A 141,229-nucleotide genomic window follows, 5' to 3' on the forward strand; every position below is an offset into this window, starting at 1 on the left:
AGACACCTTGGGCAACCCAAGTGAACTAACACTCAGTGACCTCATTTTTTTGGCCAGTTTGTTGACTACAGGTCCCCCTAAATCCAGCTATTTAGTTCTAACAGGAATTAAAGCTCTCCCCAGCAGATGGTTTCAACCCAAGAGGGCTCCCTGCCTAGGTAAGACCCTAAAATGTGGGCACAAGCCCTGCAAAATGATGCCTCAGGATTCAGCTTTTATATTTTTCAGATTCTGTGCTGCTTTAGTGTAGTCCTGAGCTGCACATTAGGGGATGGTGAGCTCTCTTCACAGAGCAGGGAGACAAAACAATTCCTTCTCCAGCTGGGGACCAAGGACAAATGATCCAAATCTCAGGCCCAAGAGCACAAACAACATGGACTGAAGAGAGAAAAACAAGAAGGGGCTGGAGCTGTAATTGGACAATTAACTGCAATATGCAAATGGAGCAGAACTGATCAAAGTGAGAGACCCTGTGACTTGTTCATTTTGTGACCATTTTGGGTTGTGCTGCCCAAGCTGGATCTATTTGAGGCCTTTAACAAACCCCTACTTTATTCTTTAGCTCTGTCTAGTCTCTGTTTTTGGTCAGCCTTCTCAAGGCATCAAGAAAGCAGCCCTGGAGATGAGGGCTCCCCACGCTGCCAGCTCAGCAGCAGCCCTGTGAGCTCAGGGCCCTTTGGGAGCTGTGGGGTCACAAACCCCAACAAGTCCAGCCCAGAACTGGAGCTCCCAGCCTGACACCTCCATGGGCAGGGCAGCAGCTCCCCCAGGAGAGCTGGGCTGGCACCAGCAGCATCTCCAGGCTCTGTCTGCAGCACCTGCCCAGCCAAAACAGGAATCTTTGGCTATGGAGAAAAGAAAATAAACCATGAGCCACCTTTCCTGTCCACGTGCTGCTTTTGAAGCCAACAAAATCCTCGCCCCACACTGCAACTCATGAAGACAGCCCTGACAGTATGCAAAGCAGCAAAGCACACCACTTCTTGGAATTAAATCTGCTTTTTGGAACAAAATAGCTGTAAAAAGCCCTCAGTAACTGCAATACTGTTTCAGAAAGCAGCAGTCTTAAAGATAAGACAAAAATGTGGCAGCATCATGATCCTGTGTGGGTAAGCATCTCAAACTCTTCACTGTGAAGTATTCCTGCATTATTCATTCTGAGAGGGACAGTAACCCAAGATAAAGCCTTTTTCCTCTTCTTACAAAAGCTTCCTTACATTTTATTTACTGGGCTGCACTTTTAAAAAAATCAATAGGCAAGAAAATGTTTTCCCTTATATATTTTAGGATTCTTCTTTACCAACTCCAAACAAACAGGCACAGTGTGAGTTCCTCAGGAAGAGGGGCATTATATGCAACAATATTGCTCCACACAGGGGCTGGGAACTACAGCCCACAATGCCTCATATCCAGACTTTCATGATGTCACATCCCTGCAAAACCCATTACATTCAGGAAGGTACAATATCACTTAATGTTTATATGGCTGTTATTTTTAAATGGTATTTTTCAAGTCCAATATAGTTTTCAAATCTTTATCTGGATTATGTGTGAATTAATGGAAATAACAGTAACCTAACTATTGCCAGTTCCAAACAAGCAGCTGATATTCTCCAAGGGCTGAGTGCTGGTGCACACGTGGGCATGGGAGCTGGAAAATGCACTTCAGTTTACATTCATGGCTTCCACCAGCCAGGCCTTACTCCCTGTAGCTGGAAATCCACCTCAGTTCTTAAAGAAAACCAACACTTTTTCTTTCCTAAGCAGCAGGTATGGACTGCCAACCCCCACAGTGGCTATACAGCCATTTAATGCACACAGCTCTCACTGACTTCACTGGGACTTCTGCATTTTTTTTAGTTAGACTGGGGAGAGATAATTCCTTTAAGGCAAAACACCAATATTTCAACTATGCTCCTGCTCTATCCCCCTACACCCTCCTCCCAGTGAATCACCTCCAAAAAATGCTTACATTCCACCAACATGAGAGAAAGAAGCATGACTCTTCTGAACAAGCAACACACTGAAGCCAATCTCATTTCTTTTAATTATTTATGTTCACTTTCCATACCATGGACAGAGACCTACAGTTTTGGGTTTTCCTCAGCTGCTTTCTATTTGAAACACATTACTGCCACAGAAGTCCCAGTACTACATTGTTTTCCAGTCTGGGAAAACAATGGAATTCCCTGCAATCTTATCTAAAGGATAGCTGCTAAACTGAGTGATAGCATTCCCCATCCCCCAACACCTTCCCCATCTCAACACCTTGAAAGAGCTGATATAACACTGCAGAAATACTTTCTCATTTCCTCAGAGCACAGTTTCTAGAGACTGAAAATGAAGCAAGGCCTCTCTCTAGGAATATCTGAAAGGACACCAGGTTTCATTCAAATACAGTTTTATAAGAAAATACCTGACACGTTCTTAAATGTCAGCAATACTTCATTTCCTCCATGCAGCACCCTGAAATTTCATCCAAAATTTAACAAGAAATGAAGGAGGCTCCTGGTGCAGCTCTGAATGCATCATATCAATGTGGCCACTCTAATGAAATAAAAGCACACCAAAATAAAAGCTGCCAAAGAGAAGAATAAAAACAAGGAATCTCTCATAAAGAAAGTAAGAGGAGTGCTCAGAGATGACAAAGGTGAAGAGGCAAAGCTAATCTGCAAGGAGTAGGTCAGGCTGAGCAACAAGAAAAGCAGTATGCTTAGCCTGGAAAACAAAGGTTGAGAGAAAAGCTGGAGTGCTTCCTTTCACAGACCCTGCCAAAACCCTTTCTAAAACTTGGCTTTTAGATCACTTCCTACCTCAACTCCACAAATCCTCTCCCATGAACTTCTCTTCAATGCAACTGACTAAATATACAAAAGGACAATGTCACTACTCTCTTGCTGTAAAAGGTCAGGATAAGTCTCTACCACCTTCATTGTTTTAATACCCATCTTAAGTCACATTACAGCTGTCCCTCTCCTCACTTATTTGTTAAGAGCATTAAGGAGCAGCTGAAACAGAAAGAGGTTTTTGAATGAATTCTGAGCCAAACTGTTTAAACCTACTTCCCTAAACATCATACCTTAAAATACACTCCCCCCACAAAGGGGAATATACCTTATCCCCTCACTGCTCCAGGACTCTGCTGTGTGCTTGCCTACCTGGAAACCACAAGGGACTTCTCTGCCAAGCCTGGTGAGCACAGGACAGAGCAGTGCAAGCAGGAGCTCTCCTGAGGCCTCTGCAGCTGACAGCAATTCCTACCTGCTGTAAGAACACAGCATTTTCATGGAACTGCTCTGCAGAAAGGTTTTGCAGGTGCATTCTCCCCGGTGTGAACTGCTCCTCTCAGAGCACACATTGGTGTGCAGAGACTGGAACCTCGGTTTTCCCACATCCCAAGGCAAAAGCGATTTAACTACCAAGACAGCCTCTCCCCCTCTGTGGTTCAGGTACTACTGGATCCCATGAAGAGAACACTCCCAGCTGGACCCAGTGCTGCAGAGTCTCACTGCAGCTCAGAGGTCAGGGAATTCAGTTGGGATGTGGGAAATCTACCTTCAACTCCCTACTTACCTGATTTAAAGCCTGATCTTGAAACTGAAATCCCTCAGAAGGTCAGTGCTGTTATCACATGGGCATACAGACTGTCTTTTCCCCTCCTCTTTGTTCCAAAAGTTATCACCTGGGTTATAAAAGGCTGATGGGTCAGAAAAATGAGTAAGAAACACAGAAAAAGAAAGGCTGTATGGGGAATGTGGTAAAAGACAAAGGGAGAGAGGAAAGAGAAGTGAAATGAGAGAAACAGAAGAATAGACAATTAGAAAGGCAGAGAGATGCGAAAGGGGAAAATGCAGCTACAACTTGGTCCTGAAGTTTATAAACTGATTTCCACCAAATCTGTCATCATCACAAGCAAATTACTTTAACTGAACCAAAGAGCAGAAAACATGCCTTCCTTAGCTTTTAGCCTTCAGTATTTTAAACTACCAACACTCTCCCTTGTAATTCGCAGTCTCCTAAGACTTCCCTCAATCTCCCTCCTCCCCGCATTCTGTGCCTAAGTCTTCCTCATTTCTTTATGCACTCCAATTCATCCATTCTTTTGGCCAACATACCAACATCTGGGACACAGAGTTAAAGCCATATTTACCTTTGCTTTTACACATTTATATAACAGGAACAAGACTAACTCCAGCTCACTCTAACCCACAGTTCTGTAGATGACAAGAGGAAGTTACTGTACAACCTGTTAGCACCAACAGGAACCCAGAACTCTCTGAAGCTGTAATGTGGCCAGCACTTCCCTTTGCAGAATTTTAAGATGCACCTCAAGCCTCAAAAGAGTGACTTAATTTGCAACTTCTTTGTCTTACCTCAAAAGGTAGCGTGATTGGCGGCGGTGGCTTTTTCAGTTCTTCGCATTTTCTCTTTTTACATATGCGGTGGCTGGTTTTGCGCTTCCTGCAGCAGCTGCACTCCTCGCAGTTTGTTTTCCGCAGACAGGGCTCACACACTCCACAACGCCTTCGTTTCTTTTTCTCCAGCATAGGGAGCAGAGATGAATATGGAAGAGGGTAATCACCAGCTGGATTTTTAAGAGAGTATGGCCCTGAGGCCTCAACTGCTTCAGTGCTGTTGCTCACGTTGTCCTGAACCAAATTCAAGCTTACTCCGACACTTCCCAGCTGTGATGAATAATCATTATGCTGCAGTCTTGAGTCAGCTGGCAAATCTGCATTTATGGCTTTTGCTGAGGCAAGAGCAGAGATTTCCATGCTTGAAGGCAACTCTGAAACGAAACCTGCAGAGAATTGTCCAGAGCACTCAGCAGAGATTTTATCAACTGTGCTTTTTCCTAAATCTGAAGATAAAGTGGGGACATACCCTGAATTCAAAATTAGTGTCTCTGCATCAATACATTTAACAAGCTGTTCGATGTCCTCTACTTCAATATTGTTTAAAGAGGTATTGGAGACTGGTTCACATACTCTAAATATGTTCTTTGTGTCAAATTCTGAATTCTCTTTTGTAAAGCTCAGATCTGAATTTGAATCAAGTTCTCTGTGAATGGGTACAAAATCCACAACCAGTTTCATGGGGTATTCTGCAAGTGAGCTTGCACCTTCAAAATGTAAAAGCAAATTTGATTCAGAGGCAGCTACAGAACTGGAATTTGAAACAATGTCTTTATTCTCAGATTCCAAACCCCAGCCTGCCTTCAAGCAGGAATCTGCCAGTGACCTTGCATCTTCTAATAAATGTTCTTGTGAGTTAAACTCAGAGGTAACTAGAGATGCAGAATCCAAGTCTTGTTCTCCCCTAGGTAGCACCATGTCCAACCCTGCTCCAATGTGGAATTTGGCAAGTGTGACTGACTCTATCAGTACTGCTGAGCTGAGGCCTGAGGTATCAACAGAGCTGGAGTCAGGTTCTGTACTGTTAGGAACCACATTGAAGGGAGCCTCTGCATGCACCTTCGAGTTTGATTCAGAGGCAATTCCAGAGTCAGAAGGAAAAGATGGAAGCACCAGAGCAGCATCTTCAACAAATGCTTCAGCCAAACTACCTGTATCAAGATCACTGAGTATCTGCTCACAGGGCAGGTCTTCATGCTTAGATTTCACCTCTGAAGCTTCTGTACCATCATCAGTTACATGACTGTTTGGAATGGAGTCATCTGTTTCAGATATTTCTGCCTCCTCGTGCTGGCTGGCACATGGGATAACAGGCTCCTCTTCACCGGCAGCACACAGCCAGCCCTCTACAGGCAGAGCAGCTAACTCATCTTGAGCTACATCTTCTTTCAAAGCTATTTCCCCTGTTTCAGCATCTTTCTCTTCTACTACTGCCAGGGCTTCTTGTTCATGCTTTTCCTTTGTTTCTAGCCTTTTTTGTACTGCAGCTTTCCTGGGCTTTGCAATTACTGGAGTTTGGGAGCAGCTTCTGGAGAAGGATCGGTTCCGGAGAGCCATCGTGAAGCCACTGATGCTGAAAGAATCCTGGGTGTGGAAGAGGATATTGTCAGCCTTCTCCAAACTCACCCAAGATGCTCCAGACAAGGTTACATTGCTCCTGAGAAGTCTACCTGAAGAGCTCATGATTGGTTTCTTTTCTTGCTGTTTTTTCTTAACATCTTTTTCTTGCACTGGCTTTTTACCTTTTCCAGAACTAACAGCTTTTGTGGAAGCCTTTGTGGTTTTCTTTCTCACTTGGCTAGATTTCTTTTTGCTCTGGTTAGTTTTCCTTTTGCCTAACTCTTCTTTTTTGGCTGATCTGGAAGGCCTGGCATGGTGAGCCATGTCTGCGGAGCAGAAGCAATGTTAAGAGGAGAGATGGAACAAAATCATGAGCTCTTGAGAGACCTCTTCAGTAGAGAACTGCATACTCCCATTGCTGCTTTCTGGGCTCATACAATGCCAAGTCTGAAACAGAAAAAGATACAAAACAGCATTAATATACTTCTATTTTAAAAAGGTGCACATATATTCAGCTGACCATTATTAATATTTAAAAATAGAGGTAGAATCAGAAATAGCAGTATTGGGCATTATGTTCAGCTAGCACAAATGCTTTTAAAATATTAGTATTCTACAAAATAAAAAGCTTGCCTAAAGGCCTGTAACACAAACAAAAAAGCAAACTGAACTCAAATGACCAGGCAACACCACATATTTACTATTTTATGTCAGTACTAAAAAGTTTGAGTTTTCTCAATTTTATTAACAGTTCATTAACCGATACACTTCCCCCGAGTAAGGAGAAGTTAATATTTATCAGTGTAAGGACATTCAGGAACAAAAGAACAAAGCTGAGTTTATTTTTTTGTGCACACTCAATATATCATCACAGGGCATCTATCATTCTTTCACCACCCACTGATAGCCCACGGTGGTAAATTTCCATTTAAGATGGGATAAGTAAGTAGCTCCCCAAAGAGATCAACCTGTGATTTTTACAGGGGAACTGGACTAGGGAAGAATGATCTTTCCCAGTGTCACCTTCCAGGATACCTTCACAGCACAATGTATTACATTCCAACCCTTAATTCCATACTGGGCCTATATCATGTTTTATGCAAGGCAGATGTCTCTGCTTTATCACTAAGACTTAATTTACCTTCAAAAAACCACCACACATCTGTCCCAAGCTTTTGTCCCCAGCCACAACTGCAACGCACAGGTCCCCCAACTCCCCAAACAAACTGAATAATCTCAAAAGATACAACAAATTTCTCATGCTCCAAACCAATTTCCTTCAAGGTGGGTTTTTTTAAAGTAAAGAAATTCTCACAAGTACATATTTTTTAAGCACATAGTGCTATATAAGTACCTACAGAAGGCTTTAAAAGCTTTATTTAGCTCTATGGATAGATCACATGGGTAGACAAGGGCCCTTAAAATGGAACCAGGCAGAGCCAGAGGCTCTATCGTCTCCAGCAGGAAAGTATCTTCCCTTCAGCATCATTCCTTAAGCCTCCTCCAGGCCTTCTGCTCCTCTCATTGATGGGAAGAGGCCAAGAAAAGGAAGTACAAGAAGCATGGGGATGATGTCTAAAATCCTGACCTCAAATGAGAATAAAAGAAAGGGCATTTGGCTTCTAAAGGAAATAGGAAAGGAAAGAAGAGAGCACCCAGGTTCCTGGCATCATCACTCCCTCCTGTGACCTCAGTCCCCACCTTGAAGCCAGCAGGGTGATCTCAGGGAGGCTGCACTTCCCCACAGCCTGCTCTGAGCTCTGCTGAAGGTGGGGAGAGCTTTGCTAATACAGCCCAAAGAGCACTGCCCCCAGCACAGCCAGCTCACATGGCCTGTGTGCGCCCCCAGCTCGCTGCTCCCCAAAGCAGCACACTGACAGCTGTTTGTCACAGCCCTGGCCAGGCTGCCCAGTGGCCACAGCACCCACCAAGGCTAACAGGAACTCCCCAAACTCTTTCTGAGTAGCTTATTTAAAGCATTTTGAAGCCTGTCTCTTATTTATTCAGCTGTAGCAAGCCAGCTGATCCTCTGTACTACACATACAAATCATGCGCCTTATCTAAACATGATGTGATTATCTTGTATCACATCTTCATATTGCAGATCAGATGAACATGATTCCTGAGACAGCAGGCTTCTTCACACACACCAATATCACTCAGAGCCAGCAATGCTGCACAAAACAAGGCTAAACACACTTCTCAAAAAGAAAACCGTGCCCACCAAACACTCAGTGAACAAGCTGAATCAAAAGCATTCCTCCTCCACAGCAACACTTCTAGCCTGGAGGGACTAAGCAGACACGTGCAGCTGTTTATAGTCGTGGGTGAAGCTTCAAAGGTCGCACAAGACACCTGAACAGCTCCCACAGAAGCTCTCTATAAAAGCTGGGTCAGGCAGTGAAACAGTAAAACAAACACAACACTGAAAGGAAGGTAACCCGAGCGCTCTCCTCCCCCTGCCCTTCTCTGGAGGCACATGGGGGAAGGGGGACGTGGCCATTAGGAGTCACTCCATGAATCAGAAATCAGCAGGTCCATGAAATAGTTGTTGGCAGCCTGCAAAAAGCCTCCCCAGCTTCTTGGGGTTGTGACAGAGACTGGGATCCTCATTCCAAAGGATGGCCTGGAGGGCTGCAGAGCCAGCTGGAAGCAAGCAGCAGGCACATCCGCAGCCACAGCAGAGGAGCTACATAACAGTGGCAGGAGAAGAAATGTGAGCTACCTTCAGAGCCTATAGCCAGGAGACCAAGGAAGAAAGCAAGCCATCAACAAAGGCCAGGCAACATAGCAATGAGTGAATCAGGAGGGGGACTGAAGTGATAAAGTCTTTTCTCTTTATCAGCCCTAAAACAGAAGCAGAATGACCAGAGAATACAGGAGGTCTGCAGTGGAAACAGTGAGTGGATGTTTCAGAATACTGCATGTGAATGATGCTTTGCTCATATTGTTTGCTTACACAAGTAGCTGTTACTGTGCAAGTTCAGGAAGCATGACTGTCAAAATTATCAATCAGAAGCTTAATTTCTAACAGTTTGGTAACTTTTTAAATCATTACTACAACTACATTATAAATGTCTTTATGTGCATTTGGACAGGGATAGGACACAGGGGGAATAGCTTCAAGGCAAAGGAGGGCAAGTTCACATCAGATACTAGAAAGAAGTTGTTCCCTGTGAGGGAGGTGAGGCCCTGGCACAGGGTCTGCCCCATCCCTGGAAGTGTCCAAGGCCAGCTTGGAAGGGGCTTGCAGCAGCCTGGGCTAGTGGAAGGTGTCCCTGCCCATGGCAGGGGCTTGGAATGAGTTGATCTTTAAGGTCCCTTCCCACTCAAACCTTTCTGCAACTACATGATTTGAAAATTGCAAAATAGTTGCTTCAGGACTGAAGAAGCAACATCATCTTGGAATTCTTTGGTTGGTTTTGTCCTTTTTTAAAAAAAATTTAATACAGAGAAACACACCTGTCTGGCAAGAATGTAGAAAACTACCAATGCCAAAGCATTGCTTCTCTTCAGGGCCGAAATTACAGAGGCTATGAACAGAGTGGTTCAAGACTTCCCTTTTTTTTGCTAAAAAAAGAATGCTGGTATTCGTAGCAAATTGCCTGGCTTTAAATGCTGCATTATAAAAGATGGCAAAGGCTTTGCCTGACTCAGAGATGACAATACAGGGTCACAAGAACAGCAACACTTTAATTCATTTTGTTTCATTTTTGTCACTGGAGTGACTTTAGGTTTTTCAAAAGTGACCCGAATAGACCTCCAAAGGAAATCTTTTGGGGGGTAGGGGGTGGATGCTTCACTTTAGCAATATTTGTCTGGGACTTTGAGTACCTGACCTGCAAGGTGATCTTACAGTCTTATGCAAAATGGTTGTTAGCAAGAGATCTCTGCTTCCCTCAAAAACCCCAGTCTTGAATGCCAGTCTGCTAAATACACCTTAACTGCTCACTAAAAACTGTCTTGACATTTTAAATAGCCTGTCCTGTAAGTCACATGGCTATTTTTTTGTGTCCTCCTCCACAGTGAGCACCAGAGTATTAGGCAGCTGCAACATTGGTTTTTGAGTTTTGTTTCCTGTAAGACTAGGAAATCTCTTACCTTCCCTTTTCCATTGAAAGCACTGGCAAGGACTGTTGAGATCTGCAGCAGTTGCAAATCATCTTATGCTGCTTCTAAAGTACTTTATGTGTACTTTACAACAAGGAATGAATTCCTTCACAACAAGGAATGAATTATGTTTCCAAAACATCTACATGGACTTAACAGGATTATAAAACATAAAACTCACAGGGCAATATAATAACTTGTCAGTTTTCTATCATCCTGGAGAGAAACAAACTTATTCAATGCTTTCTTCTGAAAGCCAAGCCAGGTGAGACCTGCCATGCCTTCCCTGGCAGGGGAGCACAGGTGTCCCCAGGATTGAAAAGGGGCAATGGGTGACAGGAGGCTTTGCAGGGAACTGCCCTAGATAATATCAGTGCATCCTGAAGCTGTTTCTTGAGGCAACTTATCTCTCCTAATCCATGTGCAAAGCTGAAAGCTGGGTTTAAGGCCAGTTGCTTAGGTTTTGCTCATTTGTGGTAATAAATCTGGAACAATTCTACTGACTGCTATAATCCTCAACAAATACTGCTAGAAAAGCTAATCAAAGGCTAAATCTTTTAGTCCTGTCTCCTCTCAAAATTCCAAACAATTATAATGAGAATTCTACCTACAAAGTAATTAAGAAATTTAACCCTATACTGTCAGAATGCCTTCAGAAAAAAACAAAATCAAAACCAACAACCCCCCTCAACCAACAAAAAAAATCCCCAAACCCACCCACAATGTTTCACTTCACACAAATGCGTAAAAAAAAAGATAAAGCAAATTTTCATTCTAGAGACTGTGTCAATCAAGATTCTGTAACATAACTTGATTCTTGTTTGAAGATGCCAGGGGAAAAAGAAAGATATTAGAAGATGTGTCCGTCCTCATAAAAAATGACGGCAGTTTTTTTATGGTGTTGTGAAAAATGGCGAGTGACCCCTGAACAAACAGAGCAGCATAGGGAAAAAATGACACAGCTAGCAGTCACTAGTTTCAGTAGTCACCTGGTTTCACTACAGTCAGATGTACTTAAGGACATTTTGTTTCAGTGTTTAGGTGTCTTTTAATAAGTCCCTTGAGATTTGCTCTTAGGAGAAACAGATCTGGAGGTTTTCATAAGAGCCACTCAATAACACGCAGGTCCCAAGCAATAAGGGCCACGATGTGACTAAGCTGTCACACAAGCTCAGATGCACAATTTAGAAGTCAAAACCACCTCATCTTCTGGCAGCAAATGCTCTAGAGAAAGATGCAAGAGACACCAGAGGAGACAGGCAATAAAATCTGACCCTCAGGTGCAGAAGCATGTCACATCATCTGCATATTCTTCCCAACTCACCAAAGCCAGCCTGCTTTCCAATTTGGCCTAGTTCCCTGCATCCACTCATTGCTCTGTAGAACACTTTGTATATGAAAAGAAGGGAAATGGGTTAGGAGGGGAGAATCAGCTTCAATTTTCCCTTTCCCCCTTCAGTAATCCTTGAATACACATTTGGCTTTGGGTGAGAAATAAAACCGACACTTCTCATCTGCCATCTCAGTACCATGAGTAACTTCATGCACAGAGGCCTCCCCACTGCATTCTCCTCCACAGAGGTTTTCTGCTCTGTGTTACAGGGCTATGCCATTCTTCAGCAGCTGGACATATTTCATCCACACAGATTAAACTTTGGCTCAAGGTAACACTTTCCAGTAGCACAGGAATGTGGCACAGGCACTGCAGGATGCCACCTCACCCTCACAGACAAAGGCACATACAGCACAGTCCTTTACTCACTCATCAGCAACACAGGATGGTGCTGAGCAGACCAAGCACCAAGGCCTTCATCCTAAATTTCTGTCCTTGCTGGCCCCAGAAGGCCACCTCTGTGTTTGGAGGATGAGGCAGAGGGGCCACCCCACTGCACAAGGAGCTGTGAAATAGGCACACTCCATGAATCCAGCAGGAGATGGCCCTGGTCAGCATTGTGCAATGCCTTCGTGCACCTTGGAGCCTACTCAGTGAGTCACACAGATAAAAAGGTACCACAAAAAACCCTCCTCCCAGTTTGGAGAAAGGACTATTAGAACAATTACGGGAAAAAAAACCCAAAAAAATATACAACTGTGGCAAGGAACCGCACATGCCTAAACCACAAAGCAGATTAAGCCTCAGACAAACAACTTGAACCAAAAATCAACTGTGAAGACTCACACCACATGTGCAAGTACCCTCCCTTCAGCCAGGCAGGAGCATGGGCTTACTTTAACCTGTGTGCAGGCAGCCAAGCACTGACCTTCACAGGGGCAATGCTAAATGTAAAAATATACCAAGTAATTTCTAAAGGCTCATCAAAGAAAAACCCCATCCACCAGAACACTCCAGATAGATTTGAATACAAAAAAGCAAGCAAACCAAACAAAACACCCGAGCTCAGCTCATGATATGCCTCTCTAATTCTGTATTTATGCTGTTTAAAGCACTTCATTTCTTTTTGATAATATGACTACATTCTTCAGGGGGTTTGCCTTTTCTTGAAAACAAGAAAACACACAAAAAACCCCCACCACCATTAACTGAATCACCTTATCTCAAACTCAGCTAAAAGAAGGGGGAGGTGGAGGGAAGAACCTTCAGGCAAAGATTAAGCCTGGAAAATTTCAGCCTGAAAGGTGTTTTGAAATTTTAAGTATCTGAAAACAGAAAGCAGGATGGAAGTGCTTAGGCCAGCTTCAACAACGAGGGTATCACGCCAGTCATAATAAAACACCATTAGTGAAGATTTTTAATTAGTACACAGTGAAGAATTAGGTCTTACAGAAACTGTGAATATCAAAGTTCCTTGCTACATCTCACTTTGAGCTCTTCCCCATTACCTGCTTTGCACAACCCAGTCTGCCCTTGTCTCCCCCAAGCACAACAAACTCTTATCTTGAGGGACTGACCCTCATCTCAAGAACAACCACCACCCCCCCTTGTGCTACCTCAGAAAAGCACAAACCAGCTTTCTCCTTCTTTACAGTTAGAGTCGACCAGGCTACCTGCCCAGGCCAAGACTAAATGTTACATTTTCCCAATTCAATCTGTTTTCCTAATTCACGCTGACTGACATAACAAAAACAGGGTAATTACACCACGGAGTAGCTTTCTTCATTTCCACAAGAATACCTCAAAAATCACTGAGCACAGCTGGGGAGAACTATTATTATTTGGAATATTACTATTATTATTATTGTTTTCACAGGCTTTTCCATTGTCTTGAAAATTCAAAGAGACACCTCTGCCTTAGAAATCCACTCAGCCACGTTTAAATACCTAACGCTGCGATTTTTGCCCATTTTGCTATTATTGCACTATAATTTGTAGAGGAAGAGCTCTTTAGCCAGATGCACGCTGGTGCAGCCAGCCTGGCCAGCTTGTTTACAGGAGCCGGGTCCCACCGCCCCACTGCACTGACATCGGCGCGCTCACGCCCTGCTCCACATTCCCCTCTCCTCCTTAAAGGAGTAGCAATCTCACCACGCTGCCTAGCTGCTGCCTAGGCCGACATACAAGAGAAGCGGACTCCGTTGCCCTTTAAATATCTTTGGGGTGCAGCAGGATAGGCTGGCGGAGTGCAGGACAGGCTGGGCACACAACTGGCGCGTCTCCTTTGACTGCTGCTGTGCCTGGTCCGGCACCAGCGCCGGCTGTTCCCTGCTCGCTGCCCGGGCCCAGAAGCCATACCTGGGCAAGGTTAGCTGCTCCTGCCCGGGCCCAGCAGCCATACCTGGGCAAGGTTCGCTGCTCCTACCTCCCAGCAGGCCAGGCCGCCGCCTCCTTTTTGCTCACCCATTCGAGGAACCTCATCCATGTCCCCTGGTTCTTTCACGGGCACGGCAGGGAGCATTCCCGCCAGCACCAAGCCTCCAGTTGCCATGAGACCAGCAGCTCTTGTCCCCAGGCTCCAGGAGCAGCTGGACAAGCCCTCAGCGGCCCGGGGGCTACAGCCCCGCAGGGCTCCGGTTCCTCCGGCGCAGGCAGGCGGACCCCAAGGGAGGAAGGGGCAGGCATGGCCCTCCTGGGGGAGGCAGCGGCTCCTCGTGGCCCGTCCCCGCCGCTGGCCGTGCCTCCCCAACGCCGGGAGCCCTCCCCGAGGCTGCAGACAATGGGGCCGAGCCCAGCGGCGGCGCTGGGGACCCGCAGCGCCCATCCGGAGCGCCCGGCTTCTCCCGCGGCACAGGCGGGGAGGCACCCGCGGGGACGCTGCCCCAGCCCCACGCAGCAGCGGCACCTCCGCAGGGTGATGCTGCACAGCCCTCGCTCGCCGGGAGTGGGCTGCGGGGTTTTTCCTGCTGGCCGGGGGCCCCTACGGCCGGGCAGGGTCCCTTTTAATTGTTCCCTGTCCTCCAGGCAGGCTGCAGGCAGTTTCTCTTGCCTGGCGGGTTTTTCCAGGCAGGCTCTGGCTGCTGCAGCTCCAACACGCTCCGGCACAGCCAGGGAGACCGGACTCCGTTTTTTCGGCCAACAAACTCCGTTTTGCATTTGAATAACCCCCAGCCTGCCTTCCTCCTCGGCTCGGAACGGCCCGAGCCGCGGGGCTCCGAGCCTGGCCGCGGCGGTGCCTCTACCTCCCCCTCCCCACTCTCCCGAAGCTCAACTTTGCAACTAGCCAAGGGGATAAGAGAGAGGGGGAGAGTGGAAAAGCAGAGGGATCCAAAAAAAGGAAAGAAAAAAGGTGGGGTTCCGAGAGCAGAGGTCCCCGGCGTTCCCCCCTCCCGCCCGGAGCAGCCCCGGGAGCCGTCCCGCACACGTACCAGGGCTGCGGCGCGGCCAGCCCGCGGCTCTCGGCAAGGGGCGATGCTGGCATGGCTCGGAGCGGGGCGCGGGTCACGGCCCGGGCCCCTGCGGGCGGGCGGCTCCCATGGCGCGACGAGCCCAGGCGCGGAGAGGAGCCCCGGGCCGCGAAACGTGCTCCGGCGGCGGCGCCCCTGGCCGGACCCTCCGGGAGGGAGCGGGGAGGGGGCGGCCCGGCGGGGCGCTCGCCGCACCGAGCCCTCCCGGCAGGCGGCAAAACGCGCCCTGGATCCCCGTGGCCGGAGCGGGATTCGCCGCCCCCCACAGCCCACCCACGGCCCCGGGTGACCCGGGCCGGCCCCGGGACAGCGAGAGGGGCGGCCGTGCTCCCACGGCTGCCCATGAGAGCCGCCGTCGGTGTGCCAGCCTGGTAACGCCGGCGGTTAATTAACAACAACAACATTAAATGACGGCAGTAAGAGAAAAGGTAAATTATCCCGTTACTTGCGGAGGCTGTGCTTTGACGCTGCACACCCCCGGTCAGCCGCGGTGGTGGCACTCTATAAAATCACCCTTTTCTCTTTAGCCGGGGAGAGGGAAAGCCGGGCCAGCCGTGACAGGCGAGGGGCTCCCCGGGGGACAAACCCCCTTCCCCTTACATGTGCCATCCAGGAGGACCCTCGAACACCAGCGTCCAGCAGGGCCCGGCCATCCCGCGCGTGGAATAAACGCTCCCAGAAGCATGGGGAAGATGCTGGCTGAGAAGGAAGATCTGCTGAGCCGCCCTCTCCCTCCCGCAAGGAGGTAAAACATAATGAGCCTTGCTCTTTCCCCATCCCCCACCTCATTCATTAACAACCACTGACGATATTTGCTGCTCCTTCCCAGAGGGAAACGGATGAGTAAAATGTTATGGTAAGAGGAACAGTCAATCCACTGACCGACTTCTTCCACCCCTCATTATCACCACAGCATTTTGTGAAAAGCACGCCACCAAATCTAACATCTCTTCAGACTGAAAAACAGATGTTGGAAATAGGATCTGTGAAACAATATACCCAAGTAGTACTTTTTTAGAAAGGCTTCATTATTATTAAGTCTGTAGCTGTTGCAGTATAAAGCACTTCAAGTGTGAGCCAGCCCAGTCAGATGGGAGCCTGCAGAGAGGCTTTTCTGCTGCACACAAGTGAGCAGCACTCTCCACATCCATCCATTCCTAGAGATGCTTTAAATGCCAACGTTTTGCTGGTTTAAGTGCCATGTGATAAAGGAGAAGAGGCACAGATCTGCACAGCTCCTTGTCACTGCTGCTCTTTAGTGATAGTGGGTAGGTGGCCTATCACCAATTTGCACCTCCATCCTCTTCCCAGCTGCCCTACACTTCCTTGCATCAATAGAGTCTGGTAATCTTAGCTAAGCTCACAGACACTTCAGTTGAAATGAGGTGAAACCTACACCACAGACACCTGAATTTTCAACAGCTGCCCTCAGTGGCAGGGAATTTTAGCAACGCAAAAGTTCTCTTTGCTGGGTGTAACCATTCCATCTCTTCCTCAGGGCTGAATATCAAGATTTATATAATTCCAAAGACTTGTGCTAAAATGTAAGGTAGCACAAGATATTTTTGTAAGATAAAATCACAGGTGATTTGAGAGGTAAATGAACTATTGCTCTTACACTGCTGCACACAGCAGAAATTGAAGGAACTTGAACTCACTGATAAAACCCAACATAATCAGAATATGTTTCTTGGGGAGATGGCAATAACTTAGAGGTTATGGTCTTGAATAAAATGCAGAGTAAGAAATTAGTAACTTGAGGGAAAGCAACAAACAATGAGGGCTAAGGTTTATTTAGAATAAACAGGTTAACAGGAGCCCCCAAGCATCAACACACACAATCACAGTTCCATTAAAAACATGCTAAAGGCTAGGAAACAAACAAGAACTAATAATTGTTCATTTTCACACATACACACCTATGTGCTCATGGTCTGAGGTCTTCCATCCTGGGAAGCAAGTAGCACCAGGTCACAATCTTTTCTGGCTACAGTAAGATACTCTCAGCTTAGCAAGACAAGCTGAGTTTAGATGTTTGGTAAAAGATCCTACAGTAATGACTGTCTGGGCAATAAAACAGCAGATGAAATCCTTTCACTAAAATGCAAAGTGAGGCACATGGAGTGAAACATGGAAATCACAGCTTCTGACTTAACTCCTACCATTCAAAACAGAGATCCTGGTACTGTGAAGGTGCTGCAGTGAAGCTGTTCTGTGTGCTTAAGTGGAGTGTCAGGGATCATTACAAAAGGAGGGGAGAAGTGAACAGCAAACACCCCTACACCAGCATTATTTAGCACAGATCTCTTGTGCACTTATATCTAAAATATAATGTGCAGTTCTGGTTGGCTTAAAAGGTACAAAGGGAAACTTGAAAGACACATAAGAACATAGCAATTGTACCTAAAAGCACATGGAGCAGCTAAATGCACCACTGTTTCCACCCTAGAAAGGCAGCAATCTGGATGAAATTCCAGCCAATATACTAAAAAGCAAAACCAGCATAGAAAGTAATACCAGAGAGAGACACTCATTCACTCAACGTGTGTTTAGAGAAGCAATGAACTCTTTCTCTAAAGAGAAAGATAAAGTAGAGGATAGATATCTATTCCTCTAAAGTAGAGAATATCAAGGCAATAGATCAAACACATAATCAGAACATAGACAGCAACTTCATACAACAAGTTTTCAAACCACAGAACTCCTTACTACAGCACACTGAGGAGACAAAACACTTTCGGGAGTTTCTTTCTTTAAAGCAAAAATAATGAAAGAAAGTTAAACCAAAACCACACAACACAAAAGTGCTATTTTAACTAAATGTTATTTGAAGCTGAAAGAGTGCACTGAGGGCCCTGTATGCTACCCAAGCCTCCTTCCCTGTGTATATGCTACTGGCTGTTTTTCTGGGTAAGGTTTGAAGCTGGTGGACCTTTGGTCTCACACAGTGCTCCTACCTTTATGCTATTCTCCAGAATAAAATAGAAGTTAACACCCAGCTATAGAGTGAATAAAACCAAACAGCGTGGTATGAAGCAATAAAGCACACAAACCTGTAAGTAGCTCTGCATGGCAGGCAGCTCTGGCAAAATTCAAGTCTGTGAGGGGCAGCTGCTCACTGAGAGACAGGGAGCCCCACACAACAGCCAGCAGGACAAGGACCTCACCAGCCAGCCCCATTGTACACACACAGGGTAAACAGAACAGGCCCAGGGACACCATCTGCATTCAGGCACAAGGCCAGGTAGTAAAACAGCTTCCAGAAGATGAGGTAGGTCTGAAGTTTGACCAAGAACTCAAGCTGTAGGTCTGGAGACCCATAGAGTAAGGAAAAATACACACAACTCAAGTAACAGAGTCCATGCAGACTAAAAGAGGCCAAGCCCAAACTAAGGCTCTAAATAAACAAAACTGATTCCTCAGCCAGGGTAGAGCTTAAATAGAGCTCCTGGGCCCATGGGCAAAGGACGTGGGTGGAGACTCCAGATGCAGCCGGTCAGGTCCATTAAGACCTCTTAGTGCCCTCAGGGCCTTGACCCTGGAAGCAGAGCTATCCAGGTATGCCTGAATTAGTCCTGCAGACTCATCTGCATCAGGCCTCTGCAACAGGCACAGCATCAGTCCAAGCTAAGAAAGGTTAGATTGATGCTGAACTTTAGTTCTTCACAAACCAAAAGCTCTGAGAATTACACTGCAAAGACACCTAAACTGCTTTTTAAGGGACAGATTTGATCTAACCAGGCCTATCTTAGGTAGCCCTGCTTCCCTTGTAGTGGAAAGATGATACTGAAACATTAGGGTGTTTGCTTGTGAGATTACAAAACACAGATTACAGCTTCCATTTTCTATCAAAGCCTGCCTCACATTTATTAGCTAGGAGTCCAGCATGACAGTGCCCAGCCTGCTCACAGCCCAGATGTGACCACCTGTGTGCCACACTTGTGTGGGGTGCTGTGCCTGTGAATGCAGGTGAACACAGGCCAAACACTGTCAATGCTTTTGGATTTGTAGTACAGATGATCAGATAAAGCACCCACAGCATTGTTAGTTGGCACTGTCTGAAAGAGTAAAGTCTCAAACAACCTGAGTTTAATGCAGAAACTCTTGAATTCTAATTGTGGTTTTGACAACCACTTCCTCATTTAGTCTTTCTTGGCCCTGGTTCTGTAGATAGTATCTACCTGCCTGATTGGCACTGAAAACAGGTTAACATTTGTAGGCACACAGAACACAGATAACTTTAAGTGTTAACACCATTTTATGTGAAATAAAGCCAGAAGGGACTATGATTTAATCTTCTGATACCCATGATACAGGCCCACTGCATTTATTCTAAATATTTCCTGACACATGTTCCTGACCTGCAGTGGACAGCAGTTTGCTGCCAGTTTCTATTTCCATTGGAAATCTTGGCCATTACTTCAATACATGATTGTGCATGAGTAATAAAAAGCATGACAGCAGAATGATTGTGCAGTACCTTGCTGGCAAACACCACATCTGGCAAGACATGGTGAATTGTGCATGCACATACCCAAGAGTTTTGGATGCTTCAAGTGTGCTGCACTTTTGCAGTAAGCCATGTGATACAAGGGTCACATAGGGCACACCTCTTCCTGGCTCCTGAAAGAAAGGAAGGGACCTGCTTAGCCAGAGAAATTTGGCACCACTGCATTTGCAGACTCAGTAACTGACCAGTCAGATATTTCTGTTCGTTAAAGGCTTCACTGACAGGGCTTGTCAGGGTCCTGAGGGTGTCAACAAGGCTTCCTGGCCCTGACCAGCCTCACCTGGCACCTCCACCCACACACCTGATTCGTGGGCCCTGAACTCCCTTTAAGCTCCAGCCTGGCCAGGTAATTGCTTCTTGTCTAAGCTCTGGTGTAGGTGTGTTTGTTTTGTGTGTTAGTTCTGGGCTTGTTTGTTGTCTGGATTTGGTTCCTAGGTGACCCTCAGGCTTGTCTCTAGCTTAGCTTTGGGCTTTATCTTCTGTTCCTGTCTTGTCTCTGTGGCTGTGCCATAGAACTGCAGTGTGCTGTCCTTGTGGCTGTTCCCAGCCCCCAGCTCTGCCTGTCCTGCTGCAGGACTGTGCCCTGTCAGTGAGGGCACCTCCTGTGCTGTGCTCCTGTTTGGCTCCTTGCTCACCTCCCCTCAGGAAGAAGCACTTCAGCTACTTGCTGACAGAGGTAAAGAGAGTTCAGGACAGCACAGACCTGACAAACTGAAGTTTGCTAGGCTTGTATTCTGCAAGCTGTGATTTTTGTGGCAGAAGAAGAATGATTATCATGTGGGGAAAGTTATGTACTCCTGATGTCTGGAGATATGGTTTGGGGTAAGTGAACAGGCAATTAGATAGTTATCACTAATTAGTAAAGACCAGAAGCAAATCTGAAGACTTAAAAAGCTTACAGAGGTATGACACTTGATGGTAACTTGTACAGTTATCCCAAAATAGAGCTTGGTGTACACCAGCATTTTAAGAGCACTGAAAAGAATCTTTTTAGGCAACCACTACTAAGAGGACAGCTTACCTAACTAGAACCTTAATAGTCTATTTTAATTGATATGTACTTAAAAGGTGTTTAGAAAACCAAGCATCTTTAGCAACAGAAAAATCAGGAACAAATTACAATTGATAAAACCACCTACCTGTAGGGAGAATTGTAAGGGAGCACAGTATTCCCCAATGAGTTGCAGCTGTGTTAACACCTGTAAGTAATTAAGAGCAAGGGACATAAAAGGGTGGAGTCAGCCAAAGAGTCAGAAGACTGCAAGAAGAGCTAAGAGAAGGCTGCCCAAGAGAAGGCTGCTGCAAAGACCAGGAACCCCAGGAGAGGGTGAGGACCAGAAGAGTCCCTGGAGAATATGGTGAGTTCCCCCGGAAGGGATGAATAATATCAGAAGATGGACCCCAGGAGGGCAGACCCCAGGAGAGGGTTGAGAAGCTTTGGACATGCCAGGGCTCCTGGCAGTCTGGCAGCAATATCCTTCATTGGATCGCTGCTGGATTAGCTGCAGATGCTCCTGGCTGGATGCTTTGGGAAAAGCCCCTGGAGGGGATGGACTCTGTTGTTGTAATGTTCACTGTAATATATAAGTACAGTTGTAATGTTTACTGTAATGTATAAGTATTAGTGTAAAGTGTGTAGGGTTACTGTGAGCCACTGGGATGGAGTGGGGGAGGCAGCATTGGTGGAGCTGAGAGTGGCAGGTGGAAGCCACAAGGAGGTCCGGACCTGATGTTCTCCAGTCAAGACACCTGGAGGTAGGTGAGCCACCAACTAGTAATAATGGGACATTTGAAGTCTTTGTTTATGGGACATTTGAGGTCTCTGCTTTGTGTTATGACCGCCTTGACAAGAAGAGATAGATGCTGTAGTAATGTAACAGTTATAATGTATAAGTTGTAATGTATTGCTGTAATATAGAAGTATTGTTGTATTGTGTATACTGTTATAATGTATTACTGTAATGTATAAATATTGTTGTAAACATGTCTAATACAACACCTACCTGCTTGAATTTTTTTCTAATTTGTAGCTCTGCTCCTGAGTATTGTAATTTTAATGTCTTCCCCTGCTGATTGTTGATTTACTGAGGGAGGATGCCATAGTGTCACACATGAGTGTAACCCAAATGGCATTAAAAATTTCTGATGACTTTTAAGAATGCATCATAAAAGAGAGGCCACCAGAGAAATTCTGTAAAAGGTGTAAACATTTTGAGGTAAAAAGATGAAGTGACAACTGGGAGGATGTTAAGATTTAAAGGTGCAAACAAACTACTACAGTCTCTAATAAAGAAAACAGACCTCGAAAGCACTTTATACCAGTAAGTATTTAAGAAAAACCCAACACAGCTAGGCACATAAAGCTTATTGCTGAATTCCTTTGTGTCTTAGTATATCTATGCAAGATGTTCTGTTTAGTTTTGCAATGCAAATTTTTTACTGCTTCCCTAAACAGTATGCACCCTTCCCTAAATTATGAGGGCTGACAAAGTGTCTTCTTGAAATATCCTGCCTGTAGCTAAGAGAAGTGACAGCCCATCTTTGTGATTATTGATTTTTCTAGTCTGTGGTGAAACTCTAGAAACTTGATGACTTTCAGCTGTTAGTGCAGTTGCAATGCTTTTCTGTGTGAATTCAGTAAATTAGGCTCCTACAGCTGGAGCTGTTAACACAGTATGGTTGCTGTGGTGGGAGGAGGCTTTTCCTGAGCAGAAACCCAAAAAAATAAAAATTGGGTGGAGAGAATGGCATCAACAGTGACTTGAAAAACCTGCTTCAGTAACTCACAGAACAGTTGCCTGTCTATTAGAGACTTACAGAGAGTGACTTCAATTTAAAAAATTAATTTTGCAGGTATATCAGAAAAGGAAAAAAGGCTTCAGGGTTTTCTGCTGTAAAGGACTTATTTAATGGTTTGTAGAAGAAATCTATTATTTTTTTAGTTGTGGGAAGAATGAATATTGTAACAGCCATTTCTCACATATATAAATGAGGCAATGGTCAAATAGAATTAAATGAAGTTTCTTTGATTTTGACACATGCTTAATTTTAAGGAATATAATCTAATAAAGGAAAAAATGAGTAATTTTTCTTGAAGGCAATCTGACACAAGCAGGAAGCAAAAATATTTTGCCAATTCTTTTTGGAAAGTGATTCATTTTACTCGTGCAAGCATTGAGATCTGTTTGACTGGTTTCTTTGTCTTAGAAGACTAACTTTTGTAAAAGGCATATTGATATGTGAAATACTTTAAATACAAGGTCAAGATGTATGGGGCAAAAAGTATATAAGGGATAGGTGAGTAACTGCAAAAATAATGGAAAAGCTGACAGCATGAGCTTTCTCACCAGCTGCCACCAGGTGTGTGCTCTCTCCTTGCTCTGTGCACCAGCATTCAGAGGGTCACTTCTGAGTTTTTTCTTCGGGAGCTGAAGACAAAAGGTCAAATACCTCCTAGTATTTATTATTATAAAGGAAAGACTGTAATCAACAGAGACACTGCAGAAAATGTAAAAAAATGGTCCAAAATGTTGACAGCTGTGGAATCATAATGTTTGACCTTTCTGATTCTAAAACTGATTTTTCTTTTTTCAATGTTTCCCCTTCTGATGCATTTTGAAACTTGCATATAAATAATCATACTGATTTTTTTTCTGGATATGAAACCATAATTGTAGACAAAAGAAATATTCATGTTCTAGCCCGACGTTTAAGTAGACATTTAAATGGCTAAAAAGAAATCGATGCATTTTACATTAGAGTCTAATTAGAGCTCTTTAGGTTCTGGTTATGTGCGCCCATAGGTGTAAATATACGTATTTGTTGGCGAAATGGGCGGGTGGCTGTTCTTAGGAGCAGCAAGCGATCCCGGGGGCACTAACAAACGGCTTCCATGCCGTACCGGAGCAGGTGAAGGGTGAGAAGAGGCTATTGCAGCGGCTCCGGCGGGGCTGCCCCGGCCTTTCCCCGGCTCCCTGCGGCGGCCCGGCCCTGCCCGGCGCAGCTGACGCGATCCGCAGGCGCCGCGGCGTGGCTCGGCCGCGGCTCGGCGGGGCCGGCCCGAGCTCCGCCCCTGCGGCGCGGCGGGGGCCCGCGCTGCCCCGAGCGCCGCCCGCCGCCTGAGGGAGCCGGCCCGGCCCGGCCCTGCCCCATGGCTTCCCCGGCGGCGGCGGGGCCCGGAGCCGCGCTGCCCCCGGCCGCGGCGCGCCGAGACTTCTACTGGCTGCGCTCCTTCATCGCCGGAGGTGGGTGCCCCGGGCGGAGACAAGGTGCCGCTGTCCCCGCTGGAGCTGCCGCCGGGTCTCGTCCCCTGGGACAGCAGGGAGCTCGCTTTGCCTTTTTCCCCTATGGACTGACGCGGTGCACGCCAGGGACTCGCGCGTGTGTCAGAACCAGCCAGGAGCCCCGGCCAGCCGCCAGTGAAATGTTCCCGGAGCCCGAACCCTCATTAGGCTGCTCGAGGAGGGCGGATTATCCCTGTCCTCAGACTGCTGAGGCTGCTGTTCAGAAGATGAAGGTGGTGTGAAGGGGCGAGACAGCCTGGCAAACACAATGCCACAGTAATGACCTTATAGAGAAAAAGCCTGTTTGTTCTGTAAGGTGTTGTCTCAGGTGACTGATTTGCTGGGGGTAGGGGAAGGTTGTGTTTATTTACAGTTTCTCCGTCATGCCGCACTCTCTGTTGGATCTCATTCTCTGAAGCAGCACAGGGTGCAGGGCAGACACGTAGCCCACCTCCTTGGGAACACCGGCAAGGGCTGTTTCCCGCAAAGGGAAGGAGGAAATAGGATGGAAAACTCTTGAGTAACTTTCAGAAAAGTTCCTTCTGCAATGACCTTAGCAGCTGAGACGGACAGTGACCTGGGTTGTTGTAAACAGGAAAAGTAGCTTAAATGTTTTGCTAAGGCTTTAGGGGCTTTGTAGCATCTAATGGAAGCTGTTTACTTGTCATCGGGGCTTTTCCCAGTTTCTGACTGAGTTAGCTACATTAGAAAAATCCCATATTTAACTGCTGATCTAGAGAACTTTTCTTCATCCTGTCACTCTTCTGTTTCTCTCTTGGAAAGGTGTTGCAGGATGTTGTGCCAAAACAACTACTGCACCACTGGATCGAGTAAAGATTTTGCTGCAAGCTCATAACCACCATTACAAACATCTAGGTAAGATGGCTGCTAATTTTTGGTTTTAAATGCAGTGTGTGTGGTTTGGGTGTGTGAATTTCCTCAGTGATGAGGCTGATAAAAAAGGTGCTCATGAGACAGGAGGTTGTATCTGTCTGGTCAGGCTGTGTGCCATGTTTTGTTACTGTTTGAGAAGAGAAACAAAGCCATGTGTAAGTTGTGGTATCAATCGATGTGTTAGAGATTGAGATGTCAGAATAATCCTCAATAAGGCATGTAAGATCTAGGCTTGATCTTCTGTTCATAGAAGCCAGCAGGAGATTGGCAATCACAGCTTCAAAGCTTGGACTATTTCGGTGGGAACTGTACTGCAGGGGTTCCCAGGGCCGTGGGGATCCCTGCAGCTCAGACAGAGGCCTGGCTGCTGGGAATTGGAGGGAGCAGAGGGTTCGTGCCTGCTGGAAGGTGCAGGTGATCTGTCTTCAGCATCTGTGTTGCATCATGGTGAGAGCAAACTCACGTGTGCACAACTGTTCTCTGCGGGCTGTAACAGTGCCCTCTTGTGCAGAGTATTTGAGCCATTTATGTCAGATGTTACTGAAATATGGCATAACTTTTGCTCCAAAATTTAAGTGTTGTAATTTTCCGAGGGGAAAAATATTTTGAGTTGGCTAATTTTGCATGTAACTGAATTTGTTATTAACTTAGCCACTAAAGATCATGTTTTTTAAAAGCTGGAAAAATAAATTATTGCTAAATCATAAAATTCAGTGGATGTATATATTCACTGTGGCATAAAGGGAAACACAAGCAATCTGTTTTAGTAACACAGACACAAGTATACACTCAAGTCAATGAATTAAAAGGTGAAATAATTGGTTTGACTAGGATTTTAAATCTTCAATTTGCTTTGTATTGTGCCATAGTTGGCAAGTAAAATCTTAATGTTCTTCCCTATTTTGGGAGTCAGGTATGATGCTGATTATTTGAACTGTGTCTGACTTGAATGTGTGTCCATGTTACATGTAGGCAAGAAAGGAGAATTATGTGGATGAGGTACCTGTAAGTGCAGAGGCACCATGGTTGAGTTCATCCAAGTCCTCCCTGTGTGTTTTTATACCTTTGCATTGTGGAGCTTGTGGGTCTCACTGTGTTCTAGGAAATAGAAACCGTAACTCATCATTGAAGTATAGAGAGAAATTCTGCTCCTGGCATAAGTAAGTTCAGAGGCAGGTAATAAGCATGACATCTTGAAAGTAAATTTGCTACTAAATATGTAATAATATCTTAATATACAATGATATAGTAAAAAGGTACACTAATCTATTAATGTTCTTAGAATCCCAGAAACTAATAGATACTTGTTTTGTGTAAACTTCAAATGAAAGTTTTTTCAGGCATTCTTTTCTTCCTGCCTGAAAGCAAGAATCATTTTCATTTTCAGTTTTTATTTAGTAGTTGCATAGGAATTAAAACTGTTTATCACAGTTAATTCTTTTATAGAATCAAACTAAAAAGTGAATTTGATAGCAACTGTGCATAGCTAATGTTTACAGTAAAACTGTAGGTTTTGCCCAAGCTTTGTATGATGTTGCATTATTTCTAACTGATTAAAAGGACGTAGGATTGCTTCTTGTTGCAGCAGCTCTGAGATAGAGTGTGAGATGTTTAAGTTGTATGTAATGACAGTCTTCAACAAGTTTGATTTCTTCAGTGATGGGATTTAATTTGTAATTTAGCATGTAGCAATATCATTTTGCCATGGTTTTAGCTTTTGAAGCATTGTTTATTTATTCAGAGTTGACTGAGCTATAAGACAGCCAGTTCTCCCCTGTGTTGCTGGCCTTAGGCTGCTGTGGTGGGCAGTGGCATCTGCAGGAGCCTTGCTCACGGTCCAGGCAAGTCCTGGGGCCTGAGTGCAGAGGTTCACTGAGTCTGGGAGATGACAAAACTGATCAAACTTCACCTTAAGGCTCTCCCCTCTGGCAGTGTTTGGGCAGTGAAAGTGCATTTTCCACTTTACATGAGCAACACCATGCAGCCTTAGCTTTATATGCTTACTTTCTTTACAGTAGCATTTCCTTGATTTTTGTTTTCCTTCCCCAGAGTGTTAAATACCTTTTTTTGTATTGCTGCAGGAGTATTTTCTACGTTGTGTGCTGTCCCCAAAAAGGAAGGTTACCTTGGGCTGTATAAAGGAAATGGGGCAATGATGATCAGGATCTTTCCCTACGGCGCTATTCAGTTTATGGCATTTGACCAATATAAAAAGGTAACTGAATTTATTTTCCTTTTTTTTTTTTTTCCTGCCTGCAATGAATACAGACTGGTTGAGTGAGTGAAACTAACACTGAAACTTCTGTGTCTTATAAAATAGCTGCACATCTTTTCTAAGGTGGCTTAATTTTATCAGAATTTACTCATTAAAAATACCAGGGCAACAGGGAAGCTTTTGCAGTGTTGCTTAAGGAAAAAAAAGTTCACACTGATTTCTAGATGTTTGTATTGTTGAGAATAATAGCTTTTCTTTAATGAAAACAAAAGGTAATTTACAGTTACTGCTATTTGTATTGTTACGAGGTAGCACTTTGTGAATAATGTAGGAAAAAATGTAGAATGAAACAACTTTATTGTATTTATGTTGGGATTCCTAGTACTTCATGGATAAAAGGACTTAAATTTGAAAGTCTGCTGGATATGACTGTTGCATTTGACCTGACAAATTGTTATTTCAGGCTGTAGATAAAAATGACCTTGAAGATAAAAATGCTCATTTCAGGGTTTTGCTAGATTTGTCGATTTTTTTCTGTTTTCTTGCATTTACCCTTTCATAATAAATCTTTGCAATATCTCATGGAGGTCAGTTGTTAGCATGAATGTATTTTAAACATTGCTGTTTGTAGTAAAAAAAATACCATTTTGCTATTAGCAAGGAGAAATTTCATGTTTGAAAGGTCAGATTTAGTACCCAGCCAAGTAAATGGTACCATATTTACTGAGGACAATGGGATTGAAATTGTGATTCCCTTCCCTAAGAGTAAATTTCAGAAGACTGATACAAAGAAGTTGCTGTAATGGGTTTTGTAGGTTCTTTTCTTTGTGCTGTAATCATGAATGTTGTTGATCTGTACATATTTTATGTTGTGTGGAATAAAAGACTGCGTGCCATGATTTATAATTGAAATGATTTATGAATTTGCAATTTCAAGAACCCAGTTAGCATCATAGCACTTTCTTTTATCAATTAATTGACCAGAAACCTTCACAATATTTTACATGGATATGTAAAAGAAAAATAATTCTTAAAGGAGGAAGATACTAAATGATCGTTATAGCAGAAAGTCTCAGTTATTTGATAAAAAGACTGGAAGGTAATTTCTAACTCCCTTCCAGGCTGTAATTAACTTACTCTGAAATGTTGTCCTTTTTCTCTTCCTTTTTATTTCTCCTTTTTTTTCTTTCCTTTTTCTTTTTTTTTTTTATTTTAATCCAGTTAAAATCTTTATGGGACTATTTCACATGATGTGCATGTAAGAAAAATTGACTCTTCTTACTTTTCAATTTTGTTCAGTGTCCTTTGCTCTCTATATACTAAGTTTGCCTTGTTTAACACACATTAATGATAACTAAATAAACAACTAATGTAGTTTTTGAAGTGAACAGTACAAATACTTTCAACTTACTATTTTGCTTTGTTAGTAGACTTTTAGTACTTTGATGTTTTTAATTAGAAATTGGAAACAGCAGCAGTGGAAACAGTGTTTAACATTGGAAACAGTGTTAAAAAATTCTAACAGTAATTAAATGTTCTGGATTGAATTTATAGCATTGTAAACTTCTTGGGAGCTGCTGCAGAGTTTGCACTAATGTGCTAATAAGCTTTGTGCTGTGTTTTCCTGTCTTTTCTGGTATCTGATTTCTGATATCTAATGTTCCATGTTGTTTAGGTAATAAAGAAACAGCTTGGGATTTCTGGGCATGTGCATCGATTAATGGCTGGATCCATGGCAGGTATGGGTTTGTACCTGGATTGCAGACATGCCTTTTGCTCAGAAGTTAATATTCCTTCAGAGGATGATTTGATGTGGGCTTGGGTCAAACTCCTGCAAATTTGTATTAAGCAAACATACTAGTAAATGGTTAATTTAATGTGGGTGCCTAATTGAAATGTTTGTCTAAGAGTATTCTTTAAAAAATATTTGTGCAAGCTGTGAATTCTGTGCTATGTTGTGAAGCACAGTTTTTTTATAATCTTTTATTATGGCATTTAAAAAGTGTAAAAACCTGTGTGATCAATATGAAGTATAAAGCTGCAGGTTCTGGTAGAATGAGCTCATCAGCCCCTCTGCCACTGCTGCTAGGTTGAATATAAGCCCACAGAAATAGAGAGAACTGTGGCTTCTCAAATGAGAAGTTTCTTTGGATTTGCCAGAAATGTCTGTACTTTTCTATGTCCAGTGCAGGATTGTCATGATGCTCTTTAGATCATATTTGTGAATGTTAAAATCTCTCATTTATTATTTAGTGTAATAGCAGCAGAAAAACCTATCAGTAAACTGCCAATGTATAGTAGGATTATTTATTTTTTCCTCTTACTAGTCATTGAGTCAAAAGTAACTAAGAAAAAAACAGGGGAAGGTGAGTAATAGTGGGCTGAGCTTCAATTGAAGTGATTCTTCATGTGCTTTTCCTTTGTAAAATAGGCTTAGTACTGTCTAGTGACAGTCCTCAAATAGTTACAGGTATTCATATTTAGCTTCTTTTGGAAAAAAAAATTACTGGGATTTTTTAATACTACCTTCAGTTAAACTAGGAAGATCTCATTAAAATATTCAGGCTTTGTGTGGCGTCAGAGGAAAGAGAATGAAATTAAACAGTGAGAAGAGTCCTAAAAACTAACAGAGACTGTTTGCTAAGGTATGTTCCAGAACATGGCTGGCTTTCTATCTGAAAAGTCAAAAAAACCCCTAGATCCATAGATGTTATTTTTTCTTTCCTTTCTTTCCTTTCCCCTGGCTTTAACTGTTCTAAGGAGCATTTTAAAATCTATTTCCCCCTCCCCAAAGATGATGATGATGATTATTATTATTATTAGCTTTTCCAGGAGCTTTGTCAGAGACTGGGAGTTACTGTGAAAACACTGAATAATTAGCTTAATCTGTCAGTGTTGGATGGGGTGGGATTCTTCCCATAAATAAATTAATAGCATCTGGCATTGTTGTAAGCACCTTACTGGTTAAATTTGGTTTGTGTGATTAGAATAAGAGAAATAAATTCATGTACAGTGCTATCTGGCAAGCACAATCTGCTGTATGTGGTGTGTTTAAGTACCATATACTCAATAGTTTCATTTTTAGAGTCCAGAAAGTGAGGAACTGAGCTTGACTTTGGGGGTGAGATGAACACAGCAGTCAAGTATTTATATAGTGTCACATGTATTTGTTTACTAGGTGGCATTAACTGCTTCTTGGGACATTCTTTAGATAATAAGAGGCAGAGGGTTTATCTTAAGTATATCAAGGAGATAGAGAGGAGGAAGGAGGCACTAAGAGGAACAGAGAGTTTGAAATCTGGTACAGAAGTTTTCTAGATTTGCAAACAAAAAAGAGAAGACTTGAAAGCAATTGGTAATGTTTCTTGCTTTCCCTCCTGTGCTGGCTGCAAGAAAGGATATTTTTCTGTTTCTTCCACACTCTAAAGGAGATGATGTGCTGCACAAACCCGAGTGTTGGTGCACAGGGGCATTCACAGTTTCATGGGGTGCAGGATTGAGACTACATAACCTGTCTTTCTTTGAGCTTTTTGTCCCTTCTACAGCATCCAGCCAGGCAGCTGTCTGCTTTCACTTCTCTGTACCCACCGAACTTAAATCTTGTTTATGTCAGTGTTTCCAAGCAGACTAGTGGTCAACAGAGCTGAATCAGCTCCGAGTGGTGGGAAACGTTTTAGTGTCTTCTGTAAGTGATAAACAGGATCAAAAGCGTATCCACGGGGAAAAACAGGGCAGTGAGGATGGGGGTAGTGGAGGGAGAGGAAATAAAAGCCTAATGTAATGCATATATTTAAGGAGACCCAGTTAAAGTTACTGTGGAAACTCTAACTCTGAATTTCCTGAGTCTTGTGTGATTCAAATTTCAGCTGTAACACTTCATTAACAGATAAGTAGGTATAGCTTCTTGTAAGGAAAGACAGAGCTGGGCAGAAGAGAAATCATAGAGGTTGATTTGGTTTAGGGAAGAAAATTCTCAAATAACAAGAATGAACAAGTAACATTAAATAAAACATCACAGGATGATTTTACAAATTAATTTTTTAAAGTTTTCTAATAAAAAATCTAAATCAAAACATAGAAATGTGTATTTCCTCTTTTGTGCTTGATTAACTTCAAAATAACAAAGCCAGAAAAGACTAGATGTTATCTAGAATAAACTCAAGTCCCATTAAACTAATACAGAAAGTATGTTTTTGTTTTTAGCTTTTTACTTTTACTAAGAGTGATTGAAAATAGTACTGACCTAGCACTATCTAGGAGGATGTTGGCTGTCTCCATTTTAAATAGTATGTAACTAACAGTTGCCCACTTCAGTCAGCATTTAAAAAAATCTGGTCTAGTTCTTCAGATGTGCTATGGAAGGAAACAGAATTGTTATTTATTGGACATAAAGAAATACTAGAACTGATAAATTAGGCGTTCTTTAACCTGATGAATTTTTTTTTTATCATCAGCAATTTCTGTGTATGTCATTTCTGAAGCTTTGTTTTGTTCAGAAGATGCTACTTGGGTAATTTAATCTTTACATTAGCTAAGGAGCAAATCTGCAGTTCAAGGCTGTGTCTTGTGCTTATCACTTTTTGAACTTTATTCCTCTGAATCTCCTGGCAGTGCTTAATTTGATCTCTGGAGCTCCTGATACAGTACAAAGAGCATGATACAGAGATAATAAAAACTTGCATACCAGCTGTGTTTGCAATGTAAATGTATTTCACTTGTGGATTTTTCTTGCTCCAGATAGGATTTTATTTTTATTTCCAAAGAAAGTTACTAAGAACAGAGGGGTAGTATGGAAACTGGGAGGCAGATGAATCCCTGTGGAGCTAATCTCATTGTTAGCTGCCAAAGCCTGGGAAGGGAATCAAGGACAGGCTAATGTGCTTCAGTGTCACTGTCTTTAGTCTGTGTGACCCAGTATCTTGTCCCCAAGAGTGGTCAAAGGTGCTTGAGGACAACATGGGAAGTGAAGAAGGACCTTTCCCTGGCTTCTGAGTCAGCACTGGCAGTGAGAAAGTCTGCTGCTTTTGATGAAGTGGCTCTTTGAAGGGAGGAGCTGCCTTCCCCTGTTAAGGTTATTTCAGATCAGTGCCAAGTGCTGTATGTATCTCAGAACTGCTGATGCACTTTTCAATCTGTCCTGTTTCACCTACCCCAGCAGAGATTTTTGGCTTAGCTATCGTTAGTGGGGATAGAATTTGCTTTTCAAGCCTGGGACTGAGCCTTAGGGTGCTGAGGTCTGACTTCTCATAAGGTACTATTGAAGGAGCAGAGGTGACATGAGTAATTTTGTAGACTTCACCACAATGACTTTGTGTCCCACAGCTGGCTCCATTCCTCTTGGAAAGGACAGTGTCTCTCTTGAGCCCCAAAAGAAATCTTGATCCCTTGTGTGTACATTTTCCTAGGATGAACAGTAAAGCAGTAACATGCCTCTCCTAGTTGCTACAAGACAGCATATATTGTGGCTGATGTCCCAAATCCCCTTTTTACTTCTTTCATTTGTTTTTCCAAAATTCATAGCTGGAGGACTTTAAGAAAAAAAATTAAAAAGTTTCTATTTAAATCCTTACTCTACATACAGTTGCTTTCAGTTTCATCTATGTTGTTTTTTTTTAAATTGTTCTAATTTCAGAGTGTGCTCACTAAAGGGTGCATTCCCCAAGCTCTTGCTTGGTCTGTTGCTAGCCTTTGTCCAGAGGGAGTGCCTGGATAGATTTCATTGCATGACTGGAAAGAGAAGAGGGAGTAAAGTCTGTTTTCTGAAGTGGGATGGCTTCCCCGTGCACTCTTAAGCTCTGTAAAAGTGTGTTACCTCTCCCTTAATGTTTTTTTTAAACTGCTTGAATTGATCTATTTGATGCTATTTCTGGACATCTCAGGGAATCCATTAGGGAAAGGCTCTAGACTAAGGGCTTGCATTTCATGTAAGTCAGTGGAAACAGTCTTGAAGTTGCTTTAGTGTTTTGCAGCTTCCAACTTTTGAATCCTGTGGGTGAGACAACCTCAGAAATAAACTGCAGATGTCTGCTTTTTGTTCAGAGGACGTTTCCAAAATCTCCAAAAGAGGTGGTTTTGTCTTCTAAAATGAATTACTGATGGGATAATCCGGAATCCCACAAACTTGGTTCCCAATTGAGAGTTGACCAGTGTCAGATTTTCGGATAGCTCATTTAGTGTTTTTGTATCTCACCATCTAATCCTGATAACTTTCAGATCATTCAGTTTATCAGAACAGTGTTTTTTTGGTTTTTTTTTAACTCCAGGCATAAAAGTTATGCAGAGCTTGCCTGCAGGGGTTGTGTTGCATTTGGATTTTGTTGTTGGTTTGTTTGCTTTTCTTGTTCTCCCTGTTATGGATTTGTTTTGGCCTTGTGGAAAGGAGGGGAGATGATACACCTACAAAAAGAGCTGTCATTAAGCAACTATTTAAACTTAAAAGGAAGTGACATTTTCCTGACAAAAGTAAGTGACAATTTTTTTCCACCAAAAGTGTACTTATCTTCTGTAGGACCAATTTTAAAAGCGACATTTGGCTAAATCAGAGCAGTTTCTAGAAAACAGTGCCAATTACAAGGGATTTTACTTTCTTTTCTGCCTCTCTCCAGATTTTATTTTGACTTTTGGTTCTTTGGTGGGGTTTGTTTTTTTTTGTGACTGTGGTGTACCATCAGAAAATGACCACTGTTGTTAGTCAACAGTTTGAACTATTCCTTCCAAAGATTCTGTCAGCCATGGAGGGGTTTACCTCAATACCTAGCAGCTGGAAAGAATTTGTTACTCAGGCAAGTGTCAGAGTTGTTGTTTTCTGTGCTGGAGTTGTGCTTCCAAAACTGCAAGTTGGTCAGCATTTAAGCTGTTTCGAAGCAGCTCCTAACTGAATTAGTTCTAAGATTTGAGGTTTTTTTTCCTTTTATTTTGCATCTTAAGTCCAGAAAGCTTTTCTGCTCAGTTTTAAAACAGAAGTGCTGATGTAACATGAGCTATTAAAATGCAGTAATGCAACACAGTTAAGTTCTTCTCATCAGTACAAGCCTGGCTCTGTTTTAGATGTAATTAGAATATTTTTTTTTAGTGCGTCATTAGAATATGCTTCATATTTTCAGATACAGTAGATAGATACATGTATCTATACTCAGTAATGACACCAAATTCTGACAGAACCTGTTTGGAATAAAACATGTAAATTCGGTGGTTGAATTTTTTTTAGTATGGTAGGATTAGGTTTCATGGTTGCAATCCAGTAAAGCTGATGTGCTTAACTAGCCTGAGCCTTAGGAGCTATGGATTTCAAAGCTCAGGTGAATACAGTCAGGCCCATAAATCTTGGGAAATCTAGGCCTAGGTGTGCTGCTTCAGTGAACACCAAGTACAAACAAATCCTTTGTGTTGCTGGAGTTAGTGTTCCTGTTTACTGATTGTGACTTTAAGTGTTTCTGTAACAAAATAGTTTGTATATGCTATTGTATTCACTGCCAGAAAAGGAAATTCTACTTTTCAAAATAATCCTAGAATTCAGATAAGGTGTTAGGTGAGTTTTGTTTGCTTGTTTTGTTTTTGTTTTTAATAAAGGTATTACAGCAGTGATTTGTACTTACCCTCTTGATATGGTTAGAGTTCGCCTGGCGTTCCAAGTAAAAGGGGAACACAAGTACATGGGAATTATCCATGCATTCAAGATGATTTACACAAAGGTATTTTTTCTTTTAATCTTCAGTTCTGAAAAAGCAAAGTATGCTCTTAAATAATGTTGCACTGCATTGAACATAATGGCTTAGTGCAAAGTAACATGACTTCATTGCGTGCACTTTGAATTTTTTAATGTAAAAAGTTATTTGGATGCTGCTTTTGCCTTAGGCTGCTGAGCTGTAGCTAAGGCTCGTGTACGTGGGAGGTCAGAAACAGCAGAGAAGCTGCTTTCCAAGAAAAGTAGTGACGTTACCAAAAAGATCTGGGGAGGAGGGCTATGTATAATGCATAAATGTTTCCAGTTGTAATGTTGGGTGTAGATTTTTCGCCTTGGTTTTCACTTATTTATCTCCTCTGGAGCCAGGCAGTTGTCCCTTCAGTTTTTCAGGCACAGTAAGCAGAACGTGACACGAGCTCCTTGGTGGTGGCTGGTGCTAGTCAGATTGCTGTCATGGGAGTGTGGATGAGCAGTGGGAGGACTCAAGACATTTGTATTTCTTGCTACAAATGCTGCTGTGTTTTTCTTTCAAAGGAAGGTGGTTTGAGTGGATTCTACAGAGGGCTCATGCCAACTGTGGTGGGAATGGCACCATATGCGGGTAAGTTAAAACCAGAATGTGCCAGTCCTTCAGCAGTTCTGTGCACTACTACATTTGTTTAATATATTTGCACACCTAGTTAATTAGCTTCTGTCCAAATCACCTTCAATGATGCTCCTTAAAAAGTGTCTTCAATAGTCAAAGCCTAGCTTTTCTGCAATTTGGAGTTGAGAGTGAGAAAGGTAAACCAGTGGTTGTGTTGTAGTTCCCAGTTTCCCCCAAGGAAACAAGGAGGCCGTTTCTCTCCAGCGGGCAGATCCTTGGGGGCTCTGTAAATGCGGCCTCAGAGCCTCCTTGGCTCCATCTCCTGGTGGCTTTTCCGTAAACACTCCCGCCTGTGGAACAGAGGAGCACAGCAGCCCGGCTCGAATACCCTCGTTTGTCAAGGCTGAGACACGTCCCTCGCTTAGGAAGATCTCAGGAGCAATTCTTAGCAGCACGGAAAGATTCTTGACAGCAATCCAGTAACTTAAAACTCACAGTCTAGCTTATTTCAAGTATTGTAGCATTATATATAAACACAAATCCATTTGGACAGAAGTTCAAAATATTGTTTTTCTGCTTAAGAAAAAAACTTCCAAAAGAACTGGAAAATAGTTTCATTTTGTAAATGCAGCTTTCTGTTTATGATGATATATCAACAAATAGTTTGCTTTTTTATGAAAATACATAAAATTAAATTTCCTTTTAGGTTTTTCATTTTTTACCTTTGGTACCTTAAAGAGCATTGGACTTGCTCAAGCACCTAACTTGCTTGGACGGCCTTCATTAGATAACCCCGATGTGTTAGTTTTGAAAACTCATGTAAACCTGCTGTGTGGTGGCATAGCTGGAGCCATAGCTCAGACCGTATCGTAAGTTGGGGATGGGGCTGGTTTCATCTCTGCAGCTGTTCATTCTAAAGAAACTTTGCTCTGACATAATTTTATCAATTATTAGTAAGGTTTTTAAATTAATCAAATACTGAAATGCAGGTATTTCTTATTGTTTCACTTACTAAATACCTATTTAATCTTCGGGGTCTTTTAAGAGTTATCCATTGAGTCAATTAAACAAATCCAGGCAAATCTCCTAAAACCACTGGAATCTTTTTTAGTAACAATCTTGTTTCTTAGCTTGTTTTGAAAGCTAAAAAAATTTGACCCTGTACATAATTTGCAGAACTTTATGTTTCCAATTTACCTTCAAACCTATGTAGCCTGTGAAACCATAGGATTAAAAAAACCCCAAAACCAGACAAGGCTTTAATATTGTATTTGGCATTTTTATTACTTTGCTTGCTTTTTCCTTTCTCACCCTGTCCTTGTTCTATTTTATTTTGTCCATAAAATAAGTTAATTTAATGGATCTACACAGCATGGATTTTTCACTAAATCACTGCATTGTAAATATCACTGCCTATTAGTCTTTAAACTATTAATTTTATTTTCAATGCAGGTGTCTTCTCCCTTCAGCATTTTACAGACTCTTTTATACTCTCATCTGATCTTCATGTATCTTCCTTACTAGTGCCAAATGGAATGTATTAAGAGCTCTGGTTTGCTGGTTTTGGTGTGTAAGGGGAGTCTCCCTTTTTGGAGAGCTTTCAGCTGTGTTGAGAATCTAAGCTGGATTCCTGACTCAGTGAAAGGAGAGCTGGGAGGTTGCACGTGGACTTGTTTGTTTTCTTGTTTAAACACAGTTCCAGCAGTTGTCACTCACGTGCTTGAGCTGCAGTTTCCATGTCTCCTGTGTAGGTATCCCCTGGATGTAACTCGGAGGCGAATGCAGTTAGGAGCGGTTCTCCCAGACTCTGAAAAGTGCCTGTGAGTATTTCCTGTACTGAGTTCTTCATGTCTGAGCTAAGTTCAGCTCTTCATTTTAAACTTTAAAGGAAAGCAACTACCATAAGAAAACAGGCACCCCCACCCCCTGAACTGCCATGCTGTTGATTTCTTCATTCTTTTAATAAAGAAGTTTCCCCACAGACAAAAGCTACCATGTTCAATCTGGGGTTAAAAAATACCTGAAATAACAATGGCACCCTTTTTAGTAATCCTGTATCTCTACTAGTAAGAGGTTTTTTGTATTTTAATGCAACTTGTGCTACCTTTAATATCAGCAAGCTCTCTGAAAGAGAGACCGAATGCTTGTTCTGAAATGAAGTAGTTTCAGAGTGTATTTTAATGGTGCTGAATCTGTTCCATAAGATGATTTTGCATGATAAAATTTTATTTGAGCTTTTTTGCCCTTGCAGTAACCTCCTACACCCCACACATTGTTGAGGTTCCTCCAGTAGAAGTGGAAGCACCATAATAACTTAAAAATCATAATGTTATTAAATCAGCTCTCATCTTGAGAAACTGTCTGAATTTCAAATTGTCTCAATCTAATTCAAAATTCTGGGACAGTTTTCTCTTGGTTAGTTTCAATCTTGTGAATTGTGTATGTCTGAATCCAGTGCAATTGACTGGGAACCTCCTGTGTGGAAGGTTGGATCCTACAAGAGCAGCCTGAGCGACCTTTCACAAACAACCTCGATGTTGCTTAACTGTGAAGGTTCTGTTCAGTTTTCTTTACCAGCCTTTTTGTTTTTCTTGGTTATTTTCCACTCCTGATGATTTTAAAATAAAAATATGTTCATTTTTCTCAGGATTTTACTTTTTGCATTTGCGAGAACTCCTTTTACAGAGCTGAGGCTTCCCCATTTAACAATTTTGTTGTGACCGTATAGAGAGCTGTGCTTTGAAGGAGATACAGGTCTGTCTTTAGAGGATGAGAGGATAAAGCAGGCAGGAAGTCTGGAAGCTTTGGAACATACGGAAGGTGCTCTCCAAGAGCACTGTCTCCAATAGCATGGAAATACCAAGCACTTTAAGTGCTTTCTATTTCATATCTGCTTAGTTTCAATACAAGTATGTGAAGAAAGTTCTCTTTGCACATACAGTGCAATTTCTGCTTTTAATAAGGCAAAATATTACATTCTGAGATTATTATCTGTAAAAGGAATTTTTGCTTCTCTGCTCTTTCCTGCCAGTTAGGCAAGAGAATGTGTGGAGCCATTCTGGGGGAAAATACTGTAATATGTCTTGTAGGGCAGGTGTTTTCAGACCAACACTTGTTTAGCTGGGACTGCACCATCCTCTTTCCAATTCCCAGCCCTTGGGCTTAAATTTCTTGTGGAAGCACAGGTTGGCTTTTTAGTCATATGTGGCTTTGCGGTGTGAAATGCCATGGGTTTTTCTCCATGGATCTCTTAAAACCCAAGTAAATATTTAAAGAAAATGATTTTGATACTGAAATGTGTACCACTGATGGTTTCTTTTCCCAGTACCATGGTGCAGACACTGAAATACGTGTACCAGCAGCATGGAGTACGAAGGGGGCTGTACCGTGGGCTGTCCTTGAATTACATTCGCTGTATCCCTTCCCAGGCCGTGGCGTTCACCACCTATGAACTTATGAAACAATTCTTGCACCTCAACTGATTCTTTGTTTTAGAAGACTTTTCTATAAAACTACACTATCAATCCTCAAATGATATCGATGAATAAATGACTTGAAGTTTAACAAAAAAAAAAAGCTTTCTGTTACTGCGGACCTGCTGTTGTCTGACATCTTTATTTGCCAAAATGTGGTTAATTTCCTGGAGTCAGATCCGGGTGACACATCCAAGTAAACATTAGTTAGCTCTAAACACTTTTTTTGCACTTGATCTTTTAGGCTTCATTAGATGAATTTTAGGAATGGCAGAGTTTTGGAGATGACGCCCATGTTTTACACGGGTTCCAAGCTGTTAGTTAGTTAGCTTTATCACCATTCCAGGAGCTACATGCTGCTGATTATGCTGCCTTTGAAGCTAGTAATTAGGCATCTGTTCTTTAAAAATGAAATGGAATAAACTGATTTGAACACAATGCAATGATTTTGGCATTCAGATCCTTGGCAACAGGTCTGTAGAAGCCAAGCTTGGCAGAGCACACTTCAAGCAGCCTTTTATTCTTGTTCTGTCCAAGTTTTCTGTATGCAAGAACAGAAATTGCTACCCAGGAAGGGATCTGCAGCCATTTCAGCTAGAAACCAGCAAGATGTATTTAGCAGTATTAGACAGCTTGCAATTTGGCAATTTTGGTGTACATTGTATTCTAAGAAATGCTGTACTACACAAAAGTGGGGGAAACTTACAGGGATGAGTGCTAGAAAAGATCTCCTTGTGGCAGGTGGTGGGGATCTAATCTTAGAAAGCTTTTCTGTGGAGCTGCGTGTTCTTGATTTGGTTTGTTCAAGGCTGAGTGTGTTATGAGTATGTACTATCCCAGTACTAGCTGGTGTAAACAGGTTTTCCCCTCTCTTAAACCACGGTGCCAAAGAAACTGCATGCTGCTGCAATTACTTATTTAGGCATAGGGACCATGTGCAACCTCACACAGAAAAGGAAATGAAGAGTGTACTGGCCTCTGTAGGTGTGTATGTACTGTTTGTTCCTGAAGTCATGGTATGCAATAGACTAGTGCATGTTGGCCTCCTCCTGTGATTCCTTTTCTGGAAGGAATTATTTTATACATGATTGGCATTGGTACTCTTGATTTTACTCACTTGATTCAGGAAACTGTAAAGCATTTACTTCATGTAAGTTATTTATTTATTGTAAATATTTTAGTGTCTTCTCAGAATTGGCAAGTGGTGATGTTAAGTGCTGGATGGTAAGACTGATTTGCTTAATTTTGACAAATTTAACAAATGGGATTTTTTGTTATATATTCAATACCAACTTCTGTGGCTCAATTTTTCCCCCAGTTTCTTAAAAATACGTATTTCTTTGAAATTTACAGTGTAGCAATGGACAGAGAATGTAATGTATCTGGATATATTTTATTAAAAGTTTTGAACCAATGTCCTTGTGTGATCTCTGTGTGTTCCAGCCAGGAGGAATACATATTTCTGGAATGATCTGTTTGCCCTAATAGGTAAATATGCACAACATTGTCATTCTTAATTAAGTGACAACAAATATGCTTTCTCATCTGATCTTTTTTCCCCGTAAAGGAAAGCTAGCCAATATCACAGTGAACTTTTACATTTTCAAGTTCTTGCAGTAGAGATAAATCCACTGTATTAGAAAACTGAAGTGCCTTTCTTTTCTCTATGTTGTTTTGCTGTGTGAGCAAATAAGCCAGTTCTTTTTCATGTGAATACTGTTAGGGATTATTAAATTAAGAGTTTTACATCTTAATTCTACTACCAGGGATGTATTTGAGGAGTGTCATGGTAAATTAAGCAGTTGTAAGGCAGAACAAAGCAGAACCCAGCATGTTCATGCCTGAGAGGAAGAGAACATAAAAAGTGTCTCCTAAATTCTTGAGTCTGGTATTGAATGTGAAAAACACATTCTTGATGGAACTGTGCTGTATTTTCAGAATTAGTTTTTCAAAATAAAATTAACAATGTATGGAAGTGTTTTAATATTGATTCCTGAATTTACACAGTTATACTTGGAGAATGCAATTGTAACATCTATCAGCAAACATTTTTCATAATCTCTGATTTCAGAACACTTGTGTCCAACTTTCTCCCTAGAGCTTCCCCACACTGGTTGGATTTTAGATAACTTCAAAAAGATATTTAAAGCATATTTTGTACTTCATAAACCTATTCTGTTGAAATATTTATTTTCTGGTGTATGGGAGATGTATAGGCAGCATGAAAGAGGCTACAGCACAAAGGTTTAGCAAGTAATTTCAATATCACACCACATTATGACTGTATTTAATCATATCAACAAGCAACTGTAAAATGATAATTAAGCTTCTCTTAGAGAATAATGTTGCACTGGGAAGCAGCATTAATGTAGTTTACTGCATCTATTTCAGGACTATGCCAAATAAAACTGTAAAGGCCTAACCTAAGAATGTTCTCACCTTTTAAAATTCATCAATTTGAACTTGATCCTTCTGTTGGGATGTCTAACCATGGGCCAAAGCTGTCCTTTCTGCAGCAGAGGGAGATCTGTGTATCTGAAACTTCAGCACCATCTCAGAAAGCCAGCGGCCACACATCTTTCTGAGGGGTAGCGTTGGACTCTCGGGCTCAGAGCGGCCCATAAGCGAACTGGGAGCGGAAGGCACGTCTAATATTACCCTGTACCCCCGCACCAGTGACAGAGGTGGGGCCGGGGGCGGGACAGCCCTTGACAAAGTGGGAATTACCGGCGGGCGCGGCTGACGGAGCGCCGGCTGCGCCCCCGGCCCTCAGCGCCCCTCGCGCTCCCTCACGGCGCGGGCCCCGCCCCTCCCCGGGCCGCGGCGCGAGGAGCCGCGCGCCGCTTCGCGCCTTCAGCCCGCGCGCGCGGGGCCCGCCCCCTCCGCCGCCTCCCATTGGCCGCGCGGGGCGCGCTGGGCGGGGCTGGCGGAGCGCGCGGCAGCGCTGCCGGGGCGCGCGGGACGCGGGGCTCAGGGAACCGAGCCGAGCCGAGCCGAGCCGAGCCGAGCCGAGCGCCGCACGGGAGCTGCCCATGGCCGAGAGGTAGCGGCCGGGCGCGGGGAGCCGCAGCTGGGCGGCGACGGCCGGGAGCGCGGGGGGTTTGAACTTGCGAACCGCTCCCGGCTCCGGGCTCGGAGAGGCGGGACGGGGCTGCGAGGGTCGGCGGGACGGGGCTCCGAGGGTCGGCGGGACGGGGCTCCGAGGGCCGGCGGGACGGGGCTGTGTGGGCCGGCGGGACGGGGCTGTGAGGGCCGGCGGGACGGGGCTCCGAGGGCCGGCGGGACGGGGCTGTGTGGGCCGGCGGGACGGGGCTGTGTGGGCCGGCGGGACGGGGCTGTGTGGGCCGGCGGGACGGGGCTGTGAGGGCCGGCGGGACGGGGCTGTGAGGGCCGGCGGGATGGGGTTCTCAGGGCCGGCGGGACGGGGCTCCGAGAGCTGGCTGGGCAGCACCGGCCTTGCTCAGGAGTGCCGGGGGTAGCCGGTGAGGGGAAGCCGCCGCTGCCGAGGCTGTCACGGCGGGGCCCCGGCGTGGGCTCTGCCCCGGCCGCCCCGCAGCTCCCCCAGGCATCGCTCGGGGTCAGGAGAGCGGCAGGTTTGGCCGCTCAACTCATGGTTTGGCTATTGGAAGCTAAATCTTGAATACCAGTTTTCTAATCAGCTTCAGGTAATGGGTAAAAATCTACTGCTCCCTGTTCGAGGTGTTTGTGTGGCTGTGGGAGTTCACCCCTGCAGGGAGATACAAACTTTCTCCCAAGCACAGGGTGTGTGGTGCAGTTATAATTAGTTTACTGGTGCTTATGGATATGTGGACGCAAAAATGAAAGACTAACTGTAATAAATGGCGAGTTGCTTAATATTTATAGAGATTTCCTACACTCTACCCGTACAGAACTAAAAAAAAACCGAACAAAATATTTATAAAAATTGAATGGGGGTAAAATTTGGTTTATATTTGAAGCTGTCCCTCTTTTTGCATGTAGGTTGGCTGTTTTCAAACAGCACAGTATTCTTTGTGATTAGTTGTTACTTCAGTTTTCAGAAGAAAGTGGCTGACTCGCCTGATGCGATCCTGAGGAATGGGCTGAACAACAGATACCGTGTGCTGGAGGTCAGCGTGATCCAGAGGAATGGAAGTGACCCTGAGAAGCACCTGGCAATTACAGCCTCCCCCTCACTGGAAGATAGAGAGCTGTGCATCCTTAGGAATGGCTGGTAATCCACACAGATGTTTGAAAAGAGAATGAAATACTGGATTATTAACTCAATTTTGTTTGTGTTGTCTGTGAGTTGAGTTTTACAGCCTTAAAAGTGATAGGGGATCCTGAAAGAATCTTTGTTTAATGTAATATTATCAGTGTGGTAGCGTAATGGATATCATCTTGAGAGACCTGATCTCAGGTAATGTGTGTTGAGTGGGCACTGCTACCTTGCAGTTTTGTCGTTGTAAAAATGCCTTTATTCACTCTCAGGATTTCTTTAGGTCAACTCCTTAAAAAAACCCAACCCAGCATTTCAAAGTGTGTTATTTCTGCTGCATTGTGTCTGTCATTTGCAAACACTGATTGTGTGGGTGTGTTCCCTTGCAGGGAGTCTGTCCCGGTGGTTCCAGGGGACATTGTTCATTTGGAAGGGCAGTGCAGCTCTGGCACATGGGTGATCAATGCCCAGAGTGGGTACCTGGTGCTGTACCCAGACCTGCTGCTCTCGGGCACCACCATCTCCAGCAGCATTCGCTGCATGAGGAGGGCAGTGCTGAGTGAACGCTTCAGGGTGAGTGCTCATTCCACACTGCCTGTGAGCTCCTGTTCCCCTGGCCCTGCTGCCTTAGCTCCGTGTGAAATCTGCCTCTTGGAAATGGCATTATTAGCAATTCATAATGTTTACAACACAGAATCATTTGGGGTGGAAACTGCCTCTGGTTGAGCTTCTCTTGTTTTTTTGAGAATTGCACCTGAAATAATGCAGTACTCTTTAATGCAGCTACTGGGCTAAAGAAATGGTCTTTCCACTTATAATTCTGATAATTTTTTTTATAATCTCTTGCTGCATTTTGTATGGATATGAATCCTTTGTGAGGGATATGCTTCTTGCCATCCCTGTGAAAATATAACCACGCTTGGCCAAGTTAAGAGCTTCTGAAAAATGTGGCTAATTCAGTTATTAATTGGTGTGGGCTAACTCTGGAGTCTGAATCCGGCTGCTGGATCTTGGAAAGAGGAGAAGTTTCTTGTGGTAGTATCCTTGCTGATACATGAGAGATATGCTGATAAATAGAGAAGCAACAGCTGCCAGTCTCAGCTGATGAAAACTTCCAGACATGATAAGAATATAAATCCAAATTAATAAGGAAATTTTAATAGAGTGGTAAACAGCCTGGCTGGGAACCTGTGGCTGGAACAAGAAAATTAAGTGCAGGAGATTCAATCCTTTATTAGAGGAGTAAGGAGGATAAAATAATTGCTGGGACATTGCACTGGGGCCTGACTGGGATAGCACCATCCCCCTGTTGTGAGAGCAATCCACTGGTCTGTAACAGATCCATAATACCACAGTGTGTAGGTTCCCAGCTGTTTGGTAGTGACTTGTGTAAGGTCATTTACTACCACTTTCAGTTCTTGTGAGTCTCCAGAGCCCAGCCCTGCTGATGGGTTCTGAGCCATCTTGGTGACACATGGGATGCTTTTGCTGTGAGCTGGTAGCAGACAGGAAACTGCTTCATGCAAGAAATCTGTGTAAGATTGTAAAGGTAAGTATTTGCACTAGGAAATGCCTGCAGGCAGAACTTTCTCAAAATTTATTTTAAGCTGTGCTTTTGTTTCTTGCCTGCCAATCACAAAGGGATTGTATCCTGACATTGTCAGGGTTGGGATAAAGCAATAGGTGAGACCCACTTCAATTCAGGCAGGTTTGACCAGATAATCATTAGTGAGGTGAAAGCTGTCGTGATCTTGTAGCTAAATAAGTGCAGACTGTGATGTGCAGCAAATAAAATCCAGAAATTTGGCAGAGGAGTTGACATGAAATGGGCACAAATCTTCAGGTATGGTGACATCCCTTCTGTTGCAGGGCTCTGAGTCAGGCTCACCCCAAATGCTCGTTGGGACAATTCTTCATGACATCTTCCAGCAATCAATAACCAATGACCTGACACAAGAAAAGGTGCAAGAGCTAGCAAATAAAATTGTGTATGGACAAAAGTACCTCAAAGAAATGTAAGTAGCATTACAGCTGCTTTTTATGTGTGGAAGACAGGGCAGGAACACTTTGAACTAGCAATTTAAGTTGGCCTTTAAAAAAAGCACTGCTATCAGGAGAGTGTTCTGCTAATTGACTTTGCTCAGTGGAAGTTAGGGATCTTTTACTAAGATAATTTTCCATTTGATAGCGTAATTTTATTAGCCTTCCCTGCTGAGCTACTTCTGTATATCTGAACTACTCTTTTGGAGTAACTGTATGTGGCATGGTTGTTTTTTACTTTTAGGCCAAGCAGGTTGCAGTGTTTGGGTCTGTAACATCAGATTTCCAGGCATCTCCCAAAGCTGATTTGAATGAGACAAATAGTTAGTTATGATCCTCAGCAATGAGCCTAGAACCTTGTACTGACCAAGAACTGAATTTCTGTTAATTTCATATCTTTATCAGGTTAAAAGTCTCAGTTGTTAGAAGACCTTTAATTTATTTTCTCAGCAGAGCTAATAGAAATGCTAGGCAATGCTTAGTATTTCCCTCAGAAAGTGGGAAGATGAATGGCTGTTAGTTTTAACATTTTACTGCAGCCTTGATTAAAATGCAATTCTACTCATGTAAATTAAAAATCATTATATATAGACTGTTTTGAATTGTATGTTGGGCAATATAAGTATCTGTTGGCCCCAGATGAGTCAGAAGTTAAAGTTGTAGTGGCAAGATTTATTACTCTTAGTTCTGTTATGAAGATAATATTTTGAATTGTGGCTGCTGAAATGCCTTTATGTCTCTCTGGGCCTCCATGAAACTTAATTTGCAGTTCATTTTTGCATATGTAGGCTACTGTTTATTGGGATTGAAAAATAAGTTGCATAAGTCTGCTGCCTGTGGTCATTTGCACTCCTGTGAACCTTTTTGTGCAAAATCCACTCTGTTGCTGTAGAATAATGACATTATTTCCAGTGGTTGCCAGCACTGAATTGTCTAATGCCACATGATTAGATTCTGTGTCATGTTCTGTCAAAATGCACGTAAGGAGCAGATGAGGATATCCAGACTAAAAGCAAATGGTCTTTTAATTTTTTATTCAACCTTGCATGAATTGTAGGAATAGCCATGTTTAAATGCATGAGTCTGGTACTCCTTTCTTGCAGTCACACTCTTAATTTTGTTTCATCACATCTGCCACACTGATGCTCTCACTTTGCTGTATCTGTTGTTTCAAAGGTTACATCAGAAATGGATGTTCTGGTATAGTGTATCTCTTTTAACAGATGTTCACTTAATAGTTTTATGAATTGAGTTGAACCTCTATGAAATTGTTGTTATCTACACTTTATAGATATTTATAAGGACTTGGCAGTTACTTCCAATGATCTTGTTGCTACTCCAGGCAAACCACTTTAGTACACAGCAGATTTAATACTTTGTTTCCTTCATGTGCATGTATTTTTAAATTTTTTTAGGTATCTCTTAAATATGAAACAAGCACAAATCATGCAAGAAATTGAAGAATATTTGCCATCATTTTTTAAGTGGGCAGAAGACTTCATGCACAATCCAGCGAACCAAAACAAAATGCAACTAAAACTGTAAGAAGCTAGAATTAAATTTTAAACCCTTCTATGCTGTATACTTGTTTAGTTCACTTGAAATTTTTAGAACTCCTTATGCACATCTCTTGGGTGATTTGGAGCTAATTCATGGCCTCACAGGTTGTAGAGCTGCCCTTGTGCTGCATGTTTAGCTGCCTTTGTGAGTACTGGGCAGGACATGAAGCCTCAGGGGGAACTGACTTCAAAATCTTTAAATCCTTGTAAGCAGCATGGTACAAAACAGAGCTTTTAGTGAGAAGAGCAAGGGTATTTGAGCTGCTGACTAAAGTAGGAGTTACTGTTGGTATGAGCAAGACTACAAATCAGAATGTGAAACTATTAATGAAATGGAGTTCTTGACTAATAAAAGATTTCTTTGGTGAAATGGTGATTTTGCTCAAATGCTGCTCAGCTCTTCTTGTCCGTGGCTTCTTGCTGTTAATTTTAACCATAGAGTGTTAAAGTTTCAGTGAAATGGCAGGTCTGAATAAAACCTATGTCCTACTGTCAAGTGTATGACAGAGTGTGGTTATTGGGAAAAGACCAAAAACTATTAAAAACAGTTTAAAGTCTCATTTTAATTTTGAAATTTAGGTGAATAGCAAAACTAACTGAAGTTAGGTTCTGATATGTTGCTTCCTCTGTTAATGGGAAGATTAGTTTGAGTGAGATTGATGCATTTTATTTCTCAAGTTAGTGCCTAAAGGGCACTTGTAATGCAGAACTATTGTATATTTAGTTGCAACACAATTTTAATGTTTAAATATCAATAATAAAGGGAAATTGTCAACTTCTGGCTTAATTTTCTTCCTAGGTCAAATGGTGGCAAACCAGAAGATGTATCTTCTAAGATAGAGGTTGTAGATATCTTGGACATTGAAGAGAATATCTGGTCTCCCAGGTTTGGGCTGAAGGGCAAGATTGATGTTACAGCCAGGGTGAAAATCCATTGCCAGTCTGGAGCACAGTCTCGGGTGATGCCTTTAGAGCTCAAGTCTGGCAAGGAATCCAACTCCATAGAGCACAGAAGTCAGGTACAGACACCAAACATCTCATTTCACTGTCAGTGCTCTGTGTGCTTTTTTGTTAGGTGACCTATTTTGTCTTAGGAGTATGAAACACTTTGTATGTGGTCTAATCTAAATTCATGGATGGCTCATCCTGGCATGCCCAAAGCTCCTGGTATAAAATTAAAGTGAACTTACTAGTAAGAAGTGTACACATTTACCACCTTCAAGCACACTTATGGGTTTTTTCTCCTGAAATGTCTGTTCTTTAGTCTCTTCTTACTACATTCATATATGGGGTTGAAGCAAACTGTTTCAGGAACTAGAGTTACACATATTTCCATATAGCTGGCCTGATTTAGAAAGATGGTAGCCTTGATATAAGGTTTTAAAGATACCTTTTAATTTAATCCTTTGTAAAGTTACTACTTGCAGCTTCTAGAAGACTTGTGATAATAATGACTGTTTAGCCATATAAATTGTGGAAGAACTAAATACAGTTTAGAAAGTGTTTTGGTTTTTATGCTGTGCTGGTTTTGACTGGGGTTAGCAATGGTTATCCTCACAGGAGATAAGTGTGGGCTGTGTTTTGGGTTTGTGCTGAGCACAGGTTGATAACACTGGGATGTTGCTGTTGTGGCTGGGCAGGGCTCACACAGAGCCAAGGCCTTTCCTGGGGGTGATGGGAAGTGAGGGGACACAGCCAGGGCAGGGGACCCGAGGGATCAAAGGGGTGTCCCAGACCATGCAGCTGCTCAGCACGCTCACTGTCTAGGGTGGGGAAAGAAGGAGGAAGGGTGGGGGCACTGCAAGGTTTGGAGTGATGGAGTTTTGCCTTCTCAAGGCACCATTCCACATGATGGGCCCTGCTCTCCTTGGGGGTGGTTGAACACCTGCCCAACCACGGGAAACTGTGAATGAATTCCTTGTTTTGCTTTGCTTGCATGTGTGGCTTTTCTTTTCCATCTTAAACTGCCTTTATCTGAACCCTCAGCAAGGGTGAGGAGGTGAGTGAGCAGCTGTGTGGTACTTGGGGTTAAACCACAGCAGCTATAGTGGAACAATATCTATTGCAGGATGTAAATATGTATTTATGTGTAATGTTTGCAGGTTATTCTGTACACATTGCTGAGTTTAGAGCGGAGGGCGGATCCTGAAGCTGGATTTCTTCTTTATCTAAAAACTGGTACAATGTATCCTGTGTCTGGAGCTCGCATGGACCGGAGAGGTAAAGTTGTTCCCCTTCTCTGGACACCATAATTCTCTTAAATATTACTAAAATCTTTCTTTATAACTGTAAAGTTTACTCTTATGAAAATAGCTGTACTTGGGGATACTTCACTCATTACTAACATTTATGTTAAAAATTCAGTTGTTTTATTAATACAGTGCAAGGACTTTTGAATAATCAGTTCTTAGTTGACTAAAAAGTTGATAGCTAATTACTTTTGAGGTAGAAATTGTTACAAGCAAACCCATCAGCTGAGTTTATCCTTTTCTTGACAGAATTAATGAAGTTGAGAAATCATGTGGCCTTCTACTTAACACACAGTACCTATAAATCTGATGTGGGAAGGCAGAATTCACAGCTTGCTGCTTTGCCTCCTGTGATTGATGACAGTCAAACATGTAAATATTGCTCCCAAATGCACAACTGCTTTCTATACAGCAGGTAAAAAAAAAAAGTCTGACTAATGTTTTTAAATGAGATTGAATAATTGTATCTTTTGATATAATAACTTCATATTTGTGGTTGACAGTTTTATGTTTATTGAAGACTTTTCCACCCCAAAAGAATCTTCTACAGATTTCTCTACAACTTTTATGGTTCAGCTCCTGATCTCACAGAGACTTAATATGTTTGCTCAGGTACACTTTTTGCAAGACAAAATCTGAGATAAGTCTCAACAAAATACTTGATGACAATAACAGATCTGTTTAAAAAGCTATATTCTTGCAGCTCTCTGCTAGAGGCAATCTCTGGGCCTGAGTTCTGGCTGGAGAGCCGCTTTTTCAGCTTCACTCTGTAGAAGATTGTTTCCCTGTAGGGTATGACACAAGTAATACATTAATACTACTCTGCTGATGTGTTATTGCATCTCCTGGTCAACAGAAGTAGTGAGCAAATATTCCATAAAATTTCACACAAAGTTATTGCATTGTTTTAACAACTGTTACAAGTTTTAGTGTCTATGCTGCACAAAACCAACCAGAATTGTATGTGGAAGAGATCAAATGGGGTTTGTTAGAAAAGGAGAGCCTTGGGGGTGGTCTTGTGGAAATAGAATGCCTGATTGTTTTTAAAATTAGTGGGGTCAAAGTGTATGTTGAGGGAGCTTTGTGGGGATACCTGATATGTTTCTGTGAAATCCTGCTTCTTATACTCAGTTGTTGCCACAGCAGGATATAGCTGGAGAGCTATTTGCTTGTGAATAAACTTTTCTTTCTCTGTTTGTGTTTTGAATGCATGATTTGGTATAATGTCTATTGATATTTAGTTTTGAAAAAAATTTACTTGAAATTTGCTTGTGTATTAACTATTAAATCCCCATTGCATAGCTAAATATCAAAATAGTATGTTACAATAAAAGGAGTAAAAGGTAAACTCTCTAAATGTGTATGTTACTATCTTTGAAATGCCTTTATTTGGTCTTTGATTAATTTACTGCCCTTCAAAATCATGGAGATGGTGTGAAGTTACTCATACAAGATTATGCATCTGAACAAAGGATGCAGGTTCTGCTTTATTCAAGTAATGATAAATTAATCTATCTGATATGTTACGGTGGGTATTTGGAGTGTTGTTATGTACAGATGGGCTTGCAGGTGAAAAAGGATGCAGGCTGAGCCTTTCTGTGGCTGGTTCTGTCCCTAGGGCTGTGGAGCAGAAGATGGCCAGTGTGGCCTTTCCTCCTGCTTTGGTGCCTGTCATTGATAGAGAGACCCAGCACCTGAAACCCTCCCACCTGGAGTATTTCAGCCTCTGGTATCTGATGTTAACCCTGGAGCTGCAAAGTGGAGAGCATAAAAAGGGATATAAAAATATATGGATGACACCTTCTTTGGAAAGGTAGGTTTAGTTTCTAAACTCTTGTCAATGATGCTTCCTTCCTTCCTTTTGTTTATTTTTTATTTTGGTTTTGATGGTTGGTTGTGGGTGGTATAGTTTTTTAACTTGTGAGGTTTTATTCTTAATAGTTCTCTTATAGGGAGGATCTTAATATTGAAGTATTTCTTTTTTTGATACCTTCAGAGAGAAGGCTGGAGATTGTGTTGGAAACATGATCAGAGTTGATGAAGTCCATGAAGTTTCTGAGGGACAGTATCTACATTTTTTCCAGCGTAGAAATGGTGCCATATCTGGGACAAACCTGTTGGTTGGTGATCGAGTGGTTGTGAGTGGAGAGGAAAAGGGTTTGCTTGGTTTGGCTACTGGCTATGTTAGAGAAGTCAGTGGAACAAAAGTCTCCTGTTTGTTGGGCAGGTAATAGGATAAAAAGAAAAGTATCTGTTTGCAAACACTCTGGCACTGGCTTGAGGAAAGGTGCTGCTACGTGTTCAAAAAGCTGTGACATGTCCTGACTCTTCCTACTGGGGATGCCTCAGGTTTTAGCTTTTATATTTTTCAGATTCTGTGCTGCTTTAGTGTGTAAGTCTGGGCTTCACATTGGGATGGTGAGCTCTCTGCACAGAGCAGGGAGACAAAACAATTCCTTCTCCAGCTGGGGATCAAGGACAAATGATCCAAATCTCAGCCCAAGAGCACAAACAATGTGGACTGAAGAGAGAAAAACAAGCAGGATGGGACTGCATGGGCTAAAGCTGGAATTGGACAATTAACTCTAATATGCAATAGGACCAAAACTTATAAAAGTGACAGACCCCATAACCAGCTGTCCATTTTGTGACCATTTTGGTTCACCTTGGGTGTAGCCCTGGCTGGGCTCTTGTGCTGCCCAAGGTGCATCCTCCGTTGAGGCCTCCTAATAAATCCCTACTTTATTCTTTAGCTCCATCTAGTCTCTGTTCCAGGCCAGCCTTCACAATGCACCACTGGCTTTGGAGTAGTACCCTTCAGAAATTCTCTTGCCTTGATTGAAACTGTCAGTACCTGCTATATATGCCTATTTACCCAGGTTCTTTGAATAAAAGCACATTATAACTCTATTGACTTACATCTCTAGCATGAATCTATATGGATACAGTAATTACTGTGTTAATAGTAACTTTCATTGTTCAGTCTATATTGTGTTTAAATTGGGCTTATGTTTTATTATGCCTCATTGGGTTCATGCTTTCTTTAGATCAGTTAATAGTGTATTTCAATTAGCTGTTGCTTTACTCTGGGATCTCTGGAAGATATCATTTAACATGTAGTAATAAGTCTTTAATCAACATACAACTGGTAAACAAAATTATTTCATCCATGTTCTTGTCATCCTTCAGGAATTTGTCCAACCTCCCCAAGAATACTGTATTTAGGTTGGATCATGATGAAGGAGATGTTGGTACAGGAGTCCCCTTTAAAAATCTTTCTAAATTGATGAAAGATTGCCCAGTCAGGTATGAAAAATCAACTTAATTTCACACTTTTAATATTTTCAGATGAAGTTTTTTAACTGGTAACTCTTATTTGAACTCAGTTTTGTCCTGTTTTTCTCCACAGTGAAAGGCTCCGCAACTTGATCATTGACTTCCAGAAACCATGTTTTATTCAGCACTTGAGCTCTGTCCTTCCTCCTGAAGCAAAGGAAACTGTTGCAAATATTTTAAAAGGTACAAAATTACTTTCCCCAAAGTGCTCTGCTTAGTAGTATGTCTCTACAGCCAAAGTATTTATCAGGCTATAAATATAAGGAGTTTTTCCTACTTTAGGGTCCTGTGATAGTTCTCAGCTCAAAAATTAAAACCAAGTTCTTACCTTGCATGTCTTCCAGCTAGCTGAAGACTCATTTAATCACAGGAAGACCTGATCAGATCCTGTTCACAACTTTATTTTACTTTTGCTGGAGGCTGCAGTGTGCAGTTGCAGACAGAGGGCCATGTGATTCCCTCTGTAACCTTTACAGGAGGAAGGGACAGAGACACCTCTTGGGATGAAGGGATGTTGTATTGCACTAGATAGTTTATTTAGTTGTTGTTTTGCACAGGGGGAGAGGAAGGAGATGGGCTTTGGTGGAAACATTCACTTGTATAATCAATCACTCTTGCTAACTTGTTGACAAGTGTCAGCATAGTGTCATGCTTTGTGGCATTTATTTAAAAACAAAACTTGTTTAGGTATGAGGCAGCATCTTGTATTTGGTAGAAATATTTCCTTGTGCTCTGACACAGTTGCCTCTGAAAACATAAATTTAACTGAGTTGTCTTAGAGTAAACTGAATTTTTTATAAAAACTCAGTTTGAAGTCTTACTTTGCTTGAGCTTTGCTTAGTCCAAATAGCTGAAATGTGCTGCTTGTTTGCATCAGGCTGGGGCAAACCAGCTCTGCTGTGATGTTTGTTCTAAACAACATGCTGCTGCATGTGCAGCCCATCAGCCCTTGCTGTGAGCTGTGTGTTTGATGTGAAAGTGGTATGATCAAACACAAATGCCCAGACACAATATGTGGAGGTGGTCAATTAAGATATTAGAAAAAAAAAAGTCACAAAAGGTCTAAAAATAAAAATGTCTTCAGTGACTTATTTCTAGGACCATAGTGCAGACCTTTTACTACTTATCTTGTGTATTATGTTTAATGTCATATCTTCATTAAAACCTACAGACTTTGCTCAGTTCTTACCTCTATTAAGGGCTTTAGTGAAAGAGGAAATTACAATTTTGTTGTGACTTTAGTAATTATTACAGTTTTGATGAAGTGTAGTAATTTAATTTTGCTTTTCCTTCTGAAAGGTCTAAATAAGCCTCAGAAACAGGCAATGAAACAAGTGCTACTTTCAAAAGACTACACACTTATTGTGGGTATGCCTGGAACAGGAAAAACAACTACAATATGTGCTCTGGTAAGATCATGTACCTTGGAGTTTAATTTTTTTGGTGAGATTTAGAGGATAGAATTAAACCAGCTGTGTGGTGTCATGATTTAATCTGACAGTATCTGTATAGTTTCAAGGAAGGAAACACACTTCTTTTTGCTTAACCTATATTTGGTAGAACTAAAATTGGATTTTGTGGAGTAGGATGGTCAATTGCTTGTGTAGGAATGTATGTGGGAGGGAGGAGATTGAAGTGTGATATTTAATCATTTCTGTGATGCTTTAGTGTTAAAATTCTTTGGCTCCAGATATCAGCAAGTCTTCAAATCCTGAGTTATAGCTCAAAAGAGGAAGTAGCCAGCAGTACTGGCTTGAGCAGCCACTGTGGATTGTATGAACCTGTGGGGCTGCATCCATGTGCAGTCTGCTCCTGTCTCCTCTAGCTGGTGCTTCTCTTTTGCCCAGGAGAGAACTGTAGGAGCATACTGCATTCAGGCTGAGTGAGCTTTTCATGAAAGAGCAGTGCTACCTTGCTTCCATTTGTCATCAGCTCATGCAAGGAGGAGGCTGGAGAGCTGCTGCTATTGCCCTGAACCTCCAGTGGCTGCATTGCCAAGGAGAGCAGTGCTGTGGGAACAGCCTGCATGGCTGCTATCTTCACATCAGCCCATTGCCTGAACCTCCAGTGGCTGCAGTGCCATGGGAGCAGTGCTGTGGGAACAGGCTGCATGGCTGCTGCTATCTTCACATCAGCCCATTGCCTGAACCTCCAGTGGCTGCATGCCAAGGAGAGCAGTGCTGTGGGAACAGGCTGCATGGCTGCTTCTTACACTGGGGATCTTGGAGTGCAGTTCCTTGGGAGTGCACATCCAGGTTTTGGTTCTGTGTGAGCAGCCTTGTGAGCCTGCTGGCCATGGGAACCCTCAGGACTGCTGCCCACATTGGCAGTGGCCAGGGAGACTGATTCAGACCAGGTCATGTTTATTATTGGCTCCCTCCAAAACCCCTTGTGTTTTTCACCTTAGCAAACCTGGGATTGTTGATTCTTGTAGATGAATCCTTTTCTGCTTCTCCTTAACAGTTTCTCCTTTTCTTTCCCTTTTGCTACTCGTTAGGTGAGAATTCTTTCTGCTTGTGGCTTTAGTGTCCTTCTGACCAGTTTTACACACACAGCTGTGGACAATGTCCTGCTGAAGTTGGCCAAATTCAAAGTTGGTTTCTTGCGCTTGGGGCGAGCTCAGAAGGTTCACCCAGATATTCAGAAATATACAGAAGAAGAAATCTGCAGGTCCAGATCAATTAAGTCTGTAACAGATTTGGAAGAGGTCTATAATAGTCAGGTGAGAAAAATGGTTTTTTTGCTAGCCCTTCAAATTATTAAAGATAATTACATTAGTATTTTGTTTGGATGCTGCAGAGAAGGAACCCATCCCAAGGGTGTGTACTGTTGTAAGAAATCTGAGCTGAAAGAGATACTCAACCTCTGCATTGTTTCAATTTCTTTGTAGCCAGTAATGACCTACATTAAGTCTGCAAGTTGAGAAGCTTTGTTTATGTCCACTCAAAGTAACTCATCATTGTAAGTAATAAGCCCCAAAGACTCCAGTGGTTTTATCTGACTGAGGTTTTGTGATGGGCTGCTGCAGCCTCCTTTACATTATTTACATTTTGCTGCTGTTTGTCCTTTCTCCCTCCCACTGGTGCTCCTTGTGCCATCAGTACAATCAGCAGATGGGGGAGAGGAAGTGGAATGCTGTGGAGCTGACCTGGCCAAAGCCTTATTTCTGATTGAGATATTAGTGCTGTCTGTGTGAATGTTAATGCAAGCCATAATGGCAGCTGGGTCATACAAGTCAGTGGCAGCTTTAAATTAAACCCACTGAAAGAATAAAGTTTGATGGGAGTTGGAGTGCATGCCAACTTCACAAAAGCTGCCATTTTTTATTGATAAGTATTGCTGGGGAATGACTGAAGTCATAAGGGGAATGACTTGGCATTTCTTATTTTGGTCATTTTGGATCGCAGTGGAAGCACAGCATTGAGGAGAACTGTGCTGCTGTTGTTGTTTTATCTTTTCTTCAGTATTGAAAAAAACCCCACACCACCTGATTTTTCACTTAGTCATTTCGGCACACTCCATGAATTGTCCATGAATAGAACCTGGCATCACTCTGAACACATGACAGGAACAAGTTGTATGCTACAGTCTGCTCTAAAGCTGGTTTTGTTTGTCACTTGCAATTGATACAAGAATATGTCAGACCAATATATATCTAAGTGATGTTGGTCTGATTTCAAGGATAAATAATTTTATTTCTGTGATTTTTACAGTTTAGTTCAGTTTAATGGGAAATATTTTTTTCTTTTAATATGGAGAATATAGTGCTAAAGGATATAAAATGTACTTTATCCTTGAAGTGTGTCTCAATTTTCAGCCAGTGGTAGCAACATCTTGCATGGGAGTAAATCACCCCATCTTTGCTCAGAAGCAATTTGACTTCTGTATTGTTGATGAAGCTTCCCAAATCAGCCAGCTCGTCTGCCTGGGCCCACTGTTCTGCTCCAAAAGGTTTGTGCTGGTGGGGGATCATCAGCAGCTGCCTCCACTTGTGCTGAATGCAGAAGCAAGGTAAGATAAAATGCTGCTGGGCAATTCCTAGTCACAGATTCTGGGAAGGCTCTTTCAGTGTTCTGGTTGACACATTTTGATTTTTGTCTTTGTGTTGTAACAGAGATCTTGGCATGAGTGAAAGCTTATTTAAAAGGCTGGAACAAAACCAAAATGCTGTTGTCCAATTAACTGTGCAATACAGAATGAATAGGTACTTTCAACATTTATTTATTAAGATGTGTTCTTGATGTGGGATTGAAATGGTGAGATTTTTATGCCTTTTCTTGTTTTTTAAATCTTTAGTAAGATTATGTCATTGAGTAACATGCTGGTATATGAAGGTAAGCTGGAATGTGGCTCAGAGAAGGTGTCAAATGCCACTGTTAACTTGCCCAACCTAAAGAAATTGAAACTGGACCTTGGGGATGCTTCAAAGTCATGGCTGAAAGAAGTCCTTGATCCAGACACACCTGTGTGTTTTCTGAACACAGAGAAGGTAAAGTTCATTATGCTCTTTCAGCATGTAAAACTTCATTCAGGGTAGGTAGGGTGAAACAGGGAACTTCAGAAAGTGTTTTTCCAGCATCATGTGAAGTGTGCAGCACACAAAAACATCCTTGGCACTGTTGGCAGAGCTGGGCAGGGTGGTACAGCTGCTGCTGGAAACATCACATCTGAGAACAGCTGAAAACTTGAATTTAGATACTACTTCAGAAAATATTGAATGGACTTTAAACTCAGTTCTTCCTATTCAAAGTGTGCAGCCATTCTGGGTGTCCTTGCCAGCAGGGAATGGCCTTGTTTCCATCGACTGAGGGTGAGTGTGGCAAAGCTGTGAGCCAGTGGCAGCAAAACTGCAATTCTCCATGGAGTTATGCAGACATTCTACACATTGAAATGTAGGGGATGGATAAATTGGTTTAGGTCCTTTCATGGAGACCCAGAATTCTGCTGGGAAAGTAAAATTCTAGTGCAGATAAAAATTCTGCAAAGAAACTGACTTGCAGGAAGAATGAGGAAGAGTTTAAATGCGCTGGGAAAAAGATGAATAAATTAATACCTGTTTGTGGTCTCCAGTACTTGTCACTGTAGTTGGTGATTGCATTATGAGTCTTTCTTCCTCCTTAACAGGTTATGTGTTGATTCCTATTAATACTGTGTTTTGCCAATAATATAATATAATTTTTATATAATTATCAACTTTATGATCTTTTATGCTGTGGTCAGAACTCACCACTGTTTCTATGCTCTCTGACATTGTACAGGATTCATGGTTTTTTTCCAACAGTTCTGGTAGAATCTCTTCAATGAGCTAAAAACAAGCAGTGTTTACTTTGATGGCTTAGAGAAATTTCTAAAAATGTCTAAACTAAACAGAGACATTTCCCAGGAATGCCTCGACAGCTGCAGTTCCTTTCCCAGCAAGGCAGACAGTTGGTCCCAGGGAAGAGGCCTGTTAATGGGAATCTGGCTGAACCACTCTTTATCTAGTAATCATAGCAAAATTGCTAATGAAAAAGTAGAGTTTCTGTATCATTTTTTTTCCCTAGAAAACCCATCTCAAGTGTAAGACAGCTGTCCTCTTCATAGAGCCAGGAGGAAAGTTTTTATTTCCAAAATATTCTAGATTTGTTGAGACATGAGGTGATAATGCCATTTCTCCTTTTGGACTTCCTGTCAGAACTCCATGTATTGGGGCAGTCATGAAGGGAGAAATGAAAAAAACCCCACTGAACATGACAACAAACAAGTTTTTATTTCCTTTGACTTCATAGTAGGTTTTTCCCCCCTGTATTGTTTATAGTGTAACCAAGAAATGCTTATGAAGAAGTAGACTTGAGGGGGAGGGATACAAACAGAGAGAGAAGGAAGAGGAAAAAACACCATGACACCACCAGAAAGCTTACATTTATTATGCTGGCTTTAAAAAAAAAAGAAGAAAAAGCCTCTATTGTTTTCTGCTTAACAATGCAACACGTTTGTGACAGCAATGGGAAATCTGTTTATTTCTATTCTGCCAACCCCTGTGTCAGTCTGCACTTCTCTGACAGCTTGGGGCTGGTGGTTTAAAAATGATATCCTTGATTTAGGGCAAGTCTCCTGAGAATTTCTAGGCCCAAGTTGTTTTTGTTGGTGGTTCTGCTGGTGTCCTATGGGAACAGGAGGAATACAAATGTAAGCACGTTACCATAAGCATGACACAGCTTTTAGAACTTCTTTCCTGAAATTATTTTTGTGTAGTTTTTAGCTACACTAATGCCAGCGTGGTCAGAAATTAACTGTGCAGTTAAGCTGTGCCCTTCTGCTTGAAGAGAACTTGAGCACATGGGGTTTGGAGGCTTCCAAACACACTTTTCATTGCTATTGGTGCTACTTCAACTTTAGAGAAGACAGGAGTCAAGCAAAGAGAAAAAATGACCAAACTGTGACACTACAGTGACAGGAGTTTACATCCTGAGCTTGTTGGCCTCATTTATATATGTTGTAGAGAATGGGATGTAATAGTTAAGAAATGGTAAATCCAGTGAATGCTTTATTTAAAGGTTGGGAGTTTATACTACAATTTATATTACCATTTTGGATAGTTCCTGTTGTGGCTGTAAACATAGGCTTTCAAACATTTGAAAAAATGATCCTTTCTGCCATGGAATGAAGAAAATTCACTGTAAATAATGCTGTATGGAGAGTGTTGAAGCAAAAGTCCCATGTAAAATATAATTTACTCTCTTGCCTTATCAGCAGGGAAATGTCCATTTTTGGGTTTTTTGATTTGTGATGTGTAATGCTTGACTGTAAAGTCAGAGGATTAAGTCTGGCAGTTTCTTAAGGTGCCAAGCTAGTGCTAGAAACTCATTTTGAGGATTGTTACAATTTGTGTTGCAAATGCAGTATTCTGGAGTTAATTCACAGTACAGGCTCTTCTGTTTACTACAATTTAGCATTTAACTTTATTTCTTTAATTAATACCATCAGTATAAATCCACATACCACTCAGTGAGTTAGGGACAGAACACAGTACCCCATTACAGACAGCAAAAGTCATTGTTTTCTGTTTGTATTTTTGAAGGTCCCAGCACCAGAACATGCAGAGAAAGGTGGCATAAGCAATGTGACAGAAGCTAAAATAGTGCTTTTCCTCACATCCTTATTTATTAAGGTATCTTTTACTTTATTACCTGGTTTGGAGGGAGGCCTTTAATATTTTTACATTGCTTTAGTAGCAGTGACTGTATGTGTTGGGTAGCTCTCTTGGGGATAATCTTAAGGATAAATTTAAGGATAAATTGAAGATTGGCTTCATGTCAGTGTAGTGGGGAGCCTGAGGTCTGCATTCCCTTCCCTGTCCTTGCCTGCTTGGATCTGAGATGCAAAAAACAAAAGCTGGATGCCAAATTCTTTTGAGAGATGAGGGAGGGGAGAGGATTTGCTTTTGTTCCTTCTTTCATGCAGAAATACAGAGCAGGAGCTCTGAGTGTTCACCTCACAGTCTAAAGATGAAAGAAGAATGAGGATTTCAAGGATATCTGTCTTTGTGCCAAGTTAAGACAAAGCTTGGGAGCTTGCAGTAACAGATGTTTTCTATCTCCTTTAGTTAATATTTGTTACACCTACAGTTCCATTAGTTTAGATACAATATCTTGCAGCACTGTTTTAAAAAAAATTAATTAGAAGAATCTTTCTGACCATACTGAGTTTGCCAAGCCAACTGCAGTGACAGATTATTTTCTCTGGTTTCTTCTTCATTCAGGCTGGCTGTAAGCCCTCAGACATTGGCATCATATCACCCTACAGACATCAGTTAAAAACAATCACTGACTTGATGGCAAAATGGAAGGAGAACAGAGTGGAAGTGAACACGGTTGACAAATACCAAGGAAGAGACAAAAGTATCATAATTGTGTCCTTTGTCAGGAACAGCATTGATGAAAATGTAAGTTGGTCATTTTAACTTTGTTCCTGTTGGGATCTCTGCTGGTCACAGTGACCCCAAGAAAAGTTGGAAAGTCACTTTTCCCAGCCCGGTGCTTGAAGAAAGAGTCAGAGCTCTTCATTTCTGGGTCTCAAGGCTGTTTATTTTATCTTATCTATAAAATTCTTTCTCTGGCCTGCCGAGGTCTGCTCAGCAAGACAGTCCAGGCACTCTGCCTGCCCCAGGGTGTTGTTATCTTTTTATACTAAAAACTACGTGTACAATATTTACAATTCCTTTCCAATACCTATCACCTATGTTGGACAGTGAGCTTCTACTCTAAACCAATCCAAAAGTGCCAACATCCCAGCAGAACATGGACGCCAAGAAGAAGAAGAAGGAGAAAGGCTGGACACACCCAGATTCCTCCATCTTGCCCCCCTGAATCCCCATTCTAAAAATCCCAAAATCTACTTTTTCACCTTGTGATAAATTCACTATCATTCTACTTAATTTGTCATGGCTTGCAGATCTTCATCTAAGGTTGGTAACTTGCTCCACGGGTCATAATCAAAACCACAGGGGTCTTGGGCTCTGTGCCAGGGTCTCTGAGACCCCTGGCAGGGGTCTTGGCTGCTCAGGACAGCCAGAGGGATGTCCTAGGTCCTGACATGTTCCAGTCAATTTCAGTAGTTTAGATGCATTTTGAAGATGAGTGGTTTATGTCCATAAGTTTTTCCTACTTATGGTTTAAGTAGGAAAAACAAAAGCAAGTGACATTTCCTTTCCAGCTTGGCTCCCTGCTGAAGGACTGGCGCCGCCTGAATGTTGCCATCACCAGAGCCAAGCACAAGCTGGTCATGGTGGGCTGTGTTCCCTCCCTGTGCTGCTATCCTCCCCTGGAGAAGCTCCTCTGCCACTTGCAGTCCCAGGCAATGATATCCTTTTTCTCCATGCTGCTTTGGGAGAGGGGAAAGCTGGGATTGGCTCAGTGAGATTTGAGGTGAGAATGGGAAGATCTTTGATTATTTAGGTTATACTTTTAACAGTGATTGGCAGCACAGCACAAACTGTGCTGATTAGATTTGCCAGAAGCGCGCTTGAGATCAAGCTAGTGGATGGGTTTAGAACCTTCTCTGTCTTCAACAGCAGAAAAAGTCAATGCTGACTTGCAAGTCAACTTGGCCATAATTTTTTTGATTTTGAGGCCTGAATTTTTAATTTTTAATGCTTTTGCATTTTTTCCTGTGATCATTTCGAGTTTCTTGGCATCTTAACATCAGTGTGATTTCTTTCTTCCGCTCAACACATCTGCTTCATAAATAATCTTGGTGGAAAGGAAAACAGTGTCACTTTCAGATGACTTGGTAATTTTTTCTTTCTCTCTGGCATTGTACTGAATAAGCTTTAGATATTGCTGTTTCCATCTCCTGTTTAAACAGGAAAGAACCTTGTTAGCTGCTTTCTTTGCAAATAGCCATGCATATTCAAACAGGTTTTGTGAAAGCCAAGTGTTGTTAAAATGCTTTCCTTAACTTGCTACATCTTGAATCTTCCAGTCGGGGCTCATGAAAGTATCCACAAGTGTAACATCTTATGAGTGGGAAGATGGAAAGTTTTACAGGACTTTGTATCTTCTTTTCTGCTGCTGTTTAATGTAAATAGCTGGGATTTGGGGTGTCAATGCTGATGTGCACTCTTCAGTCTGGAGGCAGCCGAAACAGGAAGCATTCAATTATTTGGAAGTTTCCTCTCAGCAGAATAACAGACATTTCTTGAAAAAGCTGAGGGTTACAGAACTAAAGCACCCAGCTTACTTGTGACAAACCAGAAATATGAAGCACTCTGTTCCTTCCTGCTGGATATTGCTATATTCTCTTACCTTGATGAGCAGTTACCTGCAGAAGTGACTGGGGAAGCACTTGAAGAGGAAGGGAGTGTAAACCAGTGTTGTAGTGAGTCAGTTTTCTGGGCTCAATTGGGTTTTAAAAACTTGAAAATGTAGTTTACATACAATAATTCCATTTGTTAGAATTACTAATTAAGGTGCTGTGTTGTGCTGTTTGGAAAAAAAAATAGAAAAAACTTCTTCCTCTTCTTCAAAATCTCACATTGTCCTTTGAAGTCTACTCCTGCTTTTAAAAATGCTGAAGTCTTTTATATTTATATACATAATGTAATTAATCTCTCATATGAAGATCCCTTGATGACATTGCTAATCTCTTGATTTTGCATACCTCAGGGGGAAATGTGATGCTGATTCACTTAATCCCCTGCTATTAACTTATGTGTTCAGCAGATCAATCTGAAGTGAAATGCTTCATATTAGAACTCTTGTTTTCAGTTTATCTGATCCGTAGTCTTCAAAACAAAAAGGAAACAAAACTAGACATGCAGCTCGCTAAGAAACTTATGTGCTCAGGTTGTATTTTTTTAAAGGTGATGGCATATAAACAACAGAAAGCACCTTTTACTTGAGAGATCTCTGTTAGTTTCTTTATGCTACCTCATATTCTACACCAGAGAGGCTGAGAAGTTTCTTTCCAAGGCTGCTGGTGGAAACATCAATTTTTTTGATTCTTCAGAATCATTAGCATTTGTTTTCTCTTGGATCAATGTCAAGTAGCTGTGTGCATACAGTTGCAGACAAACTTGTTCAATGTGGGCATTTTCACTCTTTTAAACTCCTCCCTAACTTTTTGTAATGTTTGAACTAATTAAAGTTTGCTGTTGGTTTCATTAAAGTTGTTTATGCTTTGTTAACACTTTGCTTTTACAAGGCAAGTATTTAGAACGATACAACAATAATTTGAAAAGTTGACAGGATCTCCTCCTTTTTCAGGTGAGAATACATGCTTCAACTGTGCCTGTGCTCTGGGTCTTTCAAAAGATGAAAAAAATAGTGTAAAATATGCTCTTTATTATAGTAGTGACATCAGAGTGCTTTTTTAGACAATATTATCTTTCTCTTGTAGAAAGCTCTTAAGATTTCATTAATCTGTTTTCTTACACTAAGCAATGCTTATCTAGGAGATGGTTTGCATGCTATTAAAAATTTAATATATAAATTAAGGGTATTGTCATCCCATCATGAAGTTGCATGAGAAACAAACAGAAGAACGTTTCCTTATCCACTTACAAAATGCATCCTTCCTTGTCATGTGGTAAAAATTAGACTGAGCAGCAAATGCTGAGCCTACAGATGAAACCAAATTTTGCTCTGGTAGTCTCAAACAAAATTGAGATGTGGATCTCTAAAACACTCTGTGTTTCAATGAATATACAGCAGGTGAGTATCTTCTAGCAGTAAAGGGTCACTTTTTCTGTGTGCTGCCTTTGAAACAGCTTCCTCATGCAGAGGCAGCCTTTGGTGCTGCTGGAAAAGATGCAGATGCATGCCTGCTGGGTTCTGTGTTGCTGGGATTCCCAGAAATGAATAAAAAAGGAAGTAAAGGAAGTTGTTTTATGCCAGACTAGCAGGATCAGAGTGTGACTATTTCAGAATTGTTTAATATTTAAATATATATGTTCCTTTTTCCTTATAAGGGGTAGGAAGGGTGGCTCTAAGAAATGTCTCTGTCACCATGGGCTGTGGTCTGTCCCTTGTCCTTTGGTCCTTCCTTGCAGGCCCAGGCAGTGACACCCTCTGTGCTGTTTAGTGCAATCCTGGGCAAGGATTTTAATTTTCCTGGGCAAGGAAAATAACACTTTTTTAATTTTACAGGTTGCTGGTTAGCCTTGCCCAAAAAGGTGAGAGGAAAGAATAATTATTAAGCAACGCATATTGTAGTGCTTAGGGTACAGTAAGTACCAGCTGAGATCCCATCCTGCTGTGACAAACCTGCTTGATGATAAACAGCTCCCTGAGTTTTGGCTCTTTTCCAGCCAGATTCACATTCCTGGGCTTTTTAAAATTAAACCCCAAACACTTACATGTTTTTATTAAATACTGGTTTTGGTTCCCCAGCACATTACCTTTGAAGGTACTAAACTCACAGATTTTTCTAGAAGAATATTGTTTATTCTGATACATGCTACAGAATCTGGAATAAATGCTAGGGATTGAAGCTTCATGTCACAACAGAAGGGCAGAGAAGCCTCAAGGCTTCCTGTGCCCCAGGCTGCCCAGGCGCTCTTGCCCGTCCCTGTGGCTGATGCCGCTCTCCGGGCGGGCAGCTGGGGTCGGAGGAGGGGGGGCTATCGCGACAGGGCGATGGGGGCGGTGCCCGGGGCGGGGGGATTATCGCGATAGGGGCGGGGCGGTGCCCGGGGCGGGGGGCCGGGGTCCTCCCGCCGCCGGGGGCGCCGCGCGGCGCGGGCTGAGGGCGGGAGGAGCCGCGGGCCCTGAGGGAGCGGCCGCGGCGGCGGCTCCTCCTCTCCAGCCATGGGTGAGCGGGGCTGCGGTGCCGGGAGCGGGTCGGGGGCCGCGGGGCTGCGGTGCCGGGAGCGGTCCCGGGGGAGCGGGGCGGTGTGGGGCCCGCAGTGCGGGCGGTGCCCCGGGTGAGGGAGGGCTGCGGGCGGGGAGAGGCCGGCGCTGCCGCAGGGACGGCGCCCGCAGCCCCCGGCCCGAGCGGAGCCGTGCCGCCTCACGGGCCGAGGCTCGCCCCTCGGAGCCGGCCATGCTGGCCAGGCTGTTCCCGGGTATTGACTGCGAACAGCCCTGTCGGGGGCGGCTGCTGCTTCGGGGAGCAGAGCTCTGCAGAGCTTACTCTGCTCCTTGTAATTCCCCTCGCCCTGCTCCCTGTAGTGCCCCTCGTTCTGCTCCTTGTAATTCCCCTCGCCCTGCTCCCTGTAGTGCCCCTCGTTCTGCTCCTTGTAATTCCCCTCGCCCTGCTCCCTGTAGTGCCCCTCGTTCTGCTCCTTGTAATTCCCCTCGTTCTGCTCCTTGTAATTCCCCTCGCTCTGCTCCCTGTAGTGCCCCTCGCTCTGCTCTCTGTAGTACCCCTTGTTTTGCTCCCTGTAATACCCCAGAGGGTACCCGAGCAGCAGCCGGGATGTAGGATTTCACGCCGCGGTGTTAAATTCTAAATCTTGATTTTAAATTAAAAAAAAAAAACTGTTCGCCATTTATATTTTTAAGAAGCAGGTGAAGAAAAACATGCGGGTAGATCGCACTTTAAAACAGACCTAAGATGCATTTCGCCTCAGAAAGAGCAGGCGAGGGCTGCTAATTGAAAGGACAGCAGACATAGAAGTCTGTCTGAGGAGGATCGGCTCTAGAAGTCAGAATGAGGTCACCTGACAAAGGAATTTTCATGATGCCTTTGGGGAAATAGGCAGGATGTGTAGCAAGGCAGAGCTACCCACCTGAAGTCTGCATTGAGCGAGGCGTTTCCTCCTCTAACAGTTGTATTTAATGCTGGAGTAGCAAAGCTAATAAAGAAGCAGGATGTGTGCCCTGCCTGCAGAAAGGTGCTGCTGTTCAGCCTCCACCTGTCCCGGGGATGCTGTGCTGGTGCTGCCCTGGTAGAGCTGGTCAGTCCCCGGCAGCTGAGCAGGAAGGAAGGAACAGACAAAGCACTGAGCTGTGACTGCTGACTGGGTACAGTTTTGCCAGAGCCCTGTCTCTCATTATCTTATTGTTTCTCATGTCTCCTGGGGTTTTCTGATGAAGTTCTGGGGAACTATAAAATCAGTTTTTAAGGCTGTTGCATGTACATAATCTCAGTCATTATTTTTCCTAGAAAGCAGAGGGGTAGATGGGTATTTGGCAGGCAACTAGGGAAAGAGAATATTAGAAAGTAGTTTTCAGGGTTTCTAATATCCAATCCCTAAGTACCTGAAGTCTGCAGGAAATGAGACAAGTAATTTCACTGCTGTTGAGGAACTGAGAAAATGCCATCTGTTATGATGATTTGGGTTCTTTGTGCTTTCTGACATGCAGACAGATACAGTCTGTATCAAATACCAATACTCAGATTTGCAAAGGAACAGGCTCACTTTTTTTTTTCTCAGTCATGAGTCTTACTAGATATTTTGACATCTGTGTCTCAATGTCTTTTAAGAAGTTTGGTTTTTTACTTTACTTCTTGGATTTAATTAAGCAGTAAATCATCAACTCTTTTGTTTCTTTCCAGGTTTCTTTGATGATAATAAATAAACAGAGGCTTGTTTTGTCTCTGAGAAAAATAAGGTCTGGCCTGAATGTTTGAATTACTTCATTATGAATGAAAATAAGCCTTAGAATTTCCTGAGCACTGTTCTCAGTAGCAGGATTTCTAAGAAGAGGAACCTTGTCCATTCTGTCAGACTAAGATGATTGTAAAAAGCTATGGATATTTTACTGATAAGATTTAATCCTCAAATGTGTTTTTGCAGTATACACTTCGTAATGTTTACCAAAAACCTCAAGTTAAAGCAAAACCTTTAATTCTTAAGATTTTCTGTGTAGAAAATACTTTGTGGCTAGGTGAGAAACTGAATTTTCAGTGTGTAGTATTTTCCAGAAAATGCTCCTGGTTTGGTGGCAGAGACTCTGAACAGCCTGAGAAGGAAGGCATGTGTTTGTGTCACTGTGCAGTTAAAGCTACAGTGGAAAGTGATTCTATAGAAAAAGTGTGATGTCTGCTTCTGTAGGTAGGCTGTGATACACCAAATAAATCCATACATTAACAGGAAGGCTGCGTTGATACCGTGGAGGGGCACTGGTTGCAGCCATGCAGCAGAGGTGCTCTGTTAATTGCAGTCACTTGGCTGCTTCTGAGAGCTGCTGGGACAACACGGTGCCTGAGAACTGACATTCCCAGCCTGGGCTTTCCCCATTACACCCATTAAACACTGAGAACGTGCTTTGGGTTGGATGCTTCTCTATGGCAGGGTGGTTTATAGCACCTGCTGAATTTGTTCTGCTGAGTTTATTAGGTTTATTAGCTTAAGGTAAGTTTTTCTTCTAACAAGGTGGACGTGAAGCACTTTATTTCTTTGTGTCGCTCCTAAAACTTGAACCATAACATTTTTTTCTCTGTTGTCTTAGCTGTAAAGGACCCTACAGCTGTAGAAAGAGCAAATTTATTAAACATGGCTAAACTGAGTATCAAAGGACTCATTGAATCAGCCTTGAGCTTCGGGCGCACTCTGGATTCTGACTACCCACCTTTGCAGCAGTTCTTTGTTGTCATGGAGCACTGCCTGAAGCATGGCCTGAAAGGTGTGGAAATTGGTCTAGCTGCATATTTCTCATCCCAAACATGCCATTTTTCTTCCTTTCCTTCTGGAAATAGATTTTTAAAAAGTGTAATGTTACATAAAGAATTGAAAAAAATATGTAAATGGTCACCTTTTATAATGAATAGTGTAATTATTAATTCTTCACCACATATACTTCCACATTTACCAACTTGTCATTCTGTGCAGCATTTGTTGTAAGTGGTCCAGGGTTTACCAACTGCTTGTATGTATGTAGTGTATATTTTTAGCTGGACATCCTTTTTATATTATTTTTTCCTAGCATATCAATTTTATATTCACAGTAAAGGAAGTTGGCTTTGGATACTGGTGAGCTGACCAGTGTCTCAGTTAAGAGTTATCTGGAACTCTGGACTCAGCAGTTAACCCTTGCACACACCAGATATTATGAAGGAAGCTACTGCAATAATTTAAATTAATTCAGTTACTTGATTTTTCTTTTCATAGTAAGAAAATCCTTTCTCAGTTACAATAAAACCATCTGGGGTCCTCTGGAACTTGTGGAGAAATTATATCCAGAAGCTGAGGAAATAGCAGCAAGTGTCAGAGATTTGCCTGGCCTTAAGTAAGTAGTATTGTTAAAATGCAGCAGGAAAATAAAGGACCTGACTGAGAATCTGCAGGTGTCTCAGGATTTCATTTGGCATTAATAAGGCTTTGAACAGGTAGCACCTGATGTTGGGGAGGGCACAGGTGAATGGGAGCTGGATAACAATGCAAAAAGGAGCAGGTTGTGTGTCAGTCACTCTGCAGTCTAGAGCTGCAGCAAACATTGGTGAGTGCAGTCAGCAAAGGCTCTATCAAACCACAAGGTGACATACCAGAGAGGAAAGGTGACATATCAAAGAGGAAGGAGTTAGGCAGCTTTTGAGATTCTTGCCTGCACAGTCCTACTCGGTTGTAAATTTATTCTCTTCCCATTCCAGTGCACTCTGCTTTTGTATTTGGCTTTTTGATTGTCCCTCCGTGAAATTCCAAAAGGGTTTAGTTGCCCTGACTGGTGCAGGGCAGCACAAGGGTTCTAATTTATAGCTTTAGACCTTATCTAAAGCACACAGGCATGTAAATTATTATTTACTCTTGTGGCAAGCCAGAGGAAGTAATAACCTTTGCCAGGTGTGTTACTCTCTTCCTATCCTAACAGAGCTTGTGAGGGGTTTTTCTTTTACTTGTAAGTATGCAAGCACTAGAAGAGGAAATTCTAAAGGTCCAGGTGTAATTTGCTGGATATTAGTGTTTGCCAGTTACATAGGTAACTTTTCATCTTTTCATCTTTTTTGGCATTGTCTTCCCAAGATAGCACTGAAGTTGCACACAATTAAAGGTAGGATTGAGTAAGGGTTGCGTAGAGCCAGAGCAGGATTGGGAAGGGAAGCTGCCATGGTGGCTGGTGATGGGCATTTGGTTCATTTTCTTGCAATTCCCCTCAACTCTCAACAAACAAATTGCAGAAAGGAGTCTCAACTGTTGCAAGCATATTACTTCAGCAGAAAACAGGACTTTCAAGATTATCAGGCTCTGTACTCCTGTTTTTCCTGGGTCTGCTCCCAAGCTCAGCTGAGTGGTTGAAAATCTTTCTGTTACCCCAAAGCTTGGGAGTCAAAGCCTAAGCATTATGGCTTTCCACATGGTGATGCTCAACTAATAGCTTAAAATACGCCTTCAGAAACACCAGTTGCTCCACCAGTAAACTGATAAGCATGATTTAATCAATATATTGTTAATTTGGGGCTGTTTGTCCTCATGGCCTTTGTTTCAGGACTCCGCTGGGCCGCGCCCGGGCCTGGCTGCGCTTGGCACTGATGCAGAAGAAAATGGCCGATTATCTTCGCTGTTTAATCATTCAGAGAGACCTCCTCAGGTAAACACCCTGCAGTCTGTTTGCAGTTTATTTTCAGAGGTTTGGTCTCCTAAAAAATAATCCTGCATTCCCCTACTGTGCACTGGGGAGGAGGTGACTTCACCCTTACCATGTGTGTGGTTTCCACTGAGCTGCCATTGGAAGGAGGGCTCTTGCTTTGAGCTTTGCTTTCACAGTTCTGACACTGGCATTGCTCTCTTCTGGTATAACTTCTCCTGTCTGATGCAGTCATTCAAGCACAATGGAGAAGGATGCTTCTTCATTTCAGTTTTATAAGCTGTACATATTTTTAAGACTGAGTTTGTGCCTAGATAACACTGGTGTGTCAGGATGTCGTTGGTGTTCAGCAGCTATGGATTTTTCCAGTGAAAAGACAGTTTGTTACATAGAATCTAAAATTTTATTTAAAAAGTACAAGGAGAAGAAAGTGCTGATATTCCCTCATTCAGTGAAGTATTTATGTTTGTAGTGATTTTGGTACAAAACTATAACAATACTTAAAAAACCTTTTTAGCATTTCAGCCCTTTAAGTTTCTCTTTTATCCATATCATCTCTTCTTTACGTCCTTGAATTTCAAGCATATATTCACTAAATTCCAGGCTTTTTTTTTTCCACAAAAGGTAATTCTTTTCCCATTCTTCCTTTGCATTGCTTGCAGTGCTTCTTAACAACATGAGAGTTGTCTGACTCAGTGTGGCCAAACATCCATTTCTTGCAGTCTCCTCTTCAACATTGGCTAATAGAAAGTGTAGGGAAGAGCCTTTTCTGGGTTTTGGGGTTTTTTTTGTTTGTTTATTTGTTTGTTTTCTTTTAAAGTCAAAGTAAATCTTGTCACCCTCCTCGCTGTGTCCCAGCCATCTGGAGCCTAAGGCAGTATCCTTGTTTTTAATAGCCTCTGAGAAAAAACATGCACTTTGAATTTTTAAATATTTATGAGGTGAAAGCATGGGCAGGGCCAGTTCATCTTTATGGATGCTGTAGTAAGGCTCCAATAAGAGAAAATTTAGATATGTATGTCACTTCTGATTAATTTATTGGATGTCTATAGAATGAATATACCAGTAAGCTGCAATTTTCTCCTTCACACAGTGAGTTTTATGAGTATCATGCACTGATGATGGAGGAGGAAGGAGCAGTGATTGTTGGGCTCTTAGTTGGGCTGAACGTGATCGATGCCAACCTGTGTGTGAAGGGAGAAGACCTGGATTCACAAGTAAGTCCAGCCAGGTAAAGGAATGTACACACAGTCCATGAGAGTTTTCTGTACTTTTTTGTACATTTTGTTACATTGAGGTGCTGACTTGTTAGAAATCCCACCTGAGACTGCTCAGGGTGTGATGATCCAGCTCCTGGGCCTCTGGGGCGGTTGCCTTAACCTCACTATCAGTGGGGTCTTTGAATGCAGATAATGTTCAGAGTGCAAGGGTGAAGCTTTGTGCTTTGTCCTCAAATGGGAGCAGCTGTAGCAAAGCAGAGTTCTTTCCATCTGACCTGTGTGACCCAGCCTTTTCTTCTGTGGGACAAGTATAGTTCCATGATCAGTTTACCCTGCTTGGTTCGTTTATTGCTGTTCTGGAACATCACAGGAATGATACAGGGTCCTGAAACAAACTCTCTTTTGACCTCTTAAGAGAGTGACTACTTTGATTCTGCAAAGCAGGACTTGGAATTCTTCCTGCTTTGAATGGGCTTTGACTTTTAACCCTGATCTCTTCCAAGAAAATATTAACAGATTCTATTTCAAGGCAGATGCACAGGTATTTGTAAATAAATGTAGACTGTGTTCAGCCCTGACTGGTTTTTTTCAGCTTCTTTGTGGAAAAAAATCATAGTAGCTTCAGTGGTTATTACTGTATTAATATATTTGATGAAAAACCAGCTCCTCTAGGAAAGAGAAGTTACAGCTAATTGTGTGTGTGTGCTTTTGAATCCTGTGGTTAAATTGTCCTCAGTTGTTTGTTCTAGTTACTGTGTTATGTTAGTTTCAGGCACTGATCCTGTGTAAAAGAAGATACAACTTTGACAGGCCTGTAATTACAGAAAACTTATCAACTTGCTCTTAGTGTTGAGAATTAAATATGTGTATTATAGACCACAAAATCTGTTGCTAGCTACAGCTCTGTTATCACTGGGTGGCCTTCCTGCATGAGAGAGGAGACTCAGTTTGAGGGGATAGTAGTGGCAGATGAGATTCTGATTGCAGTGTGTCCCAATTTGACATTTGTAACAAGTCCAGAATAATTTGTGAAGAGTAGTATAAAGAAGGCACCTTCTCAGAGAAGCCAGAAGCTGCAGGTTTTATAGAGCAGAAAGGTAAATTTCTGAACCTTGATGGAAGTCACAACCAGGAGCATTGTTTTGGTATGTTGACAAAATGCTACTCAGTGGTGAAATGTGTTTATGCAGCCCTAGTGAATTGAAATAAAGTAACTTTTATAGATAGAACAATTTACCTTTTTTATTAGAGATGGTATTTTGCTTTAATCAGAAAAACATGTTTTCAAAAAGTTTTTTGTGAAGAGACTTTTTAGAAAAGACGTGGAAAGAACAAACAAGATCCTGACAGGAGAGCACTGTATAAACCAAGTAAAAATTAAACTTAGTAAAATCTTGTTTTAAATGTTATAGTACAGGTTTTTCAGCTTCTGGCTGAAACTGGATGAACCTTAAAAATGCTGTAACTGAGGTTTTATCAGTTGCATAAATACAAGGCTCTAAATATCAGCAGCCCTTATTTGTATGATATGGAACTGTACCTTTGCTCTCCCCTAGGTTGGGGTGATCGATTTCTCTGTGTATTTGAAGAGTGATGATGACATTGGGGGTAAAGAAAGGTATGTCCTCACAAAACACCTCATCTTTTCTATGTTAACAAGTGATTTCTTGGTTGGGGCCTGTTCTTTTAGAAATAAGTCAGGTTCCCTAAGAATGAAATGTTCTGATCCTGAGAAGAGTGCCTCAGTGTGTTGTTCTGTGTTACTGGTTAGCTGGAGGAATATTTGCTCCAGCCTCCAAGCAGGGGAGGCTTGCCAGGTGCCAGTGAAAAGGAACCTGCAGACCCTGAAGGCCTCAGCTTGGGATTTAGTCAGGCTTTCAAAGAACCAGAGTTATGGCAGAGTAAATAAACATCCTTATCCTTCTCACACTGTTCTGTTTCGTGTAGAGAAATTGTTTGCAATTAAAGCATTGGATTTTTTTGTGTCTCACTGATACAACATGTCTGTTGTTACCTTCATGAGTATGAGATGAAGTTGCTTCCTTTCTTTTTAAAAACACAATTGAGATGGACATTTTCATATGTTTATTTTCTGTCCATAGTTCGGTACATAATTTTGTTAATTTGATTTTGTGCTTGCTTTAGAAATGTACAGATTGCTGCAATATTGGACCAAAAGAATTATGTTGAGGAACTAAACAGGCAACTGAAGTAAGTATTACTTTGAAGTATGGGTGTCAGGCCAGGCTATCAGGCAAATGCCTTTTGTACCACAGCTTTGTGAGAGAACTTCAGAGAAAGAGCTGCAAATTCTCTGTGTTTAGACTGAAGATTTAGTGAAGTAGGAAAAGACACTCTCCTGGAGAGCTCAGTGCCAGTTTTCATGCTTTTGCACTGTCAAAACCTTTATTCTTCAAAGAAACACAAAACCAACAGGCCAGAGCTGTCAAGGTCCTCATGATTCAAAACATCACAGGAATGAAAGGCTTGGTCTGGATTCTAACTGTGTTCCATGTAACAGTTTGCCAGAAGTGGTTTGGAGTGTTCTGGTGAATCCATATGATTTTATTTCTTTGCCTTGCAGAATATTTGGTTTTGTGTCTTTAATGCCTAGGACTGAAGCTGAATAAACTCACTGCTTGCTAGAAGCTACTTATATGTGGTAGGCTGAGGTTCCTGTTGAAATAATTTTCAGGAAAGCAGCATTTTCCTCTTGGTTTGCCTGGTGAAACAAACCTAGTCCACCACTGTGCTTGTTATTATGCAAATAGAAGAACAGTGATTTAAATTCTCTGAGAATTATTGTACAAAATTAAAGTCTGAGGGGCTAAAAAGCTAAAAAAACCCAACAAACCAAAGCAAACAACAAAGCCAGAAAGAACTTCTGTAGAATCTCTAGCACAGCTGATCTAGATCCTTTTTGAAATGTAATAATCTTCTTAAATTTTTAATGCTGGTAGTCTGGATCATTGGTTACTGTAAGGCTCTTGTTGAAATAAGGATATTCTGCTTTGAAATGGTGTCACTGAGCAGAAACCTTCAACAGCACAGAAAAGCTGAGCACATCAAATATGAGCAAAATGAAAGTCAAGGAGGAGAAAGGAGCTATCACAATTAAGAGCAGTGGTGTTTGTGCCATTATCCAGGTGAGCTTCTGTGTGCTCTTGTACTCTGGTTTATGCACAGAATTTCCTGTCAGATCAGTGATTCAGCAACTCTCCTATTTTATTTCAGTTCAATTGTTTGTGTTTAGACACCCTAAAGTGCATTAATCTCTCTGCCCTGCTCTTCCAAATGAACTGGCAGCTACTGAGGACACCACAGAGAAATATGTGAAAAAGGAAATGGTGTTACAGAATAGGTTTTCTGTTTCCCTGTGTGTGAAGTGCAGCCTAAAAAAAAAGGTGCTTCCTGCAGAAATAGGCAATCAGGTTATGGAAAAGGCCTGGATGTAGTTTGATACTATAAAAAGCAACAGAGTAATAAAAGGCAATAAAACTCTGGTGAGACTCCTACATGAGCTCAAGAAGCATCAAGAAAGAGATAGCCTGAGGACAAATCTCAAAAAATGCAGAGAAACAAATGATTTTATAAAAGAAATATATTTTGGAGGAAGAGAATCTGGAGCCTGAGGACAAATCTCAAAAAATGCAGAGAAACAAATGATTTTATAAAAGAAATATATTTTGGAGGAAGAGAATCTGGAGCCTGAGGACAAATCTCAAAAAATGCAGAGAAACAAATGATTTTATAAAAGAAATATATTTTGGAGGAAGAGAATCTGGAGCCTGAGGACAAATCTCAAAAATGCAGAGAAACAAATGATTTTATAAAAGAAATATATTTTGGAGGAAGAGAATCTGGAGCCTGAGGACAAATCTCAAAAAATGCAGAGAAACAAATGATTTTATAAAAGAAATATATTTTGGAGGAAGAGAATCTGGAGCCTGAGGACAAATCTCAAAAAATGCAGAGAAACAAATGATTTTATAAAAGAAATATATTTTGGAGGAAGAGAATCTGGAGCCTGAGGACAAATCTCAAAAAATGCAGAGAAACAAATGATTTTATAAAAGAAATATATTTTGGAGGAAGAGAATCTGGAGCCTGAGGACAAATCCAAAAAGTTTTTGAGGAAGAGAATTGGAGCCTGAGGACAACTCAAAAAATGCAGAGAAACAAATGATTTTATAAAAGAAATATATTTTGGAGGAAGAGAATCTGGAGCCTGAGGACAAATCTCAAAAAATGCAAAAAAATATTTTAAAAAAAGAAGAGACAAATCTCAAAAAATGCAGAGAAACAAATGATTTTATAAAAGAAATATATTTTGGAGGAAGAGAATCTGGAGAATGGTTTTGTTCTATAGAGGAGAACTCATTTATCTTTTGTCTGCAATATGGTTGTGAGGATAAAGGAGAGTGCATGGGAAGTTCTGGCCAAGCAGGAGTTTAAGTGACAGGGGTGACATGGGAATTGGAAAGAAGCATATAAATGTTCAACAAAGGAGAGTCATTTTCTTATATTTAGGAAAAGTTCCAGTAATAGGAACAGACCTCACAGCTCTTAACCATTAATCACTGTACCTTGCATTAAAACTTCTGAGCTTGGTTGAATGAGTTTTGATGTAATCTTGAAAACCATTGTTTCTTTTTCCCTTTCAGTAGCACAGTTAGCAGTCTACATGCAAGAGTTGACTCACTGGAGAAATCAAACACTAAACTGATTGAAGAGGTATTTTTTTATTTTAGTAATGTGTAGCATATTGTTTTCTCTGAAAGACTGTTTTTCTAAATATACTTCCATTATTTTAAGCTATGGAAGCTCTGTATAATATATTCAGATATTTGTATTTTGGCTTAAAGGAGAGGGGCAGCAGCTGCAGGGACTTGAAGTCAGCTTGCCAGGCAGCCCCTAGCATCAGTACATCAGTTCTGTAGAACATTGCAATTTCCAGCTTTGGACAAAATGAGAAGAGAATCCTTTCTCCGTGCCAGCTGTCAGTCTGATTTGTGCAGGTGACTAGTCTGGAATGGATGACACCAGTTGCTACAAAGAGACAGAAAGTAGTTCACCAAGCAATTTCTGTTCCAGTCCTCAGCTTTAGCCAAAGACTTGCTTCTTGCTTGGTTACTGGATGCTTATACATAACTTTCAGACTTGTCTGGTTCTGGTTTGTGTTTATAGCCTATATTTCTGGTTATCTTTGATGCTTGACTAGTTTCCAATATTTTTAGCTTTATAAGAGAGAGCACACCATTTTAGTTAATGAAGGGGAAAATTGGAAACTCTAAATTCAACTGCTGAAGGGACAGCTAGCTCACTCTGGGAGTAATGTATCCAGACAGAGTGAGAGCATCTTTTCTGAGTGTTAATTCTCAGAGTATTCTGGTTCCTTTAAAAGCTTTCAGCCCAACTGTCCACCTACTTTGATCCTTTGGCTTACAATTCTGACATTAAGCCGTGTACTATAGGGCCCAGTTATGAAATGTCATCTTTTGTAAATATGTTTGTTGTTCATATGGGGGAGGCTTTCTTATGTAAGCTGTTCCATATGACATATTAAAATGCCCAAAAAAGAAAATGAGAACTGGATGAACTTGAAGCCAAGTGGAAAGCAGAAGGTGAGGATGAGGAAAGAGAATTGAGGGTCTTTAAGTCATAATGGAGCAATGAAAAGAAAGCATGTTCTTCACCAGACATGAAACAGTGAAGTATCCTGAACACACTGCTGCTGTGTAGTGAAAGTGACTCATTATGAAAACCAGGAGCTTCATGCTTTCTTTAAAAACAGCTAATCCTCTGTTTGGCAGGCAGGGAGAATAGAGCAGATGTCTTGGTCTTGCATTAATCAGAACATTTTATCTTTTATTTCTACTCACAAAAGTGGTCACAGTGCTTTTCGGTTTTTTTATTATTTGTTTCTTTTCAGTTAGCAATAGCAAAAAACAATATAATTAAACTTCAGGAAGAAAACCATCAATTAAGGAGTGAAAATACTCTGATTTTAATGAAGACACAGCATCATCTAGAGGTATGTTAGTTTTACCACTTTTAATATTGTAACATAACATGGTTAATTTTTGTTTAAAAGTTTGTACATCTCAACTTCAAGTCAGCTTAACTTGTCCAAATGTGAAACAACTTTTATAAGGGAAAGGGCTTATTAAATCTATGGAGCTTTCTAAATGGCATAAGTAAATTAAAGTTCTAGGACATGAGATTGTTTTACAACTGTATGCATGGGTAGTGTATTCAAGTGACACCGAAGGAGGACAGTACTGCACCAGAGGAGGACAGTACTGCACCAGAGGAGGACAGTATTGCAGTATGGATGTTTTGCTGGTTTTACTCAGCTCTCATTACCAAGCCAATGGCCACAGAGCAGAAACAGCTCTTTCCATCTTTGCCCTGTGCTTGGAAGATGTGTTTGTAAGTTTTTCTTCACATTTCCCACAAGCATTGAATTGTTGCAGTTGAGACAGACACAACACAGAGAGTATCACACACACTTTCAGAAGGCTGCCAGTGGCTGCCCTCTTGTTCTTCAGCCCAACCTTTTATACCCTCATGTTCATGCCCTCTGTTCCCTTAGTGACAGAATTTTGGTCCGTGCAGTTATTAGGGTAGATAGCTTTAGGACTTGGATTGTGTTTAGGGTGAGGAACACGGTTGCAGTTATTATAGTGTATGGGTAGAATTTGAGGAGGGTAAGCTTAGGGTTGTAGATGATAATGATTGCTATTCAGCCTCGGTGGGAGATGGAAGAAAAAGCTAGGATTCCTGGCTGCTCAGCACCCCTGGGCCCTCCATGGCTCGTTGCTGTCCGTGCTGCTCACCTGCTCCTCACAGCTGTAACCCTTGGGGATGGGGCCTCACTCCCAGTCACCACCAACCGTGTGCCTACATGAAATTCATGCCATCAAGCTGCAGGTTTGATGAAGAGGGAAGACAGGAGCTGTGTGTGTGTTTGCAGGCAGCCAAGGTGGACGTGGAGGCAGAGCTGCAGACGTACAAGCACTCGAGGCAGGGCCTGGATGAGATGTACAGCGAGGCGCGCCGGCAGCTCCGCGAGGAGGCTCAGCTGCGCCAGGTGGGTGCTCCTGCCCTGCCCCTGCACAGCCCTCACTGGCCCAGCAGTCCAACTTCTCTTGGCTTTACTGCTGCCTTGCACTCACTTCAGCAGCCTTTTCTCTAAAGGGAGTTTCCACAGAGCATCAATATTTCTGTAGTAATGTTGCTGAAAGGACAGCAAAAAAAGAACCACATTTTTCTTGGATAAATTTTTAGGTAAACTTTTAGCAATACTGTATGCTCTCTATCTATGCTAAATCTTTCCTGTGAAAATACAAATACTTCAGTTCTACTTTTGTAATTAATACTTAGGCAACTCTGTACATGTGAAAAGCACCAATCACTTGTTTTTAAAATTTTAAAAGTTTAATAGTAATAAAATGGTTATAAAAATAGTAATACAATTAGAGTAATAATAATTTGGACAATTTGAATTAGAACAATATGAGACAATAGAGGCAAAGAGTTACGGACATCTGGGTACCTTTTTCTGGAAAGCAGGAGCCCAAAAAGACCCCTGTTAACAAAGGATTAACTCTTAAAAGCAACAGCCTGTTGCATATTCATACACCTCATCCATGATGCATAAATTCCATTCAAACACAGGATTCTGTCTGGTCATCTTCAGCTTCTTCCTCTGAATCCTGACAGCGCCTTTGAGGTGGGAAGAAGTTCATTTCTTCTGATAAGAGGGCAATAAATTCTTTTTCTCTGAAAGATTTGAGTGTCCTGTGGCTGCTATCTCAGTGCGAGTCCTTTCTTTAGAAAAGAAGTATCCTACATATCATAGTTTCTATTTTAACATTTTTTATAACCTAAAACTATATTTAACACACTACTTAAGAGAATTAATACAGCATTACTTTCTAACACAACACACATAATATTAATTTTAATATTTGTGAAAAGCCAATCATAAAATACACATTTTTCACAGTACACCATTCTTATAATGTGAGTTGTCTTCCCCAAAAGTTAAAAAACCCCATTGGCCAGTTAGTATATGAGTGTCACATTTATGGATAAGTTGCAAAGGTAAAGAGGGGCAGAATTTCTGAAGTGGTAAAATAGGTGGTGCTGCAGCTCTGTTAGAGTTTCAAACCAGAAATAAATAATTCCATAATGATTTAAATCCTTTGTGTTGCGCTGTGTTGTGTTTTATAGGATATGGAGAACGAGCTAGTGGTTCAAGTTAGCATGAAACATGAGATAGAGCTTGCCATGAAGCTGCTGGAGAAGGATATCCATGAGAAGCAGGACACCCTCATCGGCCCGCGGCAGCAGCTTGATGAAGTTAAAGCAATTAACGTGGAAATGTACCAGAAGCTGCAGGTAAAGGGACAATGTGCTGTTAAACTGCTGGAAGGATCACAGAGAGACAAATGCATTATTACCATTCTGGGCAGTTGGATGCTGCTGTTCCTGGAGTTTTGGTTTCCTTGTGCTTCTTAGGTCAGCTTGACATTTTGGAACATTACCTATGTAAACATGGTTTCATACAAAGAAGTTCTTAAGGCAGTCACTGAGTTTAGGCAAGAAAGGAGCATGAGGATAAGATCATGGCCTAATAATATCCTATGTGAAGTAGAGAGAGTAATAATGTACTGTAACAAAGACTTTTTTTGGCCTGTGTTGTATAAAAAACCAGAAGAATGTAGACACATAGTGAGGAGTTGAAGAGAAGCCCTGACCTTCCAAAGTAGGGAAAGGAATACAAGAATATGTTAAATGGAAAAAGCTAATTACAGTTTTGGGTTTATTTTAAAATCTGTTAACAAATTAAGAAAATCTCTTAACAATTAAATGCCTTTTTTGGGAGCATATGGATCTTAGGGACCCCAAATGAAGTTAACAAATTACCAAATACCAGTGAATTACTTATGCAAAAGATGAATTTGATTTAGGGAATAAATTATGAAAACCAGCACAAGAACCCAATCAAATCTGTGGCAGAATGAGGGGAAAAAATTAGGATGCTGCAGAGGGATAATTGAAGTGATGGACAGAGGATTCTACTTTCCAATCTGCAAATATGAGGAAACTGGATCAGAGGATGAGAAATATAAATGGAGCTGAAGAGAAAAGTAAGAGAATGTTCTCCAGTGTTAGCATCTGGGGAGGGGTTGATTTGCAGGAGAATCCTGGTGATTTTCTGGACTAAGCTCTTTGCTCTTCACTGGTCAGGTTCTAATGGGCTACTTGGTCAGTGAATTTAACTCTGACTTCTAAAGTGGTTAACTAAGGAAGGAAATTAAATAGCATTAAATATTAAATTAAATATTAAATAGCATCTACACTTGCAGAGTATAAAACTGCAAATTTTCTAGGCATAAGATTTTACATACTGTCCTCAAGGGTTTTTGGAAAGCAATCCTTAAAGAGAATCTTGATTTTTACCATGTGCCCTTTTAGATACTGAAGAAAAAGCCCCCACAAAGTAATGGTGCAATTACACCAATTTCAGTTTTAACTTCTTTTGTAACACAGGTTTCTGAAGATGCTATGAAAGAGAAGAATGAAATAATTAGTCGATTAGAGGATAAGACCAATCAAATTAATGCCACTATGAAACAACTAGAACAAAGGTACAGCTCATCTTTGTTTCTCTTTATTCACAACTCCACTCCCTTACATCTTACTGCATTCCCACAGCTGCCACTGAAATGTAATCTTCAACTAGAACATTTAAACCAAACCTTCCTGAAACTCCTAAAATTAGTGCTTTGCTGTTGGACTGTTTTTCTCTGTTTGACAAACACACTCACTTTAAATACAAACTTAATCTTTCAGTTTTCTTCCTCTACCATCGTTCTTCTGGTCCTAGGTTTTTATGCTGATATCAAAAGTCATTCTTTCAGTTGTTTCAAAATTCTGATTCCTTATTGCCTACTATTTTTCCCTCCTGAATGAAATGCAATAGAAACTGAAGCATTAATCTTGCTTATACTTAAGCATATGCTTAATATAAACATTAATGCCTTCAAGGATCACTGGTTGTTTGCTGAAGCTGTTATAATTGTTGTCCATTGCTTTGGAAGTGCCATTATTTTCAATGACTTAATGAGTTTTCACACTGAAAGGTTGAAAAGTGAAAGACTAAAAATCCAGAATATAAATTTACATTATGGTTAGACTGCATGTACTACATAATACTGAGATGTGATTCACATGTTTTAATTTAGTGGCCTTATATGCAACATTGATCTTTCTAATTGTAAAATATAACATATCCATGAGCCCTGTCATGTTGGTGTTTGACATGTCTTTTTTTTCATTTAAATCTGATTATGAAAAACATGCTTATGTATTAAAAAAAAATTAGTGACATGAATATTCTTTTATTGACATCCTTTTTTCCTCTTTTTTCTTTTTCTTTTTATCCTTTTATCCCAATTTTTGTTTTTACTGTTTTGCTGCCTTCATCTGTCTTTGATTTTTGTCCACTGCATTCATGAAGTGACAAAGATCTGTTAACTCAAACTAGGACTATTGCAATGTCATTCGTCAAATGTGCCAGCAATGAGGCTCAGCACCAGTATAAACTTGTCAAGGATATATCATTCTGAGAGCTCCTCCAGACCTCTTGTGTTGAAATAGTTGCTGATAAAATAGGACTTCAGAATTTTCCAGTTCAAACTTGAAAGTGGTATTAGAAATCCTGCACTGTAACTGATCGTAGCTGGGTTCTGGTTTGTTTTCTGAAAGAACATCACCTCCGATCTCACTTTACCCCTCCTAAAAAAAAAAAAAAAAAAAAAAAAAGTAAATTACTGCACTATTACTAAGCAAATGTAAGCTAGTTTTCTAATGCTATTGAATCACTTCTTTGTCAAATTTTATTTTAAGAGGTTAGATATCTTTATTTGACTGTACATTTTTATGACACTTAAATCACTAATTAGTGGTTTTCCCGGTTCTTTGGTACTAAGAGATTTACAAAGTAGCCCTTCTGGCTAAAACTTCCCTTGTCCCTGCTTATTCCTTTCACTTTTAGGCTGTATTTACCCCAAAAGCACGCTGTCTGTTGGGTTCTGTGGCTGTAACTAGCAGGAGTGGCAGGAGTTGGAGCTGAGCTCCCTCAGAAGGATGGGTGTAAGAAAAGAGGGTGCTGCCAGCATCTGTGAGTGTGTGTACAGTGAAGGGATGCCAGCCTCTGCTGAAGTTCCACCTCCCTGATGTCCTGGGGTGAAACATTCTCCTGGAGTCACAATGTGCTTGGAGCCTGGTTCCTCAGGGGCTCCAGCCAGACAGAGTGCTGCAGCAAGTTCTGTGGCTGTGGCTGCTGCCCGGCCCAGCTGCCCTGGCAGGAGGAGCAGTGAGCAGGATTTACAGTCACTGCCCTGAACCTGCCTAACCCGTTTGTCAGCTGAGGTCTCTGCACTGGGATCAGCGCTGTGCTTGTGCCCAAAGCCTTTTCCCTCCCTCCACCCATCATGAGGCAGCCTTCACAGCTCCTGTCCCTGCTGTGAGCTGCTGCTTGCCTGCACTGCAGGTACAGGAGCTCAGGCTGCTCACTGCCCTTAATGCACTCCCTGGTGTTTGCTCTGAAGGCTCTAGTGGATGTTGAGTGGGAAAAGGACCTTAGAGTTTTGCAGCAGAAGGGGATGTTTGTAAAAGTGGGGACAGGATGCAGTCATACAGAAAGGGTTTCTACTGCATGGTTATGTCCTGGCTTATTCCTTGGTTTGGAAGCAGAAACAGCCTTTAACATGAGCTGGCTACTGAAAAATAACTATCTTCAAAGAAAACCCAAACCAGAAACACTGAATAGAACAACAGGAAAACCATGGCAGAAATGGGAGCCTTATCCACCTCAATGTTATCTATGCAAACAAGTGTTTCCCACAGAATCATCTGCATGCCAAATCCAGCTCAGCATCTGCCTGAATCCCAGCAGAGCAGCCAGCCCTGGTGCTGGGCTGGGGATGATGCTGCAGCTTTAGGGTAGCAAGCTCCCTTCCTGCCTTGCTTGTGGAAACAGCTCTGCAGTTGATTTGGTGATTTAGGGAAGGGTTTAATGTGCTTTTGGTGTTGGTGTCTTGTGTAGCTTCAGTCAGCTTCTGCACTGGGGAGGGACCTGCTCTTTCCCTGTATTCTCCTTCCCAGGCCTTGGCCTCTGTGCACTGCCACTGCAGATGTGATGGGAGCATTCCTCAGGCCCCTGGGGCAGCTGAGTGAGATAGTGCACCTTTGATAAGGTGCTTTAATTCCTGCCTTGTTCACTTGTTTACCAGCAGCTTTTGGGAACTCCCTTTGGTGCAATTTCATCAGCAGAAGCACAAACGCAGACATGTTGCTGACACATCTTCTTTTTAGCTGACACTGGCAGCTGGGAGTCACTCTGTGCTCAGGGAGCTGCTGGGAGGTGACAAGTCAACCATCTCACTGCTTTCTCACTTACCTGAGAGGCCCTTGAGGCAGTTTTGCAGAACACAGAGCATCAGGTGGGGACATTCATTGGGATTTCACAGGCTCCTGTATTCTCCAGACAGGTGTAGTCATGATATAGCACAAATCCCCTTTTAGTACATTTACCTTTGTTACAATACACCCACCAGAGAGGAGCCAGAGCTGAACAAACCTGGAATTCAGAAAGAAAAGATTAAATTAAATAACAATCCCTCATTTCTTGATCAATCATTTTGATTTGTCTATAGTATGGAGCTATTTTCACCAGTGTAAGAATGCAGTATTTTTAATACAGACTATTTAAATTAATTATGCTGTAGTTGAGGTAGTTCTGTAAATGTAGTGGGAGCTGTCAGGGTGTGTTTTTTGTGTTAGGCTAGTCAGGTCTGTTGCTGTCTGATTGCAGTGCTCTGTATGCAACTTTATGCCTCAGTTGTTTTGAGCTGCTTTTGCACAACACATGCTCTGCCCTGTCTTAATGGGTGCTCAGTGCAAGCCAAGGACTCTCACAGAATTTACTTGGGGGAAAAAAGCTTCAGAAATAACACATGAACATATGCTAAAGGAAAAAGAAAAGCTTCAGTTCTAAAATATGTATCATGCTTTGGCACCTGTTATTCATGAGCGTAAAATAAAACAATTATTACTTACAGTGATTACTCTCTGACTGTATGCAAACCCAGGAGCTAAGCTCTCTAGGCATTGTATGGATTTCTCGTTTGAGTTTGTGAGTTTCCCCCAAACTTTGTTTTTATTTAGAAATGTTTCTATTTCCCCATTTTTCTTTTATTTGTCTTCTTCACCCTCTACACCCTAGTTCTAGCTTCAGTTTTACCCAAAGTTGATTTGAATTACACCAGATTGCAGCAAGCAGAGAAGGCTCAAATGGAGGCTGAGGCTGAGGATGAGAAACTTAAACAGGAATATGTGAATAAATCTGAAAGCCTGCAGAACGAATTCTCCCAGAAGGAGAAACAGCTGTGAGTATTTCTTCCCTGTTTGGAAAAATGCATGGCAGTAAACATTCCGCATTTGCAATATGTCCTCTGTCCTAATGCAGGCTGCTTGTTGTTAAATGGTTTTGAACAGAATGCAAATACTAAAGATCTTTGTGTCAGGTACTGGCAAGCAGAAGAAAATATGTCATTCCAAGGAAGCCAAGCTGGCTTTGGGTGCCTCTAAAATGACATACAGCTTGAAAGGAAGGGGAAAAAACAGCATTACTTCTTGGCTAAAAGTGCCAACTTAATTCACGAGGAAATTATCCTAAATGGGGGAAAATATGTAGTGGAGTAGTGGTAAAACACACTTTGAACAAAGCCCACAAGTATGGAGTAGTGTAAACTTAAACAGAAATGGCACAACAATAGTTAGATAGATCCAGCTTAAGGATGAGGTAGAAGTGGTTTAACTACCACTGCACTTGAAATAAAAAGTGAAAACCCAGTGGAGTCATAAAAGTTAATTTAAAAACCAGCCCTCTGTCTTTTTCCTGTTACATCCTTCAGTACTACTTTAAATCAGTACATCATGTTAGAAGCTCCCTGTAAGGACAGGTGCTTTCTCTCTTTGGGAAGATAAAACATCAGTTATTGAAATTAATCTTTGGCACAGAGATTGGGGCTAAAAAATTAGTGATTTCCAACCCAGTGATTAGCCCTCCCCTGCCTCTCTCAGAACTCTGAATTGCAATCCACTTGTTCAACTGTCATGACAAATGTTCACTTTACTACCACAGTCACCTCTGCAGATTTGGGCAAAAGAACAGTTCACACCCCAGCCTTAGAATTCTGCAATTCTGAAACCTCCAGGTCATGTTCACTTCTTTTCCAGCCAGATGCTGAGGTAGTGTCCCAAAATGTAAGTCTTTCCTTTAAAAGTGGGTTTGCTGTTAAAACAGGAAAATTAATGTGGATGTAGGTTTCCCATCAAAAGACCTTGCATGAATACTCTCAGATTTTATTTCCTCTTTTCCTGTGTTGACACAGTTTGAATCTAGAGGGTTGAACAGTGTGCTTCCACCCCCATAACATTCTAAACACCAAGTCTTCCATGAAGCCAAGAGTACAATTCCAGCTAGAATGGCTCTTCTGTCACAGTAGCCCTGACTCCTTTAGCTGGAGTTCAGTTAAGCCAATAGAATCTGTATCCCTGTTTGTGCTGAACCTCAGCTGTGTAGAAACCTCAATAAAAATAGTAATTTAAATTCCTTCCTCCTTTATTTTCAGTTCTGTTCAAAATGCCATAAACCTTAGTCTAAAATAGAAGATTCACATCTAAGGGTGTAAAATTAAATAACTTTTATGCTATCAGAGATGCCTGCAATGATTTTCTGCATCGCCAATGACACTGGCTGGTTAGTTTGGTTTATTTTAGAAACAAGCTGTATAAAGTTAAGGGGCTTTGCCTTATGCTTGTTTTAAAAATACTTCAGAATTTTGTGGTTAGTCTTCTCTTACTCATTTATTTCAAAAGTCAGCTCTTCAAAATTATGCCATACTCCTGGTCCTTTAAATAAACTTACTTTGAAAAGCATTTTCTAAATGACGGTGCTCTGTTTATTACACTGATATCTCAAATATCATTATACTGACACATTATTTCTGTTTTAGAAAACATGTAAGTTAATAGTTTGTTATGGTAATAGTCTGTTGCACCCAGAAATAAACTCAGTTTTGTTTTCAAAAGTGATACTGTTGTGCACAGTGATGTTTGTTTTGTTTTCCCTGTCCTAGCCTTCAGCTGGAAACAGACCTGAAGATAGAAAAAGAGTGGCGGCAAACCCTGGAGGATGATCTTCAGAAGGAAAAGGAAACTGTATCTCATCTGAGAACAGAGACCCAAGAAATAGTTACCCTTAAGAAAGTAAATTCTGCAGCAAATTTTGACTAGTGATTTAGAAATTGACTGCAATGTTATTTATGGACTTAGACATGGTATTTTAAAGAATTTCTGCAAATGTATGAGAAAGATTACACTAATTTGTTCTCACAAATAGAATGAGGGTAAAAAATGGGCTTTTTACTCCCCATTTAGTCCTGAGATCAGAGCTCAGTACTTTGGATAAGGAGAAATGAAATCCTTGCTTTCCCTTCTCAGTTGTGTTGGGGGCTCTGTCCTCGCTGTAGGCTGGACCTGTGGCTCTCTGTGCTCCTGGAATCTGCAGTCACTCAGGTTTATTTTCCAGGGTTTATCTCCAGTCACTCAGGTTTATTTTTCTCCCTGCAGTGGGCTACAGAAGCAGAAATGTTTCTTTATCTCTTGGGGTCTGTTTTCTCCTGAGCAGTTGCTGTTCAGGCTGGGTTTGGAGGGAGTGTGAGGGATCACTCATGCATTTGGCTTTCTCAGTAGGAGCAGCTTCCTAGGCAGTAGGGCAGGCACAATTTGAGAATAGTTTGGCTTCATTTTATTTTCTTTGTTTTGTTTTAAGGAGTTCCTTAAACTTCAGGACAAGAACAAGCAGCTGAAAAGCACGTGTGAGGACCAAGAAGCTGCTCTCCAAGAACTGGCATCCAAGCTGAGCGAGTAATTTTATTTTTTGTTTTTGTCATATCCACTTGAATGAAGGAAAATAGTGGGACAGTGGTAATGCATATTAGACAGTATATGACAATATAATTTTTATTATTTTGATAACTAACCAGCTGGGAGAAGTCAATGTATCTAGTTAGGTCAGGCCTGGTAATTTTTGCTTTTGGCTGGTGGGGTGGCTGTGAGTTCAGTGCTGTGAACAGAAAATCCAAAACCCAAAACAGTGTGAACAAAAGCAGTTGGAAGGGCATTAGGCTTTGTTCTGCAGGAGAACAGTGGCCTGGTTTGGCAGCTGTGGCATTCCCAGAGGAGCCCCAAGGAGGAGGTGACAGCTCTGGCTGCAGCAGGGCAGGGCTGCTCTTCCTGAGCCCCAGCCTGACACCAAGGCCCACACAGCTGCTCACTCACTTCCCCACCACTGGCATCAGGGAGAGAACTGGAAAAGCAGAAACTGGAAAACTCATTAAGAGTTCAGATAAAGGCAGTTTAAGATGGAAAAGAAAAGCCACACATGCAAGCAAAGCAAAACAAGGAATTCATTCACAGTTTCCCGTGGTTGGGCTGGTGTTCAACCACCCCCAAGGAGAGCAGGGCCCATCATGTGGAATGGTGCCTTGGGAAGGCAAAACTCCATCACTCCAAACCTTGCAGTGCCCCCACCCTTCCTCCTTCTTTCCCCACCCTAGACAGTGAGCGTGCTGAGCAGCTGCATGGTCTGGGACACCCCTTTGATCCCTGGGGTCCCCTGCCCTGGCTGTGTCCCCTCACTTCCCATCAACCCCAGGAAAGGCCTTGGCTCTGTGTGAGCCCTGCCCAGCCACAACAGCAACATCCCAGTGTTATCAACCTGTGCTCAGCACAAACCCCAACCCCTGGGAGGGAATGAACCCCAGGCTCAGGGCAGGGAAGGGGACACCTGGCAGGCAGCACCCTCCTTCCTGTTCCGTGGTGTTGAAGCTTCATTTAATGATCTCTGTGTTCTCAGCAGTCTGCTGTGATTTCTGTGGCCTTTGATGCCCTGCAGGATAACTTTGTGTGTGTCTCCTGTGACCCAGTTCTCAGTGGGTTGGCACTGGATGGTTGTGGGGAGGCTGCTTCCTCCAGAATGACATAATGTGGTCTTGTACTCTTGTTCAGAGGACTTGGTTTAGGTACTTAAATTTTAAGCCAGCTTTTGAAGTTGTTGGAGCATAACTGACCATGTAGAAGTTTGAAGTAGCATTATCTTATTCCTTAGATCAAAGCTGAAAATAGAAGATATAAAAGAAGCTAACAAGGCATTGCAGGTCAGTAGCATTTTGAGAAAAGAAACTTTTCTTAAACTGTTCTTTTTGAAATCTTTCAGAAGCGTGAGAAGACTTCTCTCCTACAGCAGCTACTCCAGAGAGACTCACTGTATGATTTCCTCCAGTGGGAGAGAACCACACTCCCTTGTAGCTTCCTGGAAAAAATCCATTTGCCTTTGATTTTCCTTGTTTGGTGCACAGCTGTGCATTTTGGCCCTTTTCTTGTAGTGGCACACTCCCTTCTGTCATTTACAGAGTGTATCTGGGACAGAATGTGGAGCCAGCTGAGCTTCAACTGCATTGTACTTCTCAGTGATCAATAAATATTTGATCATCCTAAGAAATAAGTGAACCTGTAGGAGAATGCTGATAAAATATGATGTGCAATGTCAGCAGGTTTGGGACTTTGTTAAAGACAGCAGGGAGCACTTGAGAGCAGAGATTCTGTCTGCACAGGTTTGATCATCTGGTGTGTCACCTGGCACATTGCTGCAGTCCAGGAAAAGTGACAGGAATGGTTCAGCAGACTTCTGCAGACTTCTGGGTTTATTAGGTGGTTTAAACAGAAGGAAAATGATAATTCTTGGCTCTGTCCTGGGTTTTTTTTTGCTTCCCTGCATCTTGAGGGCAGTTCCCATGTGCTGAGCAGGGACATGGGCTTCACTTGGAGGTTTGGGTGCCTTTGTGCTCTCCCAGCTGAGGCACTGCCCAGCTTTAGCACCTCAAGCATGTTCTCTGTGCACCTCTGCTCTGTCTTTTTTGCTGTGGTTTGGAGCAGTCCTGTGCTGCTCTAGGGTGTCTTTGTGACATTACAGTGCTCCCAGGGCACTGAGCATTCAGGCAGTGAATGTTCTGCTCCTGATTTTTCTTGTCCCCTGGAGCCCAGAGTTTAACTTCATCAGATAAATATAATTATGATAATTTTTTCTCCAGGGCCAGGTTTGGTTGAAGGACAAAGAAGCCACTCATTGCAAGCTGTGTGAAAAGGAATTTTCACTTTCCAAAAGGAAGGTAAAACTTTAACAAGATTTCTCCCAAGGTGTTTACATGTATTATGTGATTATTATTACAAGTATGATGTAAATAATAATTCTCTTTGAGGTGTGGCATAACATGTCAATGATCAGGTAAAAGCAGAGGTATTTTTGAGATACTTTTCTAGTTCTTTGATACATACAATGCAGCTGGGCCCTAATTTCAAAAGAAACAGTGTCATAGTAAAGTTCCACAGAGCAATTTAGTTAAAAATTATTTAACTACTTTGTGGAATTGTTATCTCAAACTCTTATCAGCTCTGGCACTGTTAGAATTTGACATGTGTAGAAGTCCTTTTATGGCATTTTTTATATACTAGAGTAAGAAAATATGAGTTTGTAATTTTAAAGTAAAATGTGACCCTAATTTCCAAGCTTTACTAATTTGTGCCAGGAAGTTTCCTTTACCTTTTTATGTTAAATCTCAATTAGCTACCTGACAGAGACATCCACTGTTTCAGATATCATTATATCATTGCTCAGGCTGTATTTTTCTATAGCAGAATACATCCTAAATCCAGAGTTTGAATGAAATCTTCATACGCAGATACATATATATATATATATATATATATACATATATATATATAAGTCTGGAAAGACCATGTGTCTGTCTGTGGTGCAATCCTAGACAAACATCATTTGGGATCACAGATCATTTGGGATGTAGATCCATTTTCTTTTACAGACTGGCTGCAAGAAGGAGTCAGGAATTACATTTTGGGTTGTGCTGTCTGTATTGTTTGTTGGTATCCAATTACCAAGTACATTTCTGTTGTAAATTTAAATTTTTCATCTTCTGCCTGTGCTTTAGCATCACTGTAGGAACTGTGGGGAGATCTTCTGCAATGCCTGCTCTGACAATGAGCTGCCTCTGCCCTCCTCACCAAAGCCTGTGCGGGTCTGTGACTCCTGCCATGCCATTCTGATACAGAGATGCTCTTCCAATGTGCCATAAGAGATTTATTCATTCTGCTGTTCAGCTCATCCTGTAAAAACCACCACACCAACTAAAGAATGTAAACAGCATTTCCAGGCTTTGAGGTAAGCAGTGTAGAGTTGGAATTTCAAGGTACTGTGAACAAGTTACTTCTCTGCTTCCTCTTGAAACAAATGGAGACAATGGGACCCAAATGTAGAAAATGCACATCTAAAAAGAAAAAAATCCCAGAAGGGTATGTTGGTCTGCCAAATGGCTCAGCAGCTTTTTTGGGAGGAAGCAGGGCAGTTTATACAGGAGACTCAGTGTTAATGTGTGTTGGATGAATATTTCAGTTGTTAAGATGATCTGGAGGAAGGTGATACTCCTATAGGCTGATGTGCCACAAGTCCAACCTCATCCTGTGCCTGTGACAGGCTGTTGGGAAGCAGAACCCTGCAGTAGCTGGTTTTAAATTATGCTGGAAAAAAGCATAGCAATTAATGCAGTGGTCTGAGAAGTTGTTGCCAAATCCGCGTGTTCGTTTACCTCTCTGCATTAGCAGGAGTTGGTACATCCCAGAACATCCCAGAACATGGCACTGCAGCTGTTCTGTGCAGTCCCGGGGTGAGGGAAGCTGTGCTCAGCCCCAGTGTGAGGGGAGCTGTGCTCAGCCAGGGCACAGGATTTGGTACATCCCAGAACATCCCAGAACATGGCACTGCAGCTGTTCTGTGCAGCCCCAGTGTGAGGGGAGCTGTGCTCAGCCAGGGCACAGGATTTGGTACATCCCAGAACATCCCAGAACATGGCACTGCAGCTGTTCTGTGCAGTCCCGGGGTGAGGGAAGCTGTGCTCAGCCAGGGAACAAACAGTGCTCGGGGCACTTTCTGGAGGAAGGTGTGTTTGGCTGAATGATCTGTTCACATGAACTATTAATTTGATATAGCTGTGTTTCCACTGAAAGAGAGCTGTTGAGCACAGGCCTCTTCTCTGACATTGTCTGTAACCTTGAACAAGTCTCTGCAGCGTTTTCATGCAAGTCATGCTCTCCAGCTTGTACGTGTAGTCACTGCATAGCTCTAGAAAGCACCTAGGAAGGCTGGGATTAAATGCTGGGGATCACATCCTTTCTGTGCTGCACAGGGAGCTTCTTCCTTATTTTGTCACCATCTTTCTCAAACCTTCAGAGCTGGTTCCTAAACTTCATGTTTTTGCAGAGCACTTTTGAGCCCTTCTGAGTCTACCCACTCTTGTCACCGATGATAACTTACTTTTGTTGGAACGTAAGATCCTTGTTCTTTCCATAGGCAAATAGAAATAATATCCTTGGATAAACTCACTTGCAGCTCACTGCACTGCACCCTCCTCCCTTTAGCCACTCCTGGCCTGGGCTCCAGCCCTGGGTCCTCCAGGATTACCAGCCCTGTAGTTCCTTCAGCCCTGGGCTTGGAGAGCACTGCTGGCAGCAAAGGGAGGCTGCAGACAGGTCCTTTAGCTGTCCTTGCACCTTGTTTAGCTTGGCTCTGTCTCTGAGGATAGGGATTTAGTGAATATCCCAAAAGCTAACATAGCTATTCTTTTTAACACCTCAATGTAGTTGCTTATGTAGCTTTTTTAAAGAAAATTGTTTTTAAAATGACCTGATGTAACTTTTTGTAAAATACCACACAAATACTTGTAAATCTGTAAATAACTTTTGGAAAAAAATAAATTTAAGTTATCTGAGAATAATGTCACTTTATTTAAATTTGTAATTCAGAGTATTTTACTTTATTAAGTTTAAGTTGCTTAGAAAGCTTTGCCTGTGCTGGGGAGTGGGGTACCCTGCCAAAGACACAATCAGGTGCTGCTCATGTGCTTCCTGAGGGTGTTTCTAGGTGGGCTTTTGTGGGGCAGGCAGGGAGGCAGCAGGGTTTGATGCAGGACAGAGATGGTAGGAAAAAGCTAATCTGTATTGCTCTAATAAATAACTTGTGAAAAGGGATGCAACTAAACAGAAATAAAATTTCCTATTTATAAAATAAAATTGCCTATTTAAAATAGGCAATCTTTTAAAACAAGAATATTTCCATAATGTGCCATGAATTAATTAATTACTTAACTGCCATCTTTTCCTCCCCTCTGTGCTGTCCTGTTTGCATAGGAAAAGTGTGTGTAATATTCAGATTGCTGTTACTGACTGCCTTGACCAAAATGGATGCTGGATGTTCCACATGGTTTCCTTGGCATCAGACTACATACCTGGCCTGCTTTTAAGGTTTTTGGACACTGCTGTGACTGATGCTGCATTTCTGTCTTTCTGTAAAACCCTGCTCTTGATTCTAAATCCTTCTCACACAGAGAAGAGCACAGGAAGAGCTGTGGGGTACCCACAAGAACCTTGAACTGTCAGACAGGCTCAGAGCAGCATTTTATTCCTCTTGTGAAATGAAGCCGCTTCTGCCGTGCTGCTCTGGGGGTGTTAACCAGCCCCAGAGTCGATCCCTGCTCCTCGTGCCCCCGTGCAGGCTCCGGCAGGGTCAGTGCCCGTGTGTGCTCCGCCTGCCCGGGGGCCACGGCAGCCCTGCCGTGCCCAGTGCTGCCCCGCAGGAGCCGGGACTGCACTGCCCCGGCCGCTGGGAGCGGGCACAGCCCTGCTCACGGCTCCGGGAACGGCTCCTCTGCCGTTCAGTGCTGCTGCTGGGAGCCGAGGGTCGGTCGGGGCTGAGCGCTGCTCTGGTCGCGGTGCGGGGACAGGACGGGCACACGGGACTCAGCTCCTGGGGCTGCGGTGAGTGCAGATTGCCCAAAGCACCGCCCAGCGCTCTGCAAAGGCCAGGCCGGGCAGGTGTCAGCTCCTCCTCCCTCCAGGATGGAGCCCCAGCTGTTCCCAGGGGAGGAGGCGCTGCAGAGCCGCGGGATTTCGCTCTCTGCCGTGCCCACGCTAACGGGCTCCTGCCAGTGCACCCTTCCTCCACCTCACTCTAAGGTACTTCTGCAACTGCATTATCTCTGGTGCTACCACTGCCACTTGGGAAACACCTCAGCTTCCCTGGTAACAGACCAAGAGCCCCCTAATTCTGCAGAGCTACAATGGTTCAAGTGGTTATGAACTCATTTCCCCTCCCCTTCCTAGCCAACGGGCTCCAGTGCTTGGAAAGGTTCCTGTGCCGGTTACCCTCTGCAGCTCTTCCACTCCCTCTGACACCCAGACACAGTCTCTGGTGAAATAAACTCCATTCTCCTCTCTCCCACAAGAAGACATTTATTACAGATATAACACAGTACTAGCAAAACAGGTGACAGACTTGCAATACCCAAGATCACATTTGACATTTTAAGGGAGGCATTGAGGACAAAGCAGTTAATTTGGGAGATCACACTGGCTCAGAAGAATAAATACCTTTTTCCATTACACATCAGGTATGTTAAGTGTCTTCAAACAATAAGTTTCTTACATATCTTACATGTCACAAATGCACAGGAAGTTTTATCACCGTGTTTGGGTTGTGTGTTACTGAAAAGGTATTGGGCCTATAGATATTTTAGAGATCTTGGCTTCCAATGAGCTCCTATTAGAATGGCGAAACTTTGAACAAATACAGACAAATCAGCTCTCTGCAGTGAAAAAAATGCTGAACCGTGTTTAAATACAATAAATTCAAGAAAGAAGTAACTTGCTTCCAAATCCCCCACTCCTTCTAAAAGCATGTTTGTGAAAAAGAACTAAGAAGCACCACATGAACTAGTATTTGACCTGTGTGGTGTTAGCTACAAGCTGTGCTGTGTTTCAGTCAGGCTGGCAGGTTACATGTGTGAAATGCAGGCTCTGAACACTACAGCAAGGTGGAAACCCACGTGGCTCTGGTGCTGTGGAGGCACAAAGGGGGTGCTGCTCCTTCACAGCTGTGCATTTGCTGGGGGCGCTGGCAGCAGGAGGAAGCTGGAACAGTGACTGAGCCTGCACAGCTTTCTGCTGTGCTGCTGTTATTACATACAACTTACCAAAAGGGTTTAGGAAAGTAATTACCAAATAAACTAACCTATTCATCTACCCCCTTCTCCCCTTAAACAAGTGAATGTTTAAATTTGTTCACTAGACCAAGATTACATAGAACTGAATCAGTGTTCATAGGAGTTACAGTACAACCACCTTTATGGAACCATAGTACAACATTTTAAACCAACTGTAGTCTGGAATATGTAATACATCCTTAGGAGTAACTAGTATAAAAAGTATCAACATCAGTGGTTTGAATATAAAAATTTATTTAAAGTCAGAGTATGCAACAAATAAAACCTACAGAAAACAGATTTTCCCATCACAATCTGTTGCTTACCAAATAATATTGTGAAAACACATTCCTTCAGTCATTATAAAGTTCTTAAAATACAAAAGAAATTAAATTTTGTAAGAAAGTCTAGTAGACCAGAGACTGTTTCTTCCAAGATGTTTTGCAGAAGCAAGGCTATCCTTCAATACATCCCACGCCATCCTCCTCCACCCATACTGCCTTGCCCATAGTATCCTCCACTATTTCCACTGCCACGACCTGCAAACAATTGACACAAGGTCACACATACATACCTCAAAGGAAGAAAAACTGGGATGGATGACACAGAACAGCTGGTGAAGGTGACAACTTACACCAACAATGCTCCAGCACTACTGCTCTTAACCAGTGTCTGTAGCACAATGTGCAAAGGCCCCAGAGATTGAGTTTCAGAAACCACTGCCCCTCTTTCCCTTCTCGCAGCCCAAAGCCCAGCACCTCTGTCCCCCCCAGTCATTCACACACATTCAGAGGAGAACTTGTACTCACTGTATCCACCCAGGCCATCAGGGGTTCCGTATCCACCACTGTAATTGCTGCCCATTCCCATTCTACCAACAGAGCCGTACCCTTGATCTGCAAAGGCACAAGTGCAACGTTACAAGCCTGGAACTCATCAGACTTGGCATAGCATCAGCTCCATGTGCAATTGATGCGTACCCATTCCATCTCTGCCGTAGCCTCCCATTCCAGAGCCACCTCCAGCCGTGGAATTCAGGAACAGCTCAATATACCGATGCTCTGGAAGAAGCAAAAAAGCCTCAGTTTGTATTCTGTTTCCCAGACCAGAAGCATAAGTACAAAGCAACCCTCCACCCCCATTACAGGCAGCAGCCACAAACAAGCAAGTTTGCAATACGGAAAACTGAGAAAACCTCAGGATGGATGTGCTGCTCCCAGCCCTGCCAGAGCCTGGCCAAGCAGCAGCCAGGGAACACGACACTCACGCATGTGATTCTTATCCTTGGACATGGCAGCTACTGCGTCCTCATGTGTTACAAACTCCACATCTGCCTCTCCTGTAGCTCTTCCATCTGCTCCAATGTCAATGTGAACTCTTATAGGGTTCAACGGTGAGAAAAACTAAGGAAAAAACAAATTAAAAAACCAATCATGTTAATGAGAATTCAAGCCAGGTACTCTTTTTCCATTTGCATGGTTAGTGGTGCACTGCTTTAATTCAACGTCATCCTACCACACAGATTTAACTACTCACTTCTCAAGTAGGACTTAGTGGTTGTGGGACATTCAGCATCAGGTCAACCTACGTTTACAACCCATTGTCACTACACAGCTTGGAGAGCTGCAGCTACAGAGCCTGAGGAGCTTCCTTTGAATGCACAGACACAAAAAACTCCTGCCCACACACTGCTCTGAGCAACACAGTTAAATGTGATGGCATCCTGGACAAGAAAATCATCAGGTGGTTTCCATTTGGCTCTGCTTTTCCAGATTTCTCAAAGCAAGGACACATTCATGGAATTCAAGAGAAGCTGCCAGTCAATAGCACTGCTCTTCCTCACTGCCCCAGATCTAAGCCTGACTTTTTTGGCCCTTGTTGTCACAGGGTTTTTACCCTAAATGGAACAGTCAAACTGGCACAAGAAAATACACCTCCATTTAAGTAAACCAACCCACCCACAAAAACAAACTAGCAAAAGCTTAACAATGGAGCTCTGCATAAGTAATACATAGGTGCCACTGGCAAGACAGCCTCTCTCCAAAGGTGTGCTATGTTTAAACCAGGCCTTGTATCCCAAGAAAACCTTTCCCCCAACAACAGCTTATCTGCACTGACTCAAGGATGCATTCCCAAGATGCTGCAGATGCACCTCTCCCTGCCACCCTGATCTCTTACAAAAGGGATCTTACAGTCCTCTCCAAGCCAACACAGCCTGCCACCCTGCCCCTCCTGAAATAAAGTCTCAGAAAGGCCAACAAACAAATATGCAAACTAAGCAATTTAAGTTTCACACCTTCTGTCATTTTGACAAAATCAAGTAAGTTTAAAAAAATCCTAAAGGCCTTTAAAATGAGGATACTGATTACAGCAACTGTTGTCTCTGCAATCCATCTTTTATGGAAACGAAAGAGCAGAGAGTGCAGGGATTAATGTTAAATATAGCTTTGCTGACTTCTCTGGTAATCCCACCTCAGACAGTAGCTTTATAAAAGCAGGTTAAGTTTGTGCAGATGTAGCAGTGACTGGTTTGAGAAGTCTCCCCCAGAGTTTGGGCTGGGACAGCCAGGGACATGCACGCTGCTGGCATGAGAAGCCCTTTCCCCCGTGGTACTTACGTTAGCAATATCGTTTTCCGTGGCTCGGAAAGGCAGCCCTCTCATGTGAACAAAATGACCTCCACCATGGAACCCCGACCCTGCATCTCCAGCTCCATAGCCATGGCCTCCCATGCCTATTGGAAAACCCAAACCAAAAAAACCCACACACCTCTAAGATCATGAAAAGCCAAAAGTCATCACTACTCTTTTTCTGAAAGCACTTAAATATACCAGTGAATGCATGGTGTTTACACTTCCCATGTATCAGCCCAAACCTTGACCAGAAGCCCTGCTAAGCAATCTATTTACCTTTTCTTACAACTCCCCAGGCCCCTCCCCTTTTTAAACAGCGTTCTTTACCAAATGGCAGAATGAAACTATTATCTCTGTCTTGGAAATACTGTGTCTTGCAACTCAAGTAACAGGGAAACCTTTACAGACAAGCTATGAATTTCTTTTACCTCTCCCATCCCTCATCCTGTCGTCATAGCCGTCGTTTCCGTAGCCATAGTTATTATAGCCACCATAATCATCAAAGCCACCATATCCTGTGCAGTGGAGAGAAGGAGAGGAGCCATCACATCACTGCTCACAGTTCACAGAGCAATGCACACACAACACTCAATTCTGCAGTCTCTGGGCAGCCAGCACTTTGCAAACAGCCTCTGCAGACTGTCAAACCTGGATTTCTGAACGTGCTGCAAAAGTACATTTCTTTTTATGTAACACAACTGAAACATGCAAATGGAAAGATCAGATTCGAATGAAAATAGTTCCCTTATTATAAACATTCATCTTAAATACTCAGCCACGTGTTTTGATATATTACAATTTTTTTTCCAGATAAATACATCCAACCTAATGGGCATTACAGCTAGTGCCATTTCTTATTTCTTGACAAGTATGTCAGAAACATGAAACTGCCAAGAGAACCTGTGTTCATTAGATGAACATACCACCGTCATATCCACCACCTCCTCGACGCATTCTGTCATACATACTTCCACGCCCAGCTCCATAATAACCCCCTCTTCCTCCTAATGGTCTATCATATGGTCCAGGTCGCTGTTGTCCCATCATTCTTCTTGGCATGTCAGAGAATCCTCTGATTTCGCTCTTACTACTTTTGAAGATTTCAATGTATCTAATAAAAGAGGATTTTCAAGGTACCAGTAAGAACACAGGCAGAAGCAGTGTGAATTTTACAAAAGGCCATACTACATTTTCTAGAGCCAAACGTACAAGCCAATAGCAGTGACTAGAAATACCATACAACTTAAGTTTCTCCTCAAAACTATAAGAATCTTAAGTGTATTTTAAAAAACCCACTTTAGAGTGGCAAAAATTACTATGTCAAAGTTCTAGCTGTACAAATTAAGAATAAAACACATCTTTCCAGTATGAGAAACATACTGTTGAAAAACAATGGCTATAGCAGTATTTATCACAAATTACCCTACACGAGCATGACTGAAACAGTTTTCTGAGTTTAGCAAACTACCCAGTGCAATACTGTCTCCCCCACCCCCCAAATCTACCATATTTCCCAAGTTAACTTAGGATCAGTTATAAAAATTCTTAAAAACAGCCAATTCCCCAATGGTCCCCAACCCCCCAAAAGCATTACTGACCCACAACCCCCAAAAAAGAAAGATTTAACACCATCCCAAACTCTCCATCCCCACCTGTGCCCTATTCTTTCCTTGTGTTTCCCCAGAGCATTTTCTGCTATCTCCTTTGAAGCAAACTGCACGAAGGCCTCCCCTGTGCTTCTCCCCTGGTAGTCCAGCGTCAATGTTATCCCATTTGGCACGATTTCCAACCCTTTAACCCAAGGACAAATAACCCCGTCAAGGGGAACAGTGTTAAAGGCTGAAACATTCCCATCTGTAGCAAATACTTAAAGCATATCTAAACAACAACAACGAAAAAGAAAACCACCTTGTTTCCCCCATCACCCAACAATACAAGCCCGTGATCTTTGCATTAAACATTTATGGATTTAGCCGTACTTTTCTGTTTCGATTATACAAAAGTGCAACCACCTAAGTTACACGAAGAAAATATAGCTACCAATCGAGCAATTTAACTGATCCAAATGCTAACATTCAGGTTACCCCCCTGTGCAAGCTATGTTTCCCACCTCGACAAAATCAGGTACATTTTGTGTTCTACTATATCTACGGTTATCTGTGCTTCATTTACAGGGCACGAATCTTAATTAAGATTAACTGATTTAACACAATCCCTCCCCATCCACCCCATTAACAGCTATTAAACATATACAAAACACCGTGTAAAACATACAAAAAACTCTAAAGAAATCCACTACACTTCGACTATACTGGAGGTACCTTGGAAAAACTGAACAATCTCTTCTTTACTGCACCCAAATGGGAGGCCTCGGAGTCGTACCACTGTTCCGTCATTGGTTGTATCATTGGGCCCATTGTGTTTTCCACTCCAGTCCATCTTTTATTTAATTCAAATCCTAAAAAAAAAAAAAAATCCCAACAAAACAGAAATAAAAAAAAACCCCTGAGTTTCCGTCCGTGCCTAAGTCCCGCCCTAAAACAGAACTCTGTTAAGATTTTATTTTGAAAACATGATGGATCATGAGCTTTATTTCTGTTCCGGATTTGAAACTGCGCATGCAAGCACAAGCAGCGGGACCTCAGCCCGCCACCGCGGCACTGACCCCGCCACCGGGGCTGCTGTGCCGGGAGCACGGCGTGGCCGGCGGGCAGCACGTGGGCAGCACGGCACATAAAGCTCGCCATTTACTCCGAGCACGCTGCACATCCGCTCCGTAAAGCTTCGTGCGCTTTGGTTTTTTTCGGTTGTTTTTTCCCCTGCAGCGCAACAAGTTGAGGAAGGGGCTGGAGCCACAAGGCCTTTCTTTGTCTGCCCTCAGCCGGGGGCGGCGGGGGCGTGTGCGTGACTGGGGCGTGTGCGGGGGGGCACCGCCGCCGGCCCACAAAGGGAGCCGCCATCGCCGCCTCGGCGGGCGCGGAGCCGCCGCGATCCCGCCTCCCGCCGTCCTCCCGAGACCGCGGCCCTGACCCCCGCCCGCTCCCCGCCGCCATTTACCGCGCCTCCCCGGGGCGCCCGCCACTCGCCTGCCCCGCTCCCGCCGCGCCCCCCGCCGCGTCCCGCTGCCCACCTATAGCCTCGGAGTTGCTGCGCTGTGCTGCCCGCCCGGCCCGTGCTCCCTCACCGCCGCAGGAGCCCCCGCCCGCCGCTCTCCCGGGGCCGCTGCCGCCGCCGCCCTCGGCTGCACCGCTCAAAATGGCGGCCGCGATCGGGGAACGAGGCTCCGCACCGCCTCCCCCTCCCCCGCCCACGGGCGCGCGCCAGGCCTGACCCGGCCCCAGCCGGGCCCCGAGCCCCGCCGGCGGCACCTCCGCCCGCCGAGCCCCCGGGCGGGCCCCGCCGCCGCTCGCCCGGCCCGCTCGCCCTCTCCGCTCACCGCGAGCCTCTCGCGCACCCCTGGCCGTGCCCCGGCAGCCGCTCGCGCCGGGCAGGACGCGCCTCTCGCTCTCTGCCGAGCCGTCCGGCGGGCCCACAGCTGCGCAGCGCCCACGGGCAGCGGAGCGTCCGGGCCGCGCGACTATCGCGATACCCGCGCCGCGCGCCGCCTCACACCCGCCTGGGCGGCTCCCGCGCACGCGCCACTCACGGGGGGAGAGCGGGGAGGTGGCGGACGGGAGCCACTGCGCATGCGGGGTAGGGGAGGGGGCGTTCCGCCTTTGCCTTTCACCGCCTCCTCTGCCGAGGGGCCGCCCGGGCGCGTGCGCGCTCCTCCCTCAGTCACGCGGCCGCCGCCGCTGGTTTTGGCGCCAAGCGGGAGCGCGCGCGGCCAGGAGCGGGGGCGGGGCGCGCGCGTGCCCGGGCATCCCCTCACGGCGCCGGCGTCGCCTCGCGCCCGCGCTGATGGCGGCGGCTGCGGGCGGTCGTGCTCTGGAGCTTGTGTCTCGCTCAGCGTGTCCCTCTGCCTCGGCGCAGCTTTGGGAGGCAGTGAGGATGAGGAAGGCCGCCCACGTCTCCTCAGCAGAGCTGCCGAGCCGGGCAGGATCCCTCCCTCCCTCAGAGCTGCCGGGCCGGGCGCTGTGGGGAAAGGGCGCGCTGAGGCGTTCAGGGGCTGGTGGCAAGGGAGGTTAAAATGTGTGGTTTAATTTGATAAATCAGTGCGGAGCGCCAGGGGTGTAGGAAGGAGTCTCAATCCGTGTCGGCGCTAGGAAGTGACGGGACGGGGCCGCTGGCTCCGCCTGCCGCCAGGAGAGCTTTAGCTTGGGGCTGTGCTGGTCTGGGTAAAACAGGTTGGAGAGCGCCTGGCAGAGCACAGCCTGCGGCTAAACAGGTGCACACGACAATGCAGATTCCCATTTTTACCGTTGATGCATTTACAAACCGGCCATTTTCTGGAAATCCTGCGGCAGTTTGTCTGCTTGAAAATGTAAGTTAAAGAAACCTCAACTGTTTTTTGCGGTACTGCAATGACATTTGCCGTTCTGTACTTGGCCCGAGTACTCAACACTGCATTAGACTTTGCTTTCTTTACTCGAGACTTCTCTTTTCCAGGCTTGTTTGCTATGGCACAAGAATACAGAGAAATTAGCAAAGAAGTGCTTTTTTTTCATCAAAACGATGTCATACAAGACAACGTTTGAAGTTTTTGTGGGCTGTTAAAAATATTTTGTTAAGAAACAGACTGGATTTATTTTGAGTTAAGAGAAATGCCTTAATTTCTTCAAGAATAATTCAGAATAAAAGTTCTGAAGAATTAAGAATGATTCAGAGTGAACTCTGAAAAGTAACGCTGTAAAACAGAATCAGTGCACAGTAGAATGATTAAACTGTGGGGTTTGATTTTTGTTGGGGTTTTCTCCCTTTTTTTCTTGAATTTTTCCTCTTTCTCTGGAAAGAAAAAGAGCAGGTACAGACCTCGATGTGACTCTTTCACCATTAGTGTGTTGGGTTCAGCTTTAGCCAAGTTTAAGCAACCAGTTTTTATTGCTTCAATGTTGCATGGTGGTTTTGGTGCAATTGACAGTAGTTATCCTCCTCATCAGGGTGTTGTGAGCAGTAGGTGCTAATTGGTGCCAATTTATAACAAAAATAATTATGAAGACGGATTAGAAATGTACAGGCCTTGTATTGTTTGCATAGTAACTCCTGATAAAAATTGTAAATATGAAAATACATGTAGAGTAGCCAGTGGCAACAGCTCGTAATGCCAGCATGAATCCTTTCTAGAGTTCCTAAGTCTGTGTGAATCTCATGTAACATTGCCTACTTACCAGGTCAGCCAAAGGTATGGCTGGGAGCATCTCTCTTCAGACATATTTTTGGCCCCATAAAATCTGAATACTCTCAAAATTATCTCTGTGTTAAAATAGGAGCTTTAATTTCATTTTTATATTAATTGTACTTTGTTGCATCAAGATATCATGAAGCTACCTGACTTGCATGACTTTGGGATGCAGATGTTTAAATTTTTCTCCAGTTCCTGGAAGTGAAGGGTTTAGTGTTACAGCTAAAGCCAAGATCCTAATTCAGCATTTTATTCTCAGATTGAAGGAAATGTGATGCAGCCATGCAAAACAACTGGTCTCTGCTCCCTCCAGAGTCTCAGCAGGTGCTTTACAGAAAAAATCAGGAGAAATGCAATAGCAAAACCTCTCTGTGTTTCAGAGGTGCCACAGGATGGCAGTGTTTCAATAAAGTTCCATGTTGTTAAAAAGAAAGGTTATTAGAATAACATTTTTACTGGTCTTTGTTCTGGTCTAGGATCTCTGCAGTAAGTGACAGAACTCTTCCTGGGATAAAGGGAATGTAACTGTGCTGTAAAATGTGAGAATGTTGTTTAACTGTGCAAAATTCAGTCTGCAAGTGCAGCTCTAGTGGACTAATCAGTTACTGGTTTGTAGCTGTAGTATGGGATTTTGGCTGAAAAGGTTAGTTATTGAAGGAAGTAATTCAAGTTTAAAGGGCACATTTTTGTCTCAGAGGCTGAACCTGACCAGGTCCCTTCAGGACTTTGTTTCACTTGAGTTTCAATATTTTAAAGATTAGATTCTCAAACCTGGCCAGTCAGCATAGCGGTGGGGAAAGAGCAGTGGAACGTGGGCCAAGGAGAATGTTATACAATCCCTGGGCTTGGGTATCTTGGGATCAATGTCCACTGGCTAAAATCACAGGCACTTTGTGAGCTCCAGCTGTTTCATTCATTTTTTTTTTCAGTTTGTCTCTTCTCAACTCCTACCAAGGGAGTGTATTGTCCCACTTAAAGTTTTTTTTTTTACTCTCAGAAATTATTGTGAATTAAAACTGAATCCATGCTTTATTATAATAGAAAATTAAATTTCTGTATTTCACAGAAAGTTTGATTCTGCATTTTTTGGCCTGTTCTTGACTGGATTTGTTATGTCATCCCTAGGACCTGGATGAAGATTTGCACCAAAAAATTGCAACAGAAATGAACCTTTCAGAAACAGCTTTCATCAGAAAACTGAAACCTGGAGATGACTTTACCAAAAGTTAGTGGTTCTGCTTACAAGAAAACATCAGACAAATGCAGAATTCATTCAGACTCGCTCTGTGGATTAAGTTTCAGCTGAATCAGTTTGCTGAATCTGCTCACTCGGCAGTTGTGTGGTGGCCTCAGCCCAGGGGCTCATCCACTGCTCTGGACTTAGATTCCAGGTTAAGGAGTCATGTTTGTCATCTTTGTTGTTTGATGGATTGTTCAGGGGGTAGGATTTTGTACAGTCTCTGTAATTAAAAATATTAAGGATAGTAGTAACTACAATTGTTTGCTCCTGTTAATAAATGGGAATTTATTTTAGGGTTAGACTAATTGCTTGGAGCAGTTAGAAGTTACAGTACTTTTCATTTTTCATGTTAGCATTTTGCCAGTATGTTTAACATGCTTATTTTCAATCACCCATCTCTACCAGCATACAAAATGCCAGCTTCTTTGTCATTACAGTGCTTTTGGTACTAATGGGCTCTTTGTGGCCTCAGACCCACACTGCCCAAGGGGTGCACAGTTCTTTCAAAGGCATTTGGTCACTCAGCTACACCTGAGACTGTGTGTGCTGAGGGCTGGTGGGAGTGAGCCAGGAACATCAGAATGCCATTTGTCACCTGCTTCTGGAACATGTCCTGGTGTAGTGAGGGCTGCTGGACACCGCGTGTCTTTCTGCAGGCCTTCACGATCAGTATGTTTAACTTAAAGTTAATTAAAGAAAAAACCAAACCAGTCAACTCTGTTATTTTAGGGACATGTGAATTTCTGGGAGTGCTTAATGTCCTCTCAGTCCAAGCGTGGCTGTGTGTCTGGAGTGTCCAGGCAGCCCTTGTGGGTCACGTTTGTGTCCCCTCAGGTGTGTTCATGAATCCTCCATGTCCTGGTTCCAGGCACAGCTCCCACACAGAGCAGTGCATGAGCTCATGGCTGGGCTGGGCCAGCCCCCACAGAACTTCACTGCTGGGGCCATCAGCTTCCACCCCAGGGTTTATTTGGGTTCTGTCTGTTTTTATTAGAGGGGACTGACTTTAATGCATGAACTTTCCAGAGTAGCAGTGACAGTACTGGTTTGGATTAAAAAAAAATTAATTTTCTTTTTTCTCTTGTTGTGTTTGTATGGTAATTATTCACTTGAAATGCATGTGCGAAAGTTACAGGAAACAAAGTATCATACATGTGTGTTACAATTTTTTTAAACAGCAAGTAGAAATATGATTTCTAGTGAAATGAAGGGTTAGTAGGCATTAGAGGCTTTTACCAGACTTAACTGTTGGTTTAAGCAAAATAATTAATAACTGAGCTAACTCCAGTACAGGCTCTGTTATACCAACAATACCATCTGTGCCCTCTAAGCAGTAACCTGGCCTGCAGGTGGTACAGATCATAACTCTGCCTCTGTAGGATTTCATAATACACACAGATATTGGAGGCTTTATCTTCTAAATAGTACCTGTTCAGGATAAAGGAAAATCTGTGCAGCGTGCAGAGGTTGTTGATCTGGTTCAAAAGAGATAGCTATTCTGAAAAATCAGTGCAAAATGGGTACATAGAAGTGTATTTAGGACCAAAACTGATTGTAGCATGCATTTTGATTAATTGAAACATCATCACTCTATATATATTGAGATAAAATTAAGATATAGACTTCTTCCACTTCATAGCACTGAATAAACTTTTATTTTTTCAAGGTTCCTGCTTTGGGCTCAGATGGTTCACCCCAGCCAGTGAAGTTCCTCTCTGTGGTCATGCTACTCTTGCATCAGCTGCTGTGTTATTTCATGTACAAAGTAAGTTTACAGCCCATGTAGTACTATAGCTTTTTTAGAACATTTACTTCTAATTAACATCTCTGTTTTTAAGACAAAGGCAATTAAACATTCAGAATATCTGTAGAACACAACTGGAGATACCCTGGGTATTGCCTTTTGCTGCTGCTCTGTAGTTAGAAGGCTGTAGTCTGGTGCCTGTCCTCAGATTCCCATGCCCTGCTATTACTCTGGTTTAGGAAAAGTGCTAAATATGCAGATGTCATCTGGGAGAGGTAGAGCAGGATTTGATGAATAAGGAATATTGCTCTTTCTGTTAAAAGGGCATTCCCATTCATTCCAGGCAAATGCAGGAATGATTCCCTGACAATTGCTGTGTTTATTAGCCTCAGCAGATTTATTGAGTTAATTGGGAATTTTGCCCAGAATACTGTGTTGCTCTAGATATATTTGAGCTGCATAACTAACTTTTTCTGAATATACTGAGCTACTTCCAGGGCTATGATAATTTAGATTAAAATTCTAATGTTTGATAATGTTGCAATGTTCTCTCTCTAGAAAATACAAACTCAGTTCTCACGTTTGTGACACTGAGTGGGGAATTAAAGGCCAGACAAGTGAAAGATCATATTGTCCTGGACCTGCCACTTTACACAGCCTACCCCCAGGTTGGTCAAAATTTTATTCACAATAGGCTTTCAAGGAAAGTATGTGTTTGTATGTGTATGTCAGTATGTGTCTGTCTGTAGTTGCATAGATACATATATACAAATTGCATTTTTTACAGTGTGTGTATTTTTTTTTTCTTCAGGAACTTAAGGAAGTACAAGAATTAATAAAGGTAAAAGAAGAATCCATCAGTTGTCTTAGAAAAACATTTATAATAGCTTTGCTTATTTTTATGTATTAAAATGGCTAAAAAATGGTGACAAGGCACTGCTTGATGTGCTCCTGAGTTGGAAACACCAAACTTCAAAGCTCTCAGTAATGAGTCAGTGGGTCAGCGAGTGGAATTCTCCAAAGTGCTGCAGCTGAACCTTGTCTCCCATTTCCATTGACCAAAGTGTCAATATTTATTTCAATGGCATTTTCAGCCGTTTGTGTGCATAAGAGGGCAGTCTGTGTCCTTGCCCTCCTCTAGGTCCTGGATTTCTTCCCAAATTGACATACATGGGGTTTGTAACTCCCCATATCCATTCAAACACTTGGTGTATTTGCTTTTCGTGCTTGCACGTGCTCAAGGGTTGCATGGAAGACCTTGCATAAGCCCTCTTCTAGCAGGGAAGGTGCTCTGTGGAAATGCTAAGGGAATAATATTTTATATTCAAGTGATGATGGTTTTTCTCTGTCTCTGCATTTCCCCCAGGCAGCTGTGGGTGACATGATTGTTCAAGATATCCGTTTTTCTCCCGACACAAAGAAGCTCCTGGTCCGCCTCAGTGACACTTATGGCAGGTATATTGCACTCTTTTAATTGTGTTAATCAAGAATGCAGACATTGAGCTGGCCTGTTTATTCCTTACCTACCAGGCTCTTTTATCTAGTTTTAAATCAGGTGGAGATTAGAAACCTCTGATTTAAATTTCTGTGTGAAGTGGTTATTTTATCTTTTAACATGAGCTTATTAAAGCTGCAAAGCTGAGTAAGATCATTCTGAAATCTGTCTTCAAGAGAAGGAGCTGTAGGAAACACTTTTAATGATGGTGTATTTTCCCCACCCATCTGAGTCTAAAGATGATCCAGTGACCTGGTGGGAAGTTGGGAGTCCTGCTTCAGTTCAGGGCACATTGGCAGAATGCCAGGGTTTCTTCTTTCTCTTGGACTGTAATCTGCTTACACATGCTTAACAGCACCATAAGTAGCTTTAGAGAGAAAATTCCAATTCAAGTTATTCCAAAGCATTTGTTAATCTCATCTGAATTTCATTGTTAATTCAAGTACGATTAGGTATATACTGCTGAAACATAACTGCTTTAATCAGGCCAAATTACTATTATTACAAACTTGAAATTTGGCCTAACTAATGGTTAAAGTCTGGGGTACTGGGAAAAAGAAATATTCTCAGCTGAGTACTTATTATTTCACTCTCTCAGACTGTTTTCTGGGGAGGTATCAGGCAGCTGTAGACTGCTTTAGAATGCCATGAAGACCTGAATGATGTTAGTTATTTGCCTGCTCTGAAAGGAGGTGGAGCACTTGGTACATTCTGTAGTGAGGCAATAATTCTTTCAATGATTAAAATGTTGAAACAAGGTGATTTTTTTTTGTGGCTAATATTTCAGGATGCTCTGTTTTCAGAGATAAATAGGAAATGCATGGCTTGACATTTTTTCTCCGCTTATTAAGAGTGCATGACTTCAAGGTGATTTTTCTGTCAAATACCATTGTGAGGACAATGCTAGGGATCTAGTCTCCTCTAATATGTTATGGCTGGTTTTGAATTGTAGAGAAGATGATTCTGTAGCTTTATTTTTTCTTTTCAGTACTTATATTCATGTAAAATGAATTATGGGCTATTAAATTTTCAAAATTGTATTCAAGGTCTGTGTTGGAAAACTTGAAAGTGAATGCACAACACTTTTTGTCAGCTGAAAAGACAGGAAAATTGAAAGGACTCATACTCACTGTTAAGGGAAATTCCAGTGGAAAAGGCCATGATTTTTACTCCAGATATTTTGCACCTTGGGTTGGAGTTCTGGAAGACCCTGTTACAGGTATGTGTTTGTATGATAAGCAGCTCATACTTTTTGGCTCAGTTGAATTAAAAGGTTCTTATTCAGATTCATTAATCTGTTTTTGTACTTTGGAGTCTCTTATGAATGACTGGTTTATATGGATAGCAGGAGTGCTCATTAAACTAAAAACTTTTATGACTGAGGCCAGCTCATTCAGAAAAAATCAAATCAGCTTCTTACTGTCATTAGGCCAGATGTTCTTGTGTCTTCTTCAGATCTTTTCCCTCAAGTATTACAATTAGATAAAAGTGAGAGTCTAGTTCATTACTGGATGAGTGTTTCAGTGGAAATTTATATCCTCTTCTGTTGGTATTCTTTTTTTTGTGGTGCTTTGGATTTTTGTTTGGGTTCTTTTCCAATGCATTTCACCTGAGATCTTCCCTAGTTTATGACACTGCTGCTGTTCTCAGGCCTGTGGGAGCTCAGCTGGCTGCATGTGAGGGCAGCAGGGCGTGTTCCTGCCTGTTCTCTGACGTTGATGATTGCTGCAGGGTTGTGTTCTTTGCTTAGGTACCATTTCATTATTAGTCAGCTGAGAATTGTAGCTAATGATGATGCCCTCACCTAGCAAGATTTCCTTTGAAGCTAGAGGATGTGGAAGTAATACTGCTTTACCATAAGTGGGAATTATGAGTGTTCACAGCAGACAGAACTTAGGTTTTTTTACCCTAAACACACATGGCACTTGATTTATGGTATTTGCATTTTGACTATGCTTACTCTGTAAAGTATTTAATTCTGTACTTTGTTTTCCAATTTCTTTTAAGGATCTGCTCATGCTGTTTTAAGCAGCTACTGGTCAGAGCAGCTGGGGAAGAAAGAAATGCTTGGTAAGAGAAACTGTTTTATTGCAAAGCTGTCCATTTGTGTAAATCTACTCACTAGAAAAGGAAAGGTTGTATTACTACTGCAATCCAAACTGTAGCAATAACTCCCTATTCGTTTCCTCAAGATGAATAGAATATTAAGTAATATTTTGTGTGTGAGGTAATCTTTTAGAAATTGCTTTCTTTCCTATCCACCACCATGACACATCATGCCCCAGGGGTTTGAAGTGCTGGTTTCTGGATCATAACTCTCTGCTGTCAGTTTTTGATCTTGGCTTTTGGATTTTACTTCTCCTGACCTTTCATCATACCTGAAGCTTGGGGAAGCTCAGGGGATGTTTATGAATTTGGTTCAATCAGTGAGATATGCTTATTAGGTCACATCTTTGTTACTAAGCAAGAAACCTAAGAACGTGGTGGAAAGAAACCAAGAGAAGCTGTTAACATATGGTATATGAGGAGGTGTTGTGTCACTCCTTGCTCCTCCTGTTTCTGGTGCTTTGCCAGAGAACAGAAGAACAAGAGAAGCAACACAAAATACCCTCATCCCCTACCTGGTTCCCCAAGAGGGGACAGAGGGCAATTCTGCACTCAAGCCTTTGGTCACATTTAGTCTAGAGCAGAGGTGGGATACTTGATCTAATAAAGTTCTTTGTCCATAAAAAGAAACACTTTTCCAAACAAACAGCTAGCCTGAATATAAGCCTTTCTGTATTGGGTCAAATGAATCTCAGGATGGATTTTCTTGAGGATGGTAAGTCTTTAAAGGCTCCACCATGAACAGGGCCTTCTCCATCATGGACCAAAGGAAAGATTTAACATTCTGTCCCAACGATCTGGTATTTGCATTTACACCACACAATATCTGTGATAGTTTAAATAGTGTTGGGGGGAGGTGGAGGGGAAATCTCAGCATATTTTCTGAAGATGACAAACTGTCTTTGGTAATGTGTGCTTATGGACTGGCTGTTTCTCAGAAGCTTTTGACATTTTTGGATGTTAATGTGGAACTGAAACTCCCCATAGCATCTATAGACACTGTTTCTTTAAGTACTCAAATAGGCTGGAATTCTGTCTGTACTTACAATTCACACTTTCTACCTGTTTTGCATTTTCATGTATTTTGTATGTACTGTCCCTATTCTGCTTTTAGAGAAACTAGCTCAAGCAGCCAGGGCAATTGATACTGTAAGCAGCTTCTCTAATGTGTTCAGCGCAAAAAAAGTCCTATCTGTCCACAAGATAGGTTTGTGTTGTTTGGGTTTTTTTTTTTTCATTCATATTTCATGCATATATGTCCTCAAACTTCTTCTGTGTTAGAAATCATGCAAAACTGTTTTAAACAGGACAAGTTAATTTGATGTATGTTTATGAGAAATAACTTTTCCTTACATGTGTCTGTGTGAGAATTATCAGGTAGTACTGGGCAAATTCTACTATTAATGAGATTATTTGGTAAAGATAGCTGGCATTCAAGGACATTCCATATCAGCAAGTATTAATAAATAACAGCATCTTTGCACTTTTTAGAAACCTCTGTGGTGTCTTCTGCAATATCCAATACTTTTTATTGCAAAAATAAAGGAAGATTTTCTTCCATAGAATGAAGGATCTGTTAGTTCCCAAATAGATTAGACATAAAGTAATATAAAAATGTGGAACATGAAATCTATTGTCAGATCTCTCTGGCTATTGGGGCCTTTAGGAGGAGGTCAGCTGCAGCTCTGCTGAAGCATCAGACTTAATTTCCTGTGTTTGGGTTCTCTTCCGACTTTTTTTAGACTAAATTCTCAAACAACAACCACTCCCACCAGCTACAAAGAGAATTTTGCAGTACTTTTACAAGGTGAAATACTTCATGATCTTTTCTTGAAGCTGGGTCCATGTCCTTGAATTTAAGCTGCTTGTTCAATCAGGGTTTTGTACCAGTCCTTGCCTTTCTTGCATTTGAGGAGTCTCTGCAATGTATACAAATTATAATCTCTCAGATGTATAGACTTCCAGAGTTGCTAGTGAATGCAGTGTATAACAACTGTCTGTGTGTCCAGCCCTTCACACTGTTGTCATATTTCTAAGGTAACATTTATAAATCTGCATAAGTAATTCCATACAACTAACAAATTAGAGAGGACTTCCCAAATTATTGTGATGACAGGGGCTTACCCAGGACAGTTTTTATCTCAGTTTAACCTAGGGGAATCTTGCTATACCAGTTTACTTCGGACAACTGTATTTATTTGTGGGGAAATTTGTTTCTTTTTACTGCCTTTAACTTCTCTGATTCCTTCTGGTACAGAACAGGTTTATAGCATTTTAGGGTTGTTTTTTGGGGGGCAGAAACGCAACAAAAATTACCACCAACATTACCAACAACAACAAAACACATAAAAAGACAGAAGAAGTTGCTTTGTTAAGATACAATGACTCTATCTGTATTTAAGTTTTTGCTAATTTGAATTGTCATGAAGTCAAGAGTTTTCATTGCAGTTTTCATCTTTTACAAGTAATCTCAACACATAGATTGACAACATCAGATTTATGCATAAGTGTTAAATTTCTTCAAAGGAGAGGTGTTTCCCTCCATCAATCACCAGATTTGTCCACTTTTTTTCTTAGGATAAAAAAAGTCTTGGAGATCTTTGCTTAGGTTAAGGAACAAACACTTCTTTCAGCATTCCTCTCTAGGGTTTAGAAATTCAAATAAAATACTAGTGATTTCTTAAGTATTATTACAAGAGTGTCACTTCTTCCTGAGCTGATGTCATTCTGATGGCATTATGAAGAAAATCCATTATTCCTTAAATTGGTTAAGCAGGGGTCATTGAGCTCCATCTAGGCTGGTAAGAAGCTCCAGAACAAGAGGATAATGTTTGTACAAGGCCCCCAGCTGCTGTGTGAGTGCAGGGGCTGTGATACTGTGGTATCACGGGCCTTGTGGCTGCTCCCAAACTTTCCTGTGTCAGGTTAACCACAGAGGAGCCCAGGGCACTGTGAGTTCAGCTGTTAGATGCTGTTTGTACAGTTGGACATACTTGTTTTCATAGCAGATATGTATAAAATCTATAGTATGAAGTGCTCCTGGAAATATGGGTGTGCAGCAGCTTTATGATCTAAAAGGTGAGTGCACTTCAGGGATGCCTGAATGCCTCCAGAGTCACTGCTGTTAAATGAAATCCTCTGGGTATTGAAATGTTCCATGCAGGCCTGTTTACTCTAGGACATGGCATGAAATAGCTGTGCTTTTGTGGGAGAAAAGGAATAGATCAAGGATTATTTTCATATAAGCTTGTCTAAAAATTTCTTTTGTGAGTTAATTTTTGTTTTTCTTCTACTTTGGAAATTTCTTCCAAAAAAGTAAAGTAAAATAAAATGGACCAATATCAAAACCATCTCAGTAATCCTGACATGAAAGAGCTAGAGTTTGGACATTGAAAGAAGAAAATAACAAACCTAACTAACCTTTGAAGAGTTGAAATAATTAATCTCTTTTATTTCAATCTGCTATCATGTGGGAGTGGAAGACCTTAGGTGTGTCTCCACACCTGGCAATAATAATTGATCAATTTTAGCTGGCATGGGTCTTTTAAGAGTCTAAAATATTCACTTCAATCACTACTTGAAGCATTACTCCATTCACAGGTGGTGTTCTGACAAGTTAAAAACAACCCATGGTTCTATAAATGGAATAGAACAGAAAGTATCAATCTCAGTCTCGAAATAGCTCCTGTTTCCACTCTTTTGGAGTGCTTGCTTTGTCTGGGAATCTAATCTCCTGATCAAAGAAGAGCTTTCTTAGCAGCAATGCCTGAGAAATAGTTTCAAAGCATACAGCATATATGGCATCAGAGAGCCTGTGCTCTGTTGGGATCTGAATACAATCTCTACCCAGTTTATAAATTGTGGGTTTGAGAGGAAAAATGTGCCCCTTAGCTTTGGACAACTCCTGGAGCAGTTGGAAGTTCATTGAGTAAGGGGACTGAACATTATTGCCTCTTCATCCATTTAGAGCCTTTCACAAAAGCAACACTGCTCAAAACTTTTCTAAATGCCATCTGAGCCAGACCCTTTTCAAGTCATGCAACTGAGACTGCTGAAACGAGTTAGAGACTCCACATGCTAGGTGAACATCATGCACCTGTGTATGGCTCAACAGTCCAGACAAAAGCTGAATTCTCTAAGCAGTTACAAGCAGAAGGCTGTTTCTACTTCAGGTTTACCCAGTTGTATTAAATTATATCTTCAAGATTCTATACTCAATATCTGTTGCATCCTGTGTAAGAATTTGGTGTCAGTTTCTGACAGCTGAAGCAGCATCTACGTTTCTTTGTAGGCTTTTCCCACTGCCTTTGTGAGCTTATTACCCTTTAGCCAGGCACATTCTTTGAATGCAGTGTCAGCTTTTGGTGTTCAGTGCCAGTAAAATGGTCATTCATTCTCATGTAGATAATGCTTGCTGTTCTTCCTTCTTCCCTCCAAAAACTGTATCCCATGAAGGGAGAATTCTAAACTTCTTAGATACATGGAAGGAACTTAATTTGCTACAACAAAGCAAACTCTCCCTCGCTGCTTGTATGAAGTAGCAGTTTTGTCAGGCTCAACAGGCAGGGTGTGGTTGGAAATACACCAACCTCAGCTGACCTTCATCCATGAAGGCAATTCATCCAGGGTGTCCCTGGTGCACTGTTTGCCCTGGTGCTGCTTGCTTTCTGAGCCAGAAGCCTCCTTTCCCTGAGTTTTCATGGATTTCTAAAGAATTTGTGACCCACAGTAGGTTTTTAACTCTGGGTTCTTGTTTCTCTGTAGCGTTTCAGTGCTCCCGCCGCGGAGGAGAGCTGAAGATTTCCGTGCGCAGTGACGGCAGAGTTGACATTGCTGGGCAAACTGCTGTGGTGTTAAAAGGAAGCCTGACTTTCTGAAAGAACTGCCACCAGTCTCCCTCTGCTCTCACTAATCACTAATCTTTATGTTACTCTGATTATGCTGATTTTATCTCAGCTCTAGGCAGTGAATTACTACTGTTCTCAAAATCTTTTATTACTCACTGGCCATTTTTAAAAATTGCTTGAAAGTACTTGCTTCTCATCTTCAAAATCCTTGGTATTCTTCACTTCCTTCTTGCCACTTCCTATGTGCACTGACCAATGAAAATGTTTGAGTACAGCTATCTTGTTTTTCTGCCTTTAAATGATTCTTCTCTTTATTTCCAAATTCTGTGTTGCAATCCCTTACTGCTTCTTGGATTAAACTGTAAGCATCTGTTCGATAATCAAACTTTTCCCATGTAGATAATTTTTCATGAAATATGAATTAATTTTTTAAAAAATTTATATTTTCTTGGATATATATTGAAATGGCAGCCATGTTCACTAACTTACTTGAATTAAAATATGAAAAAATATACATGGTTTAGAAATGTGCCTTGTGGTTTTGGTTCCCTTTTATGAACAGTATTTTTCGAAGTCAAATGGCATTGCCTTTGATCATAGCACTGCTGCTTAGTCAATACTTTTAATTCAAGGTTTAGTAGATTTAACAGATTGACCTTGTGATACACCTAAAACTGATGAAAATCTGAGGGGAAACTTTATGGTTACAGCAATGTCAATTATTTTTCAAAATCTGAAGATTTTCTCCTAAACTGAAAGTTTCTTCTATAATTTTCATGAAGTGTACTGCTTCAGATTTTGTCACCATGATGTGGTCTTTCACTGGATTTATTAGGAATATGGAACTTTCAGTGACTCTAGCTAAAACTGTTTTCTCTTTGAAGTCACCTCTGTCTTAAGCTTTGTGTTAGTTCTTTGCAATATTTCAGGGTGATGTGTTTTGAATTCAGAAGACACTCTAGTACTGTGGGAATAGTTGGATGTCATCCCATTATAAATCATCAGGAACTTAGTTGTGCCAAGTTCCTGTTTTTCCATTTATTTTGAATTTTATCAGAACTTGCTAGTTACATCTTGCTGAAGTCCAAGCAGCTGGACAAGTAACAGTGTGAGAGTCTTAGTTTAAATAGAAAATTCTATCTCCTGAGCTACAAAGAACATACCAAAAATGTGATTTAAATGCACTACTCATCTCAGGGCTAGGTGGCAAGCAAAAGGAGTCTCCAAATGGAAATGCACATTTCTTGTCCTGTATTCAGTCTTGCTGGAGTTGGTGGAGCTGCAGGATGATTTATACACATGGACTCGTGATCAGGTGCAGGTCACAGCACCTCATCCTGCCATCCTGTGGTGGCAGCTCGGCTGCTAGGGCAGCTTTGGCCCTGGCCTCCTGTCCCCACAGCTCTGGATGGTTCCCTGGATGGTTCCCTGGGTCCCTGGATGGTTCCCTGGATGGTTCCCTGGATGGTTCCCTGGATGGTTCCCTGGGTGGTGGGGGGGGGGTGTTCCCGGTGTTCTCGGTTGTTCCCTGGGTTGATTATCCCTGGATCTCCTGGATGCTTCCCTGGGTCGTTCCCTGGGTCCTTCCCTGGGTCCTTCCCTGGGTCCTTCCCTGGGTCCTTCCCTGGGTCCTTCCCTGGATGCTTCCCTGGGTCCTTCCCTGGGTCCTTCCCTGGGTCCTTCCCTGGATGCTTCCCTGGATGCTTCCCTGGATGCTTCCCTGGATGCTTCCCTGGATGCTTCCCTGGATGCTTCCCTGGGTCCTTCCCTGGGTCTTCCCTGGGTTTCCTGGTGTTCTCTGGGTCCTTCCTGGGTCCTTCCCTGGATGTTCCCTGGGCTCCTGGGTCCTTCCTGGGTCCTTCCCTGGATCGTTCCCTGGGTTGGTGTTCCCTGGATGTTCCCTGGATGCTTCCCTGGGTCCTTGGGTCCTTCCCTGGGTCCTTCCCTGGGTCCTTCCCTGGATGTTCCCTGGGTCCTTCCCTGGGTCCTTCCCTGGATGTTCCCTGGGTCCTTCCCTGGGTCCTTCCCTGGATGTTCCCTGGGTCCTTCCCTGGGTCCTTCCCTGGATCGTTCCCTGGGTCCTTCCCTGGATCGTTCCCTGGGTCCTTCCCTGGATGTTCCCTGGGTCGTTCCCTGGATGCTTCCCTGGATGCTTCCCTGGATGCTTCCCTGGATGCTTCCCTGGATGCTTCCCTGGGTCCTTCCCTGGGTCCTTCCCTGGATGTTCCCTGGGTCCTTCCCTGGATGTTCCCTGGGTTGTTCCTGCAGGGGCCATGCACCTTCTGGGGCAGCAGTGCTGCTGCTTTCATTCTTCCTGCTGCCTTAGGCAAAGACTGAATCTGGCCCATAGTCAGAGAAACAAAGCCTTCCTTAGGAGTAAAAGGAACTAAAGAGCCAGCTATTGTTCACCCATCCACATTTAATAAATAGACAGTACAATAATTTCTTTTACTCAAGAGGACTAATAATGAACAAGGCCCATACATTTCGAAGAGACTTGTTATATAAATTTCCTGACCAGACTAATATCTTTGCTGCTTAAAGCATTTTTTTTATAGTTTACTACTACTTTGTCTCTATTTCTTTTCAGGATAGAAAAATCACCAGAGCTCAGGTGGGAGGCTATGCAGTAATGTGTTTGTAATCAACACGTTAGTTAATCAGCCATGATTTATTAATGATGAATTAATTATACCTGATTGTGCAGTTCTGCTGCCTAAATGGAGCTTTAAAGGAGTTATTTTATTAATCATCATTGTCTAATTGCAGACATTTACTGAAAGATTGCTAATTAAACATGCAACCATATGCAAAACAAGTAAGGCTGCTGAGGGTGGCAAGAAAAAGAGCATTATTTTCTGAGGAGCAACTTTATTCTCATGAAATATTGTGTAGCTGACCTGGTGATCCTAATTATTCACTAAGATTTATTTTAATGTATTGCACATTTCAGTTAATACTAAAGGAAATCAGTTGTGACAAATTCTGTCTCCCCATATAAAAATTGGTTGTGCAAACTTGAAGTAATATTATTTAGAACTTGTGTGGCCTTGTTTTGCATCTTTTTGCAAAGGATTTGTTTAGTGTTTATGGTGCAGAGGATTTGTAGAACTGTTTTGTGCTGCTCTCCTAATTAAGACTGGTGGCATAGAGATGTGTTGAACCAAGAGCAAATTACGTGAAGGGAAATACAATTCCAAAAATTCCTGTGCACTTGAGTGTTATTTATTGGGAGAGTGTCCCACAGAAGCTTCAGGCCACTGTAAGGCTGGAGGAAATCCATGGCTAGATCCAGCAGCCCAGACATGAACATTTAAATGCCCTCTTGCTTATTTTGCTTCTTTGGTGGGTGTCTCTGCAGAGGCACAGCTCATGTAGGGGCCAGGAGGAAAGCATATAGCCAGGGGGAAGGAGGCAAACCAGGAAACTTTAGTGATCAACAGAAACCATACAAATTTACTGCTATGGAAATGAATGTAGAGCTAAAAGGGATGTAAAGAAAATGGGAATAACTCAATAAGCCATTTAGCAGGTTTGCTTAAAGGAGGCATGAAAATACTTTGCATTTCTTTTGCATTATTTAGATGAGAATAGACAGAAAACATACATTAAAGGTTGTTGTTAAATTTGGAAAGTTTTGCAAGAAGAGGAAATTATATAGACTTCATGAATGTGCACACAGCAAGAGGTCCTAGAAAGGAGCCATGTGTTCCATAAGGGATGGGAAGGGAAATTAGCAACAGATGAGGCAGTTATTTCTGGGAAAGGAGAGGTTTCTTTGTCTCAGTATTCATCAGAGTGACAGGGGAACAGAGGGAACCTTCCCAAAAGTAAAAAAAAAATACCCAAAACCTAAATTAAAATAAAGGGTGATGCTTGGTCAGGTAAAAATTAAATTAGTTCAATTAAAAATGGAAAAATCTGCCAATTAAGCACATTTTGTTCTCACATCTATTTTTTCCCCCCAAGGAGTAAATCTCTCTTGAAATTAATTAAGAGACTTAAGCAAAAACACAGAACTAGGGATTTTTCTCAATTGCTGAGTCACTGTCCTTTTATTTCCTGAAGTTTACTGCAAACCATAAATTAAAATTTCCAAAGAATAGGAAAGTGGAAGAACAAAACCCAGGATATGACCAGATAGTCAATGGTGTGTATGGGTTTTTTCCCTAGGAAGTTGGTTTTAGACTAAGACATTTAGATTTAATGTCTAAAGCAGAATAGGGAAAAAAAATAAAATTTCTAACTCTTTTGGCTTCTTTGTGTACTTTGACTTGGTTTTGCATCACTGATTGGCAAAGAAGGATATTCCTTGGGTGATTCATATAAAGCTGAGGTTTATTCACATTGCTGTGTTCTGTGATGTTTTTGGTGATCCAGCCAAACCAGGAAACTGCTTTCCTCCATGTCATTTTTGTCCTGATAAGAGTTACAGGTGGGTAAAGTACATTAGGGTAGCCCAAGGAAAATTCTGCAGACCATTTGTAGGGTTGTGAAGAGGCAGAGGTTGTAAGGAGGAGCAGGGGTGTAATGCCTCAGTGGAGCCTGCAATGTGAGCACCTTTCAAACCTTGCAAAGCCAGTTTGGATGGTGTGGGGGTCAGGCTGGGAGATGCTAGGCCTGACAAGGGATAATGGGGATTATAGTGGGGCTGGGGCAGGGTGTGAGGTGCAGCAAAGCCAGGAACCTGAGTTTGACTTCACATATTCTTTACTGGCCTTTGCTGTGTTTTGGAGCCAAACCAAAGGGGACTGACCAGAGTGCCCATCTTAGCAAGGTGGGAAATTCCAGCTGGAATTCTTGATTTTTTTTCTGTTTCAGAAAGCTTCATTTCTCCATAGTTAGTTATGGCTGTAAATAAAAATAAATTAGAATCTCCACGACTGGAATAATTTCAGTCACCCTTATTTGGGAAGAAATGGCTCATTCCTGAACAATATAATTCTGTTTTAAGAGCAGACTTTTGGGCTTTATTGTGTTTACATGTAGCAGCTTTCTAAAGATTTGTCTGGTTGACTTCCATACTTAACATCACAGCCTCTTTTTTTAACTCTATTTTTAAGGGTTATGGGCATTAAAACTTTCAGAAACCGTTCAGCAGTCACTTAATAGCAAAAATGAACAAAGTACCCTCTTAATAATAAACTGCAGGCACTTTTTAATAAAGTTACAATTTCAGCAGAAAAAAAATGTAGATTAAAAGGAAACACCTGCTCCTGTAAATTACTATGCTGCAGGTACCAACCCAGGAGACACTGCAGATGGTTCTGTATTTGCAAACCTGACCTCAGCACCCCTTCATCAATCTCCCACTGATTGAATCTCTCCAGAGCAGAACACACCATATCCCAAGGTACTAGAAGACACCTTTGAATTAAATTAGTTCCAGCCAGAATACCAGCTAATTGGTATTTCTGTTTCATTTTGGAAGTTCTTAACAAAGCATTTGATTGTCTTGTCAAGCACTTGCACTGACTGAAGAACAGCACAGCCAGTTCCAGGAAAAACTCCAAAGGGAACTGTATGTAGAGGGTGGTCTTTGCTGCATTCCTGGCTGATTGGGAGTGTGGATTAAGTTGTGCTATGCCCTAGGATTTTGAGATGGGCAAAACCAAAGTGGGATCTTGATCCTTAGAAGAGTACAGTGTGAATTCATTGCTTCTGTTTGGCTTTCCTGCCAGCCAAGGAAAAGTAGGAGATATCTAAAGTTCTGTGTGTTTGTTTCCTCTCCTCAGTTGTCTTCAGGCATCCTGTTCTTTTAGTGAGAGCTGACATTGATTATGGCATCTTTTCTTAACTAGGAGAAATCTTACATGGTTCTAACTGGGCCTGTGCTAAGGCCTTGTGCAATTTATTGAAATCTTTTTGCTTTGGGGGAGAAAACATTAACACTCTGTCTGGAAACCAGCCTTGCTGAAAAAAGCAGAGACAAGCTCGTGTCCCCTGTCCAGTCATACATACATGTTCCTGTTTTGTCACCCATATTCCTCAACCTAGTGTTTGACTTTAAAAGCATCCCTAATTCTTCAAACTGATAGCACTTTCATCAGAGGCTCATTTTTCAGTGAGTCTGAATTACACAAGTGTAATTATTACTGTGCTCAGACTTTTTTTTCCTAAATTGTAAGGAGAAAAAAAGTAATACATATCTTTTTGCTTCTCAATTATATGTGAATAAGGCCAGCTGCAACAGAAATAGAGCTGCCTTCCTGCATTTGTTGCAGGAATTAAAGTCCATGAGTAGTTGATGACATAAACCACGATGTATGCAATTAAATAAGAATGATTGTGTAATTTATTTTGTATAGAAAGAAGGAAACTTGTATAACAGCAGTGGCTGAAAATACTTCTGTAAAAAATTATTAGAACTCTTAATTTAAAATTTCCACTGTGAAAATAATTAAGGTCCACTAAGACCTTAATTTAAGGCCACTAAGACTAATAAGTTACTTTCCCATCCTCAAGTTTGTAGAATTCAGAGGAAAACTCCACTGAAATCTGATAGAATACTGACTTTCAAGACTCTTGAAATCCTGAAATAATAAGGAATTAAGAGAAACAATTAGCTTCATGGGAGAAAAAAGCAAATACCAAGCTTTTAGATGTCAAATGCTCAGTCCTTTTGCTGTGTGCACAGAGTGCAGTGAGATTTTTGCTCTCCTAGCCATGGTTTATCACTTTATTCTGTGGTACCTGATGGGAAACATTGTCCTTTGTGCATTGTGAGCCAGCATTCACTGTTAGCAGGCACGTTAAGTGTTTCTTTATTCACAACTGCCTTTCCTGGTAGCTTTTAGAATACCCCCCATCACATCCAATTCCTGGCAGCTCACAAATGTGACACTTGGGAGAGCGGAAAATCCAAAACATCAAATGTTACCGTGTGCCTAACTAGAGCATCTTAATCTTTTAGAGCTGCCTTTCTTTGATGGGGAAACCTCTGTGGCGTCCTGCTGTCCATGCAGACAAAAGAGCAGATGTGGAATATGAGAGTGTGCGTGGGCACTCAGCTGCCTGGGCAGGGGGCAGACCCAGAGAGCTCCGAGAGTTCCTCCTGCATTTGGAGAGCAGTAATTGCAACATCAGCCCTTAGTATAAACCTTCACTTAAAGGGACTGGGGACTACTTCATTTGCATAACAGTTAAATTATAAAGTAAAGATCTAATCGTGAAGTACAATAAAATTGAAGTGAGATATATATATAGATTGTATATATTATATGTCTATATATATGTATATATTATATGTATATATATATATAAAATATATACAAATTTTTGTAAGGCTTCCTTTTCTTTTACTCATGTACTTGATCCTTGCCATTATTGAGTAAGTTTCAATTTTCAGCAGATAAAGATAACCTTACTGTAAAGGGGTTTTTTTTTAAAGCAAGTAAAACTGGGTTTATGGAAAATATAAAGGCTGACCACATGTCCTCCCAGATGAGGTGAATGCTCTGCTTTCCTGAATAAGTCACTTTGTAGTTCACAGCATTATGCACTGTGGTCCTGGACAACCAGACCTTGTTTTTGCCTTTGGATACTGGATGAGTCCCATTAGCTGCAGAAGGATTACAGACACACGTGAAGTTAAACATGAATGGGAAATTAGTATACAGAACATCAAATTAGAATTCTCATTTTCTTTCATAATGGGATTTTTGTGAGACTTTTCATCACTTAACCTTCTAAAACATTGTCATGGAATATATATGTGACAATTCGTACATATTTCTAAAAGAAAAGAAACTGAGTCTGCAGCAGTGTATTTTAAAATATACTATACCCTTATGGATATACAGTGTTTAAAATACCATGAGAGTGGATTTTTGATTTACATAACTGAATATGTGAAATCTGAATTATATGTATCAAAAGCATTTGATCCATTATTTAAATAATTTAATTGGTTAGATATATATTATTCTGCATTTAAATAATTTAACTGATTATATATTCTATAGAATATTTAGAATATATTCTATATATAATATATATAGAATATATTCTATATATTCTATAGAATATATAGAATACATTATATTGTATTTTATAGATACATATTTAAATAGAAGTGCCTAGAAGAAGGCACTTAGCTGAGAAAGTGGAATTGAAAACATTTTACTAGATCTGTTATTAACTGAGAGAATTCTTCTCTCTCATTTTTATGAAGCAACACTTGACAGTTCAGGTCCTTGAAAATGTTACTGAAAATGCTGTCACTTCTTATTTGTACCTATTTCCGTGGTGGTTATATTTACTTTCTGTATTTCTTCAGTGCAAAAGTGAAAGTTGAGAAAGCTTCCAAACAAATATGTGGACTGCATGGCTCTTAGCCCAGAAAGGCTCCTCTGGAAACTGATAGGAAGTACATTTATGTAACAGTTTTGCAAATATATAAAGGGAAGGATAATCGACAAAAGTCTCATTTGTGTAACAGCTTTGACCCATTAGGGGCTTTTAAATCATGCATCACTGACTTCAGGGTTGCTGTTGTCAAGCTACTTACAGATCCTAGTTAAATCAGGCATTTCGTATTTTTGCCCTCATTCGCTTTTGTTTACCAGCAGGAGACAAAATATTTAATTAGTTTTGGGGCATTTATAATCTCCTCTGGGCCAGCTCCAGCCACAAAGCTGGACGCCACTCCTGAGTTAATTCCAGCCAGGCTGGCCCCTCCACTACAACATATGGGTAACCCCTGAGCCTTTAGCAAAAGTTGCAACTGAACTCGGAGAGGGGTGGGACCTCCCCGCTGGGAAAATCCTGCCACAAAGCAGAAAGGGGCCAGCGTCACCAGGGCAGGTCACGGCGACACTTAGACCAAACAGCATCTGGCAAACTGTGCCAAGTAGAAATCAATGAGAAGCACTGGCTAGTAATTTTATGCCTGTTTACACAGGAAAATAACTCCTTCTGAAGTGAAAAATTATTTTATAAAAAGCATCCTTTGGCATCACTCTCTCCGTTGTTCCTTCTTGTATTTTTATTAGTCAATAAACACAATCTATACACAGTTTTGTTTTGAGCAAGCAACATTAACTGTAGCATTAATTATGTTTTTGGGAGATGAAGAGTTTTGAGAGTCTTCTTCCTAATTGGCTAGGAATCAGCTGTATAACTGTAGTTAATTTCCAAGGTACATTACATTCTCTTTTCCATGTTACAACAAACGGTCAGAGGGCTGGAGAAGAAATAAAACAAAGACAGTTCCTAATCTTAGGACTGTGTGTTCCTGCTCCTGCAAACTGTTGCAGCTCAGTCGATGAGCTTCAACCTTCCCATGTTTTATTATTGTCATTTTCTATTCCTGCCTGTATCTCTGCTTATGGCTCATCTTGTGGCCCTTGTTTTTCCCCATTGCCTTTTATCGCTTTTCTCTTTTCCCTGAAATTCCAGGTGATCCTGTCTAATATTGTAAGCAGACTGCCATTAAATTCAGTGAGATGACTTGGGGCTGAATATTAAATATACTCAGTTCTTTAGAGGTTCATGGCATTAGATACTATATTTTATCCCACACAGAGCTTCTTCCTTGTGTACTTTTGTGCTTCTCAAAAAGGAGACCATTCTCTACTGGCTTTTGTTTTTTATCTACTTGTCAAGAAGTATTTCTGTTTCAAACAATTTACACCCTCATTTTCATCCTGAGACTGCCTTGTATTGTTCTGCACATTCATGATTTCTGTAGTTGGAGTGCAGCAGGTTGCAGGTTTCCAGTCACAAGTCACAGTGTCCCATGAGTGGATTGCAGCACTCAGTTCCACATCTCCTTGGGTTTTGTGGCAACATGTGCAGGCAGATGTCAGCTTCAGGCTGAGCTCTTTATGCCTCTTGATAGAGAATAGAAAATAGACAGTGACTTTTCACTGTAGGAAAGAATTGAGAAAATCAGTGCTTTTGGTGGAAGGAATAAAAAGCTGAATGTTCAGAGTGGCTGTCATTGGTCCAGACCCATGGACAGTTGGCATGTGAGGGAAAAAACCTCACTAGAAGTGAGATGGACTAACTATTCATGTCTGGGGAGAGACATGGTGCTTTCACTCAGGAACTGCATTTTTTTCACAGTTACAAATTATGCAGAGAAGTTTTAATAAAATAGGATGTAATTCAGTAATAAAATGCTGCAATTTTTTTTCCTGCTTTTGAAGTACACCAAACTCCTTGTTTGACCAAAATCTGTATGTGCAAGCAGGGTTTTTTTGTTGTTTGTTTGTTTGTTTGTTTGATTGTAAATAGGATTTTTTTCTGATGAGGTATTTGGGAAACTCAGTGGGAGCACGTTCTTACACTCCTCTCCTCTGATACCATGACACACCTTTTATATCTCCCTTTCTCTGCTCCTCTTTTTCCCCTCAAGTGTAAACAGAGAGCTCCACTCCTGTAACAGCTCTCTCTGCCACAGGCTGTGATTAAGTCACTTCATTGCCAATACTAAACTCTGCAGATACTGTATGAGCAGGTTTAGTTCCTGGTGTATCAGGAATAGAATCCCTAGACAAAGAGAAAAAGGGTTATAAGAAAATAAAAGGGGTTGCTTTTTCCCACCTTGATATTTGATGATCTTCAACAGGGGAGAGTCTTCTAGGGAATTAATTTTGTTCCATGATGAATTTCCATACTGTCTCTCAGCATAGTTACCCATTCAATTTCTAGTTTTAGGACTTTTTGTAGGTTTTCTACTCAATTCCAAAGAAAAAAAAAATTAAAGGCTAACTTATGAATGGTCTTGGTATTTTATTTTAATGTAGAGCAAATGGAAATGAGTTTTTTTTAAGCAGTGCTTGCAATAATGTTAATGCATTTCTTGTGCTTCTGATGTCATAGCAAAAAGGTAATTTAAGAGTAACTTAGTACAGTGTAAGAAAGATTGTTTTTTCACAAGGTTGGTATGGGGAATTGGCTCAATCTAAGGCCTCTCATGCTGGTGTTTGGGAGGAAGCAGCTCCTAGGGACAGGAAAGCCATAACACCACCTGATCCAGCAAAAGGCTGCCCTGTCAGCAGGTAAAATGGAATAACAAGTCATACCTTCTGCTTGAGGCTGTCTGACCATGTCTGTTGATTAAGGAAGAACACAGCTGATTTCCTATTAAAAGATTTTGGTTCATCCATTCTTTGCAGCAAGCTTGGGATCTTTGCTTTTGTTTCATTTGTAACAGTGGTGTTGCTGCAGTGTCAAGCAGCCCATTAAATTCAGCTACATTTATAAAGTTCTAAAAACCAGTGCACACATCCTACTTCACACAGGCAGATTCATAAATAGTTGGGCTTTGGTTGTTGCCATCTCTGCAGAATCTGTTTGGCACAAACATTTCTGGTTTGAGGCTGAAAGGACCAACTGGAGGTTCTCCTACTGGGAGGGCAGTGGGTAAACATGGAAGTTCCCATCCCTGGAATCTCAAAGATCCCCTTGTATTTTACAGAGGTGACTGTGATGCACAGGTGTGAGGAATGGGCAGGGTGATAATTTGATGAGAGACACCTGAAAAAGTTTAAAAAAGGGGAAGGGCCACAGGAGAGAGGAGGACTAAGGTAAGAGCCTCAGAACGGAGAGGTGAACAACCTCTGGAGAATTGCTCTCTCCAGGCTCTGGTGCTGAACCCGAGTCCTGAGTTTATAATTCCTTCTGCTGGGAGGACCTGTGGTCAAATCAGCTATGAAATATGTCCTGACCATCTACTTCATCTTTCTAATCCTGAGCTATCTGATCTATGCAAATATAGTAATAACAATAACAATAACAATAACAATAATAATAATAATAGTAATAATTTACCACTTGTGCTGCTGATTACCCTGCTAGGAGTTTTATAGAGCAGATTAGGAAAACATCTGTCAGAGATCACAATAATTCCTGTCTGGAATCAGGAGGATAAAGTGCATCCCTTCTCTCATCTGGTTCATGGTGCAGAGCATGCAGAGTGCTTTTACTAATTCTCAAGCTATATAGTAATGGAAGGTCATCCCTGGAAGACTCTTGTCTCGTTGAAACTGAGTATTATAGGAAAATAAAAGGTGCTTAAAGAAACCGAATTACATCTTAAATAAATGGGTTCTGCTCTTGCCTATGTAATGTTAACAAGTAATGCTTAACAAATATATTTAACTTTTTTTTTTATTTGTATTGCCCTGTGGTACTGGAGATCGTGCTGATCAAGTTAATTCACAGCTGAAAGATGAGCAGAGAGTCAGTGTTTACCCAGACTAGTTGGCTCAGTGTGGAACTGCAGCAGCCAAGCTTCCTTGCACAGTTCTGCTGGAGCAGTGAGCATTGTGCCAGGTCACCGTGTGTGCCCTGCTGTGTTGTGTCTGTAGGTTCCCCTGTGAAAAACATCAGGACAGCTTTTGCAAATTGCTGAGCATGTGCAGGTGCAGTTGACCTTGACAGATAACTGTATTTTTGAGCACATGCCATGTATATGATACTTGGAAAGTTCACTAGCTTTGTAGTACATGAGAGCTTTTTTGCTGCTCTAGTGGTTCAGAGGTTACCATATCATTCTAGGTGGAAACTTCTTTCATGATCTATTGGGTGTGTATACAAAGGTACATAATGTAACAAAATTCAATATATAATGTAGGTGAGAAACAGCTAAATGTTCAAGATACGTTCCTCTGGTAATGTGGTAAAAGGACTCCTTTCTCCTCTTTAGTTTTTTGAGAGGTTTCTGACCTCCTGTTTCAAAAGTATGCTTTCAAACAAAGTTACGTTGAGAGGGTGTTCTGTGCAGGATCACTGGGGAAAGCTCTGCTTTTTGAGCTTCACCTGAGGGAGGGGAGAAGGACAATGTGGAACAAGAGAAATGGGTGAATTTCCATGGTAACTGGAGGGTGGCGTGGCAGGTAGAGCCTGAAGTGCAGCTGGGACAGGTCCTTGGCTGCTCGAAAGAAGAGCTCAGCCCAGAGAGAGTGAGGAGGAAAGTGAATTGTTCTTTATAGGAGAAGGTGTCCAGTGCCAGGGTGGGAAGCCCCAGGTGAAATGACTCAACCTCCTCCTGCAGCTGTAGGTTGTTATTCCATTTCCAGTATTAGTTACTGAGTGTCCCTGCAGGATACAACATTCTCCAGTGAATTGCTGGGTTCGGATACTTCTGTCGCCGTGAGAGGGAAAACAACACAAATAACCAAGGCAGGAAAAGGAGTGATTCTGCACACCATGGATTTCTAGCCTGTCTTGTGAGCTGAGTCAAATGTTACAAGAAATTGGGCCCTCAAGGATGGCCATATTTTGGTAGTTACCCACCTGCTCTTAATTAGGCAGCATACAGCTTGCCATTCTTTCTGCTTTGCTCAGGGTAAACAGCAGTGTGACGAGTCTTGAGGCTTTTAGAAAGGATCTACCTGAGAGGAAATAGTTCTGGCTAGAAGGGAGAGGTAAGATTCTTCTTTTGATACATTGCTTGGATATGTTTTTGTAAATACAGGTAGAGAAAGTAGGGAGGAATTAGACTTTAACCAGAAATATTGCTTTCATTTCATTTTAAATTTAGTATCTGGTCCCAGTCAATCCCCAATAAAAGTAATCAAAGTAATTAGATTGTGTTTTCGATAGTAGTACAGGTGAAAGACATTCATCTCAGTGGGTGCTGCAATATTTGCATCTGAGTTTTTAACTTGGATACCTAGCAGATAATTTTGGATGGGTTTATGTATATAGTCATAAATCCTCAAACTACCTAATTTCTTTAATGAATTGAAACTCTCCTTTACTTTCCTAATATTGATGGTGACTTGAAGGTGTTAAAATAATCTGGTTTGTGACTGAAATAGCATTCTTACTGTCTCTTGTTTTTCTCTGAGGGAAATATAACATTTTGGTTAATGATACTGGTTTAGAATTAAAATATGACTCAGGAATAACGCAGTAAGGATCAGAGTAACACTAAATTGGTACCTGCATAGTTAGAGAATCAAAGATTGAATTTTGAGAAACTGGGTAGACATAGAACTTCTTTCTGGTGATTCTGGTGTTTTTCTGGCTTGAGATTATCTAATGAGGAAAAAAAAAGTAAAAGGGAATTTTTTGATGTACAAAACCCACGAAACTAATGTAAGTTAGGATTTAAGAAAAGGTTTTAGCAGCACAGCAGTTTATCACATCAGGATATAGTAGCAGGTTTAAAAAATATATAATAAAAATATTGATAATAATGTAAAAAAATATTTCAAACAGTAGTGTATATGAGGAATTGTTTAAAGGGAGGAGAGAATACAATTACATAAGGGCTAATTGAGACAAGCTGAAATATAGAGGAAATCAAACCGACTGAAGGAAACCTGTGAAAATTCCAACTGATACACTTTCTCTTATTCACTGAGCAATAAAGCAGATTATTTTTTAGTTTGAGGTAGCATTATCATAAGGCAATGCAATGGGGCTGGGCAAATGAACTGGATTGTGTGAATAAGACCTTGATACGTTTTGTATTTCGCTTTCATAAAGCAGGAACTTTACAAAATTTTAAGTGATGAGAACCAGGTATTTTGATCAGCCAGCATTCTTTAGCTTTGCCTATGAGCTATAAAATCCTGTTATTAGTTCATTGTTAGTCTAAGTGGATCTGGGCTCTTGTCCTGTGGTTTGATAGTAAATCATTTAAGCTGAAGTTACAGCGTGTTCAGTAGGAGTGATAAATCACAGCTTCTCTCCTGAGATTACAGCAGTATGCTAGTCAGAGCATGATGATGGTGGTGAATCAATTAGGAAGAGAGAATTAACAGCACTGCTGTGTGCTGGGTTACTGGGCATTAGTGAAGGAAAATACAAAGTTTCTGAAGCACTGTGATTTTCAATATATTTGAAGACTTCATTGTAATTTATACTGGCAGGACATACTTAGTTAAAAAAAGAAAACTGCTGCCAAGTGAAAAAATACAGTACTCTATTTTAAAGGGGAGCTTTTTGTATTTATGGCATGATGTTAGCAGCACTCTTAAGACGAAGAGTGATTAACTGCCTGAATTGAGTAGCAGCTAGTTCATGAGAACACACAGTATTTATTAACTTAGAGAACACCTTAATTCTCTGGTGTTCTTTTACATGAAAAATCATTTGACATTCATTGTGAGAGACATAGGGTTTAACTAACAAACTTAGGGATAACAAAATTAGGGCTAGAAGGCTGCAGGAGCACTAAAATATGTTTAGCAATAACATGAAGATCAGATGTGGATCTTCTTTCCTGCACATGCGGTACTTCCCATGGAGCATCTTCAGAAACAGAAATCTCACAAGTTCTAATTGCTGATCCTTTAGGGAAGACATATGTTTCTGTGGAGGAAGCTGTTCTCACACAGACAATCAGAACTTGGTGCTTTAGTGAGTGGTAGCAGCTCTCTCTTTATGTTTGGAGAATAGGTCAGCGCACACATGCAGCCAAGTCGAACATTTCTAATGAAACGTGACCAAGTTGCACTTCTTTAAAAATTGAAGAAGTGGCATACATTTTGATAATGGAATAATGGAGGCTCCCTACCCCAACTATCATCTCTGCTCATGATCATTAGGATGGGGAATATTAAGAGCAGAGCAACTGGGCGTAACAGCCGACGTCCAACATCTGTCATGCTGGAGTCCATTAGTGTTCAATTGCATCCTATTGTTTTTGGATTATTCAACCTCATTTCATTGTCATTGCTTTTGCTAGGGATTAATCAGCTGTTTACCACTACACCAAGTTTTGGAGTCATAATGAAAACAATTGAGCTATAGTTCTAAATAAATATACAGTATTCAGTCTCTAATGAAAAAAGTTACTAATTTATGAATGCTGGGAACAATTTAATTAAGTTTGAAATCAATACAGATAATAAATCATTGTGTGGCAGGGTTTTTTTTTCCTTTTGTGTACATCATAAAAAGATCATGGGATATTTCCTTGTAAGTTTATGTAGTTGTGATTTTAGTACAATACAAGTACAGTGAAAGAAAGATGTTGTGATTATGGGGCATGGGTGTGTGTATATTGTGGCTCCTCTGGCATTACAGTTGTAGCAGAATTGATCCCTTGCTGACAGCAAGCAGATTTCTTTTTTATGTCCTCTTTTATTCTCGTCACTTATTTAGAAATATAGTACTAAAAATACACCTTTAATTCATGTCAAATACACATACATACTTTAATAGGGTGTATTAAAAATGACAGTTTTCAGGTGATTAGTATACTTACATGTTTTTGTGTATAACTGTCATAACCCATCTAAATATTTTTGCAATTATTACATAAATCTATCTCTACATTTTAACTGTTTAAATATATTTAAATTATTTTTATGACTTTGAGTTTGCTGACAGGCAAATATATAATCCCCTTTTTTCTTGAGATACTACTCTGGTTGCAATGTTGTGTACTTTATACAATATTAAAATTGTGAATGCTGGAGGGTTTCTAATAATTTGAGTTTACTTATTTTGGTACCGTACGTGCAAAACAGTTCTATTCTTGGCCATGTATCTTTTAGCTCTTTCTGCTGTTTGATTAATGCAGTTATTCTTCTATCCTCAACACTTAGCCAGAATTTTCACAGGTTTCAATGTACAAATACTACAATGCACAGAGATTTTTTTTTCCCCCTGAGTTGCAACAGATTATCCATTGAAAGGGTCTTTTGCTTAACTGCCCAGAGTCTTGTGGGGCCAGCCAGACACTACTCCAGATGGCAAGTTGTTAGGGCTGGACAGAATGGCTTTGGAAGACTTCTCACCAGATGAAGGCTGTAATGTTGGGATTTTACTGTTTGGCTTTTTCCCCTGTAGTTCCCAGGGTGGGAAGGTGCTGGGATGGCAGCAGCGTGCCGCCCGCCCACCTGCCACCACCTGTTCAGCTCTTGTGTTCCTATAAAGCCTCGTCCTGGCCGCTGCACACCATCCCTGCTGGCCGGCAGAGCCAAGGAAACAGAGATCTCTGAGGGAGTCACGGCTTCAGAGCACAACCATCACCATCACAAAATCCCCTCCTCAACTGAGCCAGGACTGCTCTCACGTGAAACTGCCATTTGGAGTTGTTGTGCCTTTAATCCAGTAAGAGCCTTCTTGGATTCAATGGACTGTTTTCTTCAGTAACATACATTTTGAGAATGGAGATTTCATTGTTTCCTCTCTCTCTTTGAGATTAAAGAAATTAAAAGAATGAAACCATAAGACATGAAAATGCTTCATTCTCTCTTTCAACGATAAGAAACATTTTTCAGACATTTCCGGAAGCACCAGAAGAACTTTTATTTTATTATATTTATTCTTTTAGACAGCAAGAAAAATACTCCATAATTTATATTGGGAAACGGATTGAAGTGGTTCAAGGGTTACTCCATGAGTGCTTTCCTTACCACTCTTTAGAAGGCGAATTTTTCCTAGGTGATCTTTGTGTGTGTGCAAGTGAAGCTGCACCAGCTATGAAGACCTGTAAAGCCAGTCCCCTGGAGAACGGGACGGGCTGTGTGGTGAGGAGCAGCTCGGAGAGGATGGAGAGCAGGGCAGGCTGTGTGCTGAAGGGCAGCTCGGAGAGGATGGAGAACGCTGCCAAGAGGAGGCTGGCTGCCAACGCCCGCGAGAGGCGCCGCATGCAGGGGCTCAACACGGCCTTCGACCGCCTGAGGAAGGTGGTGCCGCAGTGGGGGCAGGACAAGAAACTGTCCAAGTACGAGACCCTGCAGATGGCTCTGAGCTACATCATGGCTCTGACCAGGATCCTTGCCGAAGCTGAGAGGTTCAGCAGCGAGCGAGAGTGGCTCAGCCTGCACTGTGAGCACTTCCACGGTGACAGCTACCACCACTACCCGGCACAGAAACCCGCGGCCGACAGCGATCCGTACGCACACAGGGTGTTCGGCTACCACCCCGAGCACTTCCAGATAGCTAACTAGAACTTCTTGCCAGCTAACAGTGTGCAGCAAGCCAGATGTGTAATTTAATAATTAGCAAGAGTTAATCTGCTTGACTAAGGTAATAATTGGCATTATAATAGCTCGTCCTTGTTTGCATCTTATAGTCATTTGACAAAATAAATTTGCTCTCAGAACATAAAGTCAAAAGGCATTTAAGATGAATGAATTTATTTAATGCTGGTGGAAATTATACTTTTAATTTGAAGTATTTCTGGCAATTGTTTCCTAGTTTATCTAGTGTATTTAATGCTTTAATTAAAGAAGGTTTTGGTGTCTTTTTTTACTGTGATGAATCATGACAGTATTTCTACAGATCATGGGACAAGTTGACCCATGGTGTAACTGAATGGAATAGCACCAGAAATGGACCTCAGTCCATGTTTTTCTTTTAATATCAGCTTTAAAGTTGTTCTTTACTGTCTTTTTGCATAAATGGTTCACATGGAAGAAGTTTTATAATGTATTGGAGTTCTAGTCCTCAGAGAACTAACTTTCTTAAACTTTGTAAGTTTGACATATGGGTTCCAAAGTTGTGTAGGTTTGCTTTAATCCAATTTATGGTGTCTCTTGTATGCTCGAAAAGGAGCTGGTTTCAAGTCATGGAAGGAATGTTTTATTTTCAATGGTTGTAAAAACACGTGTGATTGTATACTATAAATAAGAATGCTTGTGTGAAAATAATCTAAGCTTCTAGATTTTTGTAGGCTTTAAATGATGGGATTTTATTTTTTAATCTTATGTTATCTGGAAACATTAACAGATTTTGTAAATCTTAAATAAAGTGTTTTATATACTACGTCCTCAGCAAATATCTGAAATTCCTACCCTAGGAATTACTTACTAGTGGATTTTCTACCCCAAATGTTTCACTACTTATGTCACAATCCTGGCAGTTTAATGTGCTGAAGAAACAACCAGCAAATTATATTTTCTTCCCAGTTACAATAAGGAGTATATTTTATGTAGGAGTTTGGGGAAGAATTTATGGAGCATTTTTGTAGAGCAGTTGAGTTCATTTCAGCCCTGGTGATGTGCAGAATGGCCTTTTGTTTACTTGCTGCTTTCTACTTGTGGGGGATAGAGGGGTCTGGGGAGAAAAGGCAGAAGAGCAAAGGAGGTAGGCAAGATGAAAACACGAGGAGAGAGAGGGTGGCTGGGGAAGCAGATGTGTTTGCAGCAGGGTGCAGAGGCTGCAGCAGCTCAGCTGTCGGTGTTGGTGTGGTGGCAGCAGAGTGTGGAGCTGAAGGAGGGTGCTGCTGCTGAGGGGGGAGTGCAGAGAAAAGCCATCCCTGGGGTTAGCCCGGAGGGGGAAGGGGAAAACGAGCTGCTGCCCTGTCACAGACACCTTTTATGAAAAATCCTTTCCTTAGGATTTTTTCTCCTGAGAAGCTGAGAGGGCTCAGGAACAAAATGTAAACAATGATTATCTGCTGCTGTGGAATGCAACAGGTGCATCTGTGATTGGTCTCATGTGGTTGTTTCTAATTAATGGCCAATCACAGCTCAGCTGGCTTGGACTTTCTGTCTGAGACACAAGCCTTTGTTATCATTCCATTCCTTTTCTATTCTTAGCCAGCCTTCTGATGAAATCCTTTCTTCCATTCTTTTAGTATAGTTTTAATATAACATATATCATAAAATAATAAACCAAGCCTTCTGAAACATGGAGTCAGATCCTCGTCTCTTCCCTCATCCCCAGACCCCTGTGACACTGTCACACTGCCCCACAACAGCTGGTGGTGGGTTTCCAGCAGGGAAGGCTGGCGGGTTCCCTGCTGGCTGCTGCCATGCCTTATATTTTAGGATTCTTTCAAATGACAAAAGAATAGCTTTGATAGGAGTTATTTTCGACAATTAAGCAGCTTTCAGAGAAGAACAAAGGCATGAATAGGAACTAAGCCATGTTTGGGGGAGAGAAGCAGTACAGAGTCCTGCCCTCCCTGTGCCTGTCCCTCACAGGCTCCTGCCTTTCCTGCCCTGCCAGCTGGATGCTCTCTGCCATGGAGGATGGCTTTCAGGCTGCCTTTAACACTCTGTGCATTCTGAGCAACTCCCTCCTTTAAACACTGGCATGCAGGAATGGGTTTTTAATGTGTATTTAGCCTCTTTAAAGGTAATGAATAGTGTTAATCATTAAAATGTGGGCCTTCGCTTTGTGCGAATTGCATTAGATCTTTATCAGCAAGCTGAAAGTGGATTCAACTTCAGAGATATGAAGTCATGTTTTTCAGACAGTAGAATTAATTGTTGTCCATCATATAGCCAAGTTAACACTGTGTGAATATGACTTACCATTAAGTGGCAAGTTTATGTATGTAATAACAATGAATACAGTTCTTAATTAAATGATGTGCTATCTTACCCTAAAGTATTAGTTGTAAACTTCAGGCAGACATTGTCTCACCTGCCCTGCTAACAGCAGTGGGTTTTCCATACTGGAACAGGAATTGGATGCAAATCTCCATATGCCATGGAGAGCTTGGATTAGTGAAAGATTGCCTAAAGCTGAGGTGGGAAGGGGAATACAGGGCAAAAGGATAAATGCCAGAATAGGGTGCAAGAATATGACTGATGCTTCTGTGCTACTGACATATGATTTGTTTTTGTGGGATATGACATTGCAGGCATTCAGGTAAAAGTACTTACAGCCATTTCTCTTCCAATTTTGTTTCTTCTATGCAGCATTGTATTTATTTTCTGCTGCATATGATGATATGAAAAAGTAATGGATTAGTATGCAGGGAATGATTAAACAGTAATAAACTCTCATAAAGAGAAACAAATCAACACAAACCATAAAATATCTGTGCTCATGTTACCAAAAGTTATTAAGAATTGAAACTGAAGTCCTGCAAAGCACGTCAGTGCAGTATGTAGGTAGTGAGCACTTCTAAATCAGGTCATGGTATCAATCTCTGCTTCTGACAAGTATGGTTAAGGTTATAAATCCCCTGTAATCCCCATTCTCTTAGATTTTGTTATGCTAATGGGACATGAATGTTTATTGGTACCTTTATTTATAATTAGTAATATTGCTGCTGGGAAAATTTTATCTAATGCTGTACTGGTTTTGTTTCTTGGGAGGGTGCAGTGTTGAAGTAGGGATTTTCAGTTTAGTGTAGTAGTGAGTAGGGATTTTCAGTTTAGTGTAGTAGTGAGTAGGGATTTTCAGTTTAGTGTAGTAGTGAAGGCAGCAGAGTAAATTCTGTGTGGTGCACAGACAGCTGTCTGTCTATTGATTATCTGCCAAAGCCTTTTGGGGAGTGAGTTGAGGTGATGGGAAAGTTTGATCATTAAAAATTCTGAGTGCAGTTTGAAAAGCAGATAATATCCATGCTGGCTGGGACTTCTCAAACACAACAACTATTCAGTAACTCATTGATTTATTTTAATAGCTTTCCTTTACAAATACTTCAGTGACATTTGTGAAATATAAACTTGACAGTTTGACTTGGGATTGATTATTGCTCCCAAATATTTGTTCCCCACTGACTTTTTGATGCTGGTCAGGTAATGGCTCTGAGCCACCTTCTGTACTGGACTTTGCTGGTGTGGGCATTTCATGCCCCCTCCCCTTAAATAATTATGGTTTCTCTTAGGCCTTCAAATAAGCCAAAGCTTAGAACCTCAGAGCTTGGTGTTTTCTTAGAGGCTGAGTTTTGTCTGCTCATCAATCTTTGTCCCACCGAACAGTGCAGTGCAAACCTGAAATACTTTTGTTTGTAGTATCAGTACTACATCAGGTCCAATTATCACTGTAATTGTAGAACCACGTTATTGGGGGAGCTTTGGGGATGACAAATGCCTGCTTCATTTAATGTGTCTTGCATATTGTACAGATATGTGTTTCACTGTTGAAAATCAGTGTGAAATTCCAATGAACTATTTGTGGGAAATTACCCTTTATTTTTCTGAAAGGGCTTTCTGCAGGGTTTTCTATTTGAAGCTACAGATACTGTTCTTCTATGATTCTTCAGTCATATCACCCTGATTTGACATGCCCAGAGTTATTTTTGAGCTTGGAACTAGAGTGGCATTTTAACTGCAGGGACTTTGCAGTGGCTAAAAGCAGAATTAGAGTAGCACATTCCCAAAATGTGTGTTAGTAATAAAACCTCAGTGCTTTCTTCCTCATCGTCAGCGTGTCTTTCAACTTGCATTCATCCCAAAATTTTAGACCTTTGTCTTCCATCTCACCATTTATGAGGTATTTAGTGCACAGTCCATCTAGTACTATACGTCCACACAGGGCAAGTCTCAGTTTTTGACTGGAGTTGTGAAATGGTGCTGCAGTGCCCATTCTTCAAAGTAAAAATGTCCCTGACCTCAGCTCTACATTTGTCAAGTCAAGGCCAGTGCAGCTTGGGGGGAAACATGAGTATCATTAGGTAGTTCAATATTTAGCTCAGTCCCTCTCTATTGTGAAGTAAAATTTTCTGTGTGTGAAATCTTTGTGGGAGTCCCTCCTGTGATGGCATTCACTAGGAACAAATTTTTTAAAAGTTCTATTTCCAAGCCAAAGGAATCGATTTGCCAAAGGAAGCTTTTCCTTAACATAAGTACTCTTGCTCTTGGGATTCCAGCTATTTCAGCTAAGCAATATGGAGGTGGTTCTTTGTAGTTTAGGAGTGAAATTTATCCAGATTTTTTGAATAATTCACAGAAGAGCTGCTTTTTGCTCTAAGTATGTTCAGCTCTTCTATCTCTACAAAATATCCAGGGGAAAAAAACAAGTGCACTGAGGATGAAGACATGTTTATTCATGGAAGAAGCAGTCCAGTGTTTCCTCTACACAGATATCTTAAAAAACCACTGATTTCACCTGGTACTTGTGGACTTCCTAAAAATTCTCTCTATTTTAAACTTTAATTACATGTCAAGCAAACCTGGCTTCAAAACCCTTAACCAACCCCATGTATAATATTTAAATGTCTCTTCTACTAAAGAGTACATTTTCATATTGTCTACTATTTTTTTTTCTAATTTGGAGTTCAGTTTTAATTTGTACAGAAATTAGCATGCAAAAGATACCTTACAAAATTTGCTTGAAGTGTCTGCATATGCAACTCCAAGGAATAAGAAGTTCATTTTTGACTGGCTTCCTGCAGCCTGGGATGCATAGTAATATTTCTTTTTGAAATTTTCAGATTGTCTTCAATGTTCTTCCATTTCTTTACAAAAATGTGTTTCTGTTACTAACAGACTGTGTGATCATAAAGGATGGGCAGTTTCTGAACAGAATTCCCACTGGAGAACTCCACTTAAATTCACACACAAATGGCCCAAGATTCCTTTTGATTATGCAATAAATGGCTCCTTATAGTAGACTGACTATCTATCTATCTAATGGATGTATAAAGCATTAATAGAAGCAACTTTTGCTGCTTGGAGGAAATGATAAAATGTGAAGGAGCCACTTCAGCTCACGGAGCTGCAGCTGAGCTAAAGTAGTTTAAGAACATTTCCCTTGACCTGGCAGGCACAGAAGTACCTGGAAATCAGGTGGGAATGGAGAAACGTGGTTACATGGGGGAGCAAAAGTGACAGGACTCATCCTTTTATTGGTCTGTTCACTTCTGCAGCTGAGCTATGAGATCCAGCTTCCTTCAAGGTTTGGTTTGCATCTGCAGCTTCTTTAAAACCCATTCCAAAATGTACTCATGGGCCCTGGCACAAAGCAGGTGCTCAGTCATTGGTGTGCAGGCGTGCAGAGGGCACAGTGGCCGTCAGTGTGCTTTGTGTGTTTGGTTTGCCCTCTCTGAGGTTTTTGCTGCTGCAGTGCTGGATGCACAGGCAGGGGTTGCAGAGGTCAGTGCCCCTGAGCCTGAGGGCACAGGGAGCTGCAGCAGTGCTGCTCTGGGGCAGCACACTGGCATTCCAGGGCAGAGGGGGCCAGGGACCCAGGCACAGGCGCACTCTGAACGAATGCCTGAGGCACCGTGGAGTTCAGCTATGGCACGCTGCACGGAGGAGTATGTAGCCATGGTATTTTCTGAAAAACCCCTTTGCCAGCAGAGGCTTCAGAGGAAAAGAAAATTAATTATCTGCTGCTGTGGAATGCAACAGGTGCATCTTTGATTGGTCTCACGTGGTTGTTTCTAATTAATGGCCAATCACAGTCAGTTCAGACTCTGAGAGTCACGAGCTTTTGTTATTCCATTCCTTTCCTTTCAAGCTTTCTGATTAAATCCTTTCTTCTATTCTTTTAGTATATTTTTAATACAATATATATCATAAAATAATAAATCAGCCTTCTGAAACATGGAGTCAGATCCTCATCTCTTCACTCTTCCTAAGACCCCAGTGAACACCACCACAATTGGTGACCCCGAGAGACACAAAATTCCACAGGAGTATGTTTTAGAACTGATGGGAACTGATACCAAGAATTGTTTAAAAAAGCAACAACTTTATTTCACAGCTACCTGCTAGAAGCATGGCTAGTATATAACTTGACAATATTTATGATTTTCTTCTAAACAATGTAGTCTGGTTTCATTAATCAGCTGTCACAGCAAAGTTCTGAGAAAACTTCTGGCATTGTTGCACATTTTCACAATTATTTGAACATGTGAAAGACACAGTCTTGTATGCAACTCTGAAGCATTTATTTAAGTTCAGGTGAGATGAAGGGAAATACATTACTGAACAGTCAGGTGGTTTTTTTTCCTTTCATGTGCAGTTAAAATATACTATAAAACTGACATGAGCATTTTTCTTCCCAGTGAGAATGACTTTGAAAAAAGAATTAAAAATATCAACTTTAATCAAGAAGAAATATTAACTTAGAATGTTAAGGCTCAAAGTGAATATTTTTGTATTGGACATAATGAGGCAATTTTCAATGAATCACTTCTCCAGTATTAACAGTATAAATATTTCATTAGGTTTTGTAAAGACATTTTTCAGAAACTAGTGCTTTTAAACCTGGTAGCATTAAGAACACAGTTCTTAAATGAATCTGTGTTCCAGATTTATTGGTTGAAGTACCTACAATTGCTGTAAACCATTGGGACTGGCAGCTGTTTACACATTGAGATGCAAACTGCAGACTTTCCTTTTGGCAGTGTGTGCTCTCATCTCCTCATGTCAGCAGAAGTGAGGCATTCAGAAGGGTTGCTCCACCTTCCATGTGGAACCCAGTCCAGTGGTTTTAAGGCAGGAGGTCCAAGGATATCAATGCAGCCCCATCTGTAATGCTGCTGCAGGCTGGGTTTGCATCAGTCTGGACCAGAAGTTTAAAAGCAGGAAGAAAACTTTTTGAAATCTACAATTGCAGCACAAAAGTTCTGCTGTAGTGTGCAATAAACTGTGCCTTTGTTTGGTTGTGCACCAAACCAGGACTAGCAGGAAATGGGAAACCAAATAAACCTACAAGATTGTGAGTCAGTGAACACTTGAGAGGTTCCAAACATGAGCATTTCTGTATCACACAGCATTGTGCTCCACACTGGGGTGGTTTCATGGGTTTTGGAAGTTAAGAACTAACAGTGACTTCAGTGGAAGGTGTAACATGAAGATTTGTTGCTGCAGTAGCCTGCCCTGAATTAGAGAATGAAAAACTGTGTTGGTGTGAAGTGGAACTGGTTGCTCAGTGAAGAGCAGCAAGGAGCAGCCAGGTTGTTCAGGAGGGAGCAGAGTGGCTCTAGCACATCCTGAGGCAACACAGGACTGTCCTGCTGTCCTTCCCTTCCACAGGCCTTTCCCCCTTGTCTTTTCCACCACTTAACAACACAAACATAATTCTGGTGTTGTTTTCTTGCAAGTTCTTCTTGTGACGAGCACATCAATAGCACGTGTCAAACAGCACTGACGTCCATTCCCACAGCTGCCATTGCAGGCTCTCAGCACACACAGGGGGGAAATGTCCTGTAGCATTTATTTAGGGAAGGAAATGTAACACCTCCAGACCATTTGGGACCAGAGTATGAGTTGGTTTTCATCTGAGCTACTGAAAGGGATTGAAATTGCTGACTTCTGCATTTTGTAGGGAAATGTGAAGAGTTTTGATCTTTTTGCTAGGAAATATTGTTCAGGAGAGAATATTATAGTTCAGCTAACACATTTTTAGTGATCTACCTTCAGTAGCATGACTCTCATTGAGATTTCTGGGGCTGTTCTTGAATGACTAAGGATTAATCCTTCTTACACAGATCTTTGGGAAAAGTATTCAGCTTCAGCTGAATACTTACTTCAGCTTTTCAGCTTCTTGTCCTCCCACTTCCAAAGAACTGAATGGACATTTTAAGAAGCATCGTACCACATAATGGTCAGCATGTCAGCTCAGGTTATAATGATGAGAGTTTGGGGACACTCCTCTGGTATTGCAGAGAAAAGGTGAAGAGAGATGGTTTGCATGTTTGCACTGTGCACTTTGTCTTTCAATTTGCACTGAGTTTTTGGGTGTGATGTCTGAGAGAACCACTGCTCTGTCAGTAATACTGACCAGTATGATTCCAGCACTGGTACCCAGGTATTTCCAGTGGGGAGTGCTGGCATTCCTCTCTTTTACACTGGGTGAAGAGCGCTTGTAGCTGGCCTTGCCAAATTTTGCCTTAGATTCCAGCAAAAAGGAAAAGTTTGTGCTTGCTTGAATTCTTACTTTCTACTCAGCTGACAGGTAACTTAATCCAGATGGGATATCTAGACTGGCAGTGGAAAATAAAATAATTTAGGACGTGTAGAATGATTTAGGGCTGAAAAAAGCCCAGGGGGTCATCTAGTCCAACCCCTCACCCTCAGCCAGGAAAGGGGCCACAGGGAACTGCCAAGCAGGCAGTCTCTTGGCTAAGTTTGTGCTGAGGGATAAAGCCTCATGGCCAGTATACAACCTGGAGAACTTGAGTTCAAAACCTGCTCTCTGCTTTGTGAAATGATGGCAAGACCAGGGCTGTAGATGTGAGTTTGGTCTTTGTGTCTTAATTTCCTACCTTTCCATTTCCCAACAGCACTGAACTAAGCAAGCAAAATCCAATAACATTTCTTGGATTGTTTTTCCAAGAGTAGTAACTAATGTAGGAAACTTGAAATTTTGGGTGTAGTTTTGGAATCCTTAAAGCCTAAGAACCAAATGAAGGTAACAGGAGCAGTAGATTCTCTATCCTAGAAGATCAGACCCACAGCATGCCTTAAGTTCTGCATCTCATTACTGAAGTCACTCAATGCATCACTTTCAGTAGCCATGAGTTTTATTTTGTTTGCCAGGGGAAGAGGTACAATGTGGGCAACATCTGCTTTCCCTTGGAAACACCTGTACCTTGCTTTAACCCTTAGGATGAGACTGGGTTTTAGCTTTCTGGTCTGTCCAGTCTGGGTTGAGTTGCCTGAGATTCCTAACAAAAGTGTAAGAGTTATAATGATGGTTTTGTTTTATGGTGTTCACTCAGGTGGGAAGTAAAACAACACAAGCAATTCACTTCCTCTAAATCCTGAGGGAATCAACAGTTAGGAACAACAGAAGCTCTGTTTGTGGGAAGCTCAGTGAAAGACATTCTCTTTCTCAGTCTCTGGCTATATCCAATATTCTTTTGCTCTTACATAACTCTTCATTGTTTTCTCTGCATATGGGCTTTTTTAAAAGTTAAAATTTCAAATTTGAAGAATCCCCAAACATAGTCTAAAATGAAAGTATCTGTTAAATTTTTTTCCATCTCTGTGACTTTGGTCATGACTTTGTGGCATTCTGCAGCCATGTTGAAAGCAGTAAGGAAGAAGTGCTTGAAACCAGTGTCTAGAGAGAGGGTTAGCAGTAATTTAAAGATGTAGGAAAATATCTCAAACATTCACAGATTCTAACAGCTGGGGGTATTGATGTAATTGTATAGATCCCAAATATATTTAAATCAATAATTAAGTGTTGTCACTTAATACATTCCGTTGATCTTTCAATCATTTGCCTTATTTATTACTACTGTTGGGGTTTTTTCAGCTTTTTGCATATAACTGTTGCTTAACTTCTTAACTTTTGTATATTAACAGAATTTTCTGTCTTCCTATTAGACACCACACTTGTGATCATTTCCTAAATGGTGGTGAAAATTTACCAGGTCACAATTCCTTTCCATTTAGCTATAGAATGAGCTAGATGGTAGATGCACATTAAAAATTAGGAAAAAGAGACTGATAATTAAAAGCCATGAAGTGATAAGTTTGGTATATCCATGTTAAAGTCAGAGGATCACTAACATGGTAAAGAAAAAAGTATGAAGCACATCTGGTAAATAATTTCAGCTTTGGGCTCAAGAGAACATGCTTCAGACAAGAGGAATTTCCATTTCCTATGTGCCTTTTGCACATGCCCTGTACCTTATTTTATGAACCCTTACACCAAGAATACACAGTTCATAGAGTACACACACACACAGATATAAATATTTAGGGTATACAGCTGTACCTACATGAAATGCTATATTTACCTAGTCTGGAGTTCAAAAATTCTAGAATAGGCTGGCATAATAATCATATATAAAAATGAGTTACATCTTTTCCACTTAACTTGTGCTTTGTGATTATTTGGCATGGTTTTTTAAATTACATTCAAAGTCTTGTTGTTTACCCTCATTCAGGATTGGTGTTACTGTGATGTCAGTGTTTTCACTGGCAGTATTCCAGCTAATCATCCCCAATCCTTACCATGGCAGCTACAGTGCAGTAGCTCTAATTCAAGAAGTA

The 141,229-nt window shown here is 41.8% G+C and overlaps 7 protein-coding genes across 13 annotated transcripts in view; 5 read left to right on the forward strand and 2 right to left on the reverse strand.

Moving 5' to 3' along the window:
- The window catches only part of TET1 (tet methylcytosine dioxygenase 1), a 75,190-nt gene extending 60,152 nt beyond the window's left edge, over positions 1 to 15,038 (reverse strand). Inside the window, exons 1-2 of the mRNA XM_030950646.1 lie at positions 14,847 to 15,038; positions 4,374 to 6,422 (exon numbers count right to left, since the gene is read on the reverse strand). Coding sequence (XP_030806506.1) covers positions 4,374 to 6,299 — 1,926 coding nt within the window. The 5' untranslated portion in view covers positions 6,300 to 6,422; positions 14,847 to 15,038. The remainder of the gene's footprint in view (positions 1 to 4,373; positions 6,423 to 14,846) is intronic.
- An 8,448-nt stretch (positions 15,039 to 23,486) lies between these two features.
- Positions 23,487 to 39,944, forward strand: SLC25A16 (solute carrier family 25 member 16). Its single transcript, XM_030951551.1, has 9 exons — positions 23,487 to 23,639; positions 24,462 to 24,554; positions 26,654 to 26,787; positions 28,463 to 28,526; positions 34,357 to 34,478; positions 35,006 to 35,072; positions 35,764 to 35,926; positions 36,809 to 36,877; positions 38,383 to 39,944. The coding sequence occupies exons 1-9, from the start codon at positions 23,546 to 23,548 to the stop codon at positions 38,537 to 38,539; spliced, it is 963 nt and encodes a 320-aa protein (XP_030807411.1). The 5' UTR covers positions 23,487 to 23,545; the 3' UTR covers positions 38,540 to 39,944.
- Positions 39,945 to 41,461: 1,517 nt separating this feature from the next.
- DNA2 (DNA replication helicase/nuclease 2) lies at positions 41,462 to 62,559 on the forward strand. The gene is made up of 21 exons (XM_030951012.1): positions 41,462 to 41,573; positions 42,564 to 42,743; positions 43,118 to 43,301; positions 44,598 to 44,743; positions 46,184 to 46,309; positions 47,127 to 47,346; positions 48,430 to 48,547; positions 48,826 to 48,991; positions 50,195 to 50,389; positions 50,573 to 50,803; positions 51,766 to 51,882; positions 51,986 to 52,095; positions 53,212 to 53,321; positions 54,410 to 54,634; positions 55,730 to 55,923; positions 56,027 to 56,116; positions 56,209 to 56,401; positions 58,973 to 59,062; positions 59,654 to 59,836; positions 60,607 to 60,753; positions 61,359 to 62,559. Exons 1-21 carry the CDS (start codon positions 41,563 to 41,565, stop codon positions 61,413 to 61,415), a joined length of 3,093 nt encoding a protein of 1,030 aa, XP_030806872.1. The 5' UTR covers positions 41,462 to 41,562; the 3' UTR covers positions 61,416 to 62,559.
- A 1,580-nt stretch (positions 62,560 to 64,139) lies between these two features.
- On the forward strand, positions 64,140 to 91,044 carry RUFY2 (RUN and FYVE domain containing 2). Of its 2 annotated transcripts, XM_030951271.1 has the most exons (18): positions 64,140 to 64,203; positions 66,789 to 66,962; positions 67,448 to 67,565; positions 68,760 to 68,861; positions 69,952 to 70,075; positions 71,635 to 71,696; positions 72,224 to 72,289; positions 74,743 to 74,812; positions 76,011 to 76,112; positions 77,055 to 77,171; positions 78,317 to 78,484; positions 79,640 to 79,737; positions 83,422 to 83,541; positions 85,297 to 85,426; positions 85,992 to 86,086; positions 87,330 to 87,378; positions 88,312 to 88,389; positions 89,227 to 91,044. In XM_030951271.1, the coding sequence occupies exons 1-18, from the start codon at positions 64,200 to 64,202 to the stop codon at positions 89,368 to 89,370; spliced, it is 1,821 nt and encodes a 606-aa protein (XP_030807131.1). In that variant the 5' UTR covers positions 64,140 to 64,199; the 3' UTR covers positions 89,371 to 91,044. The 2 variants fall into 2 exon arrangements, with proteins under 2 accessions (XP_030807131.1, XP_030807132.1); XM_030951272.1 differs by lacking the exons at positions 83,422 to 83,541; positions 85,297 to 85,426; positions 85,992 to 86,086; ... (1 more) ...; positions 88,312 to 88,389; positions 89,227 to 91,044 and adding an exon at positions 80,610 to 83,217.
- A 1,518-nt stretch (positions 91,045 to 92,562) lies between these two features.
- Positions 92,563 to 99,607, reverse strand: HNRNPH3 (heterogeneous nuclear ribonucleoprotein H3). 6 transcript variants are annotated; one of them, XM_030950945.1, is made up of 10 exons: positions 99,415 to 99,607; positions 98,282 to 98,418; positions 97,613 to 97,751; positions 96,929 to 97,071; positions 96,389 to 96,475; positions 95,946 to 96,061; positions 94,595 to 94,730; positions 94,308 to 94,388; positions 94,137 to 94,223; positions 92,563 to 93,866 (listed from the first exon to the last, which is right to left on the reverse strand). In XM_030950945.1, exons 2-10 carry the CDS (start codon positions 98,397 to 98,399, stop codon positions 93,790 to 93,792), a joined length of 984 nt encoding a protein of 327 aa, XP_030806805.1. In that variant the 5' UTR covers positions 98,400 to 98,418; positions 99,415 to 99,607; the 3' UTR covers positions 92,563 to 93,789. The 6 variants fall into 6 exon arrangements, with proteins under 6 accessions (XP_030806805.1, XP_030806804.1, XP_030806801.1 ...); XM_030950944.1 differs by having other exon boundaries at positions 99,397 to 99,606; XM_030950941.1 differs by having other exon boundaries at positions 96,884 to 97,071; positions 99,397 to 99,606.
- A 243-nt stretch (positions 99,608 to 99,850) lies between these two features.
- On the forward strand, positions 99,851 to 113,138 carry PBLD (phenazine biosynthesis like protein domain containing). The gene is made up of 9 exons (XM_030951350.1): positions 99,851 to 100,383; positions 102,367 to 102,466; positions 104,148 to 104,246; positions 104,784 to 104,893; positions 105,037 to 105,066; positions 105,592 to 105,680; positions 106,767 to 106,939; positions 107,728 to 107,790; positions 112,591 to 113,138. Exons 1-9 carry the CDS (start codon positions 100,300 to 100,302, stop codon positions 112,701 to 112,703), a joined length of 861 nt encoding a protein of 286 aa, XP_030807210.1. The 5' UTR covers positions 99,851 to 100,299; the 3' UTR covers positions 112,704 to 113,138.
- Positions 113,139 to 130,066: 16,928 nt separating this feature from the next.
- On the forward strand, positions 130,067 to 130,537 carry ATOH7 (atonal bHLH transcription factor 7). Its single transcript, XM_030951574.1, has one exon. The coding sequence runs from the start codon at positions 130,067 to 130,069 to the stop codon at positions 130,535 to 130,537; it is 471 nt and encodes a 156-aa protein (XP_030807434.1).
- Positions 130,538 to 141,229: the final 10,692 nt, after the last annotated feature.

This window comes from Camarhynchus parvulus, chromosome 6 (genome assembly GCF_901933205.1).
Source record: "Camarhynchus parvulus chromosome 6, STF_HiC, whole genome shotgun sequence".
Taxonomy (NCBI): domain Eukaryota; kingdom Metazoa; phylum Chordata; class Aves; order Passeriformes; family Thraupidae; genus Camarhynchus; species Camarhynchus parvulus.

Excerpts from the sequence above, each read along its gene's own strand:
- SLC25A16 (XM_030951551.1), top strand. The coding sequence starts at position 23,546 with ATGGCTTCCCCGGCGGCGGCGGGGCCCGGAGCCGCGCTGCCCCCGGCC. Across the intron at positions 23,640-24,461 it reads GCGCTCCTTCATCGCCGGAG|GTGTTGCAGGATGTTGTGCC; the intron begins GTGGGTGCCCCG and ends TCTCTTGGAAAG. Across the intron at positions 28,527-34,356 it reads AATGGCTGGATCCATGGCAG|GTATTACAGCAGTGATTTGT; the intron begins GTATGGGTTTGT and ends TTTTTAATAAAG.
- DNA2 (XM_030951012.1), top strand. Across the intron at positions 47,347-48,429 it reads CCATAGAGCACAGAAGTCAG|GTTATTCTGTACACATTGCT; the intron begins GTACAGACACCA and ends TAATGTTTGCAG. Across the intron at positions 50,390-50,572 it reads ATGACACCTTCTTTGGAAAG|AGAGAAGGCTGGAGATTGTG; the intron begins GTAGGTTTAGTT and ends TGATACCTTCAG.
- RUFY2 (XM_030951271.1), top strand. Across the intron at positions 68,862-69,951 it reads ATTCAGAGAGACCTCCTCAG|TGAGTTTTATGAGTATCATG; the intron begins GTAAACACCCTG and ends TCCTTCACACAG. Across the intron at positions 71,697-72,223 it reads GACATTGGGGGTAAAGAAAG|AAATGTACAGATTGCTGCAA; the intron begins GTATGTCCTCAC and ends TGCTTGCTTTAG.
- HNRNPH3 (XM_030950941.1), bottom strand. The coding sequence starts at position 98,399 with ATGGACTGGAGTGGAAAACACAATGGGCCCAATGATACAACCAATGAC. Across the intron at positions 97,752-98,281 it reads GATTGTTCAGTTTTTCCAAG|GGTTGGAAATCGTGCCAAAT; the intron begins GTACCTCCAGTA and ends CTTGGGTTAAAG. Across the intron at positions 93,867-94,136 it reads TGATGGCCTGGGTGGATACA|GTCGTGGCAGTGGAAATAGT; the intron begins GTGAGTACAAGT and ends AATTGTTTGCAG.
- PBLD (XM_030951350.1), top strand. The coding sequence starts at position 100,300 with ATGCAGATTCCCATTTTTACCGTTGATGCATTTACAAACCGGCCATTT. Across the intron at positions 102,467-104,147 it reads TGGAGATGACTTTACCAAAA|GTTCCTGCTTTGGGCTCAGA; the intron begins GTTAGTGGTTCT and ends TATTTTTTCAAG. Across the intron at positions 105,067-105,591 it reads AAGTACAAGAATTAATAAAG|GCAGCTGTGGGTGACATGAT; the intron begins GTAAAAGAAGAA and ends CATTTCCCCCAG.
- ATOH7 (XM_030951574.1), top strand. The coding sequence starts at position 130,067 with ATGAAGACCTGTAAAGCCAGTCCCCTGGAGAACGGGACGGGCTGTGTG.